Source organism: Podarcis erhardii (genome assembly GCF_964252035.2).
Source record: "Podarcis erhardii genome assembly, chromosome: 8".
In the NCBI taxonomy this organism is placed as follows: Eukaryota; Metazoa; Chordata; class Lepidosauria; order Squamata; family Lacertidae; genus Podarcis; species Podarcis erhardii.
Genome location: NC_138499.1, coordinates 74,422,960 through 74,567,138, shown reverse-complemented (window position 1 = coordinate 74,567,138; position 144,179 = coordinate 74,422,960). Strand labels below are relative to the sequence as shown.

The 144,179-nt window shown below is 43.6% G+C and overlaps 1 long non-coding RNA gene across 1 annotated transcript; it reads right to left on the bottom strand.

Moving 5' to 3' along the window:
* Nucleotides 1–39,401: 39,401 nt before the first annotated feature.
* On the bottom strand, nucleotides 39,402–138,442 carry LOC309348195. The gene is made up of 2 exons (XR_014159289.1): nucleotides 138,336–138,442; nucleotides 39,402–39,521 (listed from the first exon to the last, which is right to left on the bottom strand). It is a non-coding gene; the product is annotated as an uncharacterized lncRNA (long non-coding RNA).
* Nucleotides 138,443–144,179: the final 5,737 nt, after the last annotated feature.

The following is a 144,179-nucleotide window of genomic DNA, read 5'->3' as shown; positions in this document are numbered from 1 at the left end:
TGTGTTTCTTCCATAGTGGCAGAGAACGACCTTTCTTATTTAACCTCAATCTTATGTGTGACAGATTGCAATGAGTCCGACACATTGGACTGTACAAATGCATTTGTGCGGGGTGTGAGAACAAGGCCGGGTCTGCCCATATAATAAAAAAAGAAACTATGCATTTCCCCCCTTTCTGTGAATGAAAGAATCCATAAACTAAGAGCAATGCAAAACTAAGATAACAACCTCTTTCTGACCAAATGCTCATGAAACAAACATTATTTGAACTCTGCTAAACAAATATATGCCACAAAGTTCTGCAAATGAGAGAGCTACTTTTTAAACCTAATACAGTTGTACCTTGGAAGTTGAATAGAATCCATTCTGGAAGTCTGATTGACTTCCAAAGTGTTTGAAAGCCAAAGTGCGGTTTCTGATTGGCTACAAGAAACTCCTGCCAGACGTTCAGCTTCCAAGAGAACGTTCGAAAACCGGAACAGGCACTTCCGGGTTTCGATCATTTGGGAGTCAAAAGATTCAAGAACTAGGCTGTTCGAAAACTGAGGTACGACTGCATGCTGATATTGTGGTGGGTTTTGGGGGCACATGTTTTCAGTTGTGACTTTTAATATGAATCGTTTTGAGTGTTTACCCAAGAACTGAGATATAAATATGTTTATTTACTTGATTATGCTCTCAAAGCAAAAACAATGAAATCATGTCACATATAATTCATTGGGTAACACAGATAACTAAGTTCACCTTTGGTCGAATCCAACAGGCACACTTGCATTCATGGGAGGGATTTTGACCCAGGGGAGAAATCTGCTAAAGGAAGATTGGAGGGAGGATTTTTTTTTTGCTAATTGCCCCTCCCCTGCAGTCCCTCCAAATAGCAACTCTTAGAGAGATGGGGATCTAACACATTGAAAGATGACATGGGGGCAGAAGGGGAAAGGGAGAAGTGGTTAGATTAGCAGGTGTGTCTGGTGGATAAAAAGGCCTTCCACGAACACAAGAACACTAATTAGATTCCATCCCTTAATGTCTAAAGAGCTGTCACACGGAAGATGGAACAAGCTTGTCTTCTCCTGCTCTGGAGGGTAAGACCCAGACCAATGGAATCAAGTTACAAGAAATGAATTTCTGACTCAACATCAGGGAGAACATTCTGACAGTGAGAGCTGTTAGATAGTGGAACTGACTCCCTTGGGAGGTTGTGGAAGTTTTTAAGCAGAGGCTGGATGGCCATCTGTCACTGATGATTTAGTTGAGATTCCTGCATTGTAGATGATCATCGGGATCCATTCCAGCTCTACAATTCTATGATTTTATCATTGTAGGGTTGCCATATGTCCTCTTTTTCCAGGACAAATCCTCTTTTTCATGGGGATGTAAAATGAGAGTCATCATAGTAATCCATAGTTAAAAGTAAAGTTAAAGGTAAAGGGACCACTGATCATTGGGTCTAGTCGTAGCCGACTCTGGGGTTGCTGTGCTCATCTCGCTTTATTGGCCGAGGGAGCCGGCGTACAGCTTCCGGGTCATGTGGCCAGCATGACTAAGCCGCTTCTGGCAAACCAGAGCAGTGCATGGAAACACCGTTTACCTTCCCGCCGGACCGGTACCTATTTATCTACTTGCACTTTGATGTGCTTTCAAACTGCTAGGTTGGCAGGAGCAGGGACTCAGCAATGGTAGCTCACCCCGTCGCAGGGATTCGAACTGCCGACCTTCTGATCAACAAGTCCTAGGCTCTGTGGTTTAACCCACAGCACCACCCACATCCCATAGTTAAAAGTAGAAGTCGGAAAATGTGTCCTTTTTTTTTTTTTTTGGTCTTCAAAATATGGCAACCCTAAATTGTTCCTCAAGCCCTGGTCTTGAATTCCTTTATTGATCATGCTGGAGTGTGACAACGTGTCCAGAATTGTAATATGCAATACAGCAAATTAATTTTCAAAATGCTTTGAGGCTGAAATCCCATTGAACTTCTGAGCAGACACATAGAGGAAAGCACTGGAAACCTTTGTTAAAATTCCCTTTTGCCAGATGCTTAACTCTGAGCTTATGGTAGATATTGGACCTGACCCAAGAAGTCACTCAGGGATAAGTTCATTTGGGCTATCACCCATGTATAGTACTGTATCAAGTATATTTGCTTAATATTTTAAAACAGAAATTCAGAGCAGAACAGCTTGGCAACAAACCAAAAGCAGACAGTGTGAAACAGTTTATATACCCATGGCAGGGCATGTACATATATATAGTTCATGCACATCTTGGTTGGACAACCGTAGAACTGCTTGTGCAATCTTCCATTATTATTTTTTTGTGGATTTTTTTTATTTTTTATTTTTTGCAACTCTGAAGGATCAAAGGAAATATACAGCTCTGCTTTCAGCAGGACTGAGAAAGAAATGAAAGCAATTGTAAATTCTCAGCACACACTTTTCAGATTGCTGCACATTATATCTGGTGTCAAAATTTTTTATGTGGTTTGCTTGTGCAGTTTTCTGGTTTTGTGCAATCTCAGGGATCAAAAGAAGATATATATATATATATATATATTCCTTTCAGGAGCATGCTGGAAATTGTTACAAACATGGCTGGAAAGGACATGAAAGCGCTGAGGAAGTAGAGGGAAGGCAAACAGGAGTAGGAGAAAGTAATGATTGATCCACCCGCTCTGAAACACCAAAATAAATACTAAGTGGAGGGGTTTGGAGTCCAATTTTCTCCAGCTTTTCAGATTATCCCCATATCAGGTAAATCTAAGTTTACAGGGGGAAAGCAACAAGACTGATTTTGTCTGAGGGTAATGTCATGTGGACAACACAAAATTAAATGGGAACACAAACAGCCTCAAACACACAGTGAACTTCAGCGTAGGCAAGGCTGTAGATAAAACATGAGTCAAATTAATGTAAATTGAGTGCCAAAAATGGGGACAGATTATCTGAAAATATCCACCAACATTGGAATCTTCTTTATGAAGTACCAATAATATTTCTATTTTGTCAAGCATAAAGCCATTTTACTAGCTTTTACAAGCAATATACAGGACAAAATGGATATTCCTACTTTTAGCCAGATCTCAAGATACTACCTCAGAATGGTCTTCTTAAAGCTATAACTACAAATGTTATCTGCTCACACAGATAAGGCAGAGGAAACTGTTGTGTTTCCATCAAAGGACACAAAAGCAATGATAAAAACTTTGCTAAGATTCTTTAGCCTGCATAGCAGCTCGATGGTGCAAACTGTTTTATATTTAAGAACAGGACATGTATCCTTTCAAACTGCAAAGTCTTGTTTACATGTGTATTGGAGACGTCATAAAATTTTTGGAGTTCATCCATGTGCCTACACATAGAAATACATGCAATCAACCTGAACTAGTGCAAAAATAAACTTATATATTAAAATAAGCACTTATATCAGAATTTAACATTCCATTTTAGTCTCTTGATTTCAAGTTTCTGGACCAAATAGCCTATCAGAAGCAGCAGGTACCATCAAGGTAGTCAGCTAAACTATGTTACACTATTAACTATGTTAATGAAGCAGCTGGAAGAGGAGGAGAGGACAGAGGGTAAAGAAACAGCTGTAAGTGGAGGGTGGCAGGCTTTTCTCAACCTTTGGACCCCCTGGGAAACTCAAACAAACCTGCTGTATCTGGAGCTGCATGTGGAGAGAGAAGCTGAATGGGACACAGCTGTGGGCAGCCCGAGGAAGCACCATCCACCTTGGACCTGCCCATAAAAAGCAAGTCTATAGTAATAGACGTGGGCAGAGCTTTCCAAACTGTGTGTCGCAACATGTTAGTGTGTCGGCTGCAGTGTGTAGGTGTCAGGGATCATGCTGAGGAGGGCTGCACTGAGGAGGAATGGTGGGAGCCACGCCCTCTCCCTGATTCTGATCCTGAATCTTTCCAGGAGCAGGAGGACAGTATAGATTTGGAACAGTGGTTTTCAGAGGGACATAGTTCAGAAGGCAGAAGCTGGGAAATACTGGATGGGGAACAGCTAGCAGAAGAAACACTGGAAGAGAGAGGGTTGACAGATTCACAATCTTTGGACAGCATTCTTCCAGCGCCCTCCTCAAGGTTGAGAAGAACTCAGAAAGTTTCAGAAAAGAAAGCACAAAGGGTACAAATTCAGATTACAAATCTACAGAGTGACATAGATTAATAGGGATGGAGGAGTGTGAACCTTAATTGGGAGCACCGCCATTTCTAGGAGATGTGTTCTCTGTTCTCTCGCTGTGATTATTAAAGATTCGAACTGGTAAGACATTCCTTTTGTATGATCTCTTCTTATTTACTGCTACAGGGGAGGAAGCCTATTCCCCAAAGCCTGACAGTAGGTGTGTTGCGCAAACACTCCCGGCGCTCCTCCCGGCGCTGGAAAGAGGTTAGCTGACCCTCCGGTTTGCTAGTAAAACTAAATTACTGCGTTGCAAAATGATGCACGTCTACAAAACGTGTCACCAACATGAAAAGTTTCGAAAGGTCTGGACTAGGGTGATGTCCACTGTTTCCAGGAACTCTTCTTGATGTGAGACTTTTATGAGTGAGCTGAGTGTTTGTTTGGAACCTGGTTGAAAACCAGGAAGTTGAGAGAGAGGATGTGTCAGAAGGAAAATGAATTGATTTTTTTTCTATATTAGTAACTTTGTATTAATGTAACATTTTTATATGTAATTGTGTATTTTTGTATTTTTTTTAAGTTGCCTGTTGTTGAGTCAGTTTTCCACACACCACTTAGAGATATTTTTAATATATTAAGTGATATAGAAATGGTGATAATAATAATAATAATAATAATAATAATAATAATAATGCAAAAGGAATTTTCAAGGTTAGTAAAATGCTCAACATGATCTAACTATGCGTTTACAAAGGAAAAGCATTCAGCATGGATTTATCATATTTCATGTCTGTGTTTATTTTCTAATTATGCTAGATTTCAGTGGATGAGAATAAATGAGGATTCCCACCAACATATCTTAAGGGTCATTTCATACTTGATTTGTTAGCAGTTAGTTCTCAAGCAAGCACCCAAAAATTTGTAACTGAATGCCCCTGAAAAATGCATTTCTGGTTATTCTTTCCGCTTGTTGCAGAAATCACATCATATTTCATGTGCTTCCATCGGGCTTTTCAACCAAGAACAGAGTTTCACCGAGTTCAATGATAGGATTTTATTTACACTCCTCTTGGGTCCAACCTATTATTTTTTAATTGAGACAATTTACATGCTTTACTTACAAGTAATCCTATGCACACAGTGAGGCTTACTTCTGAAAAAGCTTATATAGAATTGTTTTGTACCTGGTATATGTGCAGATATTAATTGGCCTTAAATGTTTTGGGAGTTCACATCTGATTTTCAAGTGGATCTTCTAAAATCACGTCTAAGTTTTATTTGGAGCTTTCCAAAAGATTGATTTGTGATTTTTTATTTTATTTTTAAAAAGCGTTGAACACCTTTGGATTCTGGAGTAATAACGATCATAATAATTCAGGGAAATGCCTCTGCATAACCCAGATGACAAATGATGTGCCCCATAAAAAATGTTAATCATAAAATATCTTCCCACAACTGAATTGAAATTTCATGCAAATCAGATGAGAACTTTGGAAAAGCTGATTACATTCTGATCCATTCCGTATAAATGTGTGTTTAAATACCATGTAATTTTCTACTCACATCCCCAAAGGAGGTTTTCTACTATTTGTCTCACAGCCTCTTTTATTCATGAAGTGTAGCAAACAGTTAAAAATCTATACTTCTTCCTAAACACTAACACAACTTCTGAATGACTTTATAGTATTTCCTATATTCACTTGTTTAAGGCTGTATTCCTAACCCACTTACATGAGAGTAAACCCTTCTGATCTCAAGACGTCTTACTTCTGAGTGGACATGGTTAGAGTTGAACTGCAAATTGTCACTCATTGCACAGAATTTGCAACTCCCTTAGGCCCCAACTGTACTATACAGTGGTACCTCAGGTTACAGACGCTTCAGGTTACAGACGCTTCAGGTTACAGACTCTGCTAACCCAGAAATAGTACTGTAGGTTAAGAACTTTGCTTCAGGATGAGAACAGAAATTGCACAGTGGTGGTGTGGCAGCAGTGGGAGGCCCCATTAGCTAAAGTGGTCTTCAGGTTAAGAACAGTTTCAGGTTAAGAACGGACCTCCAGAACGAATTAAGTTCTTAACCCGAAATACCACCATACATGAAATACAATACCATAACCACTTTAACAGTCATGGCTTACCCCAAAGAATCCTGGGGACTGTAGTTTGTTAAGGGTGATGAGAGTTGCTCCACTCACAGAGCTCCACTTGGCAGAGTGGTTTAACCATCAATCAGTGGCATAGCAAGCCTATAGGGTGCCCGTGGGGCAGAGCGAGCCAGGGCAGGATGCTCCGCGGTGCCTCTGAGGAGTCTGCCTGCTGTTAGTTTCTGTTTCTCACTGAGCAGCTGCTGGGAGTCATAGGACTCTGTTTACATTCCAGAGACCTTGCAGTCTCACGGGAAAGGGAGACGGGATGTGACGTTAGTGGTTTCCTGTTTGCTTTGTTCAGTTGCTCTCTGCTTCCATAGAGAGAGGATGTCTTTTCTGTTCTGCATAGTTTAGAAATAAAACTTTGCAATGTAGCCCAAACCTCTCATCTTTTCCCTGTGCTGGGAACCCTGCTGGAAGAAGAACATGCCTGAGGCCTTATCAAAGGATCAGGTCGTAATTATTTGTCAGGGGTGATTCCGAAGGACGGCAGGAGGAAAATGAGCTTTATCAGCTTGGCCGACACCTGCCTCCTCCCACTCAGCTGCCCTACAGCTGAGGGGAGGTGGAGGCCGGACCTTTTGGGGCAATGTGGAGCCTGGCTTGGGTGTGCTGAAGGCCTCATGGGTGCATAAACTTGGGGGTACTCCTGAACCCATTACAGTTACTTAGGCTCAGATGAGTTCAGTGGTACAAAGGGGAATTTGGGGTGTCTCTTCCACTAAAGACTTCTGTTCCATTAGAGGATTCCTCCCTAATGGAGATTGTTTTACCCATACCAGTAAAGCAGTTCATAGGAGAGCAGCCATTCATTTAAGCAGCTGTACTTAAGTACAGGAAAGTATTACAAAAGAGCATCATCGTAATTCCTCTTGTGAAAATACATTTCTAAAAAGTTGTGATGAGAGAGAAGTCCTGTTTTCTATTTTCCAGTTTCATTTTGCAGCAAACAAACCCACAATTTTTAATTATTATTTTTTTAAAAAAATTAAAAAGCCTGATGGTGTATTCTTGTCATGCTACTTAGCTTAGCTAGCAGTCTTCAAAGTTTGACCTTTTCTGAGCTCCCAGTGTGTGGCTATTCCTTTGCCTCCATGAGTGCTATTTTTTGTAACAGGCAAGGAGTTTCTTTGTACAAGTCCATCTGCCCCATGCTGAGTTCTGCTCCATCAGGAGGCTTGTTGAAATCGTTATGCTTTCCCATAGATCTCACCAGCTAATTATTTTAGCTTAAATGTTTATCTTTCTTCCTCTTGCCTTTTGTGCATTTCTCTTTTCTTTCCTGCCTTTCCCCTCTAAACATGCTGGAAAGTTGGTTCACACTGTGTCGCTGTAGTAGGTCTGTGATTGCAGCAAAGATTCAATATGGATACAGAACACCATCTTAGCCCCCTCTCAGTGACCCCTACAGAACCAGAAATTACAGCTTTTATCTTTCTCTCAGGCTGCGGCCAGAGTTCTTTTTCCTCCAGGTTTCTAGTTCTTTTTGCTCAGATTTTATATCCATAATGAAACTTGACTAATATAAGTAGCTGCCTTGAAGAATCAAGTCTCCATGAATATAACTTCCAAGGCCACACACAGAGGGGGGCTCCATCTGTACTGTAGATTTAAAGCATTATCATACCATTGTGGCTTCCCCTAGAGAATCCTGGGTACTGTGTTGTTGCTGTTGCAACTGTTGTTCTTTATATTTATTATTTGCTTTCCCCCCCAAAAAATGAAACTCAAAGCAATTTACACAAAAGGAACATTAGTCTTGTTTGTTATACATATACATTTAGTAAAAAAGAACATTACAAACAAGGTTAAAACAAATAAAATTAAGTGTGTGTGTGTGTGTGTGGATTAGATAGATGATAGATAGATAGATGATAGATAGATTCAATTCCACCCCACCCCCCAAAGGTGAATAAGAATGATTTTGCCTGGCACCTAAACCCAGATAATGATGGCACCAGGCATACTGCCTTGGGGACAGAATTTCCACACCCTTCAACAATTTTTTGATGAAAATAGGGACAGCCTATTCAATAATAATAATAATAATAATAATAATAATAATAATAATAATAATGTATTTAAAGATTTAAAGTGCAGTCTCTGCATGTAACATTTTCATAGCCAAAAGATGAAATATAACTCCGAGTTTCTGAGAGTCATCATTAGGATCGAGAGTATTCAAACCATTTTTTTAAAGGGTCTCAACATTTAACCGGGAAGAGAGGTTTCTTTAGCATTTTGTTTTAATTGAACTTTAACATTTGCACAAAACTTCATTACTTTATGAAATTAATTTTGGATGATGTAGATATTTCATATTCATTTCATTCCTTTTATATGTGATAGTCAATTGTCAAATTCATTAAAATTCATTAGAATGTATTGGTCTGTGGTGGGGATTTTGATACAGGTATATTCCCTTTTCTCATTTTTAATTCCAGGCTGCTCAGTTTCAGTGCCAAACATGTTGACAAGGGAGATCTGTGATGAGATAAATCGATGAAGGGGTCCCAAAAGTTCCCCCCCAAAGTTCCCCCTGGTAATACCAGAAGTCTTCTGATAGATTTTCATCTGCCTTCTTTTGATCACTAATCATTAATCATTTGGAATTTCACTTTTTCCCAATGTTCTAATTTCCCAAAGTAGCTTGAGATGGCATAGAGACCCAGAAGGGTGAGTGTCAGGATAGAAAACACTGGAATCTGGGAAATTCACAGCAGTGTTGGGCAGTGTGTTTTAATTAATTTAATGACACTGAAGTAGTGGGTGTTGTGAGAACGTACAAATACATACGTGCACACATATGTACATCAAGTATGCCGTCTTTCCGTAGTTGAAATCATGCTCAACGCAGCTTACTACATCAACAAGGATGAAGGTGGCGCTGTGGTCTAAACCACTGAGCATCTTGGGCTTGCCGATCGGAAGGTTGACAGTTCGAATCCCCACAATGGGGTGAGCTCCTGTTGCTCTGTCCCAGCTCCTAGCAACCTAGCAGTTCGAGAGCACACCAGTGCAAGTAGGTAAATAGGTACTGCTCCGGCGGGATGGTAAATGGCATTTCTGTGCACTCTGGTTTCTGTCACAGTGTTCCTTTGTGCCAGAAGTGGTTCAGCCATGCTGGCCACATGACCCAGAAAGCTGTCTGTGCACAAATGCCAGCTCCCTTGGCCTGAAGCGAGATGAGCGCCTATACCAAATTGGGGGGAGAAGAGGACTGCTTTGCTCTGCCACAAAGTGGCACGGCTAGAGCAGCCCACACATCAAGGAAAGGAGGGAAAAGAAAGGAGCCATGCCACTTTGTGGTAGACCTGCTTTGGTGTGCAGGGAGCAAAAGCAGTGGTGGTGGAGGAGGCAGGCAAAGGGGAGCAGCTCTCCCCCCATAAAACACTTGTTAAGACCACTTTTTAGCTGCTGTCTTTTTAACATTGTTTTATAGATTTCTTTAAATGGTTTTATTGTGCATTTCTCCAATACAGTATGAGTCGCTAGGCTCAGTTCTTAATGGCCTAGATCTTGTAATTGTGGTGTTCTGTACTGTAACTGCGATACTCTGCCGTTAACATTTATTGCTGCTGCTGTTGTTTATTGGCTGCAAAGCCGCTTTGGGATTTACTTGAATGAAAAGCGGCCTAGAAATAGAAATCAACATATACAGATGGAGGCCAATGCTCCACGAAGCTGCTGCTCTTCTTTGCATTATGTGCCTGTAGGAAAATCAAGAGGCCACACAATATTTACTCAGCTGTAAGCAATTGATTTAAATGACAGGAAATATATTTCACTTTGACAAATTAGCACCTTTGAGGGAAGCCGCCGTTGCAGTTCAGCAATTGAACAAGCAACCTTGAGTCATGTCGCAGAAGCTCCTCTCGATGCTGTTTTAAATAGATGCTGCGAACGTCTTCAGTTAGGAGGCTTAGAGCGGCTCTCGCTTCAGTCGGAGTTTGTAATGCAAATGTAAAAGCTGCATAGGCCAGAACCGCTCCTCCGCATCACAAATGCGTCTCCTCCTCCCTTTCTCCTTTGTGTGAGCAAGGATCAGGCATCAAAAATAAATAGTGCAAGAGAGGCTCAAAGCCTTGCATGTGAAAATACCTCATCATGTAGCACCCTGCTTGTGGTTAACGCTTAGCTGGAATGAAATATTCAACGCAGCAATAGAGAAATTAAAATAGTAATTTATTTGTCAGACAAATAAATAAGAGGCACAGTGGTACATGGTTACCAAGCTCTGGCCTGGCCTCCTGCCATTCTGGCCAGCACTTATATTCCCTTAATCCAGCCCCCTTTGCTCCTCCTGTGGCTGCCTCTGTCCAATCAGCCTGGTTGAAATTCCTATTGGCTGTTTGCTAGAGCCAATCACAAAAGATACACCCACAAAAGATACACCCACTTCCTTGCCCTTATATGGGAGACAAAGAGCTATATATAAATGACAAATAAGTAATAATATATCTTACATGGAATCTTAATTACCAGCTCACCTCTTGCCCTTCTTGCCCTATTGCCTTCTAAAACAAATGGTTTAATCTTACATTTTATGTTCAACAGATGTCAAGGATCTTGAGTTTCACATAAACATTGAAAGATTTCCTTCATTTAATGTTTCTAAACAAAATGCCTGACAACTATATATCAAGACTGCCCGGATGGCGTCTTCTGTCTGGCAAGGGGGGGGCTGGTGGCTGACTTAATTTCAGGATAAATACAACTCTTACAAGCATATGAAATAAGAATCTAGCATTCCTTAAATCCTTTGCATAATTACATTTAAGCCAATATATTTAAGCTAATATATTTCATACATTTATCATAGGTAGCCTCTTAAAAGAATAAAGCTTCTCAAAGTGAAAAGGAAGGAACTCAATAAAACACAGCTTTTAAAAGAAGCCTCTTCAGTTTGCACCTCCCCCTTTCCCCCTCCTCTCCAGCCTCAAAATAAAATAGGAAGAAGCTGCTTCTTCTGCCAAGCCAGTTGCCTTTCCAACATTTAACACATTTTAACCTTTTTTAACTCTCTCAGTTTAAGAAACAGCTTTAGAAGAGACTTCCCCAAAAATGCTCTCTTTCTTTCTAGCTAAATGTTTTTCCTTCCATTTGCTCCTGGCCTTTCAACCTTAGAAAGAAGATCTGGCTCATTTTACTGGGAGGCACATTAGTATTATCTTTCCCCATTCCTAATGGTGTTTTCTCAGCCTTGGGGCAGCATATGTAATTCTCCCTTTTTATGACTTTGAGAATTGTTTTTCTACTATAAATCAATGGGGCCCTTCTTGTCTTAGGAGGAAAAACATCTTGCCAAGGTTCTTTTAGGCAGCTGGTCTTTTGCCTGGCATGAAACATTTGAAAATCCTTTTTTTAAGCTCATTTTTAAATACAAGCCTTGATTGAAATATATAGAAGCTTTGATAAACATGCAGGCTTATGATTAGATGCCTCATTCCCCCCTTTCAAGCTCAAGGACCTTCATCCCAAGTGTCCTTGATAGCTTGACCTTCATCATATTCCTGAGGTAAAGCTCTGTATAGGGCCATGATATGAGGTAGAGTTTCATTTGAAACCATCTTGCTAATTGTACTTCTAAAACATGAAATGATACATGGCATCATACATAAAACCAATACTACTACTGTCAAGAAAAACAAGCAAGACAATAGTATCCCTTTGAGTCCTGTGACATTAGGTAACCAATTGGTGAGCCATCCCATATCCCATCCTTCCCATGTTTGTACTGGGACATGTGCTATATTCTCCATCTTTGTGGCCAACACACGGATTGCCTCACCATTATCAGAAATGTTAAAGCAACAGGCATTCCCTGTCAAGTTCAAGACTCCACATAGGCCTCCCTGCCTGGCAAGTACATAATCCATTCCCATTTTCAGCTGCAAAATGGCGGCTCTACTTTCATCCAACTGTTGTGCAATAAGTCTCAAACTCTGGGCCGTTGCATTGGTTACAAGTTCCACTACTGCTTGCAATCGAATTATTCTGTTTAGATTATAAATAGGATCCCGTGCCCCTTGTATGAGCTCACCAGGATTCCAGGAGGCAGGATCATAATAGGCTATAATGCGCTCTGGCGGCCAATCATCAGTACCGCTCCAACTTTGGGTACTTCCTCCTGCTATATGAGAAATATCAGCATTCCTTCGTGTTCGCCTGGCCGAACTAGTGGGCATAATCCACATTGGTGGTAATACCCAACCCAAGAAACAAGTCCCACTCCATTTGGAAGGGAGTTTCTTGTATGCCCATTCTCCACATATCCACCACAACCATCGGGTCTGAGGTTTTTGGTACGGGGAATACAGAAGGCGAAATACCAAAAGGGGTAGAGAGTTCACAGTGCAGTATGTTAGATTGCCTTTTTCTGTCACAGTTATGTTCCACACCACTTTCCATGCATGAATAAAAGGAGGTGCACAGGGCAAGGCATTCCGAGTTCGATAGGTAGTACCGTGTGCCCAGGTATGACTATTCTTCTTATAATCCCAAGTATAGTGACAATGAGAAGAGCCTATCATGGGAGAATCAGCTGCATCTGATGATTTATGTACACAGAATTCCCCTTGTACAGGTATAACTCGTAATGGTTTAGTTGAGTTCCATCCGGGGAAATTCTGTATTTCAGTTTGGTGTGGCATTTCGCTTACCATACCAATAGCATCTAATGGTATCGGTAATAAGGGCATACCTCCCTCTGAATCATCTGGCCCAAGAGAGCAAACAAGGCAATTGGTCCTATTTGCAACATTAGCTACCATTTCAGCTAAACCTACCCACATATTGTGGTCATGGCTGAATCCATATTTAGCCAATTTGGTCAGATTCAAGGACCCTTCCCCTTCCCAAGGGATCAGGATTAATAAAATCATGTTGATGTCTAGTATATGCATTCCTTCCACAAAAGATTACCTTATTGTGATAGCAAATAATTATTAGCCCCAATATAATTCCCCCAGTGACAGAAATGGGGAACCACCAAGACCAAAACATATATCCCGAGGATCCCCAATGAGTAATATCTCTGATAATTGTTCCACAAGGGGGGGGGCAGTCAATCAATTGTATTAGAGAATCTTTCCGTTCACAGTCGCTGGTTCAGACGCTCCTCAAGCTTCAGGCGTGCGCAGGTCAGCCAGCTTCCAGGTTGTGGCTGCAGCAGGCCGGTCGTCAAATGTTGCCCGTGACCTAGCCCGTTCCCGGTAGGGCTAGATACAGGGGTTTTTGGAGAGAGTTAGTTTTAAAGGATTAGAGGGGTCACCTTTGCACGTCCAACTGCCTTCAGACTTCTTCAAACGAGAGTGATGAATCCAGGGGGTCACCTCAGCTACCTTCACCGCTGTTGGAGTAGAGAGCAAGACGGTGTAAGGTCCACGCCACTTAGGTGCAAGTGGATCACGTTTCCACTCTTTCACCCATACGCTATCGCCAGCCTGGAACTGATGAATCGGCTCGGCAATGCTGCACGGCGTGCGCTCGAGGGCCCACCTGTTAAGAGAAACAAAAACACGGGAGAGAGATTGCACTTGTTCCTGTGTCACATGGTCTCCTATTTGTTTAAGGTCAGCTGGAATATCCTGAACAAAGGAGGGCGGTCTCCCATACAGGAGCTCAAAAGGTGACAACTTAAGTCTTTTTGTGGGTGCACACCGAACACGAAACAGTGTTATGGGTAACACATCTACCCATCCCAATCCCGTTTCCTGGGTTAATTTTGCCAATTGGGTTTTCAGAGTCCGATTCATTCTTTCAGTTTTCCCTGAACTCTGAGGCCTATATGCTGTATGCAGTCTCCATTTTACTTGTAGGACTCGACATACATCTTGTACTACTTGATCAATGAACGCTGGCCCATTATCACTTCCAATGCATCTAGGTAATCCAAACCTTGGGATCAATTCAGTGAGGAGTCTTTTAGTTACCTCTCGTGCCTTTTCAGTTCGGGTGGGAAAAGCTTCAACCCATCCGGTAAAAGTATCTACAAACACAAGGAGATACTTGAATCCCTTAGAAGGGACCAGCTCTGTGAAGTCCACAATTAGGCTTTCCATGGGGACGTATCCCACATGCTGAATTCCAGGAGGTTGTACCGGTCCCTGCCTGGGATTGTTTTTAGCACAAAGAACACATTTCTGTGAAATGCAAGTTGCTAATTGTGATAGATTAATAATATACAACTTCCGACTGAGACTCTCTCTAGTTGCAGTACCGCCAAGGTGAGTAGATTCATGATAATTTCTTACAATTGTACCTGCTAGATGATGAGGTACATAAATCCTATTGTCCGGCAGGATCATCCAACCGTCCTTCACAACTGCTCTTTCCTGTTCAGCCCACTTCCTCTCTTCTGGGGTATAGTGAGGTTTAACATCTTCTGGAACTACCTCTGGTATGAGGGCTGCTATAAATCCTCCCACAGGCTTTTGGGCTGCCTCTCGGGCTGCTTTGTCAGCAGCATGATTTCCTCTGGTTATTGGATCCCTTCCTCGTCCATGACCTTTGCAGTGCATTACAGCAATCTGTTCTGGAGCCCATACTGCTTCTAACAGGATTTCTACTTCAGGTCCATATTTCAAAGCCTTCCCGTGGGCTCCGATTAGACCTCTTTCTTTCCATAGAGCTCCATGTGCATGCAGGGTTAAGAAGGCATATTTTGAATCAGTATAGATGTTTGCCTTACATCCGGCTGCCAATTGCAGAGCTCTAGTTAAACCTATAAGTTCAGCCTTTTGTGCTGAGGTGCCAGCAGGCAAAGCTTCAGCTTCCACAACTTCCTCATTGGTGACCACAGCATATCCTGCTCGTCTGGCACCTTCATGCAGGTAACTGCTACCATCCGTATAATATACAACATCTGGATTTTTCAATGGCTCATCTTTCAGATCAGGTCTACTGGAATAAACTTCATCCATTACTTGGAGACAATCATGTGATTCCTCATCATCTACCTCTGGTAGGGGCAGCAAAGTCGCTGGATTGAGCATATTCACTACTCGTAGATGAATCCTGGGATTTTCACACAATAGGCCTTGGTATCTAGCCATCCTTGGGTTCGTTAGCCAATAACTACCCTTATATTCCATGAGTGTCAGAACAGCATGAGGTACATTCACATACATCGTCTGGCCAAAGGTAAATTTATCAGCTTCTTTGACAAGGCTCGCAGTGGCCGCTACTGCCCTTAGGCATGGAGGCCATCCTTTTGCTACTGAGTCCAATTGTTTAGACAAATAAGCTACTGGACGGTTCCAACTTCCTAATCTCTGGGTCAGGACTGCCGCTGCAATCCCATTCTGTTCATGTACATACAGCTGAAAGGGTTTTTCCGAATTAGGCAATCCAAGGGCTGGTGCCTCCATAAGTCGCTGTTTGATAACTAAAAAGGCTTGTTTCTGCTCAGGTCCCCATACGAATGGGTCCTTTTCTGCACCTCGAGTGCTTTCATGTAAGGGCTTGGCCAGACTACTGAAATCAGGTATCCATAGTCTACAAAACCCTGCTGTTCCCAGGAATCCCCTAAGTTGTTTTCTTGTGGTAGGTTCCTTGATAAGGCAAATAGCTTCTTTCCTCTCTGGTCTCAATGCTCGTTGTTGGTGTGAGATGTCAAAGCCCAAATATTTGACCTTTTCTAAACATAACTGTGCCTTTTTCTGGGAAACTCGGTAGCCAGCTTCCCAGAGCAAGTGGAGCAGTTCCTCTGTCCCTTCTTTACAGGTATCAAAATCCTTTGCAGCTAGTATAAGATCATCCACATATTGCAGAACCACCTTTTCTCCCGGTGTTGAGGGGTAACTTGTTAGATCCCTCGCCAAGGCAGTGCCAAATAAAGTTGGGGAATTTTTGAATCCTTGGGGCAATCTTGTCCAGGTTAGCTGGCCTTTTGTTCCTGTCAAAGGGTCTTCCCACTGGAAGGCAAATATAGGTTGGCTCTGTGGTGCCAGCCGGCAACAGAAGAATGCATCTTTCAAGTCCAATACAGTAAAAAATGTTGCTTCTGGTGGGATCAAACTCAGCAAGGTATATGGGTTTGGCACATTTGGGTGCAAGGTCTCGATAGCCTGGTTTACGAGCCTCAAGTCCTGCACTGGCCTATATTCATCTGTCCCAGGTTTTCGAACAGGCAAAAGGGGTGTGTTCCATTCTGATTGGCAAGGCTTAAGCAGACCATATTTTAATAGGCGGTCCAAATGTTTCTGGATGCCCTCCGCTGCTCGCCGGGGTAAGGGATATTGCTTTACAGATACAGGGGTAGCCATAGGTTTTAGGGTTACTACAATTGGAGCTATATTCTTAGCCATTCCTGGTGGGCTATTTTCGACCCATACTCCTGGTGGCACCTGTAGAGTTCGGAGGAGCTTGTTTAATTCTGTATCCAATGTGGGTTGGACTTGCAAGGCTGACATTAGGCGCCATGATTGTTCCTTAGGTACTGAGAGGGTAATTATTCCTGCTGCTTTTGATGGCAGTTTCATTTCTGGACCTCGAGGAGTGAAAGTGATTTGGGCCTGCAATTTGGACAGCATATCTCTACCTAAGAGAGGTATTGGACACTCAGGTATATACAAAAACTGATGGGTTAAACGATGTCCCCCAATCTGGCATTCCAAAGGTTGGAGGAAAGACCTCTTAGCTGACTGTCCAGTGGCACTTTTAATGATTACACTTTTGGATGCCTTTTTCTGCAATAGTTCTGGGAGTACTGAGTATTCAGCCCCAGTATCAATCATAAAATCTATTAAATGGCTTCCTAATTGAATCGTGACCGTGGGCTCCTGGAAGCCTAACTTTATGGAGTCCGGTCGTTCCTAGTCTTGGGTAAAATCCTCTTCTGCCAGTCCAATGAAATTGTCTCTACTCCGTCCCTGTCCTGGTCTCTGATATCTTCCATCTCGGATCATTCCCCGTCCCCTTCCCTGGTTTCTTGGGCCGGAGCCGGAGCCTGGGCCTGGGCCTGGGCGTACTTCTTCCAACCTCAGGGGTTCAGGACACTCCCGCTTCCAATGACCCTCCTTCTTGCAATTTGCACATTGATTCCTTCCCAGTGGTGGATTCCTTCCTCGCCCTCGCCCTCCATTTAAGGGGCGGTGGTCTTGCTTCACTGCTGTGGCTAGCATTACCATCTTTTCCTTCTGCCACTTCTTCTTCTCTTGCTTCTCAGCCTCATCCCTATTCCGATAAACTCGGCGTGCAATGGCCATAATTTGGCTCATCAGCATCCCTTCCCATCCTTCTGATTTCTGAATTTTCTTACGAATGTCAGAAGCGCACTGGGCCACAAATGTAGCAGTAATCATTCTACTGTTTTCAGGGGCTTCAGGGTCAAAAGGAGTCCATATACGATAGGCTTCTTGCAGCCTCTCTAAAAAGTCTCCCGGACTCTCATTTGGTTTTTGTTCTACTTCTGAGACTTTAGACATATTAGTGGGCTTCTGGCATGCCCTGCGGATACCTTGCACAAGTGTCTGGCGGTAGGTGGTGAGTCTGGCCAGGTGAATTGCATTGTTTGGATCCCAATTAGGATCTTCCAAGGGAAAGTTATCTTGGAGATGACGGTCAATATTATAAATATTTCCCGCTCTGGCCTGCTCACGCAAATATATCTGTGCCTTTTCAATTATGTCTCTCCTTTCCTCAGTGGTGAACAGAGTATTTAGGAGCTGGCGACAATCTGTCCAAGTAGGGCTATGAGTATTTACTATTGAAGTCACCAAGTCCATCATAGCCTGAGGTTTTTCTGCAAAAGATGGGGTGTGTGTTTTCCAATTCATCAGATCTGTAGTTGTGAATGGAATATATTGCAGGGTCGAAGTTCGAGGTGGCCGTGGTCCGGGTTGCCCATTAACCAGCGCAGGCTCCTCAAGTGCATCAAATACTCTTCTAAGAGGGGCTACTACGTGATCTTTCTCTTCACTTTGCTCTAGGGGCCTCAAATCATAGGGGATGGTATCTGTCGCAAGGCGTTCTTTTAGCAGCTTTATACGCCTGGCTGTATTGCTTGCTGACCGAGCAAGGTCTCCCTGTAACTTCTGTAACATTTCTCTGGGACTTGGATGTACAGGGGTTTGGGGTGGGCAATCAGTTGTTCCACTAAAGGAGACTGTAGATGGAGGTCTATTAGGAGTCACAGGTGGAATAACCACTTCTGCTTGGGCTTTATTATAGGACTCCAATGCCTCCTGAAGATATTTATCATAATCTATCAAGGAATCAAGCTCTGTGACTCCACTCCCATTATTCATTCCAGTTTCTTGCCTTGGGGTTACAACTGGTGGAGTGTTTGGATTAAGCTCCCTTCGATGTGGAGCATAGGGTGGAGGTGGAAGCACCTCTTCCTCTGGCCCCTCAAAAATGGGTTTGAGTTTATTTGGCAAGATTCCTTTCCTAGCTTCGGCTTTTACAGCCAATAATTTGCATCGTTTGACTTTGCATTCCCTTATCCATGGAGGATTTTTATTTAATGTGCTCAGCCAGGAATCTATATATGGAAATTGTTCTGGGCACCCTCCAGTTTCTTTGGCGATATCAGTCCAAAGTTTGCTTACTAAATTTATATCAAAGGTTCCCTGGGATGGCCATCCAGTAATTTGTTTTGGCCATTCTAGTTCACATAACGTTCTCAAGCGCTCTGGCGTCATTTTGACTCCATATGCCCCTGAGAAGGCTTTCTTAAAATTATTTAACATACACTCAAGAGGTGTATTTTCCCCCTTTGAACCCCCAACTCCCATTGTATGGCCCTGTGAAGTATCCACTCAGTCACTCACAGACGCGCTTCGTGGGTTTCCTTGCCTAGTGAAGTCGCCTTACTAGGAACCGAAGTACTGCCCACTCCACACTCGGGTCAGCTACAGATTGCTCTGTACTTTCTCACACATACAATGCGCTGGATACTTCACCACACTCTACCTCCCAATCCTTCCCTTTCCCTACACCAGATCACCATCTGATGTACCCAACCACCTAGCGTACTCAGTTTCCCCTTACTGAGACGCAGAAGTTTGATCAAGACTTCTCTTCCTCCCAATTAATTGGAGGGCCAAAAATCCCTTTGTGCACTTACCCTTGGTTGGTTCCCTGTTTCCCCCGGTCCGTCGCCGCCAGTGAGCAGGGTATCAGACAGACGAGTCTTCTGCGTTCCCCCTGGAAAAAAATTACCAGTGCGCGCTTTGGGTAAGCAGTTGTCCTCTCTCTTGTACCCTGCCCAGTAGGGCGAAGGGGCTGCGTTCCAGCAGACCACTTATCCGAGTCACAGGGCACCATAAAATGTAGCACCCTGCTTGTGGTTAACGCTTAGCTGGAATGAAATATTCAACGCAGCAATAGAGAAATTAAAATAGTAATTTATTTGTCAGACAAATAAATAAGAGGCACAGTGGTACATGGTTACCAAGCTCTGGCCTGGCCTCCTGCCATTCTGGCCAGCACTTATATTCCCTTAATCCAGCCCCCTTTGCTCCTCCTGTGGCTGCCTCTGTCCAATCAGCCTGGTTGAAATTCCTATTGGCTGTTTGCTAGAGCCAATCACAAAAGATACACCCACAAAAGATACACCCACTTCCTTGCCCTTATATGGGAGACAAAGAGCTATATATAAATGACAAATAAGTAATAATATATCTTACATGGAATCTTAATTACCAGCTCACCTCTTGCCCTTCTTGCCCTATTGCCTTCTAAAACAAATGGTTTAATCTTACATTTTATGTTCAACAGATGTCAAGGATCTTGAGTTTCACATAAACATTGAAAGATTTCCTTCATTTAATGTTTCTAAACAAAATGCCTGACAACTATATATCAAGACTGCCCGGATGGCGTCTTCTGTCTGGCAAGGGGGGGGCTGGTGGCTGACTTAATTTCAGGATAAATACAACTCTTACAACCATATGAAATAAGAATCTAGCATTCCTTAAATCCTTTGCATAATTACATTTAAGCCAATATATTTAAGCTAATATATTTCATACATTTATCATAGGTAGCCTCTTAAAAGAATAAAGCTTCTCAAAGTGAAAAGGAAGGAACTCAATAAAACACAGCTTTTAAAAGAAGCCTCTTCAGTTTGCACCTCCCCCTTTCCCCCTCCTCTCCAGCCTCAAAATAAAATAGGAAGAAGCTGCTTCTTCTGCCAAGCCAGTTGCCTTTCCAACATTTAACACATTTTAACCTTTTTTAACTCTCTCAGTTTAAGAAACAGCTTTAGAAGAGACTTCCCCAAAAATGCTCTCTTTCTTTCTAGCTAAATGTTTTTCCTTCCATTTGCTCCTGGCCTTTCAACCTTAGAAAGAAGATCTGGCTCATTTTACTGGGAGGCACATTAGTATTATCTTTCCCCATTCCTAATGGTGTTTTCTCAGCCTTGGGGCAGCATATGTAATTCTCCCTTTTTATGACTTTGAGAATTGTTTTTCTACTATAAATCAATGGGGCCCTTCTTGTCTTAGGAGGAAAAACATCTTGCCAAGGTTCTTTTAGGCAGCTGGTCTTTTGCCTGGCATGAAACATTTGAAAATCCTTTTTTTAAGCTCATTTTTAAATACAAGCCTTGATTGAAATATATAGAAGCTTTGATAAACATGCAGGCTTATGATTAGATGCCTCAATCACTTTGGGAGATGGGTCTCACTCCTGCAAGGACAAAATATGCCCTGTACTCTGACTGCGGTCCCAGTCGCAGTGTCTCCCCACCCCACTCTAATTCTAAGGTGAAGTGGGAGAGTACAAAGAAGAAAAGGAGTTTGGATTTGATATCCCGCTTTATCACTACCCTAAGGAGTCTCAAAGCAGCTAACAATCTCCTTTCCCTTCCTCCCCCACAACAACCACTCTGTGAGGTGAGTGAGGCTGAGAGACTTCAGAGAAGTGTGACTAGCCCAAGGTCACCCAGCAGCTGCAGGTGGAGGAGCGGAGACACGAACCCGGTGCTTCAGACTACGACACTACCGCTCTTAACCACTACACCATAGTGGCAGACAATTATCTGGAATTTAAAAATGGCCACAACTTTATTGATTACAGGTGTACATCGAACTTTGGCTCAGGCATTGGGTATATATCCATTTCAGTCTCCTGTGGGAGGGCTTGAAACACATCAGGGTCATGTCAAGGATTATGGCCTCCCCAAGACACCAGTCTACTAAGGTGGTGTCCCTAAGGCTGTCGCCAGAAGCCCTATGGCCCGTCTGCTCACAGTTTTCTGGACAAGAGCATCCACTGAGGCCCCTTTAACGGGGTACCCTGAAAACAATGCTGATTCGGTCTTCCATCTTTGCTCTTCTTTTCGCTCCTGGGCCAACCACACTGCAGAGTTCTACCACCCAGTTGGCCTAAAGCATTGCAGTGCTGGAGTCAATGGCCAGCAAGTTTCTGCCCAGCTAGTGTGTGTTGTTAAAGTTGAATGTGGGAGACATGGGTTTAATTCCACCACTTTGAGCTCCTTGGAGGAAAGATCTATGGATGAAGGGCAGAATACAAATTTAATAAATAATAATAAAAACAACTGAAGGCGGCCATGTTTAGGGAAATTTTTAATGTTTGATGCTGTATTGTTTTTAATATTTGGTTGGAAGCCACCCAGAGTGGCTGGGGAAACCCAGCCAGATGGGCAGGGTATAAATAAATTATTATTATTATTATTATTATTATTATTATTATTATTATTATTATTACAATGGCAGGACTGGCATTTTTTTTTTTTTTTTGGCAGGACTGGCATTTTGGGCACCAGCCCTATATTCTTTAAAACATGCAGTTCTGCTCTTAAAGTTTATGGCAGATGTCCTGCTCAAATTTCAATAAGTGCATCTTTCTTTAGCTTCTGGGCTCACAGTCTGTAAGGAACGACTTGTAAAATATAATCTTCTGATTATTAATATTTCCCCAGGACATGTCACAAATTCAGTAGCAATTATTAACTGAAATGCACTAGTGCATGATAAAACTAATAGGATTGGGATTCTTTTTTAATATTTTTTTAAAAGGTTTTAGATACAGTAAATCAAAGCTAATGAAGCAAACATTGGTGGTTTTATGTTGTAGGTTCTAATTAGGAAGTCTGTTAATGAAATTGGGGCATTTACTTAATTGCTGTGAACAATTATTTTCAAATTAAGGCTGGCAATTAAAATCCATGGTTAAGCTCAGAGAACATTTTTTCCCCTAGTGATATTGAAAGTATATTGCCTGATGTGCTGCTCATGGTAGTCAATAATGCAAAGGAATACCAGTCAATTAACTAAAGTAAATCAAATGGTAAAACCTTGACTAAGACTGGATAAGAAACAACAATAAACAAACAAAAAAGCAAAATTAAGTTCACTTTCAGTATTTAAGACTCGAGGAAACAGAGGGAATGTCTAGGAATTTATGCTGTACACACACATACATTCATAAAATTGTATTTGCATGTTGAGGTTGATAAGGTTAATTAAAGTATGCTGTATAGTCATTATATATAACTGCAAAAGTCAGTTATATATATACAGCCAATATACAGTCACCAATTGCATCTCTTTCTCGAATTGCTTTGGAAGCCTTTCTGAAAGTTAGAATTTGCTTACTGCCTTAAGTTTTATTAGTAAGGATTCTACATTAAATGCAGTGGCGTAGCGTGGGGGGTGCAGGGGGTGCCGGCCGCACCGGGCGCAATATCTGGGGGGGCGCACTCGCCGCCTCCAGAGTCGCCGAAGAGCCTCGGGGCTCAGCTCCTTTGGGAGGAGGGGTCGGGCTGGGCGACCAGGGGGAGCAGCAGGCGCCAGCAAGGAGGTCCGGAGCCGGAGCCTGGCCAGGATCGCGGGCGCAAGAGGGAGGGGAGAGTCGAGCCTGTCCCCCCCGTGAGGACTGCTGCGAAGAGGCGGGAGGGAGAGGAGGCCCCTTGGGAGGAGCGGGCAGGTGCTGGGGCGGCAGCGCCGGGCGGGGGCCGAGGGGTGGGCGCCCCCCTGCGCCGGCATCGCCTCGCCGCCGCCGCGGGCTTGGCTGGGCCGCCGGCCGAGGGGAAGCGCCAAACAAGGCCAGGATCCAGGCCCGCCCCGCTCTCCTTATTTGGCGCCCGGTTCCGGCTCCCGGGTGGCCTCCTCCCACCCGCTCTCGCTACCAGTGGAAAGAGAGACGGAGGTGCAGCGGAACCCGCAGCCTTTGCAGGCGCCGCCCAGCCGGGGGAGGGGAGTGCGGAGGAGCCCCGCGGGCCTGGGCCTGGCCAGCAGAGCCCTCCCGAATTGCGCCCCGCAGCCAGGATCTTGTGGCGAGGAAGGAGCCCAGTCTGCGCCATCCTTCCCCCCAGAGCTGCAGAGGGAAATCAAGGTTCTCCTGCTAGTTTCTCTTCTTCTCTCCCCCCACACTGCGTTGCAACCGTGCCCCCCCCTCTCGGTGCACATAGCACGATTGCAATCTCTCTCTCACCCCCCCCCCAAGTTAAACTAATGGAGCAAGCCAGTGCCAAAGATTTGTAGAACTGTGAATACCCCAGCCCAGGCAGCAGCAAGAAGCTGGCAGCGGCGGCAGGTTAGGGGTTAGGGGCGCAAATTACTTGCCTTGCCCCGGGTTATGGGGCGCAAATTACTTGCCTTGCCCCGGGTTATGGGGCGCAAATTACTTGCCTTGCCCCGGGTGCTGACAACCCACGCTACGCCGCTGATTAAATGTGCTGTCTTGGGAAGCATCTTTGGCAAAAACAAAAACAAAAACATTCCAAAGGGATGAGTACAGTTAAATGAGCATTGTTTTGCTCTGCTTTGGGGTGTTTTAAACACTATTTGGGAACAACTGTTCAGTTCATGAATAAATTTGGGGATGTGGAGAAACTAAATTCGGTGTTTTTCCTCGTAATATTAAGATCCTGGTGTGAGTTCATTCCTTCTCTCATTTACTAATTCTATCATGCCATATAATTATGACAGCTAAACAAGAACTGCTCACTATTTTCCATGGACATTTTTGGCAGCACCAAAAATTGCCTGATTTTTTGGTGATTTTCTTATTGGGAAACTCCTTGGGAAAACGTTTGCTTGTTCTTTCAGTTGCAGCATCTTTCCATAGCCTCCAACATTTCATCAATGAAAATAGAGACATCCTAAGGAAAAGTGGGACATTCTGGGATTGAATCAGAAACTGGGATGGTTTTTGCAAATCCAGGACTGTCCCTGGAAAATAGGGGCACTTGGAGGATCTGTCGTCTTTGCATGCAGAAGATCCCATGTTCATTCTCTGGCATCTACAGATAGGGATGGAGATGTCTCTTGGTTGAAACCATGGACAGCTACTTTATGGCATTGAAGACAACACTAGATGGATCAATGATCTCACTTGTTATAAGACAGTTTCCTATGTTACCTATTTATGGACATGATTGCCTTATGTTGCCAATCCTGTGGGTTGTCCCCCCACCCCCCGGTAAGGCATGTAAGGTATTGAGTCTTATTTCTTTATATGCACTTGGAAGGCCTCAAATTTCTCCTACAATGTCTTTGAACTCAATCTTAGTTTTCTGCTAGAACACATCAGCACAGAGTCATGACATCTCTATTTGATCCTCAGATCAGATTTTACATTGTATGTTTCTCCCTCTCTGGGGGCAAATGAAGTGTCTTCATCTTATGGAAATGATCCATTGTGTCGACACTTCAAAAGCGCTTTCACAACTTCAAAAGGGATTTTCCCGAGCTAAGAGGTTTGGTGCACACATCATGTTTTACCAAGCTAAGCCAATAAAGCTTTGTGCTCACTAATATGCTATAGGTAACAAAGATCCTTTCTAAAGATAGACCTCTTATTTCAGAAAGCACCATTGGTGCCTCTCTCCAGAAGATACACCCCTTCCCAATGCTGGTGGTTCATCACAAGTTTGCATGCTCCTCTGAATAAAAGAAAGGGACGCGGGTGGCGCTGTGGGTTAAACCACAGAGCCTAGGACTTGCCAATCAGAAGGTCGGCGGTTCGAATCCCCGCAACGGGGTGAGCTCCCATTGCTTGGTCCCTGCTCCTGCCAACCTAGCAGTTTGAAAGCACGTCAAAGTGCAAGTAGATAAATAGGTACTGCTTTGGTGGGAAGGTAAACGGCGTTTCCGTGTGCTGCTATGGTTTGCCAGAAGTGGCTTAGTCATGCTGGGCACATGACCCGGAAGCTGTACGCCGGCTCCCTTGGCCAATAAAGCAAGATGAGTGCCACAACCCCAGAGTCGGCCACGACTGTACCTAATACCTTTACCTTTACCTTTTACTGTATAAAATAAAGAAAGCTGTGGAGTGAGGGGGACTATGCTGAACATAGAAAATTTGTATGTCAATAAAATTCATATTATGGGGTCCAGGCTAGAACCAGTCACTCCTAACTTGAAATCTCAAATGACCATAGCAAATTGTGCAAATTAGTAGACTGTGGAGAAAGAATTATGAAGAAGAAGCAGGCAAAGTGGGAAAAACAATCCCACAGAGCCTTGCTTTTCTTGACACAGAATTGGGATTACCTTGACACAGGATGTTGTTGTTGTGCAGAGTACTAATCCCTCAAAACAATGTGTAAAGGGAAGACAATGCCATTGTCAGGGCAGGCAGTCTGGAGTCAAGCTGGCATTTGTTCCAAGAAGCAGTCAGGGGAAGATGTCTGACTGAAGCAAAGATGGAGGAACCAGGCCTGCAGTTTTATAGAATCACGTTGTGCTATTGGCTCCCTGTGTGATGTTTCCTCTACTGAGCTGGCAGTGCAAGATGGTGCTGAAGTGCGGAAAGCGGACCAGTAATGCTCCCTCTCCCCCCCCCCCCCATGTTAAGCAGCCACATTGAAAGAGAAAGTTGCCTGCATCCTACTGCCAGAACCAGTCATTCATAAAGACCTCTTCCGTTGATCTTTTTTTGGTGTGTGTGTTTGTGTATACAACTAATTGGTTCTGAACGAGAAAAAAGAAGCGTAGGCAAGAAGCATAACAGGCTGTGAATTATCTTAGAAACATTCATTAGGAGGTATATTGAGAATGTTTTGAAAGGCATATTGAGAACGTTGAGACAGGTCATAAACAGCACGCAGGGAAAAAAAGAAACAGCCATAACAACGATCCGTCATGCAAGCACGCATTACTACAAATTGAAAAGCAGGCATAAATATTTGGAATCCATCCCATAACTCACACCATCAGGAAGGAATAAAAGAGGAAATAGATAAGAAGAGACCTAATAGAGTTCAGAAGCAGAGGAGTGTGAGGAACAGTTCACTAATTTAACTGATTGTTTGTTTTGAAATCAGGCAAAGACATCTATCTGATAAGAAGAATTAATGAGAACAGTATAGATCCTCACAGTTTATGTGGAATCGGCTATCAAAGTGCCAAATCAATAGGCACTATTTCTAATTTGCATTTCAAAAACATGAAATCTTCAGAGCTGTAGCATCAGGGAATGTTTTTAGAAGAACCTTGCATAACTTGGGAGTCGATAAACCGCCACTTTTTAATGCCTGCTTCAGAGTACAAAAGGTTTGATGTGAGTGTACCTCAAACAATGCGTAGCTGTGTTCAGATTGGTAGTCTGCAGTTTGCAACAGACCAATGATAAGCTAATGTGTTACTTTCCAGATGACAATGTACTATAACTCTCATAATTCCTGGCTATTGGCTATGGTAGCAGGGGTTGACGGGAGCTGTAGTCCAGGAACTTTTTGGAGGACACAACATTGGCTGCCCTCATATACTTCATTTTGGGATGCGCAAACTATTCTCCTTTGCTTCTACCAAATTAGATTAGATGAGATTAGTCTTGAATTCACAGGCTGCCTTTCCACCAGCATTCAGAATAGCTCACGTTATACAAAATGGAAACAATCTCCACAAGGATGCATAAACAAAATGAGCGGTAATGAACATTATAGTGACATAATGATCCATTGCCAAACATAATGCTAACATTTTGATACTTCATTAGCTTTTCATGGAAATAAATATTTCAAACGGCTGTCAGACCAACAACTCTGCAAAGGTATGAACATCTCAACATTTAAAAAAGCACCATCAACGCTCACAGGAGTGGGAATTTTCAAAAACTCAGCCCAGCTCCCACCTGGATTGCCTACATCTCATCTCAGCCACCCATCTTTCCTTTGGGGCAATCTTATACATCATGACCTCTGGGACAATTTCAGAATTTTAAGCAATTAATGTTCCTTTCTCAGGACTGTTTCTGTTGTTCAGTGGAGTGGTTACTGAGGCACTCGGCTGACGAAAGATGCTGGCTGTGGAAACCTTGAAAGTAGTGTATGTGATTGCTGTTAAAATGTTTTTAGATCATTTTAATTATCTTCGGTATGTGCTTTATATTATTTCAAACTGTGTTAACATTTTGATGTTTGCCACATTCTGTCAGCCAGCAGAGGAACCAACCCCCATGGCAGGTTGCCAGGAATGGATAAGACAAGGAAAAGTCCTTACCATCTGTTTTTTTATCCAATATTCACAGAGAAAGGCTTGGCAATGCAGCCTCTTGGAATAATGTTGTTGTCCCAAGTGAGCCTCCACCCCCTCCGTCTCTCCCACTATCTAATGTGTCATTACTGGTGCTGAAAAGTGCCCTCTGCCTTTGAGCTCTTTGCTCTCCTACTTTCAATGCTCGCCGGGTTCTGGGAGAGGGGGGTCTGGTATGCTTTCTAAAGACACTATGTCCATCAGCTGTCACTCCCCTGTTGCTTCTTCTTCTTGCTCCTCCTCTCCCATTATTTCCCAGCTTTTCCCCTCATCTGCTTCTGAACTGTGATCTCCCTCAAACCCCTGTTGTAATTCTGAACTGTCTTCTTCTCTGGAAGGGTCAGGCTGGGGAGGTGGTCCTCCACCATTCCTCCTCTGCCCTGCCCCTGACACATCCTTCCACAGAGGAAGGAAGGGATAAAAAGCAATGAACAAATATAATAATTGTCAGGGAACTGCCATCGGCTCAGGAGCGAGAAGGGAAAAGCCGGATGGATTACAGAGAGCCCCCAAAGATCGTGGGAAACAGCACCTCCTCAGCGGAGGAGAGTAACCACGCCTCCAGTGGAGAGGAGCTGCAGGGCTCAGGGGAGGCAAGGCAGTGCCAGGACACCTTGCCTGAGCAAAGCGGGGAGGAGAGAGGTCCTCCGTTACCCATGCCCTCCTTGCGCAGTAGGCTTCCGCGCAGAGAGGGGAAATGCAGACTGGGCATCAAGAAACTACTCTGCTGGGGAAGGTTTAAGGACCGCCCACTCTCAGATTCTGCCAGTGAATGAGGGAGCCATGGAATAGTGGCACTCTGCATGGCGAAGGTTTTTTTGGCACCAATAACAAGGCTTTACAGCCGACCAGGGAGGCATTTGCCTGATTGCTCTTGAGCAACCCCCTGATACCCTTACATAATAATAAATAATAATATTTGTTAATTTATACCCCACCATTCCTGGTTCAGAAAACCAGGCTCAGGGTGGCTAACAACAAATTTAAAACACTTAATTGATGCAACAAAAAACAGCATAAAATACAGTATAAAAAGTGAATAACAATAAAGTCACAATTCAAAAATCAATTTAGGGGGAAAATCCATCCAATAAACATTAGATGATCACCAGGGCTAGCTGGCTAAATTAGTCCTATTTGGGCCAGTGAGAAGACCAGGGGAGAATTAGCTGTGGGATCCCAGTGCAGGTAATCTTCATAAAAAGGGGAGGGGGAGGGAAGGGAGGGGAATAAATGATCAGGCTAAGTTCAAATGAAAGCCTGGCAGAATAACTCTGTCTTACAGGCCCTGCAGAAGGAAGTTAAATCCTGGAGGGCCCTGGTCTCATGGGACAGAGCATTCCACCAGGTTGAAGCCATCACATATGAGCGAAAATGATCATGTTTATGATAAATGCAAGTATATAGGTGATGTTTTTTGTCAACCTCCTTTTCCACTCTCACACATGGGGCAGTTGATGTTACCTGGCCAGTGTGGTGTAGTGGTTAAGAGTGACAGACTAGCAATCTGGGGAACCGGGTTCGCGTCTCTGCTCCTCCACATGCAGCTGCTGGGTGACCTTGGGCCAGTCACACTTCTTTGAAGTCTCTCAGCCCCACTCACCTCACAGAGTGTTTGTTGTGGGGGAGGAAAGGAAAGGAGAATGTTAGCCGCTTTGAGACTCCTTAAAGGGAGTGAAAGGCAGATATCAAATCCAAACTACTCTTCTTCTTCTTCTTCTTCTTCTTCTTCTTCTTCTTCTTCTTCTTCTTCTTCTTTGCTTAAAAAAAGGCCACTTCAGCTTAAGGTCAATGCAGTCCTCCCATCTTGTCAGGAAAAAAGCCTGGATAGTTCAGCTGGTTAGAGCATGGTGTTGATAACACCATGTTTGCAGGTTCAACGTATGGGACAGCTGCGTATTCCTGCATTGCAGAAAGATCTTCAGGGTCTCTTCCAACTCTTCAGTTCTATGATTCTAAGCTAGGAGCATGGCCACCCTCCCATCCCCCGGTTAAAAACAACAATTATGCATACATTTCATGCAGGAAAGGACATCAGTACCGGCCACTAAGCAACGGTTTTAAAATGCTGAGTTCTGTGGAATAAAAATAGCCGTTCTTGAATCCAATTCGCCGCCCATCTACGGCATAAGTAGTGTCTCACTCGAGAGGCACAGAATGCTGTGCTGGGCAGAAAACAAGCAAGTCTCCTATAAGGACATTTATGCATTGCCTTGGAAATCATTTTGCAAGGAAGCATTCATTTTGTTGCATTGACGTGTATCTATAGCTCACAGCCCTCCTGGCAGTGTATCGCTTTCTCTTTGTGCTAGTGGAAACCCCAAGAAATGCTTTGCAAGAACTGCAAGAATAAAGGGCAGACAATGGGGGGGGGGGGGTTGGATTTTAATGCAGCTGATTAGCATTATGAGTTAGTAGTGAATGGTTGACTCTTTTCTAGTTTAACAGCAATAATATCGTTCAGTCCCTGTAGGGAAGGGTCAGCTGGCAGCTTTCTGCCACAGGACACCTAGAAAAATGCCTTAAATTGAGCTGAATGGAAGCTTTCCAGGCTTTCAGACAGGGGATATTCCAGACCCTCCATGCTTCCCTTATTACCAGGGACAGTACAGTCCCAGATTTACAGAAGCTGCCCTGGTTTCTGATTTGATTCTTCAGGACCTCTCTATTTTTACTGGAGAAATGTTGGAGGGTTTGGAGTTATGGGACCCCCAAACCATCTGAAGGCAGCCCTGTATAGGGATTTTTTTTTTTTTTTTACAACATTTAATGTTTTATTGTGGTTTTTTAAAAAATGTTTGGAGCTGCCCAGAGTGGCTGGGGCAACCCAGTCAGATGAGCAGGATATAAATAGTAAAATGATGATGATGATGGAATAGGGCTTCCCCATTTTCATCGGAGAAATGTTGGAAGGTATGATATTCCTACCCCTCCCTGGAGAAACTGAACATGGGACCTTACATGTGCAAAACATATGCTCCACCACTGAACTGTGGCCCTTTTTCACCCATGCACTCCATAAGGCATCATGCTGTGTGCTAGGATTTTGCTGAAAGTAGCACACAAGCAAAAAATTATCCCTCTCATATACTGTCTTAGGAGAGTGGTTTAAACAAATGCAGGGTTTTTTTCTTTCCCACATCAGTAGCTGCATAAAAATGTGACAAAATTAAAGCAACTGGAGGATGTTGTTTCTTCCCCTTTTCTTATCTCCACCAAAAGATTTTTACGATCTTCAAGGAAAGCACAATAATCTGAAGAGACTGTTCTCTTCTTGTTGGTTAGGATCTGCTGCATTTCCCTAAAATGTAGCAGCAATGAAGTTTCAATTTGCCTTGATTCCTCTCCCCAATAGTAGTTCATAAGAACTCGTAAGCTGTGCAGAAAATCTGCAGCGGCGGAGACTTGTGCCTATGCTATAAATGCAAACAGTTTTGTCTACAGCAGCTTTTGCCAAGGAATTCAGATTTCTGGAGGAAAACGTAGCGCAGAGCCAGAACTATTCACAGATTTTATTTTCATTTTGGAGGTCAACCTGAAAAACTAACAAAGAAAAAAGAGCTTCAGCTTACAGCTCTGAGGCTGGGGTCCCTCCCCCTCCCCATTCTTTTGTTCTTTTCTTTGAAACGTTTTATTTATTTATTTTCACATTGTTCTAAAATCTGCCGCGTTTGTCTAGCTGTGTGGTGGCAGCAGAGCTTTCTCTACATCTCTCTCCATCCTGACTTCCCACAGAACCAGAAGCTCAGTAAGTCCAGAAATAAGGAGAAGAAAAGATTTAAGAGGAGAGAAACGAAATGGGCTCTGATTGGCCAACAGAGGCATGACACAGCCAGGGGTCGGTTTGAGGGGGGCGTCCCCCCTGCCCACTAGCCAGATCACTGTGAGGACCCGGATCACTGGTTGCAACACCGCCCACCGGGGAAATTGAGCGGATCTCTCAGACACACCTGACTTAGGCCGCTTGCACACCATACATTCAAAACACATTTCCCTTCTCTCCCCCAAAATAATTGTGGGAAGAGTAGTTTCTCCCTCATATAGCTACAATTCCCAGCACTCTAAATAAGTACATTTCTCAGAATTCTGGTTTTTTTGGGGGGTGAGGCGAATTATGCATTAAATGTGCTCTAAATGTACATAGCCTTGTTATTTACATACAATCATAGAACTGTAGAGCTGGAAGAGACAATAAGGGACATCTTGCAATGTTGGAATATTTTGCCAATTGTGGGGCTTAAACCCACAATCCTGAGATTAAGAGGCTCATGCTCTACGGATTGAACTATTCTCTGGACCACTCCCTTATCCAAGTCCCAATCTTTACTTCCTAAACCCCTCTTATTCTGTTTCTCTTCCCAGGAATCTGACTCTTGCTTTGATAGGCTGGTGTTGTTTCTATCTCTCCCTTCTGAGTTATTTCCCTTGCCCTTGCATGAGATCTATGGCGTTCAGTCAAAGGCAGAAAAGCTTAGCCAATGGCATTCGAAAGAAATCCTGCCTGCTTGGCCTGTCTCTGACATAAAGGCATCTCAGCCACTCATGGGCAGATGTTTTGGTTTGTATTACCACAAAACAAATTATGGTGCTGGAGGAGACTCTTGAGAGTCCCATGGGCTGCAAGAAGATCAAACCTATCCATTCTTAAGGAAATCAGTCCTGAGTGCTCACTGGAAGGACAGATTGTGAAGCTGAGGCTCCAATACTTTGGCAACCTCATGAGAAGAAAAGACTCCCTGGAAAAGACCCTGATGTTGGAAAAGATGGAGGGCACAAGGAGAAGGGGACGACAGAGGACGAGATGGTTGGTTAGTGTTCTTGAAGCTACCAGCATGAGTTTGACCAAACTGCGGGAGGCGGTGAAAGACAGGAGTGCCTGGTGTGCTCTGGTCCATGGCGTCACAAAAAGTCGGACACAACTAAACGACTAAACAACAACACCACAAAACCACTCTGCTCATTGCAACATAGATTGACGGGTATCTCGCACAGTCACATAACATATGGTTTTAAGCGCACCATTGCTGCCAAGGCACCGAACATCACTTAGCAGCCATTGCAGGAAAGAGCCTCTTGAATTTATCATCTCACCAATTAAACATGTTAAATTCTTGTCCTGGCCGGAGGGCTCTATCGCAGCTGGGTGACACTGTGAAGGAAAAGACAGTTTGTTCTGGTCTTAACAGATCACTCTGAACAGCATCATTTATCTAAATTACTCCCAGCTCTGCTTAAATGTGCTGTTTGAGTTCATCTCTGCAGGGACTAGGCACAAAAAGAACTGTGTGTACAACCTAGTGGATGCCTAAAGATACAATGCAATGGCCCTGAATCACCTTAATAGCAAGGATACAACAAAAGAGTTAGATGCAGGAGGCGTGGTGGAGAAGGTCTTAGACTGAGAGTGGAGCTATATCATTGGAATTGCTGTAGTGATCCTCTTGTATGAGTTAAATGAGTTTGACACGCTTCATAAGAACTCATGCCTTAAAACAGTTCCCCATAATTAGCATCAGAAAGTCTGTGGGGTGGGATGGAAAGAATTAACCCGCTTACCAAAACCTGACCTAAAAGAAAACAATTTGGGGAGATAGAATTTGAGTGAAAGAATGAAGTGTTTTGAGATAAGTCAACAGAGTTCCTATAAGACTAGCTCTATTCTTTAAGAGAGGAGAGGTTTGCACAAATCTAGGAGAACTAAATGACTCAAGCCACTGAGACAGCGATTCCCAATCCCAACTAAGTCATTGTGCACATTAGCTTTGTACAAGCCAAATCTCTCAATCTAGCCTAATATATAGGCTTGTCATGCGGATAGTTGAGAATCCGCCACATGTACAAGCCTGACAGGAAGGGCAGGATAACAATTGTACTAACTAAAAATGAGCCATTGTGTCCATAAGAAGGTGACTGGAAGCAGAAAAATGGCATTGGCTTGTCCTTGTTTTTATTATGTGTTTTGTGTTTTCATATCGTAGGGCTTGTAAGGCTGCCATAGGTCATGAATTTCCCAGATTCATCTGCAAAAAACAGTGCCTGGGTGGAATTTTTGAAAAGCAGCAACAATGTCCAGGAAATCCTGGGTGGCGATTTTTCCTTAAAAATAGGTTAAAATCTTCTTCTTCTTTTGTGTTCAGATTCTCACTTTTTGAAATATGGCAACATAATAATAATAATACTGAATCTTATTTTTCTATCTTTCTCTTTTAACTTCTTTTCTATTCATTTTCCCAGAAAGATATTTTTGATTATCTTGTTTGCTTGAAATTATTGCCCATAATTTGGGTTAAATGGGGTTGCTTTTATTGATCTTGCTGCATGTAGCTATGGGGTGTTCGCAGTATGCATTTATAGGTCCACACTTTGGGTGCTTCTTTTGGTGTGGTTGCAATTATCGGCTGAAAGCCAGCTTGTCTGAAGCTTCCATTACACAGAGGGTCCCCTTGTCTCACAGGGCAACAATTAGAGGACACATAATCAAGGCAGCAACACAGAGTAATTGGCGGTGAAGGAAAGAGCATTCTGAAGTCCTTCAGCTGATAATGCAATTAGAGGCTTGGCACAGAGTGACAGGGTCACCCACCAGGCCTTCGAAACTCTCATGATTGCTAGAAGGCAGCTTGATTTGCTGAAAATGTCAGGGTTAGAAAAGGCTCTTCCTTCTTTAAACCAATATATTTTTGAAAGCAAGAGGTCCTCTTTCACAGCCTTATATATTGGGCTGTGCAGCGGGAGAGTAAGCCCTATTGTGTTATTCCCAACTGTGGGGTTGGAATGTTTGAAAGAGGAACGGTTAACTTCAGCAAGGTGACCCACTGAAGGAGCATCTCCACCCCCATTTTTCTGCCCGAACACTGAGGTCCAGCACCGAGGGCCTTCTAGCAGTTCCCTCACTGCAAGAAGTGAGGTTACAGCGAACCAGGCAGAGGGCCTTCTCAGTAGTGGCACCTGCCCTGTGGAATGCTCTCCCATGAGATGTCAAAGAGATAAGCAACTACCTGACATTTAGAAGACATCTGAAGTGAGGTTGCGTGTCAAAGCCCCTAAGCCAAGCCCTGGGAAAATAAAGGCACAAGGACACAAAATTTTAGGTTAATGTTAATGGGCAAAATTTAGGCCACAACTTTATTGGTTACAGAATGTGGGCGGTCTTGGCTTAGGTATTAGCACCAACAGACTATATCTGACTCCTGCCCACCTTGCAGGAAATCTTCAGCAACGTGATGTACTGAAGGAATGTCTCCACCCCCATCGTTCAGCCCGAACACTGAGGTCCAGCTCCAAAGGCCTTCTGGAGATTTCCTCACTGTGAGAAGTGAGGTTACAGGGAAGCAGGCAGAGGGCCTTCTCGGTAGTGGCGCCCGCCCCGTAGAATGCCCTCCCACCAGATGTCAAGGAAATAAACAACTATCTTACTTTGAAAAGACATCTGAAGTCAGCCCTGTTTAGGGAATTTTTTAATGTTTTATTGTGTTTTTAATATTCAGTTGGGAGCCACCCAGAGTGGCTGGGGAAACCCAACCAGATGGGTGGGGTATAAATAAATTATTATTATTATTATTATTATTATTATTATTATTATTATTACTACTACTATTAAGCAACTTTCAGGGTGCTACTCAGTGCAATGGGATTGCTTTGAAATCCTAAACTGTAGCATTTTCCTTTGAAATCCCATGAGCTTGTATCAAGAGTTGATGCTGTGCGAATGGAAAGTCCTTCTGGCTCATGCAGGGCAGTTCCTGGATTCCCACTAGCCACACCCCACTCTTTGCCACCCCACTCTTTGCCACCCCAAAAGCTGCTCCTGAGATTTAGGGAACCCTCTGGCACAATATGGGATGTTGCGGTGGGGCTGCAGTGGGTTACGCTGTATTGGCAAGAATCAGGGTGATTGTCCTGCATGAAAATTGCATTCTGATTGTTCAAAAGTGCTTTGACTTTCAAGTCACTAGCTTCAATGGGAGATTCAGCATGGTTAATTTTCTCCCTATTGAAATAAACAGGAGAAATCTTCCTGTCCTATTTGCACTTCCCCCTGTCAAAGAAACCCCAACTTAAACTTTCTGCACAAGAAGGATGCTTCCATTCTGATCTTTTTAGTTATCCCTTTAACCAGCTCTACAATATCCTTGAGGAGGAGGAAGAGGAGGAGGAGGAGGAGGAGGAGAAGAAGAAGAAGAAGAAGAGGAGGAGGAGGAGGAGGAGGAGGAGGAGGAGGAGGAGGAGGAGGAGGAGGAGGAGGAGGAGGAGGAGTTTGGATTTGATATCCCGCTTTATCACTACCAAAGGAGTCTCAAAGCGGCTAACATTCTCCTTTCCCTTCCTCCCCCACAACAAACACTCTGTGAGGTGAGTGGGGCTGAGAGACTTCAAAGAAGTGTGACTGGCCCAAGGTCTCATCCAGCAGCTGCATGTGGAGGAGCGGAGACGCGAACCCGGTTCCCCAGATTGCTAGTCTATCGCGCTTAACCACTACACCACACTGGCTCTCCTACACTCTAAATAACAAATTAGCTCATAACTCTTGAAGCCGGCCGGAGTCTACTTACCAATGGTGGCAGATCCCCAGCATTTTGCAAACCTCTTGTTTTTACAACCTGTCAGGGACTGCAAAAACACTGTTTTCCAAATACCTGATAATCCATAATATATGGGCTGCATTTGGCTTGGTCGGTCATGAATTGTGCAGGCCTGCTGTAGATTTATGCATTATAATTTTTGCTTGTTTCATTTTAAGCCCCCTTTGCCAGAAGCTCTTAACAATGAATCCCAAGATACAAAAAGCAATAGGCAGAAAAGGAATGGGATGCTCTGTTCCCCTTCTGGCACAGTAATCTAGCAGTGTGTGTATGAGTGTATGTAAGGAACGCAGGTGGCGCTGAGGTCTAAACCACTGAGGCTCTTGGGCTTGCCGATCAGAAGGTCAGCGGTTTGAATCCCTGCAACAGGGTGAGCTCCCATTGCTCTGTCCCAGCTCTGACCAAGCTAGCAATTCAAAAGCATGCCAAAAAGTGCAAGTAGATAAATAGGTGCCGCTGTAGCGGGAAGGTGAAAGGCGTTTCCATGCGCTCTGGTTTCCGTCACAGTGTTCCGTTGCACCAGAAGTGGTTTAGTCACGCTGGCCACATGCTCCTGTGGACAAACACCCGACTCCCCTGGCCTGAAAGTGAGATGAGCACCGTAACCCCATAGTTGCCTTTGACTGGACTTAACCGTCCATGGGTCCTTTACCGTTCTCTCCCCCCCCACACACACAATAAAGACATTCACTCTTTCACACACATCATTTATGGTATCCACAATGGTGTATATAGGTGTGGAGGAGAGTAAATTTCAAGTGAATTTTATAGCAGTATCATATATGTGCCTACTCAGAAGTCAACTTCCTTGACCTCAAAGGAACTTACTGTCTGGGGGGGTTTGGAGGTATGGTCAAACTTGAGGCTTTCTTTGCTGGGCCGTATCGCTGCTATGGAAATGTGTGTATTGCCAGGAATGTTGTTTTTGTTTCGGTCATTGCAGATTTTGGATGGAGTGGACTGTTTCGGGAGGTGGCAGAGAGATATTTCTGGATTTGTCTGGCAGGGCAGGAGGCCCAGAATGAAGTTTAGGATACTGGCTGATGCAAAGGAAAGAGGTGGATTTGCCCTGCCAGACCTTAAACTTCAGCTGCATTTTGTTGGCTGATAGAATGGCTGCTTCTTGAAAACACAGACGTTTTGGATTTAGAAGGTTTCAATAATGTATTTGGGTGGCATGCATATTTGTGGTGTGATGAGGTCAAAGCACGTGAAGCGTTTAGGAATCATATTGTTAGGAAGGCATTGTTTGGTGTTTGGACGGGATATAAGGACTTGCTTGAAGGTGGGGCCCCAAGGTGGTTGTCGCCGATGGAGGCGAGGGTCCGGGGAAGGCTTGGTGTGGGGGCCGAATGGCCGAAATATTGGGAGATTTTGGAGCGGGAGGGAGATAGATTAGGGTTGCAGAGCTTTGAAAGACTAGAAAACAAAGTGCGAGATTTGCTTCATTGTTATCAGATAATGGAGGCATATAGTTTGGATAGGAGAGTTGGCTTCCAGGTGGAGAGATCAAGATTGGAGGCAGAACTGTTAGATCCCAAAACTAAGATTTTGTCGGGAATGTATGACTTGCTGTTGAGGTGGAGCGCTCGGGGTGGGGCGGTGGGATCTGCTATGATTGGATGGGCTCAAGATGTTGGCTGACTGGGAACAGTTATGGACCACAGGTATGAAGTTCACAGCATGTGGTGCCTTAGGAGAGAATGTTGTGAGGGTGATGTACGGGTGGTGCATGACACTGGTCAGGCTTGCAAAAATATATCATTTGTCTGATAATGGGTGTTGGAAATGTAAAGAGACTGAAGGAACATTCTTTTTTTCTTTCACCTTTGGTGGACGTGCCCAAAGATTAAGGCAGTGTTTCCCAACCGGTGTTCCGCGGCACACTACTGTGCCGCGAGACGTTGCCTAGTATGCCGTGGGAGGGAGGCGGGCGAGTCGCACGGCGTCTCGGCGTCGGGCGGCAGCGAGCCCAGGAAGCGGCCCAGCCGGCCGGGGTCGCCCGCCTGCAGCAGCGCCTCGCACCCGCACGAGACCTGCTCCGCTGAGAAGCGGGCGAGCGCGGAGGATCGGGCGCGGCGGAGGCCAGCCCCGCGCTTGGAGAGGACGCAGCAGCCGTCGCCAAACCCGATCCTCCTCCTCCTGCTCCGCCGCCGTCCTCTGGCTCTCGGCCGGGAGGAGCCTGCGGCGACGGGGCGGGCGCCGAAGTTGGCAGAAGTTGGCGCGCCTCCTCGGCAGCGCCTTCGTCCTCCTCCTCCTGCCTCTGCTCTCCTCCGGCGGCGGGGGCGCGCCGCCCTCCCCGGCCGGGGGGCTCGGCGGGGCCCGCGGGGAAGGAGGCCATGTTCGCGACGCGCGGGATCGCGGCCCCCCTCACCCGCCTCCGGCCCGCTCCCCTCCCCCTGCGCGCTGCCCTAGCCGTGCGGGTCTCCTCCCCCTGCGCCGCCGTCCCCTTTCCACATCCTAGGAGCCGCGGTCCGCCTACCGCCCCCGGGCCGCGGCGCGGCTCCCAGCCCGGGCTGGCCTCCGCCTCCTGGGACGCGCGCCCACCCCCGCGGCGCCCCAAACTTCGGAGCAACTCTCCAGACGCTTCTCCCCCGCCTCGGTCTCCCTCCTTTCCACTTCTCTTCCCCCCTTCCTTCCCTCTTTCTTTCTCTTTCTCTCCCACCCGCCTTTCCTTCTATTAACTTTCCTTTCCCCTCCCTTCGTCCTTCCTACTTTTACTCCTGGGCTCCTCCCCCCTTTGCGCAGCCACAAATCAATCTCTCTCTCTTTTTTCCCCTCTCTCTCTTCTTTGCTCAGACGCAAAAAAGCGCCGCTTTTTGGAAATCCGGACTGCTGTCCCCGCTGAAACGATACTTTAAAAAAGGTAGAACCCACTGGCTCTTATTTCTGTTTAAAGCAGTAGATCCCGAACTCTTTTGGCCCACTGCCCCCTTGGTTCCACATCCCCCAGTGTCCCCTATGCTTACTCTATAGAAAGCATTACAGGGGTTAACGCGGCTCGCTAAGGAAGATATTAATAGAATTCTGCATTTGGGGGGAGACCCTAACAGTCATCTACCATTACCTTCTATGCTGTTACTATTTTTTTATTTTTTTTTACATAAGTAAAAAGTGACCTTTCCCCATCTGGCATGGTGGTGTGCCTCGAGATTTTTTTCATGACACAAGTGTGCCTTTGCCCAAAAAAGGTTGGGAAACACTGGATTAAGGCTTTCTGGGAGATGATCTATAATGAAATGAAAAAGGTATTTAAATATACCTTCCTGAAGAAACCAGAGGCCTTTCTCCTGGGCATGGTCAGCCAATTGGTGCCAGAGAAGGATAGAATTTTTTTTGTGTATGCTACAACAGCAGCAGGGATACTTGTTGCAAGGTACTGGAGGACGCAGGATTTACCCACCCGGGAGGAATGGCGGATGGGGGTGATGGATTGCGTGGAACTGGCAGAGATGACTGGCAGGGTCCGAGACCAGGGAGAGGAGTCGGTAGAGGAAGACTGGAGGAAATTTGGAGTCTATCTACAGAAACATTGTAAAATTAAGGAATGTTAGAAGGATGCTGGAATGAAGCTATGTGGTTTTAGCACTAATGTTATAAAGGATTAAGTAAAAATGGATTGTTAACAGGTCAGAATGTAAAGTTACAATATATTAAGATAAATTAGTAAGATAAAAACAAAGAAGGAAAGGATTTGCTGAAACAACTAATGAATACAAAAAAGGGAGGAGCGAGGAGGTCAAGGAAACAAGCAAATGATAGATAAGATATGTCAGAGTTGCCTCTAGGTCCCAGCTCACAGAGGACCAACGCTGGTCAGTAATAACGTATAAAAGTCTTTATTGAAGATTAGTTTCCATTTCCAAACCGCAGCGTGCAACTCCACGTCTTAGAACCTAGACCGGCGAAGCTCCATCTGAGTCTCCGCCTCCTAGACACCAGTTTAAGACTCTAGCCTTACTCCACCTCTTCCGTTGTTCTTTCCTCCTCTGGGTCCTTCTGCCCCCTGGGGTTTCCTCCTTTCTGGACCCTTCTGACGCTGACCCCCCTGAGTCTTGCCCCTCCTTCCGGCGGGCTTTAGGACCTGGCTCCCTATCCGGGCTACCTGCTGTACCGCTCACCTGTACATTTGAACTTGGCGCGCGCGCCCAGCCGGTAACTTTCCTCTTGACCGTTTCCCCGCTCTCCGATGGAGGCGTGGTCAATCCTGACTCATCTCCTCTCGCTGGTGGTGAGAACACTGGTCCCGATGCCTGGGACTCCTCCCCCCCACTGCGCTCTGGTGGGGAAGCTGGTCCTGATTTCCAACTGCTGCTCTGGGAGTCCCCGCTGGCCCCTTCCTTCTGGGGTTTCCCCCTTGGCACCCCCCTTGCCCTGGCCATCGGCGCTCCCTTCTGTGAATCTTCCGATTCGCTGGAGAGGCTCATGGAATCACTCTGACCACTGTCACCGCCTACGCTCCCCTCGGATTCCTCCCCCTCGCTCTCCATTTCCTCCCTCTCCTGTGCCTCTGCTCCTGAGCCCCTGACTATATATATATATATATGAACTTACTGTCCTTCCAGGAAAGTGTAATGGCAGTGCTTCAAACCATTGTACTTTTACTTGAGAGTAAGTCCTAGTGAACACAGTAGGACATTAAAAAAAAAAAATAGTAAGTACAAGCAGGAGTGGACTGTATACCTTTTTCTCATTGCATACCCCCTACCGTGCCTAATTATTTCAAGTGCCGCTACAGAGAGTTCTGATATGAAGAAAACATATGTTGCAATTAGTTAGCGCAATGGGCCACATTTGAAAGAATGTTGTGAGCTTTAAGTTCAAACACGAGGCACTTCAGAGTTATTTTGTGAAGTGTAAAATTAGAATCAGCCTAGAACAACAACTACAAAGGGACACATCGATTGTGGTCAAAAGGAGCTGATACAAATAGTAGCTGGGACAACACTGCAGGAAAAGTCTAGGCGTCAAGAATTTATCTGGCCCTTCTACCTCCAACTCTGACACTACCTCCTCCCTCTGGCTGGTCAATGTCCTTTCTTCTCTGTTGTGGGTGCAGCTCTGCTCTCCACAGGAGTACTGACAGACATGCTTCCTCCTCCTAGAGACAAAAGGGGAGAACCGCTTCCCTCAGTACAGCAGCTAGACTGGTGACTGGGAGTGGCCACCGAGACCATATAACACCAGTCCTGAAAGACCTACATTGGCTCCCAGTACATTTCCGAGGACAATTCAAAGCGTTGGTGATGACCTTTAAAGCCCTAAACAGCCTTGGCCCAGATTACCTGAAGGAGCGTCTCCAGCCCCCATCATACCGCTCAGACACTGAGGTCCAGCGCCGAGGGCCTTCTGGTGGTTCCCTCAATGCAAGAAGTGAGGTTACAGGGAACCAGGCAGAGGGCCTTCTCAGTAGTGGCGTCCGCCCTCTGGAACGCCCTCCCATCAGATGTCAAAGAAATAAACAACTATCTGACTTATAGAAGACATCTGAAGGCAGCCCTGTTTAGGGAAGTTTTTAATGTTTGATGTTTTATTGTGCTTTTAATATTCTGTTGGGAACCACCCAGAGTGGCTGGGGAAACCCAGCCAGATGGGTGGGGTATTATTATTATTATTATTATTATTATTATTATTATTATTAAGGTTATGTCAGAGCTAAGGGGCCCATAAAATGGAGATGTCTTTAGCATCACATGTAGTTTGGTTCCCAGTGATTGGCTGATCAGGAGCCATCCGGGACACTCTACACCAGGCATGCAAAGCATGGATGGGGAATCTGTGGTCATCCAATGTTGTTGAATTCTAACTCCATCCTCTCTTAGCCGGTATGCTGATGGTTAGGTATTCTTTTCGGGACATGCTAAAAATATTTTTGTTTAGGCAAGCCTATCCAGATATGAAGAATGCTGAAGAATGTTTTAATTCATTGCTGATTTTAATATCTTGAATGTTTCAAGTAGTTGTTTTTAAGCGCTTTTACCTATAATTTAATCATTTTACCACCTTTGTCAATCACTTTGAGGGTTTTTAAACCACAGTGTATACATTTTACAAAATTTAACAAATAAATAAAATAAGATGCTAAACCCAGCAGACTGTGCCATAGGATTGTCCACTAAAATAGGGCTCACCAACTCGTCCTGTACTTATAAAGCATGGATCAGAGAGGTTTTCTGCTTGTCCTGTGATTTTTAGTGTTTGGCCTTTGTCCCACTGTTTTCCACCAGAAACCCTCTCTTTGGTGCTAAATTGGAGCTAAATTTCTCTGATTCAGTTGTAAACAACAGGTTTTTCCCAGGAAAAGCCACAGGGCTTCTACAAAAGCCCTCATCCTTTTTTCTTTTACCCTGGGGCATTCCCGCCACACATGCCAGTAGGTGCCAACCACCTGGCACCCTCTCCAGTATAAAGGAACTGCTTCAGCACTGATAGGATACAGTTTATGTGGGGTAAAAACGTAAAGGGACCCCTGACCATTAGGCCCAGTTGTGACCAACTCTGGGGTTGCGGCGCTCATCTCACTTTATTGGCCGAGGGAGCCGGTGTACAGCTTCCGGGTCATGTGGCCAGCATGACTAAGCCGATTCTGGTGAACCAGACCAGCGCACGGAAAGGCCGTTTACCTTCCCGCTGGAGCGGTACCTATTTATCTACTTGCACTTTGATGTGCTTTCGAACTGCTAGGTTGGCAGGAGCAGGGACAGAGCAACGGGACCTCACCCCGCAACAGGGATTCGAACCGCCAACCTTCTGATTAGCAAGTCCTAGGCTCTGTGGTTTAACCCACAGCGCCACCCGTGTCCCTTATATGGGGTAAGAAACCATTTATGTCATAAAACACAGACACAAAACTCAACTCCTTGGCCTGTGCTGATGTACATATAAATAGAAGCTTTATCCCAAAGTTGGTTCCATTTTGCATCTTTGATCTGGGTATCACATTCTTGCTCCAGCATATTTTCCAGATTATGTGTGCTTTTGGATGCATTTAAAATAATGAGGGCTGTGCATTAGAGATTCAAGCAGTACAGGCAGTGCCCCCCCCCGAAAAATAGATGCCGGTACTCACCATGAAGTTACTACAGTAAGCGTCACACTCCCCGCCCCCCACCCAAGGTTCCGGTACTGCGTATCCTTGAGTACCCCTTGTAAAAAAAAAAGCACTGGGTACAGGTCAAATCGATTTGTTAAGGAATTCACAAAGATTGAATTCTTCAAGTATAGTGGTACCCTGGTTTATGAACTTAATCAGTTCCGGAAGTCCGTTCTTAAACCAAAACCATTCTTAAACCGAGGCACCGAGGTGCGCTTTCCCTAATGAGGCCTCCCGCTGCCGGTGCCCTTCCACCGTTTGGATTCCGTTCTTAGACCGAGGTAAAGTTCTCAAACCTCAGACACTATTTCTAGTTTTGTGGAGTTTGTAAACCAAATCGTTCTTAAACCGGACTGTTCTTAAACCAAGGTACCACTGTATTCCTAATTTTTACCAGTTTACTGGCAAAATTCTTCTGTTAGGACCAAACTTCTAGGAAAATGTCATGAACTGTCTTTTTAGAGTGTTTGCACCTCATCCTTTTTGAGGGGAGAATGATGTGGAGTTTTGCCATTCCTGCTGAGCTTTAAATAAGATAAAGCATCCTCAGCATTCACAGTGACAAAGAATAAATAATATCTGTGGTTTTTGCAGATGGTTAGATAAATCCCAGCAAAAAGAAAGGGACAGATATATTGGTTGTCTATTAATTAATAAGTAGATATCTGGAAACCTTTATTGAATTTAAAAATGATAAATGTTTCTAACATTTACTAGCTACACTGGGTGACCTTTACCAAATAATCGCCTATATTCTAAAATGACTAGATGAACCAGATTATGGAACAATATGATTGTTACTAAAACCATGACACTATTACAACAATTATTAATGCTGTCTCCTCCACACATACACACATCTGCAATGATGTATAGAGAGGCAGCCTGCATTATGTCTTCATGAATATTCTCTATTAATCACAGCTGAACAGGTTTAGATGTTACACTGGTGTGAAGGGGACAGGAAGCACAAGGACTCCATGCTTCCTGTTCTTCTGCTTTTTCATCTTATGTGAAGCAAAACTTTCACACCTCCTCGTGAAACACATGAATGCTAAAGGAAATCTGGCCAAGGGGGCATTTGTAACATTACAATTTTTGCTTATGTGGTTGCATAATTCCATTGAATTAGCCTAAGTTTTGGACATACATCTGTGAATGAAGATAATATGGCAAAGAAAATCTGTGAGATCAATAGCTCCACCTAAATGTGAGGGCTACTAGCTACATAACTAAGTATGACATATTATTATGGCGCTACGCATGACATACTATTATGGAGAGATGCCTAATTAAGTAACTTAATAATTAGCAGGGGAAAACAGGCACTTGTTACAAATAATGTTTTGTTTGTGTGTGCTTGGTACAATTCACTGACCCTACCCTACGGAGCAACATTGCAGTAATACCATTGTTGTTGTTTAGCCATCTAGTTGTGTCCAACTCTTCGTGACCCCATGGACCAGAGCTCGCCAGGCACTCCTGTCTTCCCCTGCCTCCCGCAGTTTGGTCAAACTCATGTTAGTAGCTTTGAGAACACTGTCCAACCATCTTGTCCTCTGTCGTCCCCTTCTTCTTGTGCTCTCAATCTTTCCCAGCATCAGTGTCTTTTCTAGGGAGTCTTCTCTTCTCATGAGATGGCTAAAGTATTGGAGCCTCAGCTTCAGGATCTGTCCTTCCAGTGAGTACTCTGGGCTTCAGAATGGATAGGTTTGATCTTCTTGTAGTCCATGGGACTCTCAAGAGTCTCCTCCAGCACCACAATTCAAAGGCATCAATTCTTCGGAGATCAGTCTTCTTTATGGTCCAGTTCTCACTTCCATACATCACTACTGGGAAAACCATAGCTTTAACTATATATTTAACTTGTAAAATGCCTAGGTATCAGCTTTTTAAACTGGGAAATGATATATAATGAATTGAAAAGGATGTTCAAAATAATGCTTACAAAAAACAAAACAAAAGCCAGAAGCTTTTTTTTTTTAGAAATTATAGGGACAGAACTACCTAAATTGTATAGAAATTTATTTCTGTATGCTACTACAGCAGCAAGAATGTTACTTGCCCAAAAGTGGAAAGAAGCAGATGTCCCAGTAAAGGAAGAATGGATACAAAAACTTATGGAATATGCAGAAATGGCAAAACCTACCGGAAGAATAAGAAATCAAGATAACAAACTTTTTATAAAAGAATGGAAATAGTTTATTGAATATTTACAGATAAACTGTAAACAGATAAAAACATTAGCAGGATTATTGTAATAACCTGCAGTTTTATAAGAGTATATATTTACAGTAGATAATTAAATGAGCAAGTTAAATGAACATGGATATGCAGAAGATATTAAAAAATAAATTTAGGGAACCGCAGAAAGAGGGGGAAGGAAGTCAAATTTTGAAATGTTAAATTGATTGTAATACTAGAGAAATTTATAAATTTGAAAAGTATAAATAAAAAAACTTTTAAAAACTTTTAAAACAAATTTGCAGTTGTTAAACCTTCTGTTTAAGATATAAGGATAAGACCACATATTCATCCTTGTTCATCACTAAACATGTGCTTAAAGCCCTGAAATGGTTCTGAAGCAGCAGTGAAGGATAGAATATTGGGAGTCGTTCCATACTTAGAGCAAGTTGCAAATACTCTGCCATTTTCTACATTATACAGTAAATAATTGTGTCTCCTATATGCTTATAAGTAAGAAATAAGCAAAAAAGAAATTAGCTGAAAACTAAACTGTGTGGTTTTTTGTTGTTGTTTAAAGGTAGGTTATGTGACAATCTTCATACAAACATATTTAATTATAATTTTATTGTTTGGTATAATCAAGGCACGACATACAAATATATCCCCCAAATTGGTACAGGACACAAAAGATTTGATTTACCTCTATACGACAGTTTCATTAGTCAGTATCTGTGCTTGTATCCACCAGAAAATAAACATAGTTATGGAAAGTTGTTTTAGAAATCTTGCTAGCTAGCAACAGCAAAAAGAGTAATCAGGAGATTATCTCTTGTCAAAGAGCAATGATGAAGAGCTGCAATTTCAAAGAAAGGGGGTAAAAAACATCATCAAGAAAATGAATGACAGGATGAACTAATCAAGGAACCCTTTTTCATTTGATTATGTAAGACTCTGCTGTACAATGGGCTTTTAAATATTTGTTATGTCCCATTTAGAGAATGGGAGACAGTCAGCATAACATTCATGAACGCTGCAGTTCTGTGCCCACTTACCAGGAAGTTAGCCCCATTGAGCTAAGTCACATTTACTTTGGAGTAGACACATACAGGAATTGGATGAGATACTTGATAGAGGGGTAGGGAATCCAACTCCAAGCAGCACCAGCCAGATGACCAATTGTCAGGGTTGATGAGAGTTGTAGTCCAACAACATCTGCAGGGTCCCAGGTTCCTTACCCTTGCCCTATAATAGTAGTTAAGTAGTACAGGTAAGTGCTTGTCCATTTGTCATTTGCTAGGAATGAACTGAGCAGCCTTTCATTTTCACTGGCCATCGATCATAGGTCCATTCCATTCCACTTTTTGCAGATTTTGTTGTTGAAAGAATGCATGGACACTTATTATTATTATTATTATTATTATTATTATTATTATTATTTAATTTATTTATACCCCACCCATCTGACTGGGTTTCCCCAGCCACTCTGGGTGGCTCCGAACAGAATATTAAAAACATAATAAAACATTAAACATTAAAAACTTCCCTAAACAGGGTTGCCTTCAGATGTCTTCTAAAAGTCAGATAGTTTTTTGTTTCCTTGACATCTGATGGGAGGGCGTACTACAGGACGGGCGCCACTATGGAGAAGGCCCACTGCCTGGTCCCTGTAACCTCACTTCTTGCAGTGAGGGAGCTACCAGAAGGCCCTCAGAGCTGGACCTCAGTGTCCAGGCTGAACGATGCGGGTGGAGACGCTCTTTCATGTATACTGGGACGAGGCTGTTTAGGGCTTTAAAGTTCAGCACCAACACTTTGAATTGTGCTTGCAAACGTACTGGGAGCCAATGTAGGTCTTTCAGGACAGGTGTTATAAACTGTATACATGTTGTATGCACTTTTTAGGTAAAATACACATTTTTTCTGCTTTTTGATGCATTTCCCCATGTTCTATTTTTTTATCCATCCTTTAAACACACAAAAATATTTTTTTGTGCATAACTTGACTGGGTTTTGTGTTCAAATTCACTGCTCCATAAAGGCTCAGCAAATCCCTCCTCTAGCCCTTCCATTGGCTGAGCTGCTCTGATGCTAATGGTTTCTGGCTGCCAAAGGATGAGCCAGGCAGACAGACACGGGGATGAAAGAGGTAAAAGATGCATGGTTTTAGAGTTGTAGGAGCTGGTTTTAAGAGCCTGGACCAGCAGAAGTCATGGGACCCTTCTACAAGGTCTTCTACAAAATTATCAAACCTTCTCAGGATGCTTCACACATTTTTAAATAGGTTTTAGGGCCTTTCTTAGTACCACATGAAAAAAGAATCATGGAAAAGGTATTATGAGCAGTGTGCCCTGTGAGAAAGGGATGGCCTTTAAAGTACTTCACCACAGAATTTTTTCTCAGTACCAAGAGAAGAACTTTTTGTTCTCCCAAGTTTGTTAAACCTTGTGGGGTTGTTTAGTTCTTAGGGCATTGATGAAGTTCCCTGTTCTTAAGGTAAAGGTACCCCTAACCATTAGGTCCAGTCGTGACCAACTCTGGGGTTGTGGCGCTCATCTCGCTCTATGGGCCAAGGGAGCTGGTGTACAGGTTTTGGGTCATGTGGCCAGTATGACTAAGCCGCTTCTGGCAAACCACAGCAGCGCATGGAAATGCCGTTTACCCCCAAATATTTCACTTTCTTAACCACGGTCAAACCAGTCTCATTCTGAAACCTTTGACAGCAAAAAATGTGAACTTATTTAAAGATAACTATGAAAAATGCTGGACAGAAGTGAAAAGAGATCTAGAAATATGGTCAAATTTGAAGCTTTCCTTGTTGGGCCGAATTGCAGTTATAAAGATGAATGTATTGCCTAGAATGTTGTTTTTGTTTCAAACATTGCAGATTGTGGACAAGATGGACTGTTTCAAGAAGTGGCAGAAAGATATTACTAGATTTGTCTGGCAGGGCAAGAAGCCCAGAATAAAATTTAAGAAATTAACTGATGTAAAGGAAAGGGGTGGATTTGCCCTGCCAGACTTTAAACTTTACTATGAATCAGCAGCATTCTGCTGGTTGAAAGACTGGCTACTTCTTGAGAACACAGACATTTTGGACTTAGAAGGATTTGATAATGCTTTTGGGTGGCATGCATATTTGTGGTACGACAAGGTTAAAATACATAAAGCATTTAAAAACCATATTGTCAGGAAAGCATTGTTTAATGTTTGGATAAGATACAAAGACTTATTGGAAAATAAAACCCCAAGGTGGTTGTCACCAATGGAAGCGAAAGCTTTCAAAAGACTTAATATGGAGTCCAAATGGCCAAAATATTGGGAAATTTTAGAACAAGAGGGAGATAAATTGAAATTGCAGAGTTTTGAGAAACTAAAAAGTGAAGTGCGAGACTGGCTTCATTATTATCAGATAATGGAGGCTTATAAATTGGATAAAAAAAATGGATTCCAGGTGGAAAAATCGAAATTAGAAACAGAATTGTTAGAACCTAAAACAAAGAATTTGTCAAAGATGTACAATTTGCTGCTGAAATGGAATACCCAGGACGAAACGGTGAAGTCTGCTATGATTAAATGGGCACAAGATGTTGGACACAATATTATGTTTGCTGACTGGGAACAGTTATGGACCACCGGTTTGAGATTTACGGCATATAATGCCTTAAGAGAGAATATTATGAAAATGATTTATAGGTGGTACATGACCCCAGTCAAGCTTGCAAAAATATATCATTTGCCCGATAACAAATGTTGGAAATGTAAGGAGACTGAAGGTACATTCTTTCACCTTTGGTGGACGTGCCCAAGGGTTAAGGCTTTCTGGGAAATGATTTATAACGAAATGAAAAAGGTATTTAAGTATACCTTCCTGAAAAAACCAGAGGCTTTTCTCCTAGGCATGGTTGGCCAATTGGTGCCAAAGAAGGACAGAACTTTTTTTATGTATGCGACAACTGCAGCAAGAATTCTCATCGCAAAATACTGGAAGACACAAGATCTACCCACTCTGGAAGAATGGCAGATGAAGACGATCGATTACATGGGATTGGCAGAAATGACCGGCAGAATCCGAGACCAGGGAAAAGAGTCGGCGGAAGAGGACTGGAGAAAATTTAAAGACTACTTACAGAAACATTGTAAAATTAATGAATGTTAGAATGATGTTAGACAGAAATTAAGTGGTTACCAGCTGTAATGCAAAGGTTGAGTAATGAGCTAAAATAAGTTATATTAAGTTATAATAAGGATTTGCTGAATTAAGAATTTGAACTGGAATACAAAAGGGGGAGGTGAGAGGAGGTCCGGGATATAAGGTAATGGAAATAAGTAAAGGGAATTAAATTTGTTTTGTTTTGTTTTAATTGTGAATTTTTGTATTTTTGTCATTTTTTGTGCATTTCTTGTTTTTTGTTGTCTTTCTTTTTGTATTAAATTGGAAACTCTAATAAATATATTTTTTTAAAAAAGAAGGAAATGCCATTTACCTTCCCGCCGGAGCAGTACGTGTTTATCTACTTGCACTTTTTGATGTGCTTTCGAACTGCTAGGTTGGCAGGAGCTGGGACCGAGCAACGGGAGCTCACCCCGTCACGGGGATTCGAACCACCGACCTTCTGATCAGCAAGTCCTAGGCTCTGTGGTTTAACCCACAGCGCCACCCGCGTCCCTGTTCTTAAGCACTGTTAAAGGTATTGCAGACCTGTCCTCTTGGGACTCAAACCAGAGACTAAATGCAGTGCTTTTTTCCTGGAAAAAGGTCTGGGAACTCACCACCAAGTTTGTTTGTTTGTTTGTTTGTTTGTTTGTTTGTTTGTTTGTTTGTTTGTTTGTTTGTTTGTTGCGGTCTCAGTCACAATGCCACCCCACCCAGACAGTGACTAAATGTAGAATGTTTTTAATAAACTCAATAATCTGGACTATAAATAGCCTCAACTTTATTGATTACAGATATAGGTGGGTTTTTGGCCCAGGCATTGGGTGTATATCTGTTCCAGCCTTCCCCCCTCCCCCATATAATTATTTGATATAAAAAAGGTAGAGGAACTCAGCCCCCCTGGGTTCCTGCTAAAAAAATAAAAATAAAAAAATGACTATTTGTTTTGTATGTATATCATCCCAAATTAAATACCTGAAACTCCATGCTTTTTAAAAAAACAAAGGTATCTGATAGCAGAGCTAAAAAGCCGTATTTTTTGATACATTGAAAACTGCTCTTTAGTCAGACTAGAAGACTAACAGTGAAATCCAATACACGACTGCTCAGAAGGAAGTCCCACTGAGTGAAATTTACCTTACAAGTAAGCAGGTATATTATTGCAACCTAAATTAACCAATGGATGAGCTCTGTCATACATTTCATCATAAGATGTTATTTAGCATTTCAGTGTTTTTTTTTTTTTTTTTTGTAATGTACAGTAAATCCATGTATTTATGTATGGCAAATTTTACTTTCAGCAATACCTAGCAATCTCACATCAAAAGAGAGGTTTGCTATCACGACTGGATGAGCTGAACTATACACCTTCCTTAAAAAAAGATGGGTCTGAAATTATCATTCCTAAACAATCCCCCTTTTTTCAAGATGGCTTGGCCAGCATCTTGGCTCTTTTTTCAGACGTCTTCCTGAAGCCATATAATTAAATACACCAAAATCTACAAATGAAAACATCTGGCTGAATCATGCAGTGTGCAACCCCCCCGCCCAAAACCAAACAAACCCTACAGTATGCTTTTCAAGATTTGGGTGGGTTTTATTTTAAGGAACACTGTACTATTTTTCTTTTCTGTGCCTTTTGCCAATTAGCATAACAGCAAATTGATTTTTTCCCTTGAGGCAAGAAAGGAAAAAACGGGGAGAGGGAGGGAGAAAATGGAGGGCAGGTTCGGCTAATGCGCCTGCATTTTTAAAAAGAATAATAATAAAATGCTAAGTTTTGTTCTTTAACTCTCCTCCTTCACTTCTTATTTTGACTGCTGAGCATGTTTGTCACCCTTGAATGCATAGTCTCTCTCCCTCTCTGCTCCATTAAGATTTCAGGTGGAAGCTGTATGTACTCAATGTGACTTTAATATACATAATTTGACTCCCCCCCCATCTCCCCTGTTCCTTAGCTATGCTGGTGGCCTTTAGTTAAGCACACAGCTATCATTTCAAGATTTCAAGGGCAGAAGCAGCAGCTGTATATGCAAGGAAGGACATGGGTCACTTTAGCGGGGTCTAAAATAAATGTATTTCCCTCCCTCCCCACCCAGAACAATTTTGATAGTTTTAGTCCTGGATGAGTCACACACACACACACACACACACATTTTGTTATACAGCCAAACGTGAAATACCTGTTGAATGATTACTGGCCTAGGAATGAGGATGCTACTAAAATAAACATTCCAATCATTCAGAGAAGCAGCAGAGGCTGGATTTTCTTTCTCTCTCTCTCTGCCTCTCTTCCTAACTATATTGGCTACTGAATAATGGAAAAAGCTAAGACAGTGTTCTGTCTATTCTATCTATTGCCATACGTCCAGAATTTCCCGGACACATATGGAATACTGCTGTCTCTAGCAGTGTCTGGGTGGAAATCGGTAAGGAAATGTCTGGGGAAACTCGGACACATGGCAGCCCGTGCCTTTTTTTGCCCGATTTTCCATTGAAAAATAACTCCAAATTAGCTCAACAACATTGGGCAAAGAAAGCTCGTTGTTTGAAATATGGCAACCATAATATGATGAAGTTATAATCTGAAATAGAACCGGGCGGCTTGGCGGAGGGAGGTCACAAACCCAGTTATGGTTTCCCCAGAGGTTGGCCGCTTTGTGTAGAAAACATTTCGACGAGCCACCACCGAGGGCTGCGGTGAGAAGTGCCCCTTCAGCCGTTCCATTATTGTACTGTAAGGAACAGCAGCAACATCTTCAGGTGCAAGGAGAGCCCGGGCGATTTCGAATGTCTCCTCTCCGCAGACGCTAAAGAATATTGTCCTCTTCTTGGCATCTTCTTCGTTGGTGACCCCCTTGGCTTCTAGGAGGAAGGTGAAACGGGAGGCGTACGCTTCCCAGTCTCCTGATGCTGGGTTGAACAGCCAGAAGCTGCTGTTGGTTGCCATTCTGAGTTTCTTGGGGCCCAGAGCTGAAGCCTGGATACACAGTGCAAGGCAGCGGTGTGGAAGGTGGCGGTGCTGCGGTGCTGTGTGTGGTGGTCAGCTCAGAGGAAGCCTACCTTCGTCGCCAGTGAAATATACTCGGAGTCGAGAGTGGATTTCATGCTCTTAATTCAGCTCATAGTGGTGAGGAGAAATGGAAGTTCCCCCAGAATGTCTGCTTTATATACATTATTTACAGAATGGGCCCCACGTGATTGGCTAATTCTGGGATTCACCTGTAGGCCAATCAGGTTGAAGATTCACTTCCACCTGGAGCTGGATTGGGTGGCTCCTGTGGACCAATCAGACTGCTGCATTCTGGACCCTGTTTTTCTGGGACCAATCAGACTGCTGCATTCTGAATCCTATTGTTCTAGGACCAATCAGACTGCTGCCTTTTGGATCCTATTCAACTTAGTACATAACATAATCTGTAAAACGTTTTTAAAACCAAAAGGCATACAGTCTGAAGAAGTACAGTCCATTCTGCCACCTCAGGCTTGTACCACCCCCAGCTTTCTCATCTCAAATTCTCTTTTTCTCCCGTGTGGATCTAATGTGAGAGAAGCTCTCTCTGAAAAGGTTCTCTATCTGAGGCAAAGCTCAAAATAAGCCCCGAGACACATTACCTGGATAGAGTATGTAAGACTCTCGTCATGAATATAAAAAAGGACACTGCTAAAAAAAAGGGGGGGGAGTCCTGGAACACAAACCTACCTATCCGCTGCTTTTGTGTGCACGAAATGAATGCAGTTAATGCTATCCATGAAATTTAGATGGTTTTGGTGCACTCTGGTGCATAAGGAGGTCCATAGTGCTCCCTGCCATCAGGGGCCTTCAATGTGATGGATGGCCGTTTGACTTAGAGAGTTAAAACATTTTCCTCCTTTGAGTTTGCCCTCTGTGCTGCACCAGAAATTGAATGTTCATGTTGATGAGCTAGAAAGGAGAGAGCATATAAATGGATGCTGGGTCGCTCTGCATTTTTATGGAGACATGGGTGTGGGGAGGAGCAGCAGCCCCCCTCCCTTAAGCTGCTGCATATCACACAGTCTTGCTTATATTTAAGCCGCTGAAAGCCCAATTCTTGATTTGGGAGATGATAGATAGATGGATAGATGGATAGATAGATAGATAGATGATAGATAGATAGAGAGAGAGAGAGAGATGATAGATAGATGATAGATAGATAGATGATAGATAGATAGATAGATGATAGATAGATAGATAGATAGATATAGATATAGATAGATAGATAGATAGATAGATAGATAGATAGATAGATAGATAGATAGATGATAGATAGATGATAGATAGATAGATGATAGATAGATGATGATAGATAGATAGATAGATAGATAGATAGATGATAGATAGATAGATAGATAGATAGATAGATAGATAGATAGATAGATAGATAAAACAAAACAAATTCCTTCCAGTAGCACCTTAAAGACCAACTAAGTCAGTTCTTGGTATGAGCTTTCGTGTGCATGCACACTTCTTCAGATACCATGCACACGAAAGCTCATACCAAGAACTGACTTAGTTGGTCTTTAAGGTGCTACTGGAAGGAATTTGTTTTGTTTTGACTATGGCAGACCAACACGGCTACCTATCTGTAACTAGATAGATAGATAGATATAGATGATAGATAGATAGATAGATAGATAGATAGATAGATAGATATTTCAGGTCGTATGCTTTTGCACAGTTGTAAAACTGCTTACCCCAAGGCAAAGTAAATCCTTTTTTATATTTTAAACTGGGGATTGCTATGTGCAGAGATAGTCCCAATAAAATCCAGTTAAAGAGAAAGCACAAAAATCCTGTGGCAAAATACATTACTATTACAACAACAAACGGAAAGCCACAACCAGGACTTTTTTTAAAGCAGGAACTCAGTTCCACCATGTCTCAGGTGGGTGCCATTGCCACTATAAGAGAGCAAGGCATTCATTGTGAGTTCCTGCACCTCTTTTTCTAGAAAAATAGCACTGGCCACAACACAGCTCATGAGAAAGTGAACAAAAAACCAATGTGTCTTCAGAGACACTGGGGGGGGGGGGAAATAGAATGGGTAAATGCAAAGAAGTACAGCGGTACCTCGGGTTATATACGCTTCCAGTTACATACGCTTCAGGTTACAGACTCTGCTAACCCAGAAATATTACCTCGGGTTAAGAAATTTGCTTCAGGGTGAGAACAGAAATCGTGCAGCAGTGGCGCAGCGGCAGCAGGAGGCCCCATTAGCTAAAGTGGTGCTTCAGGTTAAGAACAGTTTCAGGTTAAGCACAGACCTCCAGAACAAATTAAGTTCTTAACCCGAGGTACCACTGTATCCTAGAAGATAGCATGGCTATGATTGCATGCACTCCACAATGCAACATTTTATTGCAAGTTCTACTTGTAATTTATCCTACCATTTTCCACAGCTCCTCTTCCAAGGAATGTAAGGCAGCAGACGTGCATTTATCTAATTTTCTCCACATAAGAAAGCTGTAAGGTACTCAGGGTGATAAGGAATAACTTGTTTGACGCTATCAGGCTACTTGGCTGGCTGGGGATTTGAATGCAGGCCTCCCTAGACTAAATCCAGCATCTGTTTACTGCATCACACTGAGATTATGTGCACATTAGAGGCCTGGAACACAGCAAGGTTGTCCCCCCCACCCCCCTGCTGGGTTTCAAGCTGCTTTTTATGTTCCTTTCCAAACCAGAGAGAGCTGAGGTGGACTCTTCACCCAGCGCCCATGACCAGATTTGTTTCCCAACACTGAACAACAGTTCAGTGAAGCTGCCATATGCCTATACGCAATGTACACATCTCGGCTTAACCATGGCTTCTGTTTTCTTAATTGGATGGAAGCTAATTTGAAGGAAAGCACATCAAACAGGAGTATTTCATACCCTCCAACATTTCTTTGATGAAAATAGGGGTGCCTTATTCAACAACAACAACAACACTTCTTTTATTATTTATACCCTGTTCATCTTATTGGGTTGCCCCAGCGTCTCTGGGTGGCTTCCAAAATATATAAAAACATAATACAACTTTAAACATCAAGTAACTTCCTTATGCAGCGCTGTCTTCAGATGTCTTCTAAAGGTTGTATAATGTCAGGAGAGGAATGCTGGAGGCTGCTGCTACCATCTTCCTGAAGCTTCCCGAGAAGAGGAGGACAGAATAGATTTACAATGGTGGTTTGCAGAAGGTCTTGACTCCGAGACAGAAGAAGGACAAAGCTGGGAGATAATGGAAGGAGAGGAAAGGGGAGCAGAAGGGCCAGAATAACTGGTTGACACGTTATCATTAGAAAGCATTCCAGACCACCACCCCTTCTCCTAGGACTACGAGGGCAGAAAGCAAATAGACAAAGGGCCTCACACAGCCACCGTATAAGGGGTGGAGCTACAGGTGACTGAGAGTGACATATAGTTACTTACCTACTTGGCGCAGGGGTCACATAACTCCATACCCTCCAACATCTCTCTGATGAAAATAGGGACGGCGCTGTGGTATAAACGACTGAGCCTTGGGCTTGCCGATTGGAAGGTTGGCGGTTCAAATCCCTGTGATGGGGTGAGCTCCCGCTGTTCGGTCCCAGCTCCTGCCAATCTAGCAGTTCAAAAGCACGTCAAAGTACAAGTAGATAAATAGGTACCATTCCGGCAGGAAGCCAAACGGTGTTTCCGTGCGCTGCTCTGGTTTCACCAGAAGCAGCTTAGTCAGGCTGGCCACATGACTTGGAAAAACTGTCTGCGGACAAATGTCGGCTCCCTCAGCCAGTAAAGCGAGATGAGCACTGCAACCCCAGAGTCGTTCCTGACTGGACTTAACTGTCAATGGTCCTTTACCTTTACCTTTTTACCTTATTGGCACATTCTAAGGAAAAGCGGAACATTCTGGGATCAAATCAGAAACTGGGACAGCTTCTGTAAATCAACAACTGTCCCTGGAAAATAGGGGCACTTGGAGGGTAAAGGTACCCCTGCCCGTACAGGCCAGTCGTGTCCGACTCTGGGGTTGCGCGCCCATCTCGCTTAAGAGGCCGGGGGCCAGCGCTGTCCGCAGACACTTCCGTGTCATGTGGCCAGCATGACAAGCTGCATTTGGCGAACCAGAGCAGCGCACGGAAACACCGTTTACCTTCCCACCGGAGCAGTACCTACTTCTCTACTTGCACTTTGATGTGCTTTCGAACTGCTAGGTTGGCAAGAGCAGGGACCGAGCAATGGGAGCTCACCCCATCGCAGGGATTCGAACCGCCAACCTTCTGATCGGCAAGTCCTAGGCTCTGTGGTTTAACTGACAGCGCCACCCACGTCCCCTAATGTATTGTGTACTTGGCTTCTAACATCAGTGGCAGAAGTGTGGTGGAGTCATAGCAAGCAGTAATGTGTACACAGCCTGACTCTTAAAATAGCTAGTTCTCAGATTTCCACAAAGATAGGGAAGGAGAAATCCAACGCTAACTTTTAACAAATGACCAAAGAAGAAACTTTCTTCTCCTGGAGGAATGTGTCATTGTCAAGGTCCAACAGCTATTGCTGCCCATTCACTTAACCATCTGTTCATGGCACACCAAGCAAGCATTTCACTGCAGAAATAAAACAACTTCACACTGGACATTATTTCTTTCCCCTTGCTAATGCAAAAATGTGACACTATTACATATGCATAAAACGAAAAAAAGGAAAACAAAATCTGCATCCTTTGCAGTCATATGAATTAGGCGTAATGTTACAAGGAAAATAATGTCTGCAGCAGAACAAAATAATAATAGAAAGTGTTGTCAGTTAAATGGGGAGAGTAACTACCCTTTCTTCCCATTACAGTCACACCTGCTTAAAGATTAAAATTGTATTTTTATGCTACATTAAAACAGCATTTTCTACATGGAGGCGTTATGTTTCTGAAAGGCAATTGTGAATGCCTTTGTGCACTCAGCAATATTTTGTATTCTGCTGAGAACATTTGTGTTAGTGTCAATTAATCTATAATTGAGAAAGAAAGAGAATGGATGAATGTCACTCAGGGCACATCAAATATATGCTCCTGCTCAATGTCCTCGCACACTAGCAGGATTACTACCATGTTTATCAACTTCCAAACTGAAGCAAATGGAATTTCAGCCTAAACTAATTCTTATAATCTGCAATCTATTGCTTCCAATCTCCATGCAGATCAGGCATCAATAGTCATTATGAGAATCTAACTTTGTCATTGCCTACAAGCCTTTGACATTCCTCTTCTTGCGACTCATAGGACTGGAGCAAGAGTTTCTTCTAGGCTGGCATTGAAACCAAGTCTGCAAACTTTTGACTCACCAAGGAAAATATTGGTCACCAGCCATTCAAGGCAAATATAAAGAAATGTAGTATAAACACCGACAACTGGGAATCACTAGCCTGCGAGAGCTCCAGTTGGAGAACAGCCTTTTCCAAAGGTGCTATGGGTTTTGAAGACACTCAAACTCAGGACGAAAGGGAGAAATGTGCTAAGAGGAAGGCACGCTTGGCAAACCCTCACCATGATCAACTCCTGTCTGGAAACCTATGTCCCCACTGTGGAAGGACGTGTGGATCCAGAATTGGCCTCCACAGTCACTTATGAACTCACTGTTAAAGCTGTGTTTATGGAAGAGAATCTTACTCAGCTAGGAGCGATGAAGAAGAAGAAGAAGAAGAAGAAGAAGAAGAAGAAGAAGAAGAAGAAGAAGAAGAAGAAGAAGAAGAATTGCGCTCTGCACCCTGACCCATTTCTGCAGGTCCAGGAAAGCTGCAAGACCAGAAGGTGTGCTGATATCACAGTGGTCTGAAGAAAGTGGCTGTTGGGTTGCATCAGGCTTGGGGGGGGGGCATAAAGTATGTGATCCTCAGCTAAACAGAAAGTTTCTTGGTTTTGAAGACGAATGCTCCAGTCCCAAATGTGCTTTATGTCCAATGACACACTGAAAAGTATACCATGTAACTACATAGTTTATTTCATTATATGCAGATGGAGGAGGGGGGCGGATTGTTATCAGAATCTTGGCATGCAGGGAACGAAAATCCATCCTTTCCTTTCCCAGCCTCCGCTCCTCCAAATCTTCCTGCAAGGCTACAAGGTCTAGAACAGGGGTCGGCAAACTAAGGCCCGGGGGCTGGATCAGGCCCAATTGCCTTCAGGATCCAGCCAGCAGACTGTCTGTAGATTGGCGTGGGGATTCTGTTCGTTCGGGCTGCACCATTTCCCTTCCCTGTGCCATTCCATTTTGCTCCCCTCTCCCTCACACACACAGTGGTGGTGCCTCCTCCCTCCCTCCTCCTGACTTCTCCCTGCCCTACCTAGAGGGGGAAGAGATCTGGGCTGATCTGGCTGAGCACCATTTTAAGCAGCCCCTCTTCAGAGCCAGCCCTTTTGTGCCACTCATCATTCCCTCTGCCGCCGCCACCCTGGTGCTCCTGCAGGCCAGAGAGCAAAGCAGATGAGCTCACTCTGCCTACTCACAAGAAGCAGCAGTAGTGGCGGTGGTGGTGTGGTGGCGGCGGCTGGGACTGGGAGGGGGGAGGAGGACTACTTGCCTCCCTCGCCTCTTCTTCCAGCTCCCCCCGCCCCCGGTGCTGCTTCTCCAGCAAGGTCTGAGGGACAGTGGACCAGCCCACGGCTATTTTTTTTTTTTTTTCCGACCTCTGGTCTAGAAGAAAGCTTCCATTGGCACCATTGTCATTTGATGGGGGATGAGGGGGGGTCAACTCAGTATCACTGGGGAAGACAATGCTGGTAATTAAAGAAAAAACAACAAGAGACTCAGGGCTCTTCCAGATGACCTGTTTATTGAGCTGAAACAGAGGTTAGATCATATTCAGTCTTCATTGAACATTTGTTCTGATTTGCTTACAGGGAAGTTATATGATAATGACCATTCATCCTGATTTGCTTTGTGGGGTGTTTATACATCTTCCCATTAATCATTCACTCATCCCATACTTTTCAGTGCATCTCCCTGTCACTTTCCTAATCACAAATACTCTCTTTCTTTCTTTCTTTCTTTCTTTCTTTCTTTCTACACTGAACTCCCCCCACCCCCAGTCTCTTTATAGTTTAGGACAGGGTAATCAGTGTGGTGTCCTCCAGATATTGGACGACAATCCTCAGTAGCCCTAGCTAGCATAACCAATGGTCAGGGATCATAGCAGCTGTAGTCCATAAATCATGGCTACTTCTACATTAGACTGTCCCCAAAGTCAATAGTTCACACATGCATTTTTATCACCTACTGATCTGCAAATGTAAGGGGAACACCAGGCAGATGAGCAGTACTTTAATGATTATTTGGATTGCTTGAATTGTGCTTTAGGGTTCTTTTATCTATTCATTCTTATTTTTATTTGTGTGCTGCTTTCCACAAAAAGAATCGTGCTCAAAGAGGCTTACGGCAAAGCAAACAGGAACACATCTCAAAACTAAACAGTTCAAAAACAGTAATAAAACAATGACACTGTAGCAAATATAGAATACCCCCACTAAAAAAAGCACCCCACAACATTTCAGTATTATAAATATAACAGGATTGCATTGACAATGTGTCATCACACCTCATGTCAACAACAAAAATATCAAGACAGTTTTACCTAGATTCTAGAAAGATTTCTCCCAGGATGTTGCTCACAGGCTCTCTTCTGCTGCAGCTTCCTAGAAGGCTTCCAAAGGCACAGGATGGGATAGCTGGAAAGCTGTCTCCCATGATGTTCTTGCTATAGTGATACAGAAATATTGTCATGTTTGTAAAAACTCACTTAAACTCAGGGCTTTCCCACACCTCCATTGGCCCTGAAACTTCCCTCTGGGGAAAACCAAACTTTAGCACTGAATTGAATTGTGTTTTCTAGACCACAGGACAACCAGAATTGTGGATCTGCCCTCAGACCCAGAGTTTTTTTTCAATGGAATCTCTATACCTAATCATTTATCCATTTTTAAAGTCCTTTTCAGAGGTTTGTAGCAAACAAAATATACCTTTGAACAGAAGTATGGTAACATGGTAGCAAACTCTAACTCTTACTAATAGTCATTCATTGTTATTCCAGAATAGTACAGTTCCCGAGCATATTATTATTATTATTATTATTATTATTATTATTATTATTCCCATCAGACTGGGTTGCCCCAGCCACTCCAGGTAGCTTCCAAAACACACACACACACACACACACACACTATAACAACCAATGTTAAAAAACTTCTATATACAGGATGTAGGAATGTTCAGGGATGCAGGAGAGGATATATTGTGTGATTATATCCTTTCCAACTTGTGTTAACAAGTTCTACAGTTTAGCAGAGTAATATTCCCCTTTCTAAACTTGCACAGTAGATGTGTTTGCTCAGGCTCGCTAAAGTCTCTAAAATACGTTTCGTTGATAATTTCCCCTTTAGTTCCTCATAAAAAGATAGACATGACACAGTCTTCTATAAAAGTATAAAAAAGAGTTTACTCACTCACATTCTGTTCACAATTGGATCCCAGAAGGCAGACTTAAGTTAGAAAAGTAATATACACCTGGAAACTATCCCATAAGGAGACAGCTCCTTTGTCCTCTCTTCGACAAATGTGGTCACAGAGAGAGATATGGATGACCAGTCCTGCTCTTTTGTCACCTGAGCCCACCTCTAGTCACATGCAGAGGAAGTCTGCACCAGCCTAGGAGAAACAGGAAGTTCCAGCTGGCTGGTCCAGACATCCCCTTTTATGTCCACTCTAGGGATGTTGTACTTGAATGCTCTTGTGTTTCACATTCCACACAGGACTGCCTTCAGAGGTCTTCTAAAACTTGTGTAAATCTTTATCTCCTTGCCATCTGATGTGAGGGCATTCCATAGGGAGGGCGCCACTGCCAAGAAGACTCTCTGCCTGGTTATTAGCTTCACTTTTCACCATGAGGGAACTGCCAGAAGGTCCTCAGAGCTGGACCTCATTGACCAGGTTGAATGATAGAGCTGGAGATGCTCCTTCAGGTATACAGGGCCGAGGTAGTTTAGGCATCCCTCCCCCAAGGGTCTGTTCAGAAGTTAAAACGAATGTGCGTATACAGGGCATTCTACAAATATCTGAAAAGGACTCAAGTGCACATTTGTCAAATACAGAGGAATAAAGTAATGGACATCCATAAAGAAAACCACACAGATCACATACAGCATACAGGTGTTGACACAAAAAAGATGTGTAAAAAGTCATAGGGCAGCAGATTCAGCAAATGAGCCCTACCAGCTGAAGCCCACACAAGGACCTATGCTACAGCCAGTGCTCTTTTTGTAGAAAAAAAATGGGTGCTGGAGCTCACCTTGTTCTCTTAGAATGGCAGTGGTGCCCACCTGAAAGGTGCTGGAGCTGAGCTCCGGCTGGGGGGAAAAAATCCCTGGCTACAGCCCTGTGGTTTTTCCCCGTACCCCTTTCCTCTCCTCATTTGCCACAAATTGGCTCTGAAAGAGCCCTGTGAATGCTAAGAACAGCACACGGTGCTGGTGGGGAGGGGTTTCACTCTATCTGACAAGCGGAACTGCTACATAGAATTCCTTCCTTTATCTGCTGCTTCAATTGTAGTGTGGAGAAGGAGCCTTCAAAGGGTTCGCTACCAGAGTGAAATAGCACCTTGTGCCTAGTGCGGATACGAAACACAAACACTTTATGGAATAATTTTGGTGTTTTTCTATAGTTGATTATGTTTTTATACTTCTCATCAGGGAAGAGAGTTAAGATTGTGAGTCTAGGTATTCATGTTAAGCTTAGCCTTCCGGAATTTAAATTGGATATTATTGCCTTAACTCTGGGCTGATAACATTTTGTTGCTGAACATGTATAAGAACTTGATACTTTAGACTCTTGGGGATACGGGCAGCTGTTCAGCAAAGCCTATTGTATGTTTATATTTCTTTCATTTGTACTCTGATAAAACTCTGATACAATAGCCACCCTTCTCGACGTTTTCCTAGTGCATTTTCTTAGGAACCAATCTTACCTGGACCTCCCTTGGCAGATCAATTCAAAAATTGGTAGGTAAGACATGACAATTTACTTTACTAGGTCAGTTTCTTCTGGCAGAGCATGCAAAGTATTGTGATTCAAGCATTCTTTTTCTCTGCTTTTAGCCTCCTTTGACCTGCATTAACTAGCAACTCGGCAATGGGTTGGGGTTCCTCTTTGATTTGCAAGCACACTGTCAGTAAACTTCCTAAGGGACTGTGTGTTACATATATGGTCACTAACCTTGACACAGAATCAACCATATTGTCTCAGATCACACAGCATAAATGACTGTCTCACTACGGCAGCTTTCAAACTGCATGTGTACAAAGCATTAACAACAGTCACAATGCAAACATGAACCTGCTTTCTGCTGAATACTCTGCAGTGCAAACCAAGTATGTATCCACAAAAGTTTTTTTAAAAAAATAATAATATTTATACTCTACCTTTTCTCTTTAAAAATAAAGATAAAAATATTTATTTGGTTTTTCAGAATAAAATTTTACAATCATAAATCAAACATAGATCATAAAAACAAGATTCAAAGGAATCCCGTGGACTTCCATCCCCCCCTTTGTGAGTCCTATTATTAATCATTTCCTCCTGCATTTTTTATGATGATCCAAATCTTTTACATTTCCATTATATTCAAAATTCACCATTTAATTACAAATAATATTCCAATCCTACTAATGATTTTAACTGTTTACAATGGTCTTTAAAATAAGTTGTAAATTTCCACCATTCTTTATTAAAATTTTGGTCTTCCTGATTTCTGATTCTTCTGGTCATTTTAGCCATTTCGGCGTAGTCCATCAACTTCATCTGCCGTTCTTCTCTGGTAGGGACTTTATCTTCATTCCATCTCTATACACTACCTTTTCTCATAATAGGGTGGAGCTGTGGGTTAAACCACAGAGCCTAGGACTTGCCGATCAGAAGGTCGGCGGTTCTAATCCCCGTGACAGGGTGAGATGCCGTTGCTCGGTCCCTGCCCCTGGCAACCTAGCAGTTCGAAAGCACATCAAAGTGCAAGTAGATAAATAGGTACCGCTCCAGTGGGAAGGTAAATGGTGTTTCCGTGCGCCGCTCTGGTTCGCCAGAAGCGGCTTAGTCATGCTGGCTACATGACCCAGAAGCTGTACACCGGCTCTCTCGGCCAATAAAGCGAGATGAGCGCCGCAACCCCAGAGTCAGTCACGACTGGACCTAATGGTCAGGGGTCCCTTTCCTGTTACCTTTACCATCTGGCTGGGTCTCCCCAGGCACCCTGGGAGTTGGAAGTTCAGGGCATAATAATAATCATAATAATCATACAGTTCAGGGCATAATAATAATAGCAACAACAACAGCAACAATTTTATTTGTAACCCACCCATCTAACTAGGTTGCCTCAGCTACTCTGGGCAGCTTCCAACATATTAAAAGGCTTCCCTATACAGGGATCCTTCATATGTCTTCTAAAGGTTATATAGTTACACATCTCCTTGACATCTGATGGTAAGGAATTGCACAGGATGGGTGCCGCTACTGAGAAGGCCCTTTTGCCTGGTTTAAATAGATCTACTCTATAATTCATTATGTTAAGATGCTGGAAGTCTTGCCCATAGGATGTAGCCTACTGTTGTTGACTTAAAGTAATTCTTCACAGTGTGGGGCAGAACTCATTCCAAGTCTCATTACCTGAGAGCCACTTAAAAAAACTCCAGGAGATAATATATGTAAATATATATTCTGTATATATCGCTCATTAAAGGGGGGCACCGTTTTTCCTTCTGGCCACTATTCAAAATACATTCTGCATTCATAGAAAAGCATTTTGTAAATGGCAGTAGTTGTACCAGTGAGAAAATGAAAGCAATGGATATCTGAAAAACCACAGCCAAGGCCGATGTGGTCCCTGGGATGGCACCGTGGCCCTTATTTACAACTAGATTGGTTTTTTGACAACACTGGTTTGTTCAGCGCATTGTGATGAGTCACATATATCACTTGCTGTTGCTGCGAAGGTAGCAACTGCCTTTGGCAGTGTACAAGGCAGGAAATGAGAGCAATTCATGGTCATTCTGTGACGGGGAATACAAGGCTTTTCACACCTTTTATCCTGGTTTAAATAAGTCCCAGGGGTTCTTCACATCGAAGAACTTGTCATTTGCATGGGTCTTCAAACTATGGTCACCTTTCAGCAAGATGTTTTTGCAAATATTTTCCCCAGCGTCTCTGTAGACGGGACATTTCTCTTCAAAGACTGTTTCTCTTCACCACCCAAAAGAGCTTTCTCCTCCCTCCTCTTTCTCCAGACATCACTTTGAATAGTGGAAATAAGCACCTCACGGTCTTCGGTATGGAAAAATCATAACAGGGTTGCAGACTCGGCATGAAAAACTTCTATTTTTATCTCTTGCAAGAGCACTCGTTTCATGACAGATTTTGTAGCCAGGGAACTAACGTCATCGAAGCAGGCCGGGGGCCGGGGGGGAGGCAAGGAAGCAACCTGACCATAATCTGTCTTTGTTATAAAGCAGCTGGAACGTGAAAACTGAAGCTTATAAGGTACAGTTCTTTTCACATTTCAAAACAAACAAACAAACGAAAAACCTTGAAACCTAGTTTACCAGTCAAAGCTTGTCCCAAAAAAAAAAAAAAAAAGCTAGGGTGGAGAGAACACACTAAGGTAATGGACACAGGTAAGGAAAGCTGTGCCTCTGCAAACTGCATCAGGAGTTGGCCTTCGTTTGTTCAAGGGAGCAGCCTGACTGGCTATGTCAGAGAACTACTACTGAGCCTAGGGCTTGCCGACCAGAAGGTCGGCGGTTCAAATCCCAGCGATGGGGTTAGCTGCCGTCGCTCGGTCCCTGCCCCTGCCAACCTAGCAGTTCGAAAGCACATCAAAGTGCAAGTAGATAAATAGGTACCGCTCCAGTGGGAAGGTAAATGGCGTTTCCGTGTGCTGCTCTGGTTTTGCCAGAAGCGGCTTAGTCATGCTGGCCACATGACCCGGAAAAACTGTCTGCGGAGAAACGTCGGCTCCCTCAGCCAGTAAAGCGAGATGAGTGCTGCAATCCCAGAGTCGTTCATGACTGGAGTTAACTGTCAGGGGTCCTTTACACACACACACACACACACACACACTTGTGTGTGTGTGTGTGTGTGTGTGTGTGTTATTCTCTCAATGATTCCACATCCAGCCAGTTTCCTGGACTGTTTCTGCTGAAAAACCTACCCAAGAGCTTTGAAGGGGCTCAGAATGCTAAAATAATAGTTTTAATGGAGTACACAAATACACATTTTCCAATATTACAAAGGATTAAGATACACATGAACCTCCTGGACTCTATGAAGTTCCCTTGAAATCCCCCACTTTCTTCTATTTTCAAGGACAATCTATTTTGGCACAAATGGTAGAATTGCAAAGAGGAGAAATTACTGGCACAGATTGAAGGAGCAACATTTTCCACTTCAGTTAGACTGGGGATCCAGTCTTGGGAGTGGATTGCACCAGTTGCTCTTGGGGAGGTGAGTTCTGCTTCTTAAAGGAGCAAGCCCTTTCACCCCACTTCTGATCTGTTGGTATATTTGTACATGAAAGCAAGTATTACAAAGATGCCGTAGCATTCTCCCATCCAATGAAAAATAAACTTTAGAAGTTTGCTGTGCTTGGAAGTTGGGAGAGCACAGCAATATCTTTTATGAGACCATTGACTTGTGAAAGCTTGCATCAGACAGGAAGCCCTTTTACACTGAGGCAGTAGACCAATGGAAATCAACAGCTCAAACTTTGAAATATTACAGGGTGATTCCTTGGAGTGCTACCCGCCAACTGTTTCAATTACCTGAGGTTTAAAGCCACCATAAAAAATTGTGAGGGAGAAAACATTCCTCTTGATTCAAAAAAGTGCTTGACATTCAGAAAACGTCATTATTGGAAATGCTAATCCTCTGTACTAACGATGAACTTATTCCCCAAGTGTGGATCATTGCATGGCCAAAATGGGAGCACCCGCATGCAAGGGGAAAATGTCAGCAAGCTCAAGGGAGCCCCTAGTTTTGGAGAAATGCAAAACAGCTCCAGAAATAAAATTAAGGGCAGGATTCCAAAGGGACCTAACAAGGACTGAGTAGGTTTAATGACCACCAAATATTGACAGACTATTGAGAGAGAGGCAAGTATGGTGTCAGGCTTCGGGGAATTGGCTTCCTACCCCCTTAGCAGGAGATAAGATCAAAGAAAGGAAAGTCTAACACGTTAGAATCTTTAGTCAGTCAGTCAGTCAGTTTTATTGCACATAGCCAAAGGCTGCCGCAATGTACACAGAATTATTTGACAGTTAAAAATAAATATACTGAATTGGTAAAAAAAGGCTTAAAACATTTATATTATTAAAACATTACATACTCTAAACAAAGCTATAAAAGTACCCCAATTTACAAATAAAAACATTAAACAATAAAATTCATAGGCTAAAATCATCACATGGTCACTAATGTTAGAAACAATATCAATTAATACAGTGTGCAATTTATACTCAGAGTTTGGTGAGAAAGATAGAGCATAGCCTGAGGTAGATAGATAGGATCAGATAAATTCATCTCCTTTACAGTTAATGGCTACCTTAGCTATATAATTTGCTCTAATTTTCCTGGCAGCAGTTGCAAAAAGTGCTACCCGCCAGGTCACATACTTATCTGTGTCTGCAAGGAGATATAACATCATATCGAGGGGGTTCTGGCCAGGGGACCCCGTCATTATAGGTACCAAAAATCTTTGTCTTGCATCATTATATAACGGACAGTGCAAGATATAATGCATAAGGTCCTCTACTTCAGAACATCCCCTAATGCAAACACGTTCGTTTTTTGGTATGCCTCTATATCTCCCATCTCTATAAGCAGAATCTTTAATAATCACAGTGAGAGAACAAAGAACACATATCCTAGAAATGGTGATGCTCCCAATTAAGGATCACACCTCCTTCCGTCCCTTTAATCTATATCACTCCCACATCTTGTTATCTGAGTTTGAAACCTCTGTGCTTTCTGTTCTGAGACTTTCTGAGCTCTTGCGACTTTGGGGAGATCAGAGGAATGCTGTCCAAGGACTGTGAATCTGTCAACCCTCTCTCTTCCAGTGTTTCTTCACCTAGCTGTTCCCCATCCAGTATTTCCCAGCTTCTGCCTTCTGAACTATGCCCCTCTGCAAACCACTGTTCCAAATCTAGACTGTTCTCCTGCTCCTGGAAAGATTCAGGAGCGGGAGCAGGGGGAGGGGGTGGCTACCACCATTTTCCCTCAGTGCAGCCCTCCTCACCATGGTTCCATTACATACGGACCATGCTTATTTGGCCTCACAGCTGCGGGAAGGGGGGGGAATTGGCATTAGCAGGCAAGAGGTCTTTGGGAGAAGTTTGCCCACCCACTGCAGGTTGACTAATTGAGAAACTCCTGATATATCTCCAAGGCATCCCAGAGTTCCATGGAAACCAATTTGAAAGCCACTTGCATTATTCAGAGTTATTATTCCACTACTATAAAGCCATCCATTGTTTTAAAACGGTGCTGTTTCATTTATGAACAGCTTGGTGTGCAAAGTGGGCCTTGTGGGTGGGCGGGTGGAGGAATTAAGTGAACCATTTTCCGTGGCTGAAGCGTGTGCCCCCTTCTTCTTTAGTCTGACACCAGCTCAAATGATCTTGTTTCAATTATCTCACTCTCTTTCCTTCAGAGTAGTGCATATATCACTGTGGCAAGCTTTCACTCTCCTTTTTCTTCATGAAGAATATGAACCTAGAGCTGATTAAAGATAAAAATAAAAGTTTTCGAAAAGCAACTGCTTTCTGAGATTTCAGAAAGCCTCTGAGTTGAATCCAATCTTTTTTTGCGTAAATCTCTGCATTTTCATTATCAATAACCCAACCAACTCTTATTATCTTAAATATGTCCCCTAAATGTGCTTACCCCCAAATGAAAATGGTAAGATTTAATTTTCAGTGGATGCCTCAATTGTATTTAGAGATCATAGATTCATTACCATCTTTTGCTTTCCTACTGCAAAATGGAGCATATGTTCTCAAATATATGCTGTCAAATTTGACAGAAAGCGCAGGGAAAGTCGATTGATGAGATTTTTGTTACGGATTGCAGTTTTATAAAATTTGAAAGGAAGGAAAATAAGAGCGTGCAATCTCCTGTTCATTGCTTGAAAAACACACACATTATCTGAAATCAGAGTTAAATGAGCCATTGTTATCAATGTGTGCATTGTTATCCACATCTTGATTCTCAAACCACTGAAACCAGAGAACGCTGAGATTGGTTTGTATACATAACATGTGGTATCACAAGCACGGTGGAGGAATTTGTTTAAATGCACTCATTGATCAGCATTAACTTGCATTCCATCCATATAACACCAAATGCACAGCCAACAATGGATATTGTTTTCACTGATGTTGGAGCCTGAAAAATGCAGGGTGTGTGTGGTCATAAAATGTTGCAGAAGTTCTGCTTTAGTTTCCATAATATAATTGGCTGAATCGAAATTATTCCCCACCCCCTTTCAGATTTTGACTTATTCTCAGCAGTTTGTCAGATCCCCAGTTGTCTTTGGTTTCATACAGTGCTATTTTTTGTAGGGAAAGAGGCGTCGCAGCTCATCACAAACTTCTCCCGTGTTCTCTTAGAATGACAGTGGTGCCCACTTGAGAGGTGCTGGAGCTGAGCCTGACAACTTTGCCTGACAAAAGGCCCTGGTTTTATAGCTCAGTTTGCATTTGTAGTTTGGAAAAGTTCTCTCACCTTTTCTGATGGGCGGCGTTGTGGCCAGACATTAGGATCCCTGCAGTGATCCGGCGGGGGTGGAGATTGATGTCCCCCTTGTTGCTGTCCGTGCTGTGTCTCCCAGGGGTGGCCCCGCCAACTAATCAGCGCTGGCAGGAGGTTTGGCCACAGGAAATTTAAACCACGGCGTGGCCAGGGAGCCTTCCTCTTGTGGCCTTCACCTGATCGCCCTACCCACCTGCCCTCTTTTTATGCTGTGCTACGACACAACCTAGCTATGGACAAATGTCAGCCGCCATATTGTTGGGGCCGGGTAGGAATTTTTTCCACTTGACAAATTGGCACCAGCCATTTGGTTTTCACCTACCATGTAGCAACCATCACAACTCTGTGAGGTTAGGCATTAGGTAAGCCTTTGTTTTGAAGGAGGGGTAGCCTCTGCCTGCCCCTCCTCATTAAGGGTATCCTGCTAAATTAATCCGGGTGTGTGGATTCTGTCCAATGCCTGGATGTGGGCTAGGGCCATGCCATGACCCCAGCGGGGACCCTCAGAGTGCCTCTTTTGATGTAAGTCATAGGGCTCCCCCAACTGGTGGTTTACCCTTAGATGGACTCCCTGCAGATAGGCAGGAGTCGAAATATAGCCTGGCTTCACCCCCATACCTAAGCCAAACTGCTCACATCTGTAACCAATAAAGTTGTGGCTTATTTGAACCCATAAACCGAAATACTTGTGTGTTTATTATCCACTAGGGAATTGCAAGTCACGGAGCCTTGGAAGTTGGAAAAAGTGGCAATGGATTGTCTTCTGTTACATCATATGTAATCAGTATTGAGGCAGGCAGAGCCAAATGGAAAGCCACCTTGTACTGTTTTACTGCTCTTGAGTATCCAAAAGAAGAAGAAAAGATAAGAAACTCTGATCCAGAACTTCCTACCCTCACAGCCTCTCAATAGCTGCAATTCTATGGAGATAAAACATATGGGAATAGCATCCATGTGCTTCTTGTTTTGCCTATGTCTGCAAACAGAAGAAAAGATGAGTCTTTCATTCCTTCTTCCAGAAGGGCTCATCTCCCTCTGCCTCTTTTTTCCTCTTTCAAATGTGAGCAATGAACAGGGGCAAAATAGAGAGCTGAGTGTGAGGATGGAGCCATTCTTTCTCTCATTTGAAACCTTAAAATCCTTTGCTGTTGAGAAGGATTTATTTATTTATTTATTTATTTAAAAGATTTTTATTAGTTTTCGACACAAAATGTGACATTATTCAATTTACTTTCAATATAATACATTTTGACTTCCCATTCTGTGTTCCTTTTGTGTTCCTTTCTCTGCTGCCGTAACTGCCATTTGTTTTCCATAGCATTATAACTCATATTACAATCATTTCTTTTCTCTCCTTCCTTTGCCTATTATTCAAATCCTGCTTGTGGTTTTATTTGGCTATAGCTTTTCTTCTCCAATAGTCCGAAAAAAACCTACACTATTCAAAAAAGTTCTCATTTTTTAAAATTTCTTATTTTTTGCTGCACAGTCCATTAACTTGAAAATCCATTCTTCTTTTGTTAGGACTTCTTCTTTCCACTTCTGCACATACAGGATTCTGGCTGTGGTAGTAACATAAATAAATGACTTAACCATCTCTTTTGGAACCTCTGCCCCTATAATCCCTGGAATAAATGCTTCAGGCCTCTTGGGAATAGCTATTTTAAGCATCCTTTTTAATTCATTAGATATCATTTCCCAGAAGCCTTTCACCTTTCTACAAGTCCACCACATATGAAAAAAGGAAGGAATTTGATCCAACCCCACTTTACTTTTTGCTTTAAGCAAATCGTTACTCAGGGAAGTCAGTTATTAGCAATAAACAACATTAGCATAGCTGACTTAATTTAATTTTTGCATCTCAGGGCTATTTAGCATTTTAATTGAGGAGTACCTGTTTCCCTAACTCTGGTTAGTTGGCTCTTTGGATACTGTACATCGATACCACTTGCACAACAAAGGGCAGAGAGACATTCAATAAAGAGAATTTGGCTTATTTGATGTTTTTTAATTGTTATCCCCTCATGTCTAGATGAAATATGGAAGAAATTGCTTTAGTCGATTTTCCATATTGTATGGAAGTTTCGGCAATGAGCCCTGGAGCAGCTTCAAAAGTCAGACAAATCTGGAGGAATATCCCTCTCCTCTCTGATGAGCCCAAATTCATTTCAGTTTCTAGCAATTTGTGCCAAACAATCTATGCCGCATAAATAGAAGCATCATCTTCTGCAGAGACTCTATTTGGCTCCTGTAGTTTCTTCTTTAGAACAAACACAGCCGGTATTAAATATTACAATGAAAAGAAAAGAGAGTCAGTTTATGAACCAAGCCCTTCTCTTTAGAAACATTTTGGAAAGGAAAAGTTTGCACTCAGTGCCATTGCTGTGCTTCAGAAAATGAATCTTGAAGATACAGCATGGGTTGCAAGAGAAGGGAGTCAATATTCAGTTCACATTCTCTCAACTTCCATTGAATTGCATCTTTCTTCCTCTTAAACTTGAATTACCTCTGCTGAATCATGACCTTAGAATACCCTGAACAACCAACTAATAACTATGGCCATCCTTTCTGCCAGGGATAAGGAATCTGTGGTTCTTTGGATGAAATTGGATTACTATTCCCATCATCCCCAGCCAGCAAGACCAAAGGTCAAAGGTGACTGTGGGCTGGAGTTTCCCTTCCCTGCTCTAGCTGGTCACACAACTGGGTATTTACTTAGTTTCATACATTGTGAGCTCACAGCTCAAAAGGTTAAAAATGGCAGCACCTGCCTTATGCAAAACAACTAAAAGAGCAGAATAATAAAAACAAAGGATAAAACCAGACTCAAGACCTATGGTTGAGACAAACACGAAAAAGCTTCAGCAATTTTTAAAAAGGTATTTATCTTTTGCTGGTTTTCCAGACAAGCATTTGTGGGAAGGGCATTCCAAAGGTGGGTGTCACCACTGAAACATCCCTTTCTTTTGTTGCCACCTGCCTCATCTCAAATAGACAAACGGGCCCCTGAGGAGAAGATCAGGCCCATCTGGGCAGATTCATGTGTGCGGTGACACAGATAATGCCTCCCTCCTTCTTCAGAAGACTGAAGTTATTAATTAAGTTTAATTTGCTAGCCTTGGGTACTTGGGTCACATGGATTCTATAATGAAGAATAAATGACCATAAAATTATCCTTGTGTGTTTTTATTTTGTTTTATTTATTTATTTTGCAGTAGCCTAGATTGGGAGACCTGCGAAACAGATTACAACTCCAGTAGTTTCCTGGCATATACACATACAGCAGCCGCTTAAATTTGGAAATACCTATCCTCTGTATGGGATATAAATCAAGACAGATTCAACACAAAAAACTCTTGGCCACAACTTTCTACCTGCTAATCATGTTGATCATGCTGTTTGCATAGAAGGCGTGGGGAATCTTGGCAATCGATTTCTCTTTGACAACATCTCAGAATTAATTTTTCTCTTGTAAACACTCTTACTTCGTGTGCTTCCAACCACCGGTACTTTTAATGATTGCAGCCACATTAGGGAAGGAGGTTGTCATTCTTTTTGTTTCCGTTTTCTATTAGCCTTGGAGAAATTCTCATTATTTTCTGTACCGCCCAATTGAAAGAGTCAATTAGCTTCCCTCTGCTTTAATGTTTCTTAGGAAAAGTCACTTGTAAACGTCCCCACTTCCATTTCCAGTGTTGATTCCGCAGTCCAGTGGTTTTGAAACTTTCTATCTTTCAGCATCGGTCTTCTGACAACTGCTGTGCACCTGCTGTCAAACCTGACATGTTGTAGATAATTCAGTAGCATACTGGTAGACCTACGACTCTCTACCTACCTAAAGTACCTCACAAAGTTGTTGTAAGTACAAATATGTGTTTGTGTGTGCAGGAGGTAACAAGGTATGCTGTCTGAGAATGCTTAGAACACACACTTGAAATCATAGAATCGTAGAGTTGGAAGGGATCCATGGGTCGTGTAGTCCAACCTCCTGCAATGCATAATAAATAAAATACCTGCACACCCTGGCACCTTTCAAAAATCTCTGTGTTTCTCTCTGGAACTCTGAACTCCATTCATGAGATGCACCCTGCCTTCTAGTGTATGCATGACCACTTACTGCAAGAATGAGAGGTTCATCAATAACCTCTTACCCTGTCAGAGGTCACCGACTAACCCTCAAATGACTGCAGGATGTGGTTCCCTCCTCCTCCTCCTCCTTTGGCGATCACTCGTAGCCAAGTATGGAAGACAAACACAGTTTTAAAAGTGGCTCCATAAGTGACTGGAGGCCAATTCTGGATCCACACGTCCTTCCACAGTGGGGACATAGGTTTCCGGGCAGGAGTTGATCACAGTGAGGGTTTGCCAAGCGTACTTTCCTCTTACCATGTTTCTCCCTTTCATCTTTGAGTTTGAGCATCTTCAAAGCCCATGACACCTTTGGTAAAGGCTGTTCTCCATTTGGAGCGCTCACAGGCCATGTTTCCCAGTTGTTGTTTATACCACATTTTTTTAGATTTGCCTTGAGAGAGCCTTTAAACCTCTTTTGTTGACCACTGACATTACTCTTTCCATTTTTAAGTTCGGAATAGAGTAGTTGCTTTGGAAGTCAATAATCAGGCATCCGCACAACATGACCAGTCCAACAAAGTTGATGTTGAAGAATCATTGCTGCGACACTGGTGATCTTTGCTTCTTCCAGTACACTGGCATAAGTTCACCTGTCTTCCCAAGTGATGTGTAAATTTTTACAGAGACACTGTTGATGGAATCTTTCGAGGAGTTGGAGATGGCGTTTATCAGTGGTCCATAAGCATACAGTAAGGCTGATAGTATTACACAAGGGCCAGAACTGTAGCTTGGGACCACCTTGTGTTATAGGTAAAGGTAAAGGGACCCCTGACCATTAGGTCCAGTTGTGACCGATTCTGGGGTTGCGGCGCTCATCTTGCTTTATTGGCCGAGGGAGCTGGTGTACAGCTTCTGGGTCATGTGGCCAGCATGACTAAGCCGCTTCTGGAGAACCAGAGCAGCGCACGGAAACGCTGTTTACCTTCCCGCCAGAGCGCTACCTATTTATCTACTTGCACTTTTATGTGCTTTCGAACTGCTAGGTTGGAAGGAGCAGGGACCAAGCAATGGGAGCTCACCCCATCACAGGGATTCGAACCACTGACCTTCTGATCGGCAAGTCCTAGGCTCTGTGGTTTAACCCACAGCGCCACCCACACCTTGTGTTATAGGATGTTTAAAATTAATGCAGATGTGGTCATACCTGGATGAGACACTACTGGGAGTCAAATATACACTTCCCAAGAAAGGGTGGTGCATAAACATTGCAAGTGAACAGTCCTTCAGAAATGGTAGAACCTACTCTATAATAATAATAATAATAATAATATTTTATTTATACCCCGCCCTCCCCAGCCAGGCCGGGCTCAGAGCGGCTTACAAGCGATAATAAAAACAAAATGAATGATTACAACTTAAAAACAAAAATAAAATACAACATTAAAATCATGGAACATTAAAATATTAAAATATAGCCTCATCGCAGGAGGAGAAGGAAAAGAAAATAAAAAAAAGAGAGAGGGAATCAAATTGGCTCCAAGCCAAAGGCCAGGTGGAACAACTCTGTCTTACAGGCCCTGCAGAAAGAAATCAGATCCTGCAGGGCCCTGGTCTCATGAGGCAGAGCGTTCCACCAGGCCGGAGCCAGAGTTGAAAAGGCCCTGGCTCTGGTTGAAGCCAATCTAACTTCATTAGGGCCAGAGACCACTAGGGTGTTGTTATTTATGGACCTTGAGGCTCTCCGTGGGGCATACCAGGAGAGGCGGTCCCGTAGGTACGAGGGTCCTAGGCCGTGAAGGGTTTTAAAGGTCAAAAGCAGCACCTTAAATCTGACCCTGTACTCCACCGGGAGCCAGTGCAGCTTGAAAAGCACTGGGTGAATATGCTCCCATGGCAGAGACCCCGTGAGGAGCCTCGCTGCAGCATTCTGTACCCGCTGGAGTTTCTGGGACAGCTTCAAGGGCAGCCCCGCGTAGAGTGAATTACAGTAGTCAAGCCTGGAGATGACCGTCACATGGATCACTGTGGCCAAGTCGGGGCGGGAAAGGTAAGGGACCAACTGCTTGATGCGGCGAAGGTGGAAAAATGTCGCCTTAGCTGTTGCTGTAACCTGCGCCTCCATGGAAAGGGAGGCGTCAAGGATTACACCCAAACTCTTAACGGAAGGCAATGGCACTAATTGGGCCCCCGCAAGAGAAGGCAGTTGGTCCCTCATCCCCATACCATCCCGACCTATCCATAGGACCTCTGTCTTCGAAGGATTTAGTTTCAATCGGCTCCCACGAAACCATCCAGCCACAGCTTCCAAGCATCTGGTCAGTGTGTTCGGGGTCGAATCGGTGTGGCCATCCATCAGCAGATAGAGCTGAGTGTCATCAGCATATTGGTGACAGCCCAGCCCAAAGCTCCGCATAATCTGGGCAAGGGGGCGCATAAAGATGTTAAAAAGCACCGGGGAGAGAATTGCGCCCTGTGGCACTCCACACACCAAGGAGTGGCGCGATGACATTTCCCTCCCTAGTGCCACACTCTGTCCCCAACCAGAGATCAAAGAGCACAACCAGTTACGGGCTATGCCCTGTATCCCCACGTCTGCGAGGCGGTGGTCCAGAAGATCATGATCAACCATGTCAAAGGCTGCTGACAAATCTAAAAGGATCAGCAGTCCTGACCCGCCTCGATCCAGTTGTCTACGGAGATCATCTGTTAGGGCAACCAGAGCCGTCTCCGTCCCAAAACCAGGACGGAAACCGGACTGAAATGGATCTAATGCCGATGTTTCCTCCAGAAACCTACCAAGCTGTTCAGCAACTGCTCTCTCAATTACCTTACCCAGGTCTGGAAGATTTGAAACTGGGTGGTAATTGGATAGGTCTAAGGGATCTAATGAAGTTTTTTTTAAGAGTGGACACACCACTGCTTCCTTCAGTTCCCCTGGGAATGTCCCCATGTCAAGGGACAAATTGATAATTTTTCACCTCTAGAAGGTGGTGAAGAAACTCCAGGGAAATCCAATTGATTTAAGAACTGTAAAGGGACCCCTGAACATTAGGTCCAGTCGCGGATGACTCTGGAGTTGCGGTGCTCATCTTGCTTTAGTGGCTGAGGGATCTAGCTTACAGCTTCCAGTTCATGTGGCCAGCATGACTAAGCCACTTCTGGTGAACTGTAGAATCACCCTAAAACTCCAACTAGCATCAGGTTGACCACCCCTGTACCATTTCTCCTGTGGCAGCCTTGCTGAAGTCACTCATACCTCTGGTCACCAAAGGGGTTTTACAGAGAAAGCTCTGAGCACCAGAGCTGTTAATTTTATTTCATCCTGATGGTTTTTCAGCATGGCAAAAGCTTTGTAAATGCCAGACTTGCATCAAAGCACTGTCAATGAAAGAGGATTGAAAGAGGACAAGTTTGGCATGGCTTCAAAGCATTAAGAACTTGCACAGGGAGTTTGAGGAGGAGGGGATATTGTGGACCAGGATGAAGGCTTTGTATACCAAAAGAAAGGACAGAAGCTCTATTTTTCAACAGGGAAAAAAAAGATATATAAACTACCAAGATTTTAATAACAGATAACAGCAAGCAACAGTGTGTCTGATGCAACTTTTGAAAGATGTGAATGCCGCATTGTGTCTCTTTTATTCCTGCTTGGAACAGGGAATTACATTCATAATACCAGCTTGAAACACGGGCAGCTCCATATTAAGAGATCTATAGAGAGAAAGAATACAAGGTAAATGCTTATCTTGATTTTGGATATTCTGTATAATGTGAGAGCACCTGATTCTTAACAAATAAAATACCCTGCATCTTTGAGAAACAGGTTCAGTCTAATAAAGTAGCAGCTTTTCTTTCTTTACAGAAGTGTGACAAGATTTTGACAGCAGAGTGTAGGTACGATTTTGGTACTTTTTATACACCTATACTATTTATACTGGTATATCTGGAAACAGATGCCAGTTAGATGTGCTGTAGTTCTGAATAGAAACGCAGGTGATGTTACAATCGACAACACCTCATTTTGCTTTCCCATTTGTGAGGAGTCAAAGAGGGAACATTTCAGCCAGTGCTTTTTTTTCCCTAAAAAAATGTTTAGGGGTACTCTCATTTTCCTACTCATAATGAAATACTGCCCCTCAAAGAGGCCAAACTTAGACTCACAAAATGTTTAGGGGTATGCATACCCCTGAGTCCCTCCAGAAAAAAGTACTATTTCAGCTACCATATTTTTCGCTCTATAAGACGCACTTTTCCCCTCCTAAAAAGTAAGTGGAAATGTGTGTGTGTGTTATGGAGTGAATGCAGGTGGGAGGCTCTGCTCAGCGCTCCCTTAAAAGAGCCGTGTGGAGCGTGTGCGTGGTTCTTTGGTGCTTTTCCCTCCCTGGGCAAAAGCCCCCAAGAGCCACACACACACTCCGCACGCTCTTTAAAGAGAGCATAATGCTCTTGGGGGAGCATTAGCCGTGCGAAGCCTCTCCCGGGCAGGGAATGAAGGCTCCTCTTGCCCGGGAGAGGCTGTGCGCAGCTATCCCATAAGCCAGGACAGCAAGCAGGATCACTGCACAGCGATACCTCTTGCTGTCCTGGCTTCTGGGATTCAGAATCTTTTTTTTCTTGTTTTCCTCTTCCAAAAATTAGGTGTGTCTTATGTTCTGGTGCGTCTTATAGAGCGAAGAATATTTTTAGGAGGCAGCATTCCAGGAGTGGAGGGATCAGACATAACACCCACTTCTGATCTTTGCCTGATGGTTGCTGGTTAACAGCTGGGTGTTTACACCTTTCTTCCTCTCCAACAACCTGATGCTGCAGCAGAATGATGATAATCACTTCGTTCCTTCCCTTCCAAAAGTTTTGAGGATACAGTGGTACCTTGGTTGTCGAACTTAATCCATTCTGGGAGTCAGTTCGACTCCTGGAATAGTTCACAAACCAAGTCGTGGCTTCTGATTGGCTGCAGGAGCAACCTGCACTCAATCGTAAGCTGCGTCAGATGTTTGGCTTCCAAAAAACTTTTGCAAACTGAAACGTTCACTTCTGGGTTTGTGGCGTTTGGGAGCCAAAACGTCTGAGTACCAAGGCGTTTGACAACCAAAGTATGACTTCATTTATTTTTTCATATTTTCATGCATGGTAGAGTTGTACAACGGTGTTCTCCTTTTGGAAAAAGGTGTTTCACATTATTTCTAAAATTACACAGCCATCCCTTCCTCCCATTTCAACTCTTGCCTTGTTATCATTAGACTCAAATATAAATAATAACCTTAAATGCAGAGACTTTGCATTATTATTTTTTCCTATTCTCAGTAGCCCAATTAACAATAGCACAATACTGGAAACAACCTATAGAAATCCCCGTTGAAATCTGGGTAAACAATATTTGGAATGTTGCTCTATTGGAATGCCTTTCTCGCCACAGAAAGGTAATTAAAGGCACTTCAAGGATAGACACTTTTGGCAAGACTTGGCTTCCATTGTTTTCCTTTATAAATGAGACATAAGATACTTTTATTCCACCCACAACACAAGAATCTCTGTGGGGAGGATACTTGATGATGCATAAATAAATGTATTACTTGTGTGCTATATACTGCATATGAAACTTACTAAGAATGTAGTACCACTGGAGAAGTTACTGTAGTTATATGTTGTTCTTCTATTTACAAGAAAACTAATAAAATTATTTGGTGAACAGGAAGTGGCTGCCAATTAGTTTTGCACCAAGTAAATGGTGTCTTCAGTTTTCCTCCCTCTTGCTCCCTAAACATTGGAAGCAGTTGTCATAGTGGCAGTGTTATAGAACACATTCACCAGAGTTCATTGTATTTTGTTGTTGTTGTTTAGTCGTTTAGTCATGTCTGACTCTTCGTGACCCCATGGACCAGAGCACGCCAGGCACTCCTGTCTTCCACTGCCTCCTGCAGTTTAGTCAAACTCATGCTGGTAGCTTCGAGAACACCAACCATCTCATCCTTCGAGATCCAACCATCTCATCCTCTGTCGTCCCCTTCTCCTTGTGCCCTCAATCTTTCCCAACATCAGGGTCTTTTCCAGGGAGTCTTCTCTTCTCATGAGGTAGCCAAAGTATTGGAGCCTCAGCTTCAGGATCTGTCCTTCCAGTGAGCACTCAGGGCTGATTTCCTTAAGAATGGATAGGTTTGATCTTCTTGCTGTCCATGGGACTCTCAAGAGTCTCCTCCAGCAGCATAATTCAAAAGCATCAATTTTTCTGCCATCAGCCTTCTTCATTGGATTAGCGGTGAGATTTGCAGGGCCTTTCATTTGATCTGGCATGGTGCTCTGTAAAGCTTCTTGGGAAATTGTTCTTGGAAGAAAGTTGCAGGTTGCCATAATGTCCCATTAAGAAAACTCCCCAAAGTAACAACTGGCTATTAGGATACAGTGTGAAAAGTAGGTTACAGTTGCAACAAGGGCAACAGGGATAAAGGAGCATCATCAGTATTAGTAGCAGTAGCAGCATTTATTAATTTTATTTACATATTTCATAAAAGAGTCTCAGTGTGACTTACAAAGATTATAAATACTAAAATGCCATAAAATAGCAGAAAACAGTAAATATATATATAATAATATAAAAAAATGTTCACCCACAAACAACATGGCAAGGAATATATAATACAGCTTTCCCTCCACTTAAATCAAGAAAAACAACAAAATAATTGCAGCTATTAGATCTGCCTCCATCACTTACTGGAATACATTTTATTCATTCCGTCATACAACTCTACCCCACGACGACTCCAAGGTGACTTACAATAATCTGAAAAGATAACATGCAATAAAATCAGATGGGTCGGAAGTAGAGGGCAGAGAGCAGAAGTAAATAAAAATACATGACAAAGCTGGGGGTTAAATTTACATAATATAGAGATTCAGGTTAATTTCAAGCCCTACACAGTCAACGGAAGCCAAATGGGATGGTATTGTAAAGGGGAGGTCAATAACCTTTTCTTCTCTTCCTTCCACAACTGTCAATCTGTCAGTAGACTGCCACAACACCTCTTAGTCTGACTCTAACCCTGGATAGAAGCACTTTCTGAGGAACTATGGCTAATGCTTATATGGAGAAGCAGAAGTAGCATCCAGCTCACCTGCCTAGAAACTTGCTTTTTGCTTTGTAACAGCACTCTCTCTCTCGCTTCTTTATGATAGTTCTGGCTAATTAAGGTTCTACTACTTTGACTATGATTTTGCAATATTTGACTAGCAAATTGGCCCACAATTTGTCTTACCAGTCAAATGCAAACCTCAAATTATAGTAGCATACAGTGGTGTAGCAGGGGTTGTCAGCACCCGGGGCCATACGGAAAGTGGGTGAGGGGGAGGGAGAGGAATGGACAGGGTACACATGTGCATTTAATTGACTAACAACATCCATGCCACCCAGGAGATTGCAGCTGCAGAGATAAGAAGAGTTGTTCCACTGTCTGGAGAGGTCACTTCCTGATTCACATGGGGAAGTTGTTTTCAACAAAGCCCAGTGATGGAAGTGTGTGGCTGTATTAAGGCAGAACTGTGTGTTGATATTTTGCACCCCTAACAATTTTGCACCCAGGGCAACTGCTCCTGTGGTACCCCCATGCTACGCCACTGGTAGGATATACTGCATGGTTCTTCTCTCTGCCTTCTGCAGTTTAAGAATAGACAGCACTAAACTAGCCTCACTTCCGACACAACACAGACTAGCCTATCTTCTTATTAGAGCCTAAATCAACAGTCCCAACCAGCCTGAAGCACCCACTTAATGAGTTTGCTGGGACAAGTGGTAATGTGTGCGTTGCTAGTTAATGAGACAGAATAAGAACTTTACTTCAATTTATTCATAAGTGTAAATAAAAGCAAAGTAATTAATGGCCACAGTACAAATATGCATTCATCAGTATAAATTGTATCATCTATAAAAAGAAAAGAGTGAGGGAGAAAAAGAGCAGATGTTAGCAAATACAAGCACAAATTACATGAAGGCAGTGCCACCAGCCCACAGAGAAATGTCTCTATTTTGAAAGCAGCTCAAGGGCAGAGAAAACTCATAGATTCCACTGATCATGATGGACATGCACAGTCCGACAGAGTTAGGGAAAGCATAACTGCAGCCCTGTGACTGCTGAGCTGACAAAGATTGGCAGTCAAGCACAAGGTGTGATGCGGGGTAATTTGTCATCTTCTGTTGACATGGAATATTCCTAACCGTAAGTGTTCTGCGCTATGGATGGGCAAAAACCCAATTTGTTCTGCATCCCAATGCAATCAGGACAAAACGCTGCCACTCATTAATTGACAATACCAAAAGCCCCGTGCTCTTGTGTAATGCCCAACAAGTCTTCTTCTTTGGCAATCACTTGTAGCCAAGTAAGATTGTCTTCCATAAACACGGTCTTAACAGTGAGTCCATAAGTGACTGTGGAGGCCAGTTCTGGATCCACAAGTCCTTCCACAGTGGGGACATAGGTTTCTGGGCAGGAGTCGATCATGGTGAGGGTTCGCCAAGCGTGCCTTCCTCTTAGCACGTTTCTCCCTTTCGTCCTGAGTTCGAGCATCTTCAAAGCCCATGACACCTTTGGTAAAGGCTGTTCTCCAATTGGAATGCTTGTAGGCCAGTGTTTCCCAATTGTTGGGGTTTATACTACTTTTTTTTATATGACTTTTTTTTTAAAAAAAAAAAGATTTGTGCCCGACAAGTACTACACATCTGTCAAAGACACAGACAAAGTCTTTACTCATCTAGAAGTTCCCCAGCCTACAGTCTGTGTTCTTGTTGAGCTTTAAAATATGACCTAATGCAGATGTAGTCAACCTGGCTCTCTCTGGAGATTGTTGGGCTCCAACTTCCATCAGCCCCAACCAGCATAGATGGAACGATGGAAGCCATAGTCCAGCATTTATTACTGCTGGCCTAATGTGCAATTGCATCCCCGCCCCAGTCCAGAATGCTTTAGTCATGCAGGAAGTTCAAAAGCCTCGAGTTTCCCATCCTGCACACTTCTCTGACCACAATGCTACTTCCCATCAATGATTGCCATCAAAGCCCCTTTCTCATGGGAATGATGGGTAGAATGTTTAAATGTGTCTGCTTCATAGATTGGTCCAAATGCCTGGAACATTAACTTACCAGCAACATCTGTCCTCCCCAGGGCTACATTATGCTTCTGTGCAAAGACTCCATTTTTAATTTCTGGGACCAGCACATGCCATATGGCTGGGGATAGAACAGTTCTTTTTGAATAAGAGGGAAAGGGAATGGAAAGAAGAAGTGTATGTCCATTCTGCATACTTTCTGCAAATCCTGCTCTAAGACCATTCACAGCTGATCATTCAGGCCAAAATATTATCAACTAAGGGCATGTCCATATTACAGATGTAAACTGGTTCCAAAGTCAATCTCTTTTCCCAGGAAATGCTGGGATTTGTAGTTCTGTATAGAGGAAGCAAAAATTTCAAGCAGAGAATTTTTAGTAACACCATAAATTACAGTTCTCAAAACTCTTTGGGGGAAGCCTGACAGCTCAAAGGGTAAAAAGTAAATATATGATTGTATTGCCTGAAACAGCCTCCAGAAGCTTTATAATGAAGGCTTGCCAAAGCCAACTTAGTTTCTTGCATCTTCTTTGTAGCTGAAAGTGGTTCTTGCTGTCTGGAAGGCAAGTTACAGAAGCGTTTAAAATAAAACACTTTTTGATACAGAAGTCTGATCTTTAAACATGCTCCTTTAATATTGCATGCTTCAGATTGTCTCCATTCAGTTGAAAGCCTGATTTCCATTTGCATGTCTATTAAACCTGTTTGAGTAGCTACACCTGAGAATCAGATATTTAAGTTTATCTAATGCACGGGACAAGATGAAAATTAAAAATTCATAACATTAAACAGCAGAGGATACTGCACAACAATGTTATGAATTGTTAATTTTTATCTTTGTGGGTGGTGTAAGCTGCCTAGAAAGGCTGGGCTCTGACCTGCCAGGGCAGTGGTCAATGGATAAGGTGGCTGCTTAGAGCCAGTGTGGTGTAGTGGTTAAGAGCAGTAGACTTGTAATCTGGTGAACTGAGTTTGCGTCTCTGCTCCTCCACATGCAGCTGATGGGTGACCTTGGGCTAGTCACACTTCTTCAAAGTCTCTCAGCCTCACTCATCTCACAGAGTGTTTGTTGTTGGGGAGGAAGGGAAAGGAGAATGTTAGCCGCTTTGAGACTCATTTGGGTTTTAAATGTCAGCACCAACACTTTGAATTGTGCTCGGAAATGTACTGGTAGCCAGAGCGCTGGTCCTCAGACTACGAGCTAAGACACAGTATTGTGCCGCAAAAGGAGCCGAAGTGTGCATATGCTGATTTACCAACCACTCTATGTCCCTTTAAAGCAACAAGATCCTATGTGTCACTGACACCAGCTACCTCTTCCAGCATATGAGCAATAATGTAATCCTGAATGAAGGAGAGAGGAGAGACCTGGATTCCTTGATGCTAAAGCTGATAGGAGGAGGGAAATCTCAAAAGGCATCATTATTGCACAGAAAAATATGGCCTCATCCCTGAGGCTTGAGAAAAGGAATCCTACCTTTAGCAAGCTGACGTAAATTAGGACAATTTAAGTTGCCACCATTACAAACTCCATTCAGAAGGAATTTGGACATCCTTTCTGCTGGCTAAGTTTATCGCTCAGCTGCAAGGAAGATGAATGCCTGTTACTCTAGGAACAGAGCAATAAATCCTTTTTAAACTTTTTTTTTTAGTTAAGATTCTCTCTCTTCAAATTCATATGTCCCAGCTACTCAAAAATTGGGAAGCAGTGCCCTAGGGAAACAGTCACTTTTTGTTAGAATCGAGCCAAACATCTGGGCCATTTGAACCTTTTTGGGTCATGTGACTAGGATGGGGGCAAATCAAAGATGCATTTGAAGAGGGTCAAGGGCAGGAAAACTTTGAGGTTTGTAGGGCAGGGGTGTTACACTTATGAAGTGTATGAGATAGTTGTGGACTGGGTGTTTTTTTCAGCCGGAACGCAACGGAACTCAGTTTTGGCACTTCTCAGTTAGGTGCCATTGCCATTATAAGATAACAAGAGAGGTGTTCACAGTGAGTTCTGTCACCTCTTTTTCTAGGAAAAACAGCACCGGTTGTGGAGTCTTTATTCTTTTCTATCCTTTTCAAAACTTCAGCCATGTGCTCAGCACATGTCTTTGACTTTGCATGCTTCATTTATCCCATCATTGTTTGGTAATCTTGTGTGTGAGGCCTCAGCTTCCTTGTCTTCTGCAAGTTTGGGACCACCCATGCTACAGCCCAGGAAAGCTGCAGAAATTTACTCCCCAATTTTGCAGTTTACAAATTTCTCAGTGTAAATCTTGAGTGACTTTAAAAGAGGATTACACATATTCATGGAGGGTATCAGTAGCAAATAGCCACGGCATACATGCTCTGCCTTCATAGTTGAAGGCTTTATGCTTCTGAATACCAGTTTCGGGAAACTGCAGGAAGGAAGAGTGCTCTGCACTCAGGTCCTGCTTATGAACCTCCCATGGGTATCTGGTTGGCTGCTACAAATGCAGGATGATGAATTTGATGGACCGTTGGTGTGATCCAGCAGGCTTTTCTTATGTTCTTATGATCTGTGAAATTGGAAAGCAATTTTCAACCCACTTTTACATTGCATCGGAAGTAGCAGTCTTTCTTCTGAAAATCAGAAGTTACACGGGCTCCCTGAGAGTCTACAACCGACATAAGATTTAAGCTTTGCCAGCATTATGTTCCCTGAGGATACATAATATTGTGGTGAAGCTATTTCAGAACATAGTTAATAGTGTCTTGCATTTTTGCGGACAAAAGTTTCCATCAACTTTTATTTTACCATTTCATTGAACTAGATTAACTCAGCTATGAGATCTAAATGCCTTCCTAGGAACAAAGAAATAGATAAAACATGTGGCGTATTGGACATTTATATCATCTTCAAAATAATTACTTTTAAGCGAGCATCTCAATTTTACTCATTTTGGCCACACTGCCATCTCAAAGGAAGACAGAGGCCTTGTTTAAACATCTTTGAGTCTGCAGTAAAGAAAAAGCCCATCAAACACGAAGAAACCTCTGTTACAGATTGAATGACCCGATTAAACAGCAGACCACATAAAATATCCCTTGATCTACTTAAGTATATTTCAGTATTTGGCATGCTTTACTGAACTGTAGCTTTTGAAATTAAATAGCTTTTGCTGGTTGTATTTCACTGCATTTCTAAGAAATATATTAGAGCCAAAGAAATGATAGCATCTCTCAAGGGGGGGGGGAGGCATGACTAAATGAAATTCACTTATTAGTAGGGCTGTAGCTAAATGTTATCAACATGTGATTTTTGGGGGGAAATACCAATTTGGTAAAATATTAATATTGGAGTGGGAAAGGGAAGAAATATACCCCCCCCCCAAAAAAAAATCCTTTAGCAGAAAATGTGACTGAACAACAGTGAGTTTTGGCTTAACACTTAATACTGCCTATTGCAAATCTACTCTTGACGAGGGGACTAATGGCGAAATACTGTTCATCAACAACAAAAACTCATCTATTTGTGGGACTAAGTATCTGTCTATTCTTATTGAGAGGGTCACTGTGTAGGAGGACAATCTCCTTCTCTACAGTTCTGGCATAAGAATGAGTATTTACATGGACAATAAAAAGCAGCTCATCAAGGCAGAGTGTCAGGTACATAGTGTTCCTAAGCTCAGGCCAGCTGGCAGAAATGAAAATCTATACTGGGACCCTTGGGACACAAAGGGAGAAGAAAATTGCTCTGAGCCATTGGTGTGTGTGATGAATGGGGACAGGGGCTTGGTAATCTCTCTCACTCTTTCTAACACACCTGCACATAAAGGAAAACGTTAGGGTGGTCTTCCCTTCCTCAGATGCATTTCTTCTTATTTAAATCCCTCAGATGTTCCTGAAAGAACTGTGAACTAAACTTGTATGGTGTTATGACACAGATGATGTGGGGAGAGTCTACTACTCAAAAGACAAGAAATATTTGTAATCTTCCATACAGGATAATTTCAGGCATGTTAATATATGAAAACGACATGGTTGTCTATGTCGCTGATGGATTTCAAGGATATTCAAGGCTTTTGAGCATTTGTTTCCCAAACTCAATACCATAGAGACTGCTATATTTGGCACCAAATATCTCACCAGTGTGCTTTGCTACTATTTACACATGTGGTGGTCTGATCATCGTTCTATGGAGGCAATTCTCCCTCCTAAAAAAATAGAATTTAGGCCAAATTTTGTTGTTGTTGTTTAGTCGTTTAGTCGTGTCTGACTCTTTGTGACCCCATGGACCAGAGCACGCCAGGCACTCCTGTCTTCCACTGCCTCCCGCAGTTTAGTCAAACTCATGCTGGTAGCTTTGAGAACACTATCCAACCACCTCGTCCTCTGTTGTCCCCTTCTCCTTGTGCCCTCCATCTTTCCCAACATCAGGGTCTTTTCCAGGGAGTCTTCTCTTCTCATGAGGTGGCCAAAGTATTGGAGTCTCAGCATCAGGATCTGTCCTTCCAGTGAGCACTCAGGGCTGATTTCCTTAAGAATGGAGAGGTTGGATCTTCTTGCAGGCCATGGGACTCTCAAGAGTCTCCTCCAGCACCATAATTCAAAAGCATCAATTCTTCGGCGATCAGCCTTCTTTATGGTCCAGCTCTCACTTCCGTACATCACTACTGGGAAAACCATAGCTTTAACTATACAGACCTTCGCTGGCAAGGTGATGTCTCTGCTTTTTAAGATGCTGTCTAAATTACTAAGGGTTAAACCCTACACAATTCTGAAATGGAGTCCCTAAGGTGGTTGAACGGCACCTTGTACGCCTCGTTCTGGCAACTCCTGCAGCCCACCAGCTGCCAAACATATTGCTCTGCTTTCCTTTAGACCACATCAGTGAGGCCAAGAAGGACGTCTTGTCCTCTGGACAGCCCAGGACCTCCATACACACTGCCAAGGCTTGTGTCCCAGGGAGGTCACTTCAGTGCTGCTAATGAAGCAGGTTGACTTCACCCCCAGAGGCACACTCCATTATCTCTCAAGACAGATGGATGCCAACAGAACAATTTGAAGTGGATTTGTTAAAGCCTGAATAATTTTTAAGGTTAAGGTTAGTTTTATTGAGGGGGCAGTGGTTCTGCACTTTCCTAGATTGTCACTGGATTTCTCCTAAAACTGAAACTTCATTTGGAAGTTGCTCCTCAGACAAATCCTCAGAGGAATGTTGGGATTGAGATTTATGGAGCTTATCACTGAGGGGGCATATTAAACATCCCTCCCAGTACTCCTATCTAGCTAGAAGAACCATACAAATGAGGTGAGTGGAAATTCTCCTTCACCCTCCCTGGGTCCTGGATCAAGTCCATGTCAAATGGAACTCAGGAAGATGGCAATACACTTGAGCCAGATCATTGATCAATCTAGGTATGCATGCTGGCAGCTGCTTTCCATGGTTTCCAATAGGAGCCTTTCAAGCCCTAACTAAAGAAGCAAAGGATTGGACCTGAGACTTTTTGTATGCAAAGCGTGTGCTGTTTGGCTGAGCTACAACCCTTCCTCTAAAGACATTCCTCCATGTATGCCCCTATGTAATTCATCAAGCCACCCATAACCTAGAATTTCGTATGCATACATGAGGAATTAGATCCCCATGACAGAGAGGTAGTAAATGGATTGTCCTCTGCTGAGAATTATTTTGCGTCATGAGAATCAGTGTCAACACACAGAGAATAAGGAAAAAAACAAAACACCATCATATTTTTACATTGTGGTTACTAAAATGAGTCAATATTCCCTACAATCAAGTCAGTGGAGGTTGCCATTAAATAGTCATGATAGTCAAAAGGTGGTGTGTGAGTCAAGACTCTGGTGGTTTAAAATATTTGAAGTTGCTGTGTTCCAAAGCCCACATCATTCATTCAGCCAGGCTAATGTGTCACCCGGTCACGATGCCAGGGATGTTCTGATGCTGGCCAGATGCAAATATTATGTGTAATATTGGAGCAGAAAAACAGCAGTTTGGGTGAGAATATACATCATCTGCCTTGCACTATGAATTTGGATAATGAGCTTTAAAAAAATGAATGTAAATATTAAGTCATCTGATAAGCATTTTGGTGTGAGTGAAAATGGATTATTGTGTAGAGAAAATGCCTTTCAGCACAGAGCTACATGTTCAACAACAAACACTAGGAAGCCTGGACCCCACTTCCCTGGCACAAAGAAATGCGCTGGCAGCATTAAGAGAAATTCAACAGTGTAAACAAGGTTTGGTGGATGCAATAATGGAATACTGAATGGTATAGCTTTCATAAAACATGCAGCGATTTATGATATGTAAAATGAACCATGGAAAGAGAAGAAGGAAAGTCACTGATATCTTAAGGATGTAAATGAGTATGTTAAATTGTAAAACAGAAAACTTCGTAAAATTAAATACAAAAAAGGAAGGAAAGAAAATAAGAAATGCGGAAGATTCAACCCCTGCAATTATTCTGTACATAATTCCACACGGTATTTTACAGGCTACACTGTAAAACAGCTTCTTTACTATCAAATCAAATTTACACACTGACTTTAGTTAATTGTGTATTAATATTATGATTGTTGTCTGGGTCAGCTGCAGTTTTCCATGGGCCCTCAGAACACACGCCCATGCTTTTCCTTACAATGGACAACAACTGGCACCAACTCCCCTCTTTTGCCATCATGACCCTGTGTTTGAGCTCATATTTGGTGGATGGGCAAGTCCTCCATACACACAACTGGAAATAACAGGAGGTGGTGGTGATGGTGACAGCACCAGCAGTATGGCAGAAGTGGCATCACGGCTTGGAAGGAGGAGGAAATAGTGAGGAGACACTGCTGAGGAATTGGCAGCTGCCCAGCCATGTCACCTGGTGTGACTAGAACCTGTAGGAAAAGAATTTGATTTTGAGAAGAAAAGTAGGTAAAAGATAAAAGGTAAATGACCCTTGGACAGTTAAGTTCAGTCAAAGGCGGCTAAGCATTCATCTCGCTTCAGGCCGAATACAAATAATGCACAGGTAAATGGATCTGAACCCTTTCCCTTCATGGATTATGTTCTGATGAATGCAGGCCCTTCTTTTTTTCAATCTGATGCCCTCTCACATCTCTGCTTCTCAAAGGCTTGCATAGCTGTTTGTTACATCAGCCTAGGCTACAGGCAAGGCTGTCTTATCCATAGGCACTAGGGTTGCAGGGCACCCGGGCGCTGGGCTCTCAGGGGCGCCAGGCTGAGAGTCCGGGGCCAGAGAGTTGAGTCCGGGGAAGAGCCCGTCCATCGGTCGAAGCGCCACGGCGGGCTCTTCTGCTGCAGGCGGCTCTGCGCTGCAAGTTGGGGGGGCAACCGAGCCAGCGAGATGCTGAGGCAGATGGCCGGCTCTGCCCTCCTGCACGCCTGGGACTGGGCAACCTGGGAGGGGGGTGCCGGGCAGATATTTGCACCCCAACTCTGCTTAGGTTAAGACAGCCCTGGCTACAAGCTCCACAGGCAAGTGGTTCCTCTGGGGCTGGTCAGGGGGCAGCTCAGAGACCAGAAGCAGCAGCAGTGGCTGCCCAAAGGACTCCCAATGAGAGGGAAGAGGAGGCCGAGGGAATAATCCACAAGGGAGGGTGTTCAGGAAAGGGTGAGAGGCTGCCAGTTCTGCAGGAAAGGGGTGACATAACTGGGCTCCTGAGCCTCACAGGGGTGCTGCAGAAAGAATATAGTTGGTCAAGGGAGCCGGGGACTCAAAAAGGTTGAAAACCTCTGAGCTAGAACATCTAATACAGTGTCCTAACACTGCCCTGACACCTGGGATGAGTAACCTATGGGCTTCCAGATGTTGTTGGACTACAAATTCCATAATCCCTGATCACTGGCTATGTCAGCTGGGACTGATGTGAACTGGAGGCCAACAACATTTGGGGAGCCAAAGGTTCTTCAACCCTTGCCTTGCTACTTATTACCTGTTACAACTACCTGACTAACTTTGAACAAAAAACACCTTATTTCCCAAGATGTTTCAGTGTATTCCTTGCATCCTTTTAGGTAGAGAAAAGCTGAGTTTGACCATGGTTTACACTGCTTCTCTCTCTCTCTCTCTCTCTCTCTCTCTCTCTCTCTCCCCCTCCCTTTCTCTTCCCCCATTCCTTTATGCTGAACAACTGTAATTATTGTTCATTCTGAAGCTGACAAAGGACAACTGAGATGTCATATAATCAAGAGACTCTTTTCAGTGGGTGTTTCATTATGATCACTGTTTAGATAATTTTGTGGGCTTTTCTCACTGCATGTAAAATGATTAAGCTTTGTTTGCGTAACTTGCCAGCAAAAAGTGTATTGGCAGACACATATGATAATTTAATGCAGGGTTCATATTTCTCAAACCAATTTGTAAACTGAATCGCTGCTCTATTTTGAAATTTTAACTTCTCTGAATTTTACAATGTAGTTCTCTAGCCATATAATGCTTACAAAAATACATATGTTAATGAAGCATATGTGGAAACAAATTTCTATCGTGATGAAAATAACATGCAAAAATGCATTTAATTATGTGAAATTGCCTGCCAATATGTGTGTATTGGGCAAAAATGCATACAGAAAGTGTATACCAGGAGAAATGCATACAGGAAGGCATACAAATATTTATGCTGACTTTTATCTATTTTTAAATGCAAATGTATGTGGAAATGCGCAAACAAAACTTAAGATTGGGGGAAATGAGGACAGGAGAGAAACAGATTCACCTCTCTCTCCTAACATGTAGGACATACCGTATTTTTTGCTCTATAAGACGCACCAGACCACAAGACGCACCTAGTTTTTGGAGGAGGAAAACAAGAAAAAAAAAATCTGAATCTCAGAAGCCAGAACAGCAAGAGGGATCGCTGTGCAGTGAAAGCAGCAATCCCTCTTGCTGTTCTGGCTTCTGGGATAGCTGCGCAGCCTGCATAAGACGCTCCATAAGACACACACACATTTCCCCTTACTTTTTAGGAGAGAAAAAGTGAGTCTTATAGAGCAAAAAATACGGTAGTTGTGTTTACCTTGGAGCGAGGCTGCATTTTTAGACCTACCCTGACGTAATGTCTTCTTCCTCCAACAGCTGCGTATTGAGCACAGTTGTCTGAAATAAGGAGGACTCAGTGCTATCGGGACACCCAGTCATGTGGGTGTCCCAATTGTGTCCAGGGAATTCTTTACAAACAACTGTGTGGAACATATAGTATAAGAGCCCATTGGAGGAAATGAGAGTTTCGCTCCTATTGCAAATTTCAGATTCAGAATGGGATTGCACAGTGGGGGGACGGACAAGGAACTAAAGCCCCTTACCCCCCAGGCTCTCCATTCCTTGAGTGGGATTTCTAGATTATAACATTTTGAAACAAAGAAACAAGCAGCCTCTGCTTGAGGACCTACAAACAAAATAGAGGCCCCCTCATTCATTTAGGCCAGGTGTGGGGAATATTTGGCCCCCCAGATGTTGCTGAACTATGAGAGGAATCATAGTTCAGCAGCATCTGGAAGGTCAAAGGTTCTCCTGCTTTAGGCAATTGGTTAAGTTTTTTAACTGCTCTTATTATCAAAATGTTTCTCCTAATGTTCATTCAAAATCTACTCTCCTGTAGCTTAAGCCCATGAGCTATAGTCTTGCCCTCGGGAATAGCAAAGAAGAAGTCTACCTCCGGTCAATATTTTATGGCATTAGTATTAACCTGTGGAACTTTCAAACTCATATATTTTGGGCCTGAAAGCCAATTGAAGCATTCGGAGGAGAAAGCACATAGTACATTGCTCCTGGGACTGCACCACTTCAGGCAAGGGTGTTTCATTTTGAAATGTTCCATCACTCAGCAATGAAAAGTAGCACAACAGGATAACTCTAGGCTAGAAACCCATGCCCAATCATTTTCTGGTGCACAGAAGTATTGTAAAATGTGATCACCTTACCTGCACTCTGAAATGGTGCAGTCCCAGGAGGACTATCTTAAATGTTTCCATCAGCTCACAGAACTCAAATTTACTCACTTGAAGGAAGTGTAAACTAGCACTATTTGCTTTCTGTCTCAACTTTCATTTTTGTTTTAAATACAGACTCCAAGCTATTTAAATGATGTATCACTATAAAGGTAAGGTAAAAAGGTAAAGGACCCCTGGACGGTTAAGTCCAGTCAAAGGCAACTATGATTTTGGCTAACTCAGTTTTCTAAAAGGAAACAAAAGTTGCCCAATTAGTTCAAATCACCAGGTTAAATCAACAAGGGCTTCCAAGTCTACCCTCCTCCCCGAACTGGCTATACACCTCCTAGAACTTAGTAAGCAAAAATATAAAATATAATAGAAGGGAGATAAACCAAACATTGCTGGAGCAGAGACAGCTAAAGAAGCAGCACCAGTAATTTAATGGGGAGGGGAAAGGTTAGAAAAAGAATCAAATCAATGTATACTTCTTATGGATTTACACCGATGACTCCAGCTAAGCTGCTTAAATCTAATTGATTTATTCAGCCATATTGTGCACCTGTAGGTGCAATAGTGATGTATGGAAGTAAGAGCTGGACCATAAAGAAGGCTGATCGCTGAAGAGTTGATGCTTTTGAATTATGGTGCTGGAGGAGACTCTTGAGAGTCCCATGGACTGCAAGAAGATCAGACCTACCCATTCTTAAGGAAATCAGCCCTGAGTGCTCACTGGAAGGACAGATCCTGAAGCAGAGGCTCCAATACTTTGGCTGCCTCATGAGAAGAGAAGACTCCCTGGAAAAGACCCTGATGTTGGGAAAGATGGAGGGCACAAGGAGAAGGGGACGACAGAGGATGAGATGGTTGGACAGTGTTCTCGAAGCTACAACGTGAGTTTGACCAAACTGCGGGAGGCAGGTTAAGACAGGAGTGCCTGGCGTCCATGGGGTCACAAAGAGTCAGACACGACTAGACGACTAAACAACAACAAGGTGCAGTTTTAGAGTTCATCTGTGACAAGCTACTTGTCACACCTAGGGATGGGCGAGGAGTCATATCTGCTGCAGCCTTTTGCAATGTCCCCAATCACATGACCACATCCTATGCAGCTATACAATTGCATAGGCTTTCAGAAGTGATCCTGAATTTGCATTAGTGAAGATGACAGTGCAATGCCCTTTCCTTCTCTCTAGGCATCCCCTGTAATCAGTGATGCTAGCTCAGAGCAGATGCAAATGACCTATTTGCCAGCCTACTTGTGCAAAAGCCCTGCTCACATTTCATACATGACAAATGCAATGTAGGAGAAATATAATGATGGATGAACATACCGGTAGCTGGTATAGTGTAGCAGAGAAGAGACTGATCTATGAATCAAGGAGCTGCTGGTCCGAATCTTGCTGCAGCTGCGAACTCACTAGGGGGCTTTAGGGGAGTCCACTGTGATTTCATAACCAGGTGCTATAGGGAAATAATAGCAGTGACCTGTGTTAGACGTTTGGTCTAAGGACCACAACACAATAATGTGAAATGTCTAAAATGCATTATAAATGCTAGAGATTGCCGTGATTTAAGTCCCAGGAGCTGTCTTCATGAGCAGAGCAGGTGGGTAAGGATGTAGATGCTGCTACATTTTCAAGTAGCCTGATTCCTGAGTAAAAATGGATTTTCAACCTTGTGAATTAATTCCTAATCCTATTTAAGGATGCCTGCCTATGGATTCTAATGGAACTTAAACTTCCCACCTAAACAGTATTACAATTCCAGCTTTATAGTCCAAGCAAATAAACTACGGCACTGGGCAACCAACATTTTGGATGGGTTGCAATAATATTCACATTCCTGCAATCTTGAGGGTTTATGAAATGTGTCTCTTTGTTCCCAAGGACATTTCAAGCATCCTGTCACCCCATCTTTAACCTTAATCATTGCTGGAGGTGCATGGAGTGGAGATATCTAACAATATTCTCAAACCTGTTGTCCGGGACACTAATTTGCAACAATGAATGAATAAACCATTTTTAAACCGTGAGCAAAAAAGTCACAGGTACTCAAAACACCAGCTTTACAATACTTCAATTATTTTTGTGAATGCATTTTCTTGAGGGATATTCATATTCCACTATAGAATAATTTTCCTAGTTATGCACAATATCAGTTATTTCACTAATATTGTCCTGCCTGTGCATTAATAACTACTAATTGTAGATTACTATTCTATCAGTTGTAGACAATTACTTCCTACTCAGAACAGACTCACTGAAGTTAATGAACATTAACTTTTAACATTAACCTTAGGCTCCATAATTTCAGCAAGTCTACTCTGAGTAAGATTAGTATTGGAGACAAACCTATGTCTTTCTACACCATTCTTCTACTGCTGGATTGACATTTTCACTTTTCTTCAAAAAGCCCTTTTCCAAGAAATTACTAAAGAATGTCCCACATATCATTTTCACTGTCTGTTTCTCAGATCATCCAACCTGTGGCATGGGCATCTCCTGTTGCTGCTTTAATAACATTTTAAAAAATCTTCCCTTGTATAATTTGGTTGGTATACATGGAATTTTATTGATTTTTTTGGTGAGGCAGGGCAAATGAATTTTGAAAATAAATCATGTCCCATAAAAATTGTTTAAAACCTAGGATCCTTAAAGAGGCACATGAAATTCTATTTTTTATATAAAAAAATATTGCAGGTATGTTATGTTATTGCAAACATACATTTCTTCATTTAAATGTGCTTTCAATAAATCATTATACCCCCCCCACCTTCCAAAACAGCCCTAGCAGCCTGATTTTCTCTATGTTAACTGCTATGTTTGTTGAGATTGCTAGATCTGTCAGGCAGATATATCTCCATTGGGTAACAGGTACATAGGGCTGGGAGTTCTTGCATTGCCTGCAATGTGTGGTGCATAGCGATCAAAATACCATTAGGTTTTAAAAGAAGACCCTTGTTTGTTTTCAGACATGGCAAGATTTTTCTTTCAAAGAGAGGGTGTGTGAGAGAGAAACAATTAAGGAGCTGATCTTGCATTTTCTTCCTGATGGTGTTCTATGGCATAAATCTGCCACATATATGCAAATGATAGTGTTCATGGTAGCTCTTTTCCCCAAACTAAAACGGCTAACATATAAAGCAACAAACATAAAGAACCTAGGCAACAGACGACTGTGAGGATGCTAAATCTTTTTTTATACTTAGCACAGATTTTTACCATGATATGATCTCCCCTATAAGAATGGGTTCTACTTTTAGCTTTGCTCTGTATTTTGTCAACCAAGAAACATTATTATGAAAGTATTGATATTCCATGTTACTCTACATTCACATAGTGAGAATATCATTCTTTCTCTTTCAACAGTGACATATTGCTGTCAATAGCCCAGCAAGGTAATATTTTGTAATATTTGCATCAGCTAAACTACCTTACCTACCTTTCCACCCTGAATGGCATGGCAATCCTAATGTTGCACGGAGAGAAATAGAGCAATATACCTACCACTGAGTCAATGATCCTGCTGGTTCACCCCGGTGAATACTGGTACATTTCCCTAAACCAGCTGTGAGCTGGTGCAGTTGAAGGAACCAGGGATCAGTCTCTTTGGGAGATTCATGGGAATTTATATCCATTGGATGTTTGATGCAGCACTTTGTGCCCCTAAAGTCTCCATCTTATCTATCTCAGGCAGCAAAATGACTTGGACTGCCCCACTCACAAATAACTTTTTTTAAAAAAGCTTTTGTCATATATTTTATTTCAGATGTACTGATGGTTGCTTTTTTATATATAATGTTTTTATTCCATTTTACATATTACAATTTATATTCAAAGTTATAAGTACTGTAATAAAAAGGTAAATAAACAAAGATTCACCCGAATCTCTGGATTTCTCCCCACCCTTCTGTGGGTTCCATCACTAGTCCCTTTCCGTTGCATATTTCACTCCAATTTTTTTAAAGTATCCCATATATCCCAAGTTCTTGTTACACTACAAGTGTTATTCAAATCCTGCTAAAGAGCTCGATTGTTTACAGTGGTCTCCAAAGTAAATTATGAATTCCCCCCATTCTTTGTTGAAATTCTGGTCTTCCTGGTTTCTGTTTCTCCCCGTCATTTTTGCCATCTCTGCATAGTCCATCAGTTTGGTCTGCCATTCCTCTCCTGTGGGGCTGACTTTAATGAGACAATTCCTTCCCCTAAGCTTACAAGAAAATAAATGACACAAAAGGAAAAGGAGCAGGAAGGTAAGAGGAGAAACAAAGGCGCAACGTTTCAGGATTACAGATGTCCCTCTCACACCAAGAACACGGCAAGCTGGCAGTTTAATTTCACTTAGATTTATTAGTATTTACACAGTAGTTTCAGTCTGAGCTCACAACTCAATCATCTGCCGAATATGACACTGAGCTCACTAAAAGGCGGGTCCTCCTCCAACAGGATATCATCCATCGGCTGCCCTTCCTCCTGTTGGACTGACACCAAGCCTCCGCCATGTCCATGGGGACTCAGGGACAGTTTGTCCATCCCCCTTTGGCACCATCTTCTCCCCCTCAGAGTGATGTCTAAAGGCTGCCGTTCCTCTGAACCTTCCTCTGTCTGACCTACGCTATCTTGGGAATTTACAGCCTGCATTCCAGGACAGGAGGGGCTTGCATCACCCTCAGCATGGGAAGTCCTCACTGTTGCTCTGGGAAGGAACGTTCCTGACACAACGTTACCAAGAGTAGAAGAATCCAGTTGAAAATGAAGCAAATTCATTCCGGATTAGGATTGCCCATTCTCTGAATGGACCAATCCCACTCTGCCACCCTGGGCTCCTTCTGGAAGAAGCGCATGCTATAAGTTGAATAAATAGACAAATAAATAGATAGGTCAATTTTCCATTTGCTTTTGGAACAATACCCAAAGTCAATATGTGCTTCTGCAAAAGAAGAAGAAGAAAGGGACTTCCCTTTTGACTCTGTCCTAATTCAAAGCACTTCACAATCATTAACTCAGGTATCCTTACAAAGTCTGTGTTCTGCAGACCAACTTTATTAACCCTAAGAAAGACTGTGGCTTGTCTAATGCCATTTAAAAGGTGAGCTGTGAACCAGAGACTTCTTGTCATGGAATTCATCCTCTTAGTCGCCATACTGTGCTAGCTCTCAATATGTAGGTTAGTTGATATTTAAAAGCAATTGCTTTTAAAGACGAGGATTAGTGAAGCTAGACTACAGGGAACCTTTTTTGTTTTGTTTTTTAGGATTCAAATTGCATGCATTGTGCATTGTGCATTACTGAAATCCCCTATGCATTCCAACCAGTTAAGATCTTTCTTGCATGGTCCAACGTAGTGTTACCAATTTAAAATGAAATAGGTGACATTCGAAGAGCTGCCGCAAATTGCAAGCAGCAGAAAATCAATGAAGGTCAATGGAAGAAAATGGAGGGTGAGGGACCTTTAAATAAGGGCTGAATTATGCATGTGCAGCCATCATAATCTTTTTTAGGTCTTGGGCAAGATTAGCAGTAGGGTTTAGAATGGGAACTCTTGCACATTTGTGTGTGTTTGTGTGTGTGTGTGTGTGTACAGAACTAATTCTACTCCTGGTTAACAACAACATGTAAGCAGAATGCAGGACTGCACTAAGAATGTCCTCCTGGTGGTATCAGCTACAACTACCTGAATATGTACATCCTACCCATTAAATAACTAATTACATCCGCCAATCATAAAGATGGGCATCTTGCTAACCCATTCGTAAATAATAAACCACAGCAGTACTGTTGGTCACTCAGGTCCACATGCCAACAAATATCTGAGTCAGTGAATCAGGAAGGCAGGGAGGATTTCATAGCCAACTTCTGTAACTAGCTGCCCTGACTGAGGATGTGCAAGTCTGCTCCACTTCACTGTGGGGAGGAGTTGTGGTGGACCACATGGCCACCCACACTCCTCTGGGGATGGGGGATGTAGTCCCACGTTGCCCGGGGGATCCCGGCTGTGCCAGCGACGAGCTGGTGGGGGCGTGGCCGGGACCATTTAATTGGGGGTGCAAGCCAGGGGACTTCCTCGAGCTGGTCTGCATCGACTGGGCTTCCCCTTCTGGTGGTTTACCCTTACCGGACTCCCTGTGCAACGGACAAGAGTCAGATATAGTCTGGTCCATTCAATGCCTAAGCCAATTACCGCTCAAATTCTGTAATCAATACAGTTGTGGCCAAAATTTGCCCAATAACATTAACCTAATATCTGTGTCCTGGTGTGTTTTATTCTTCAACGGGGGGATGGTTGCGGGGTCTAGACATGCAACAATTTGGAGATGTGTTCGTAGCAGGCAATGTGTGATTGTGTGATTGACTCTCTGAGATCACCTGATTCCCACATCTGGGGGATTCTGGGCTGCATTGCTGGCATCCTGACTTCCAGCCACCAGCATCAATGGCAACAAAGGGAAGAGGGAATCAACATGTGACCTGCATGACCTTGGAGGTCAAACCCTGATGACATCTGCCTAATACATGCCAAGTTTACAATCCATGACTTTCAAAGTAATATTATTAAAAAGACAAAACAAAAAACTGACAAGACCTTCAGGGTTCAGCTTCATCGCATAAATGAAATGGTTTTGTTTAGGCATTAACGGGCACAGGTCTCTGTTCTTTTAATGTGCATTATACCACATCTCACAAAAAGACACCATAATGAATGAAATAAAAATTCTGCTCGAGAAGCAATGGCATCACAGTGTGGGCAGCAATTTCCTGGCCACAGAGTGGAAAGATGGCACGGACAATAGGCAATGGTTCTTTTGAGGAAGAAATGGAAGTTACAATTTGCCAGATGCCCAAATTATTCACAGGTACTTCGGCACATCTCCTGATAAAAATTATGGTGGTTCAGCAGTGGATAGCAGCATTTGTCAAATCCATAACTAAACTCCCCCCCCCCCATTTACATTAGTAAAGTTATGAAGCTGAAATCTGGCAGCCGGTTGCACTAATCTATTTATTAAGGGAAAGAGTTGTGAAGCATGGCGTGCTATTTTATATCTACCTTAACGGTAAGCAGATGTGTATATTCAAGAATACATTTTAAGCACCATTAATACCCACACAGAAAGGTTCTGCAGTCATCTTTCAAAACAGCAAGTTTTATAGATGTGCCCTACCCAGACAACCTTTTGCAAACTCTGAGTGCTCATCTGTCTTGGAGAAATGGCTCAGCGTTTTCATTCATCATTCGAATGAGGTATAGTAAGAGTTCCAGTTCTCCCTCTTGCACACCCTATGGTGGAACTGGCATATTTTCACAGACTGTCCTCCATTAACAGCAATGATGTTTTATGGTTCATTCTAGCTCTGTGCATGGGCCGTTGCTCATTAGTTCATAGAGAAACTAATGAAGAGCAAAGATCCTCGGGATAGATAGACGGCTGTGGGAAGCAGTTGTGGGCTTCGTATTGTAGTCCCTGCTGTGCCTTTTGAAAATCTTCCGAATTGAAAAGGAAAAGGGGGAAAGGGGTGGAATTCCAGAGCCATTGACAGGAACAATTTCACTGAAATCTGTTTAAGACAAATTGGACCTTACAGGCTTACGCATACCGTAAGCTCACAGCCTTAAGAACAAAGTGACGAACAGTTCACAGGTGGAAGAGCCTCCATCTATTTTTTTCATATCAGTGGCTGAAGCAGCTTGCCCAAGAGATGAAAGGGGGTATTTGTCCTTGGCATCGGTGATGCAGAAGGACACTAAGCAGCTAGCTGCAAGACACAGAAGCCTATCTGTTCCAGATCCGGCCAGGACACTGAGCTCATTATTCCAAAAAGACACAGCAAACAGCTAACAGGTTTTCAGTTACTTAACTGCCAGCTGGAAGCAGCATCCTTCGCCCTTCCCTGTGCTTGGCAAAAAAATGCCAGGACAGACCAAGAGTGGTGGTGAAGTTATGCAGCAGCAGCAAGGGCCTCAAATGTGAGAGGAAGATGAGCAGATGAACAGGTCAAGGGGAGGAGACCAGTATATCTAGGGCTAAGGAAGAAGGGGAGAAGGCAAGGAGAGAGGGAGACATAAATGGTCCTAGCCTGGGAGAGGAAAAGCAGGACCTGGGTCTTTCAGGGCCATGTTCCTGTGGGAGCCAGCTGACTCACACAAGAGCACAGCCCCCCAAAATGTGTCTCTTTGGAGGCCACAATCTCATGGGAGTGAAAATGGGACATCCTGGGATCCAGTAAGAAGCTGGCACGGCTTCTGTAATTTTAGGATATCCTGCTTAAAGTGGAACGGTTGAGAGGTACAGTGGTACCTCTGGTTACGAACTTAATTCGTTCCAGAGGTCCCTTCTTAACCTGAAACCGTTCTTAACCTGAGGTACCACTTTAGCTAATGGGGTCTCCTGCTCACTGGCGGAGGAAGAGGAGTGCTGGGGGAGCACACGGTCCCCGGCAGCGCAATCCTGGTGGGGTGCCATCGTGGCTGCCCTTGGGCGTCACGTCCCTGCAGGCAGCATGCCATGCCCCCAGGATGCGTGCCACGCCCCTATGGGCAGCGTACCAACCCCCCGGGACATGTGCCAGCCCCACCCTTGCCTGCACTCCACGCTCCAGTGCTGGAGCGTGAAGCTCTGGCACTGCTCCTGCCACCGCTGTACCGCTGGCATGCAATTTCTCATCCTGAGGTAAAGTTCTTAACCCAAGGTACTACTTCCAGCTTAGCAGAGTCTGTAACCCAGGTGTTTGTAACCCGAGGTACCACTATATACCTTCCCACAGCAGACAAATGTTGACAACACACTGTTGACTCTGGCTTTTGACACACAAGATGGAAATTTTTAGAACCCACATTTTATTTTGGTAATTTTAAGTTGTCTCAAACTGTTTTTAATATTGTGTTTTAATATTAAAGTTGTGTCTCAGTTGTTGAAAGCCCCCCCCCCCCGGACTCTAGGTTGAGGGGCTTGTAATAAATTGTAAGGCTGCTAGTAATATTAATATTTGTTCATTTGATTCCACCATGCAATTAGAATCCCATGAGGGACAACAGGGATGTGTTTGCAAGTTCTGACCTCTCCATCGCCTCCCCATTGCTCAGCTCCACCAACCTTCATATAGCAGAGGATTTACAGAATCAAGGTTCTATATCATCTCAGGAACCCATGTGAGTTGAGCATCTTCCCTCTGTAGATGTCCACTCTACAGAGCATGAAGGGTGGTGGAGCCCGGCGACAGGCATGTGACAGAGGGAACAAGGCTAGGAAGCACATCCCTGCTCCTCCTCGTGCAGTTCAGTCATGTGGGATAACTGATTGCCTCAACAGGGCTCCAGTAACTTTGTAGTGTCACCAGCTTTTGATTTCAGCAATTCTGGTACCTGGTCAAGGCCACTGAATGAGACTGCAGGTAGGGAATAACAAAAGCTTTTTCACTCTGTGGTTGGTGATGGCAGATAGTGGGAGACAAATCTGTGGCTGGGCTCCAAACCACGTTGAAGGACATTTGCAGGGAAATAAGGACAAAATCAACCCTCATTGGTGCTACTGGTAACTAGATGTGCTACTCTGCCACCGGCCTTCCCTCTTCCAAAATCTGGGGGTGGGGGGTGGGTGTAGCTGTGGTAGAAGTTTGGCAATGCTTCTGTGTGCAAAATGATGCACATGAGGTTCAGCTCAACAGCTTGGCTGTTTAGTGAACTGTCTAATCTACCATGTACATTATTGAAGTGAAAATGAATCTGCTTACTTTTATTTTTATTTTAAACACATCCAGCTTAAAATAAAATTAAAATTAGGGCAAAAAGCCTCAAAGTCTAACTTTTATGCAGGAAAAAAAAAAACAAAAACTGGTAATCAGCCCAGAGGTAAATTCTGTACCCCCCTCCCTCCCCCCCCCCCCGGTCACTTGGCGAAGTAATATTTGTGGATAAACAGGTTCTCAGGCCACTGGATTTCTGGAAATAATTCAGAAAAGAATTCATTTCCCAGGATCTGTCCCGTTTCATTAAATGGCTTCAGGCTTAGAGATCGCAGATCATGATAAGCCTTTAGCATCACTCCTGGTAAAGTGATCTGCATTATTGTAGCAAAATTATGATAATCTAGAGCAACACTCCACGGTGTATGCATACAAAGCAAAAAATTATCCCTGGTGCTTTACTTTGCAATAAGGCCTTTGGGACAGGTGCTAAGCCTCATCATGGAAGCACTCTGTAACTGTGCAAAGGGTGGTTAAGTTTTCTGAGACTTGAGGATGTTATTGTACAGCTGTTTCTGGATGGGAGATTGCCTGCATGCCACCTTGTATTCTTTGATGAAAGGAAGGTGGGATAAAAATGTACTAAATAAATAAATATGGTGCATGTGAATTATTTCCTCTTTCACCAGGGATTCTGGTCCAACTGGTTCTGTGGGCTTTGATACCACTTCAGCCAGTTCTACCTTCAAATGTCTGAGAGTTCTGCAGAAATGGGGGAAAAAAAATAAGCACACACAATTCTGATGGAATTTCATTCTTTGATGTTTGACTGCATCATGAAATGTAAGTAAGACACATAATCAGCTTAAAATCAGCCTACCTATGTGTCAGGGAACTGCCATCGGAGAGTCAGGTGGTGGAAGGGCTCAAGGAGGGTAGGAGAGCCTCGGATGCTGAGGAAGGATCCAGCAGGGGGAGAGAGAGAGTTCCCACAGAAACTCAGTTGGAGGGATGGCTCCAAGATACTTCCAGTGAGAACAGCGGAGAGGTTTCAGGACCTCCGCTGGGGACGCCTACTCCGCGTAGGAAACTGTCACGCAGAGAATCCAGAAGGAGAGTTTCCGTTAAGGAACTCTTATGTTGGCGCAAATTCCGGAAACGCCCACTGACGGATTCTGCCAGCGATTGAGGTAGCCATGCACCCATGGCTCCGCGGACTGGGAGAGTTTAGAAACTGATTGCATGAGTTGAGAGCTCAACCATTTACGCACAAGCAGCCCCCTTAACCCATCACAGCAATCCGTCAGTCTTCGACGCTGCGTGTGCGAAAGAGAGGCATCATGAGCAACCCAACTGGAGACAGAGCAGCGGGAGGAGCTGGAGCGGGACCAACTCTGGAGGAGAGAAACAGAGCGTTGGAACACCAGCTGGAACTGCTAACGCTCAAGGAGAGGAGAGCTCAGGATGCACAGGGAAAGCCCACCCCCATTGCAAGGAAGGTACCGGGGTTGGTACAGAAATTCGGGGGTGACCCAAGAAGCTACCAAGCCTTTAAGACAGAAATGCAGTACGCACTGAACCTGCAGTTTGATGACTTTGCCGATGAGGAATCGAGAGTGGCTTTTGTGATTGGGCACCTCGAGGGGGGAGCTAGAGAATGGGTGAGGCCCCTGATGGCATCGAATAGTGATGCCCTAAAAGACTTGAGGAAATTCTTTATCGCGATGGACTTGATGTTTTCCAGCCAGATTGAACAGGGCGTGGTACGCAGACAGTTAATGGGATGCAAACAGGGGAATCAGTCCGTCCGAGAGTATTGGACGCAGTTTACCATGCTCATACATAAATTGGGGTGGGACCTGTCTTCGGAACCGATTCAAATGCTGTTTGAAGAAGGGCTAGCCCCGGCGGTGAAAGATGAACTTTCCCGCGCGCCCCGTCCGGAGTCCATGGATCAGCTGACCAAATCGGCGCTTGCGATTGGAGCGCGCCAAGAGGCAAGGGCTCTGGAGAAGCGGGAAGGGAGAGGAGAGCGTTGGAGTGATTTCCGCATTCCTGAGATGCCGGAGCAACCTTCCCCGCCAGTGGAACCAATGGAGATTGGGACTGCGCGCGCGCGCGGAATTTCAAACATCAGCGAAGGGCGGAAGGAGGGGAAGAGCGCCAAAAAATGCTTCCTCTGTCAACAGCCAGGACATTTTGCCAGAGTGTGCCCACAAAGGAAGGGATGGCAAGGAATGGTGGGAGCTGTTGGGAGTGAGGAGGAGGGGGTTAAGGAGCAGGTAAAAGCCAACGCCTGGTTGCCAGCGACAGGGCACAGCAGCCAGGCCAAGGATCAGTGAACGTGCCCAAGCCTGAACCCCCAAGAGCGGCTCTAGTCGTAGAGGTGCTGCTAGAGCTACCCAATGGACATCCACTCACGATAAAAGCCCTGTTAGACTCAGGCAGCTCCTGCAATTTCATGAGTAAGGAGTTTGCATCAGAGCACCAGATACAGACGCTGCCCTTGAGCAATTCCTTGCAGGTGACCACAATTGATGGGAGGGAACTTCGGGGGGGGGAGTGAGCCAACAAACGGTCCCCATGACAATGAGGGTGGGAAGGCACATGGAAGTCATTGCATTTCACGTAGCCACCCTGGCGGGGCTGCCCATCATATTAGGAATGAGCTGGCTGGCGTTACATGACCCGCTAGTGGGATGGCACCAGCGGGTAGTCTCTTTTGGGTCAGCTTATTGCCTAGAACACTGCAAGGGAAGAGAAACTCAGGAGTTGGCTAGGGCAAGTCTGGCAGGGATGGTGGTGGGAGAAAAGGAAGAAATACCACCACAATACGCAGACCTGAGTGATGTTTTCAGCGAGAAGGAAGCAGATAGACTGCCCCCGCATAGACCCTTTGACTGTCAAATTAACCTACTCCCGGGAGCCCAGCTACCAGTGGGCAAACTGTACGCTATGTCGGACAGGGAGATGCAGGAGTTAAGGGAGTTCATAGACAAGAACCTGAAACGAGGGTTCATCAGGGAGTCAAGAGCGGTGGGGGGCAGCCCAGTGTTTTTTGTGGACAAAAAGGACTCAAATAAACCCAGGCTGGTCGTGGACTTCCGGGCTGTCAATTCGGTGTCAGAACCAATGGCCTTTCCCATGCCCAGGATTGACGACATTCTGACCAGAGTGAGGAAGGGAAAGATTTTTACCAAGCTGGACCTGAGGGGGGCGTATAACCTGATACGGATGAGGAAGGGGGATGAATGGAAGACCACCATGTTCACCCCCTTGGGGGCCTTTGAGTATCTCGTTATGCCCTTCGGATTACAGGCGGGCTCAGTATGCTTCCAATCCTTCATGCATCACGTCCTGGGACCTCTGCTCTATAAGAACTGTGTGGCCTTCTTAGACAATGTGTTGGTCTACTCAGAGGACGAGGAGCAGCATGTCCGAGATGTCCGGGAGGTCCTAAGCAGGCTGCAAGCAAACCAGCTGTGGGTAAAACTGGAGAAGTGCCAGTTCCATACCAGAGAGGTGGAGTTCCTGGGGTACCGTTTGTCAGACAAGGGATTGGCCATGGATCCCAGTAAAGTCCAAGCGGTACTGGAATGGAAGACACCCAGAAACAGGAAGGACGTGCAGAGATTCCTGGGGTTTGGAAACTTCTATCGGAAGTTCATCAAAAACTTTGCCCACTTAACGGCGCCCATCACCGATTGTCTCAGTAGTAAGAAGAAATTCGCGTGGACGGAAGAGGCGCAGCGAGCGTTTGAACAGCTAAAGAAAGCGTTTGCGTCGGAGGAACAGCTCTTGCACGTAGATCTACAGAAGCCGATGAGGGTAGAGACGGACGCATCTGATCGAGCGGTAGGGGCGGTGCTTCTCCAGCCAGGAAAAGATGCGTCGGACTGGAGACCGTGTGCCTTCTTCTCGCGGAAGTTGAATAAATCCGAAAGGAACTACACAGTGTACGACCGGGAACTGCTCGCCATTCATGAAGCTTTTCGGTGGTGGCGACACCTGCTGATTGGAGCACAGCACAAGGTCCAGGTGTGCACGGACCACAAAAATCTGGAATATTGGAGAACGGCCCGAGTACTGAACCAGAGACAAGTGAGATGGGCACAGGAGTTCTCCAAATTCCATTTTGAGATTTGCTACGTACCGGGACCAGAGAACGTCAGGGCGGACGCTCTCTCTCGAAAGCCAGAGTATATGGAGGGGGAGGGAGCGCCCGAGGAAAGGCATATTATCCCAGAGGACCACTGGGTTTGTGGAGCAGCATTGGTGGGGCAAAGGGAACTGGTAGAAGGGACAGAGAATGATGAATATGCCCAAGACAAGCTCAGAGGGCTCACAGGGGGGTTTGAAGAAAGGAACGGGGCGTTGTATTACAAAGGGGCATTGTACATACCGGAAGGGGAATTGAGGGGTAGAGTACTCAAACAACTACACGACAGCCCCACCGCAGGGCACTTTGGGCAACACAAAACCATGTGGTTAGTTACCAGGCAGTTCTGGTGGCCCAAGGTGAGGGAAGATGTACGAGAGTATGTAAGGGGGTGCGACCGCTGCCAGTGAGCAAAGGGGGAGAGGGCGGCACCGGCGGGGTTACTGGAACCATTACCCACACCCGAACGGCCATGGGAGGCAGTTTCCATCGATTTTATGACGGATTTACCAAAATCCAAGGGAAAGACTGCGGTAATGGTAGTGGTAGACCAGTTAACCAAGATGTGCCACTTTATAGCTTGCTCACATGCGGTGACAGCGGAAGAAACCGCCAGGTTGTTTATAGAACACATTTTTAGGTTGCATGGCGCCCCCTTGAGGGTGGTCTCAGACAGAGGGAAACAATTTACGTCCAGGTTCTGGAGGAAGCTCATGAGCTTACTGCACATAGAGGTCAATTTCTCGACCGCCAGACACCCAGAAACAAATGGGCAGGCGGAAAGGGCAAACAGTATTCTGCAACAATATCTGAGGTGTTATGTAAATGACAGAGAGAATGATTGGGTAGAGAAATTAGCCCTGGCCGAATTCGCCTACAATAATGCGGAAAATGTGTCCACGGGCATGAGTCCATTTATGGCTAATTATGGGTGTCACCCCAGGGCCTTTCCAGGGGAAGGAGGGGAAAGATGGAGCGTACCGGCAGCGGAACATTTTGTGGAAGAAATGGAAGCAATACATCAACAGCTCAAAATGAATTTGGATAGGGCCAAGGAAGAATACAAGAAGCAGGCAGATAGGAGCAGAAGGGAAGGAGAGACCATAAGGGTGGGGGACCGGGTGTGGTTGTCAACACAAGGGTTGCCATTTAAGGGCGGGTGCAAGAAATTGAGGCCGAAACGACTGGGACCCTTCGAAGTTATACAACAGGTTAATCCGGTGGCCTTCAGACTCAGGTTACCAGACAACATGAAACCGCATCCAGTATTCCATAGGTCATTACTGTCACCATACTGGGAGGGGCGGGAAATTTTGGGACATGAAGGTGAGGTTCCCGCGACACCGGGAGTAGAAGAGAGGGAGAGCAGCAGTCATGTAGCAGAAATACTCGACTCTCGGTGGAAGGGTAAACAGGTGGAGTACTTAGTGGCATGGGAAGGGGAACCGGAGTCCAAAAATACCTGGGTACCGGCAGAAACGGTTTATGATGAGGTTTTAGTAGGAACGTTTCATCTCCGGTACCCAAAGAAGCCTCAGCCCTCGGCTAGGTTCTGGGAGGAACACTTCGGCACCACTGACGAAGAAGGGGAGTTCGAGGGGTTCCCAGAATCAGGACAAGAAGAGGAAGAAGAATCAGATGGGGAAGAGTATTCGGGAAGAAGGGACAGTAGTAGGTGGAGGGCGGTTTTTGAGTCATCCGAAGATGAGGAGGATTCTTTCAGGGGATTCCCAGCCTCACCACCCAGAGAAGAGGGGGAAACGGGGGGTGAGGGGGGTCCTGGAGGGGAGGTGGATGTCAGGGAACTGCCATTGGAGAGTCAGGTGGTGGAAGGGCTCAAGGAGGGTAGGAGAGCCTAGGATGCTGAGGAAGGAACCAGCAGGGGGAGAGAGAGAGTTCCCACAGAAACTCAGTCGGAGGGATGGCTCCAAGATACTTTCAGTGAGAACAGCGGAGAGGTTTCAGGACCTCCGCTGGGGATGCCTACTCCGCGTAGGAAACTGTCACGCAGAGAATCCAGAAGGAGAGTTTCCGTTAAGGAACTCTTATGTTGGCACAAATTCCGGAAACACCCACTGACGGATTCTGCCAGCGATTGAGGTAGCCATGCACCCATGGCTCCGCGGACTGGGAGAGTTTAGAAACTGATTGCATGAGTTGAGAGCTCAACCATTTACGCACAAGCAGCCCCCTTAACCCATCACACTATGGTTATATTTCCCTCTACCCTTACCCACTGAAATTGGGGTGGCATCCCCCATTTCCCTCCTTTGCAAAACTCCTTCCAAAATAAAAGAATGTGTCTAGGCTTTGAAGACTGGGAACATTTTGTGTTAAAGTCTCTGCAGTTAATTTGCAAATAATGCTTTTCTGACACACTCAAATGAACACCATATTGGCGATGAACACTGTGTGCCATCAAACATTTAAAAGCAAAATATCAGTTTTTAGAGCTCGGCCTCTCATTTAAAGAGCTAAAGTAAACAAGCATATGGTCTCTCAGTGTGTGCCTTATGGAGATTACAAAATCTTATGTTCATGAAACATAAAACGGTCGCTCACAGTTCCTTGATAAGTATAGCAAGGTGTGCTAATAAAATGCATGAGAAATATATATATGTAAAGGTGACTCTAGGATTTACAGAACAGCTGAGTGTGGAAACTGAATATCTTAGCTAATAAAGTGTGTGTTTGAGGGGATCATGGAAACAGTTCAGAAAGATTTCAGTATCCCAGATGCTTAGAACAATACTTCATTAATCCTTAGGTCTTAATTTATGGGACTTAATAATCACAGTCTTAAAACAGTTATTCCTAATAATTGGTATTATCAGCCACTATACAACTAGTTTCAAGTTAATTAAAGAGAGCTTTGTCAGCTAATTAAATCTGAATGTCATTTTTGTAAAGATATAGCCTTGCTTTTCACCAGAACTATCACACATATTCAAGAGGAGTCACAGGGCTTAGTGCTACATACAGCATTAACAAAACAGCACCTTGAAGTATTAATCTACCAAAGGCAAGAATGGGGGTGGGGGTGGGGGGATTGCTGAGGTATAAAAAACTTAAATCATTGATGATCTTTAGATGCAAAGATTATGCCTTATGAAATGCAGCAATAAATTAACTTTTTTAAAGGTCTGAAACAAGCTATGGTGTATCTTTTTTGTATGATTTAAATAACTTTGTATGATTTAAATAAGAAGCTAGACAAATAAACCATTCCATCTCCCAGTCTGCTCCCAGTCTGGGTGGGATTCAATCACAGACAAGAAAATTCAGGTTATGAGATCAAAGCCTATCTGGCACTCATGTGAAGCTCACCTGACTATCACCACAGAAATGTTGGGCTTTTTGCTGTCAGGCAGATGTACTGTAAAGTGTGGGATGACTGCTTATAGTGATGTCATATAGCATCACTGCTCAGAAACAAATCGAAACAAATGCTCAATAAACAGCTAATGTAATAAAACAACTCCACAAACTTTGTACAAAAAAATAGAATGAATGCTCAATAGATTAGTTGTCTGGAAGCAACCTCCCCTAACCTGAAATCAGAGCCTCCCACTTTGAGCACTGGGAGCATTCAACTGTGTATAACAAGTGTTGATCGGTGTGGCGTTTGCCCATTCCTTGTGATTATGTTTGTACAGGGGGATGGAAATGATTGATGTAGATTGACCAATGAGAAAGCTCAGAGGCGGAGCCTACCTGGTTTTGAGGCTCAGCCCAGGGGTTTTACCATTGAGTCAGACAGAGCCAGTAAGACGAACATAGTGGTTGTGACAGCTAGAGTGAGAGACAGGGATAGAACTGAGAGAGAAGAGTATGACAGCATGAGATAGTGCCACATTTAGTTAAGGGAGTGCATTTGAGAAACCGTTCTGAATATATTTAAAACTTGTTTGTTCTTCAATAAACTTTAAGCTTTGTTGTTGACTTCACAACCTGACTGAGACTCAGTATTTCATCAGAAGAAACCTGGTTGGTGGCAGCGGAAGAATAAAGCAGTGGTGTACAGGTCAATAGCCCATGAAACGACCAGGGGCTCTGTACAAATGCCACAATTGGTGTGTAGAAAGGGTGTGTGTGTGTGGGTGTGTGTGTGTGTGTGTGTGTGTGCGTACACCCCCTGCCACATACCACTTTCTTGTGCCTGAGTTTCTGGCACACATTTTGGTGCACATTTGAATGAGAAAGGATTTCTGCTTCCTTCCATCCATGAACAATATTTTGTAGGCAGGGGCGCCAGCTCCAGAGAAGCGAGCCCTTTTGGCCCCCTCTATTTTGGGGGTCAGGATCAGCCCTCACCCGCAATATTCCAAACACAAGGGGACTAAGTGTGGAGCTGACCGTAGTGCAGCTCTAGCGGCAAGCTCCTCCTTCTCCGCTCCTGCTGCAGAAGGGATGGTGGTTTGAAGCAGCCTCCTGCCAGTGGTGGCACCAGGAGTAATAATTTATAATAATAATTTATTATTTATACCCCACCCATCTGGCTGGGTTTCCCCAGCCACTCTGGGGGGCTGGCAACACAATATTAAAAAGACAATAAAACATCAATTAAAAACTTTCCTAAATAGGGCTGCCTTCAGATGTCTTCTAAAAGTCAGATAGTTGTTTATTTCCTTGACATCTGATGGGAGGGCATTCCACAGGGCGGATACCACTACCAAGAAGGCCCTCTGCCTGGTTCCCTTTAACCTCACTTCTCGCAGTGAAGGAACCGCCAGAAGGCCCTCGGTGCTGAACCTTATTGTCTGGGCTGAACGATGGGGGTGGAAACACTCCTTCAGGTATACTGGGCTGAGACCATTTAGGGCTTTAAAGGTCAGCACCAACACTTTCAATTGTGCTTGGAAAAGTACTGGGAGCCAATGTAGGTCTTTCAGGACTGGTGTTATATGGTCTCAGTGGACAATCCCAGTCACCAGTCTAGCTGCCACATTCTGGATTAGTTGTAGTTTCCGGGTCACCTTCAAAGGTAGCCCCATGTGGAACACATTGCAGTAGTCCAAGCAGGAGATAACTAGAGCATGCACCACTCTGTTGAGACAGTCTGCGGGCAGGTAGGGTCTCAACCTATGTACCCAATGGAGGAGGCAGAGGAGGAGCCACTGCCCATTGAAGCTGTGTGGTCACTGGGTTTGACTCCACCACCGGCTTCTCCCAATGTCCTGAAGTCAGGCATGCAGCATTGGGACATCACAACACCACACACACAACATTTGCCCATCCCCTATTGCCCTTATAAGCTGGTGCCTCTGCTTGGGGGCAAAGAAGCCTTATGTACGGTAATTTTGCCTCAGCCAAAAGTGGGTGGCCCTTCGAGACAAGGTTTAATGTGCCCCTTCATCTCAGAATCTACTCCTCTTTGCCAGCAGTACTGAACTCCACTAACAGGGGCTTAGCAATAAAACAGTGTGCCTTGGTTTCCCTTCTGTAAAAGAAGGGCAAGGCCCTCTAGGCACCTTATTTGGGATATTTGCACCATTTTCCTGTTTTTGAAACATGAGGCATAACATTCTGGAAACTCTCAAAGACAAAGTTTATAAGTTAAACCTTTTCTGAATGGTGTCCTGTGCAGCATTTTAGTAACAAAAGTTTCTAAGGTTCCTGATATCTGGGATTTATTTTGTTACACAACAAGGTTTGTTGATTTCCCCCCTCTCCCCTAGTTGAACCTAACTATTCTCAAAGGCTCCTCTCACCCATAAGTCTTTTAAATGGCTTTTGTTGTTGCTGGGTTTTCAGAATCTTTCATCTTTCAAAATGGGGGTTAAAATTGCACTGGAAAGCTACAGCAAAAGTTCAATATCATATGCCTCGGGTGAAGTCTCCAGGTAATTAGAAAAACAGTTCAAAACCATTGGTAAGTAAGCAGTAACTCCTGAGAGGCATTAATACTAACCCTTTTGTTTTCCTGAGAAGTTGACAGAATACTTTGAATCTGTTAAAAAAAAAATTTCCTAAGTAAACTGGAAGAGAATGGCCAAACTGTACACAAAGAAAAATAATAATAAAGAAAAACAACCTTTCATATTATAGCAGCAGTCAATATGACAATTATTTTTAAATGGCATAAATCAGTACCTTGCTGCCTTTCATCAAAAAAATTGGAATGTTTCATTAATGCAGTAGCTCAGCCATATGGTCAGGACCAGGGAGCAAGATCAAAAGGTAGTTTCCTGGAACTCTGAGTGCTTCTTTTAACTTAGGTTGAACCGTCTACTTAAAATAGACTGCAGCATTATGGCATATGATTCACTTTTGAATAATTACATAGTATTGAAAACCTTTTTCCTTAATGTGAATAGATTGAATAGTCATTGCTGAAGCGAACCTAGACTATGCAATGGCTGCATTCATAACCTTCTAACCTGCTAAACCATAATTTAATCCTTTCCCTGTCCCCTGCATGGGTGTGAGAATTTTAAAAGCTTTCTCTTCTGCTTGTGATAAGCTGTAGTTTGCCTTGTGGTCTGGACTCAAGACAGTGGCTCATCTTAACTATGGTCAGTTAAGTCAGTTTCCGGAACAATGGGTTGAAGTTGGCTCACTTGAAACTAACCATAGTTTATGTTCATCACAGTTTGTCAGTCCAAATGACACAACAAACTGTGGTTAAGCTTTAAAAGGAAGTGAAAGCATCTCGGCTCCTTCTGCCACATACACAGGAAGAACAGAGGAAGAAGTGCACAAGCCCAAGGTGCATTGTACACAGACTGATAAACTATGGTTTACTATGATGTGCAAACCTGGCACGGTACGGAAGATTTTTTATCCCCATTATTGTAAAACACATTGAGATAGAAACTGACAATATGTTCCATCCCTGTGTTTATATTATGTTACAGTATATAGAATATAGGCAAAGGAAAGCTGTGTATTAATGCCAGCTTACGAAGGAAGGGCTAAAACTCAGTGACAAAACATTTGCATGAAGCAGATCTCACGTTCAATCCCTACTATATCCAGGGATAATTATGATGTCACTTTTTTAAAAGATGAACTCAAAGCAACTTGCAAAAATTAAGATTAAAAACTAAGAAGAGTAGGGTTTGGAATGCTCCTTGCCCCCAAACCTAGTGAACCATTGTCAGATAATGTAGGTTACACTACAGTTAGGTCGACAATGATTTTACTCAGTTTAAAGCAGCTTCCTGGCTTGCTTAGCTCTCTTTCCAATTCCCGCTCCATTCCTTTGCCTGAAATAATCTCTCACTATGACGTGTGGAGGAAATGGTCAGGTCAGGGCCAGATTAAGATCTTTAGAAGCAATAAACACTTAAAATATTTTGGTGCCCCCATCTATATCCAATTCAGCTGATCAAAATAAGAATGATCACATGAGCCTCAGTGGACCAAGTGGCAGTTAACTAGTAACTAGATTCTAATTTTATTGTATTTCCAAGATTGCAGCATATCATTAATCTCTATTATTATTATTGTTGTTGTTGTTGTTGTTGTTGTTGTTTCATTACTATGTTATTATCCTTTTCATTATTATTATTGTGTGTTTGTATGTGTGTACTGTGGGAGCCTTTTAGCGGTACCTGGTTCAGCTGCACCATACAGTCAGTGGTAAATCTGGCAATATGGTGACCCCCTTCCCTTGATGCCCTAAGCACGTGCTTATTTGGTTGAGTGTTAGGCTTTGAGGAATCAGATCGCTCCCACAGTAGCAGCCCACAATCAGAGAAACAATAAAAGTTCTTACCAAGCAATTTATTCAATAATTCACAGAGAACAACGAAGGAATGCAGCCTTCCCTAAACATGGTGTTGCTCCAAGTAAAGTCTCACCCCCCTACATCTCTCCTATTCAGCGTCACTCCCCTATTCAGTGTCACTCCTGTGTCAGTTAATCTGAGCTTCCTGCATCTGAGCTCTCTGTTCTAATACCCTCAATGCCCATCTGGTGTTGGGAGAGGTGGGGTCAGAAATGCTTTCCAAGGACACTGAGTCTGTCAGCTGTCTCTCCCCTGATGCTTCTCCTTCTTCCTGCTGTTCCACTTCCAGTATTTCCCAGCTTCTGCCCTCTGCAGCCTCTGAGAGCCAGTGTGGTGTAGTGGTTAAGAGCGGTAGTCTCATAATCTGGGAAACCGGGTTCGCGTCTCTGCTCCTCCACATGCAGCTGCTGGGTGACCTTGGGCCAATCACACTTCTTTGAAGTCTCTCAGTCCCACTCACCTCACAGAGTGTTTGTTGTGGGGGAGGAAGGGAAAGGAGATTGTTAGCCACTTTGAGACTCCTTAAAGGGAGTGAAAGGCAGGATATCAAATCCAAACTCTTCTTCTTCTTCTTCTTCTGAACTATGCTCTTCTGCAAACCACTGTTCTAAATCTATACTGTCCTCCTGTTCTCTGGAAAGTTCAGGAGAAAGGGGAGGCAGTCCCTGCCATTCCTCCTCAATCCAGCCCCTGACACTTAATGGTTAATCCAGTACTGGGACAGGCAAAAGAACTGGGCAAAGCACATATGGGAGCATATATAGCTCTACATGCAATTCTCTTTTTAAAAGGTGCAAACACAACCCACATTCATCCTGCTTTTGTCAACGGTGTTCAAAACCTTATAGCATCCCTGCCAATATAACTATGAAAGATGTGCCCATTTTATGTAGGGTTCAGTTGTGCTTCATAAATTGCTATTTTGGGCTGTTTGTGAAATTGTTCATGAACACCCCCCCCCACCACCACCACTAGCACTTCATTATTATTATTATGTTGTTGTTGTTGTAAAATTGTGGGTAGACATAGCAGACAACACAGAGGTTTCTCCAAGTAGTTCTTTATAAGTAAGCTGGAACTAAACTGAACTGAACTGAACTGCAAACAGCTCAGCCAGCCTGCTTTTATAGGCAGCTGACTGTCAGCATTGTAACAACAACCCAAGGTTTCCTGCCTAAATTAACTTACGTGGACCTGAGTGAAAACTATATACAAATACCGCTGGTGGCCAGGGTGAGAACTTCAATACATAACAGTTGTTGTTGTTCCCATGTTGCAGAGAAAGGGTTGTGTGTGAGTGAACAGTGGGTGGTCTAGCCTACAGAGTTTCTAGTAGAGATAGGGTTAGAAATGGGAACTCTGAAACCCACAGCTCCCACACGTAGGATCCTAAAGCAGCAGTCCTAGCTGCATGTTATGTTTCTTCAAATTGCCTTGATCCCGCAGCTTCCTTTTCATTCTTCTTGCATTCCATTTTGGGAATGCACTCTGTAGCAGTTTCTACAAATTGTTTTGGCTCTGCAAAAGAAATTATACTCTCCCATAACATAACCATCGCCACTGCCACATCGACAAGTGGGAATGGAGATGTGCAAGTAAAATTGAGTTCCATAAACAGAGGAAAACTGAACCATTTTACTAGTATTAAAAAAAGAGAAGCAAATTCCACAATAGGAGGGGAAAAATGGAAATGGGTATATATGGTTTAAGTGGCTGCACTCCTGTGCGCTCATTTCAACTATTTGCATGCAAAAGTAATAGCACATTAGCATAACGGCTCTGCAAGTTGGCGAAATGGCCTCAGCAATGTCAAACTCTTACGCTGCACATTTCCATATCCAGACATTACAAAATTACCATTTTGGAAAGACTCTGGAGGGAGAGAAAGGGAGCGATTTAGAGAAGAAGCGGTATGAAGCAAAGGTGGGCTGAACTCTCCCCATATTTCCCAAACATATTCTCCTTCTGTGAAAATAGGGGCTGATGTCCTGCTGTTCTCTGATTTTTTTTTTTTTTTTGATACCTTACTGGACTCAGCAGATAGTGTGACCATTGGTGTTACGGGTCTCTCGACTCTATGAGGACCTGACATGTTTTGGTGGCCCTAGACAGACTGAGAAGAGAAGGAAGAAGAATGAGCAGATCATGGTTAGGATTACTGGCAGGCAGGGATGGGTAATAGAGGTCTTCCCTTTGTGAATCTAGACGTCAGAGATGGAGCAGCAGTAGATCTGCTGGCTCTTTTGTCCTCCCCTCTGGCAGAGCACTGAGCCTCGTTGGGTAGCAGAGCCTTAACCAAACAGAAGGTGGGGCAGAACAGGAGGAGCTGCAGTGGAGCTGGGGGGCAGACATAAGAAACACCTTTGTAGATAGCATTAGATGCACCCACCTAGCCAGAGCATGTGTGTGCCCATGCAGCAGACTCATAAGGCAAGAGTGTCCCTTGAGTGAGCTCACTGCATCTTTTAAGAGTTTTGCAGGAAGGACCTTTCAACTGTTGAAACGTATTTGTAGCTTTCATTCAGTTCCTCTTGCCTTTTTTGTGTACCTTGGAATTTTGGTACATTGATCTTGTCCTTGGTGCTGAATCTGTCTCTCTATTAGCCTGAATAACGATATCTTCTTTACTTTCAAGTAAGAATGGCTGTTATTGTGTTTTGTGGTGGGATCCTGGCAACTGGGATGCTGTGGATAGTATCTCACACCATTTCCTGCTGACCACACTTTACTGAATGCCTTGGAAGTGCATTGTGTAAAATGATATAGCAGACAGTCAAGACAGTGTGGTTGGTGGGCGGCTGTGGCTAAAGCAGGCATAGGCAAACTCGGCCCTCCAGATGTTTTGGGACTACAACTCCCATCATCCCTAGCTAACAGGACCAGTGGTCAGGAATGATGGGAGTTGTAGTCTCAAAATATCAGGAGGGCCATGTTTGCTTATGCCTGGGCTAAAGCCTTGTACCACTCTGAGTGATGTGGAACTTGGGGGGGGGGGAGTTAACAACCTCATAACAATATATAACACAGGGCACAATCCACTTCCAAGGATTTTGGAGAAATTTACCCCACCCTCCCCAGTGATCTTTCAGAAAAGTTCTGTTTTGCCCCACTCAAAGAAATGAGAAAAAAGACATTTTTGCACAATTCTAGTATGGAGATGCATAAGTCAAATGTGCTAAGACAAGGATGCTTAACCTTTTTACCCTTGCAGGCCAGATTGTTATCTCTCCGACCCTTCGTCCACCAAGTTTGACAGGTGGGGTCACCTGATGCCACATTGACATCAACTGACCTTCTCTTTGCCCACAGAGGTCTTCAGAAGCCCCTTTCAAAGTGCTGCTTTGTGTGGTCGCGCTTTTAAAGGCACTTCTGAAGATTTGACCATCAGCTGATTGTCAAATCTTCAGAAGGCACTTTCAAAATGCTGGGCAAGATAGTGCTTTGAAACGGACTTCTGAAGAAGTCTTCACAAGTCCCTCTCAAAGTGTTATCTTCTGCAGTTAGGGCACCCAGATGAAAAGGAAGATGGGGCTCTTCTATCTTAAATATTATACAAAAGAAGGAATTTTGTGAGTGGCAGCTTTTCTCACTCTTTCATGACGGCCCTAGCTAAATGTGCTCTTCTTCATAATTATTAAAGGTCCAGAAACAAACTCATTTGTGTCTAGGACTGGGTGGAGGTCCTCCTTTTCACAGATTTCTCTTATTCCTCTTGTGAAGGTAGAGTGGAGAAATCCAAACACCTTGAGGAGATGGTTCATATACTTTATTTACAATTAGACATGTATAGCCCAGGCTCTCCTGGTATCAACACTTCTTCTTCATCATCATCTCCTATGAGTCATGTGCACCAAATCATTGTGAATGCATGCAGGAGTCAGGCTGACTTGGAGCTAAGTCTCTTAGCACTTTAAAATGAGGGTTAAAGTAAAAATAAACAAAATAATATTTAAAATAAAGACTTCATTTAATTGTGAGTTAAACAGCATAGGAAACTGTCTTATCCCAAGTCAGATTGTTGGTGCATCTAGCTCAGTAGAGTTTACACCAAATGGTTGTGGCTCCCCGGGGTTTCAAACAGGGAGCATTCACCAGCCCTACCTGTCATGTGCCAGGAGTCAGCTTTGCCAGCTAAACAGCAGCCTGAAGGGGGAGAGGGCAGAGTGACTCCACCTGCAGCTGATCATCCTTCAAGGACTCAGAGGAGAAGGTGCTGATGAGAACCATCTGACTTCAGCCTTCTTAAGGAGAACTTTCATCAGCAGTCAGATGCTGGAAACAATGCTTGTCATTCCTGGCCCAACCTTTGATCATCAGATTCCCTGCCCCCTGGATGTCTGATCATGTGATTTTTTGTTTGCCCGACCCTAGGATTGGACCTGACTTTGGATACTGGCACTACCTCCAGGCAAGTACTCCTCAGAGACTCTTCCGGTGGGCTGGTCTCCCACTCCACTGAGCTTTGCTCGCTGTTGCTGAGCCTGAGACTATGACAATTGGAGGGAGTAGTTCTTCTGAATAATGGATTATGGAGGCCATAGGAGGGGAGTGTGCCCTTGTGCTTCGGTCTTGCTTGCATGTTTCCTACAGGCATCTAGTTGTCCACTCTGAGAGCAGAATGCTGTATTTGGTGGGGAATCACCTGTTTCAGCAGGCTATACTTGGGTTCTTATTTGTGCAGTTTCCTGGGTGACTCATACAAGTGTGCCGATGTTAATATCTGTGAAGCAAATCTAGTGCCCCAGGTGAATCTACCAATGACAGGGAATATTTAAAGATGGACGTAAGCACAGAGATTTATCTCTGCAAGCAGAGAATCAAACCCAAAAACTCCTTCAGAATTCAAGAAGTTGCAACTCTCTGAGAGAAGGACCTAAAGAACAAAGAGCTTCCTCCTTTCAATTTCCCTGCATGGTGCATGCAAAACAATCTAGTGCTTTATAGACTATCATGGGCTGCCTTTAACAATGACAGCTTGCTTTTGAAGGGCAGCCAGAATATTTGCTGGTTCTTTTCGTCTTTCAAACAGAACACAACGTTTCCTGGCCTTAAAATAGCAGCTGCTGTACTGGCTGCCCCTTTTGTGATTGCATTTGAAGGAGCTACTCGTGCCTCTACTTCTAATTTTTCCCCCTCACCAAAAGCAAGGGCCATTTCTAGTCACATTTCCCTTTTGTATGAAAGGATTTTCTATAAAGGGAAAGGAACTTTGTAGTGCTGTGCTTTCTTGTTTCTCTGCACTTTTTGCAGTAGTCTCCATTTGCTTGCTTTCTGTCTTGCACTTTGCTTACAAAACAGCCCAGACCTCTCCCCACCCTGCCAATAAATGCACATTTGGATGGATCCCCAGAACCATTTTACACACTGCAAGGCAATTATCAGCTTGTTCACACACGCATGTATCTTGCTTGGCCTCATGACTTGGTCACTCAGTGCAAGTGACCATTCTGCAATGAAATGGAGGCAATCCTGAGTTTGCCACTGGAAAACAGACTGAGGAAGGGGTTTGCGAATAAGAATTTCTAAGGTAAAAAAGTTACAGATTGGTAGCCGTGTTGGTCTGCCATAGTCAAAACAAAACAAATTCCTTCCAGTAGCACCTTAAAGACCAACTAAGTCAGTTCTTGGTATGAGCTTTCGTGTGCATGCACACTTCTTCAGATACACTGAAACAGAAGTTTCCAGACCCTTCTATATAGTGAGAAGGTGGGGAGGGGTATTACTCAGAAGGGTGGTGGGAATGGGTGATTGGCAGATAGCTGTGATGAGCCTGTTGACGACTCTTAACGACTGCAATAGGTCTTACAGGAAAAAGCAAGGGGTGAAAAGGTGAAAAATGGCTTTGTCATGTATAATGAGATAAGAATCCAAGGTCTTTGTTCAGACCAGGTTTTTCCATGGTTTTGAGTTTGGTGATAAGTTGTAATTCAGCAGCTTCTCTTTCCAGTCTATTTCTGAAATTCCTTTGTAGTAAAACAGCTACTTTGAGATCTTGTATAGAATGTCCTGGGAGATTGAAATGTTCTCCTACTGGTTTCTCTGTCTTGTGATTCCTGATGTCCGATTTATGTCCGTTTATTCTTTGGCGTAAGGTCTGGCCTGTTTGTCCAATATAGAGAGCTGAAGGACACTGTTGGCATTTTATGGCATACACAATGTTAGACGATGAGCAATTAAATAGTCCCGAGATGGTATGTGTGATGTTGTTGGGGCCAGTAATGGTGTTGTCCGGGTGTATGTGGCAGCAAAGTTGGCATCTGGGTTTATTGCAGGCTATACAGGACATTCTATACAAGATCTCAAAGTAGCTGTTTTACTACAAAGGAATTTCAGAAATAGACTGGAAAGAGAAGCTGCTGAATTACAACTTATCACCAAATTCAAAACCATGGAAAAACCTGGTCTGAACCTTGGATTCTTATCTCATTATACATGACAAAGCCATTTTTCACCTTTTCACCCCTTGCTTTTTCCTGTAAGACCTATTGCAGTCGTTAAGAGTCGTCAACAGGCTCATCACAGCTATCTGCCAATCACCCATTCCCACCACCCTTCTGAGTAATACCCCTCCCCACCTTCTCACTATATAGAAGGGTCTGGAAACTTCTGTTTCAGTGTATCTGAAGAAGTGTGCATGCACACGAAAGCTCATACCAAGAACTGACTTAGTTGGTCTTTAAGGTGCTACTGGAAGGAATTTGTTTTGTTTTGACTAAGGTTAAAAAAGGTAAAGGAGCCCTGGACAGTTAAGTCCAGTCAAAGGTGACTATGGGACTGTGGTGCTCATCTCGCTTTCAGGCCAAGGGAGCCAGTGTTTGTCTAAACACAGCTTTCTGGGTCATGTGGCCATCAAGACTAAACTGCTTCTGGCACAACGGAACACCGTGACAGAAACCAGAGCACACGGAAACACCATTTACCTTCCTACCAAAGTGGTACCTATTTATCTACTTGCACTGGTATGCTTTTGAACTTCTAGGCTGACAGGAGCTGGGACAGAGCAATGGGAGCTTACCCCGTCGTGGGGATTTAAACTGCTGACCTTCTGATTGACAAGCCCAAGAGGCTCAGTAGTTTAGGTCACAGCACCAACCTTGTCCCCACTAAGAATGTCTAACCATCAAGGAGGCAGTGATCGAGAGGAGTGTGTGTGAGAGTGCATGTGCAAGCACATGGTTCCTGGCTGACTAGCACTGCCTGGCACAGAAGATGGCTGCCAATACCTGCAGGGATGTGTCAGCAATCCTCCTGCATACATGCATATTTCTGACCAAGGTTTGGTCTGCTTTCCCAGCCATTACAGATACAGATATAAATTCAACTCTCCTTGTGTTACTCTGCAGTACTGTGGAAGGTGCAGTTTCCTATAGAAGCACAATTTCACTGGTCGCCACGGCCAGCTGTTCAAGGTGCTCTTTCAAAGTACTTGCACGATCTCTATGATTGCAAAGACATGTTTGCTACATTTATACCTTGCTTTTTTAGGAATCTGCTGGAAGAAATCTTAGGTACACACAATGTGTGACATGGTCCTAAGTCTCTCAGCTGAATGTCAGGAGGGTGAAGTATTGTGGAACGTATGTATTTGCTGGTGGCATAGCATGAGGGGCACAGGGGCACAAAATACATATGGGAGATATCTATCTATCTGTCTGTCTATCTGATCTACTTAAAATGGCAACTACCAAGAAAATAGAGGCGGAGGGAACCAGCGGCAAACCCCAAATCAAACCTCAACCACACAGGACAGCCAGTTTTGACCATTCAGCATCAAGGGGAAGTTGGAAAGTGCTGAAGAAAACATGACATTTCCCACCATCCTTCCTTCCCTTAGCTACCTTTGAAGGAGACCCAGAAACTACAACTAATCCAGAATGTGGCAGCTACACTGGTGACTGGGAGTGGCCGCTGAGACCATATAACACCAGTCCTGAAAGACCCACATTGGTTCCCAGTATGTTTGCGAGCACAATTCAAAGTGTTGGTGCTGACCTTTAAAGTCCCAGCTCAGTATACCTGAAGGAGTGTCTCCAGCCCCATCGTTCAGCTCGGACACTGAGGTCCTCCTCTGAGGGCCTTCTGGTGGTTCCCTCAATGCGAGAAGTGAGGTTACAGGGAACCAGGCAGAGGGCCTTCTCGGCAGTGGTGCTCGCCCTGTGGAACACCCTCCCATCAGATGTCAAGGAAATAAATAACAACCTTACCTTTAGAAGACATCTGAAGGCAGCCCTGTTTAGGAAAATTTTTAATGTTTGATGTTTTATTGTGTTTGGGAGCCGCCCAGAACGGTTGGGGGAATTATTATTATTATTATTATTATTATTATTATTATTATTATTATTATTATTATTTACTTCTACCTGTTGCTTCAGTGTTCAAATAAAACCCCACACCCAGCCATGCTCTCTCCTGCTTGCTCTTCCAATGAGCGATTGAGAGGAGGACTGCCCAAGCTACTTGTTCTCTCCCAAAGGCACCCGCACAGCCACAGAGTGGGAGTCAAGACCTCTTGGAAGGCTCCCATCCCTTACCTGGTGGTCAGGAGGAGGCGGCTCCAAGGTGCCCTTTTCTTCACAACTGGGGCCAAAGAGGGACAGAACTGCCAGCCGGAGCTTGAACTTTTCCTAGCCCGTTCTGGTCTTTCCCCAGGGCCTCTCTGCCGGTATGTGTCCTTGGGCGAAGCACTTGCCCAGTGGCAGAAACATGGAGAAGAGAATCGCCCACTTGTGGTTTTTTTATATAATAAGCATACAAACCACTGAGCCTCTTGAGCCTGCTGATCGGAAGGTCGGCAGTTCAAATCCCCATGACAAGGTGAGCTCCCATTGCTCTTTCCCAGCTCCTGCCAACCTAGCAGTTCGAAAGCACGTCAGTGCAAGTAGATAAATAGGTATCACTGCGGCGCGATGGGAAACGACATTCCCATGCACTCTGGCACTCATCACGGCATCCTGTTGTGCCATAATCGGTTTAGTCATGCTGGCCACATGACCCAGAAAGCTGTCTGTGGATAAACACTGGCTCCCTCACCCTGAAAGTGGGATGAGCGCCGCAATCCCATAGTAGCCTTTGACTGGACTTAACCATGCAAGGGTCCTTTACCTTTACTTTTCTATAACAACCAGACTGAATCATAGAATTGTAGAGTTGGAAGGGACTTTGAGGATCATCTAGTCCAACTCCCTACAAATCAGGAATATGCAGCTGTTCCATACAGGGATCGAACCTGCAACCTTGGCGTTATCAGCACCAGACTCTAACCAATTGAGATATCCAGGATTAACATGTCTGCAGAAGCTTCTGTTGTGGTGATACTCATGCTCCAGGTGGAGGCATATGTTCATTTCCTCTACATTCATGTTGCTCCTGATGCCAACCTGAAGTCATGCAAAGGTTGCACACTTATTTAATGGGAAGAGGAAACATTTAAGAGGTAACATACAAACTGCTGAAGCCATCACAAGTGCTTTCTTGTATTATGATTAAACACCAGTGTATTGGCAGAAGATGGGGAAGAGGGAATTGCATCAGAAAAGAAGCATTTGGGTTGAATGGCTCAAGTTAGAGAATCAGAGACAAAGTAGCAAAAAATTAAGGCCAAAAGAGCATTGGAGGGGGGTGGGAACCTTTCCCCAAGGTTATTCCTCTTTCATTCATTTTTATTATGTGACCACTTTGGGAAAGTACAGCCTGAATGCTCAGCAAACAAAATAAAAAGTAAAAGCCATTTGCTCTTTGTATCTCTTTGTGAATCATTTTACTTTGTAATGCTTGACAAAGAAGGAGAGAATTAAAGCTTTTGGGAAAGCCAAGAAAACTGTGTCCAAGATCTAAAGAGACATGCACAATTAAGGATGTTTGATGACTTCGATCTTTGTAAACTCTGAAATGCAGCTCCCACACTAAAGTGCTGGTTGGAATTTAGTGATCTGCTGGCTTTTGCTCTTTGGAAGATTCTGACAGTTCGCAGCTCAAAAAAAGGTATTTAAAAATACATTTTAAATGTCTGTATGGCAAGGAAATACCTTTAAAAGCACACATTTAAATACATATTTAAAATACATATTTACACATGTAATTTTCTGCAGGTTATTTTTTTTTTAAGCAGGCCCTGAATTCTGTAACAGCTGAAGTTTCCAAATCATCCACAGAGGCAGCACCGCATAATGTGTTGTAGTGATCTAACCTAGAGATTGACGGAGCACTGGTGACGGAACTTAGAATATCCCTGTCCAGATAGGGGTACTGCTGGGCCACCAGCCCAAGCTAATGGAAGTCATTCCATGCCACTGAGGCCACCTGAGCCTCAAGCGACAGCAATGAATTCAGAAGGGCCCCCAAGCTTTGTACCTATGGCTTCAGTGGAACTATAGTCCCATCAAGAACAGGCAACCTCCCATCCATTCAGTCTAGGGAGCAGCCTACTGACAGTGCTTCAGTCTTATCAGGGTTGAGCTTCAGTTTATTGGCTCTCATCCAGTCCATTACTGAGGCAAGACACCATTCCAGCCTATCAAATGCTGACCCAAAGTTTATGGGAACTTCCATAGCAGCTCTGAGGTGCCCAGAGCTACTGTTGAAGGGAATCTCGAAAAGTCTCCTTTATAAGTGGTGTAGCACAAGGTACTTTTTGATTCCTGATCAATGGCTTTGTTGTTGTTGTGGCTGATGTTGAATTTATATACTGCCCTATACCCAGAGGTTTCAGGGCAGTTCAAATAAAAAGATCACAGGATATAAAATAAAAATAAAAGCAATAACCCAATAATATCCCCCCCCCAAAAAAGATCCACATTTTAAAAGGGTATGGGATTTTGATCAGGTGAACCAAAGGCCTGGTTAAAAAAGAACATTTTTGCCTGGCACCTAAAGGTGTATAATGAAGGCTTCAGGTGAACTTCCCTGGGGAGAGCATTCCACAGATGGGGAGCCACTGCAGAGGAGGCTCGTTCTCGTGTTGCCACCCTCCAGACCTCCTGAGGAGGAGGCACACGAAGGAGGGCCTCAGAAGATGATCTCAGGGTCCGGGTAGGTTCATATGGAAAGAGGCGGTTCTTGAGATTTTGTGGTCCTGAGCTATTTAAGGCTTTGTAGATCAAAACCAGCATTTTGAATTGGGCCTGGAAACTAATTGGTAGCCAGCGCAGTTGGACCAGGATCGGTGTAATATGCTCAGACCGTCTTGCTCCGCGGTGAGCAACCTGGCCACTGAATTCTGCACCAGTTGAAGTTTCTAAAGCATATTCAGATGCAACCCTACATATATTTTAGCTGTTATTTTTTCTTTTATGTCAGCGTCTGCAGCACAGGTACATTTGATAGCATATTTGCCTCTCTTTACACCTGTGTGAGGACACTCGGGTATTGCGCTTCCTGCCATGCCTTCCTTTCTCTCTTATACTTCTATCGGACTCCATTATTTTCAGACCTCTGTCCAGAAAGTATTAGAAGTTTAGATGAGAGGTCCAAATCTGATGCAAAACAGTAGACGGGCAAAGTGGAAGTTAATCTGTGTGGGATCTAATTCCTGTGAGCTGTTCAAACTGCAGGGCAAATGAAGGTCAGGGAATGAAGGTAAGCAATGAAGCTGAAAGAATTTCATTGCTGCAAATGACTTAAGCAATTTGGATTTCTTTTTCTCCCCTTCCCTTAAACGCAGCATTCGTCAGAAATATTTCTTGGGTCGCATTTTGAGATAATGCTTAGCAATATTTAAGAGATGTGACAAATCAATTCTCTGAGGTTTGCAAGCCATTTTATAACACAATGAATCCAGTGTTTTCTGTTTTGCTGGTGAAAATGCTTGGATTCCTTAGATGCTAATAAAAGGGTCCCAAGTCAGAAAACCAGTGAAGTAATTATTATTATCTTTGTTAATAATAATTTAATTAGATCCTGCCCTTCTTCCCCAAGGAGCCAGGGGCAGCAAAAATATAAACAATTTAAGAACAAATCAAAAACATTCTAAAGCAGTTGAAATATTCTAAAAGCAATTATAATTAAAACCAACTAAAAGTAGTTACAGTTAAAAATGTTGCCCCCAATGATCTCGGGGTGTTCTTCAGCCACCCAATGCCTGGGTAAACTAGAATGTATTTTAAATGCTTCTGAAAGTTAATAATGAAAGTTGGGCTTGCAGATCAGAAGGTTGATGGTTTGAATCCCTGCGACGGAGTAAGCTCCCATTGCTCTGTCCCAGCTCCTGCCAACCTAGCAGTTCGAAAGCACACCAGTGCAAGTAGATAAATAGGTACTGTTGTTGCGGGAAGGAAAATGGCATTTCCATGCACTCTGGTTTCCATCACTGTTGTGCCAGAAGAGGTTTAGTCATGCTGGCCACATGACCTGGAAAGCTGTCTGTGAAACAAATGCCGACTCCCTTGGCCTGAAAGCGAGATGAGCGCTGCAACCCCATAGTCGCCTTTGACTGGACTTAACCATCCAGGGGTCCTTTAGCTTTTAGCTTTACTAGGAATTGCACTCCACAGTTGGGGAACCACCGAGCATGCTTCTCTGAAAGACTGCTTGCCCACAGATCACTGTTACCAGTCAGGATCTGACTGGAATCTTATGTATCTGACTGAACATCTACACGTTTCCCCCCGAATGGCTGAGGATTTGCATGTGTTCTATGCAGACTGTGCAAATGGTCTCTCAGAATTGTGGGCACAGAATTGGGGGGGGGGGGATTTTCACTGAATTTCTCCAGAAGGATGAAAAACAACAACAACAAGTTCTCAGGGATGGGACTCATCATTGCAATAGCACAACTTCTTTCTTTCTTCATTGCTTTGTTTTGCAGTAATAAATAATAATTAAAAAAATATTACTTATACCTTGCCCATCTGTCCAGGCCTCCCCAGGCGCTCTAGGCAGCTCCCAACAGAATATTAAAAACATGATAAAACATCAAACATTAAAAAGTTTCCTACACAGGGCTGCCTTCAGGTATCTTCTAAAAGTCAGATACAGTGGTACCTCGGGTTACAGACGCTTTAGGTTAAGCATTTTCGGATTGCACACCACGCTGAACCCGAAAGCAAAGGAATGGGTTACTTCCAGGTTTCGGCACTCGCACATGCCCAAAAGCACTAAATTGTGCTTTGCACATGTGCAGAAGCACCGAATCGCGACCCGCACGTGCACAGACGTGGTGCTGTGGGTTGTGAATGCTGTGGGTTGCGAATGTGCCTCCCACATGGATCATGTTTGCAACCCAAGGTTCCACTGTAGTTGTTTAATCTGATGGGAGAGTGTTCCACAGGGCGGGTGCCACTACCGAGAAGGCCCTCTGCCTGGTTCCCTGTAACCTCACTTCTCATAGGGAGGGAACCACCAGAAGGCCCTCGGAGATGGACCTCAGTGTAAAAACTGTGTTTGCCGCCATTTTGCATTTTGCATCACCAAAAAAACCACAATTTTTTGATTGACTTGCCTAAGATCTAGGACAAAGTGCCATCTTTTGCAAATTCCCCCCAGACCTCAATTCCGCCTTTGAAATCCCAGTGTTGTCCAGGGAAATCTGGACATATGGCAACCCAAGATAAACATGCTTCTGGCTTCCTTCACAAGCTGGAGCAAGTAGGGAGAGTGAAGTGATTACCTGGTCATCTGCTGAACTTATTTACGAGAACTCAGAGCCCTGACAGACAGCTCATGCTCAAGCCCAAGCCCATCACAGCTTCCAAAAGATGCTATTAAAGCCTATACAGTTCAGTGCTGTCACATTAAAGTCCCCACACTATTATTAAAGTCACTGAACTGATAGCAAACCAAGTCGTACTTACAGTCTTCCAAGGAGATGCAGGGAATTTCTGATTCAAAACATGCCACTCTAATGGGGAAATAAAGCTCACCATCCCTCTTAATTTTAGTGGTTTTCATTGCCATTGTAAAACTTCTTTTTTATGAAGGCTGAAAGCAATTTCCCATTCTTGCTGTAATGCTTGGGCCTGCCACAAAGAGCTTGCCCTTTATTAATAACTGGGAGTCAAATATATCCTTATATTAACCTTGGATAATACATTAATATGTAGAGGATCAGGTGAAGAAAATATGACTATTACTCAAATTGTTCAGTTACCTGGGAAAGGTGCCCAGAACTTTATTTGTCCTCTGAGCCAATGTGCTATAATGATTTACTCAACTGGGTGACTCTGGACCAATCACTATCTCTCTTCCTAACCTGCTTCACAGAGATGTTGTGAAGATATTATGGGAGAACCAGGTTATACCTCCTTGGAGGAAAGGCAAAAACATTCATAAATATGAAATATGAAATTGACAGTGTGTCAGCAAGCTTTGGGACTTGGGTCTATGAGACAAATGTTGGGCCATTTACCTGGAAAGAGTGTTTGGTGCCTAGATCGCTCAAGAACGCAAGCCAAACCACATGCCTTTTGAGGAAAGTCACTTTTGTTCCAATTCAATGGTAAACAGTGGGTTTTCCTGGGGAAATTGGCAGGGCAAACAAACAAACAAAGAACCCTCTCAGATCCAGACACTGGTCAAGCAAAAGTGTGTACAGAGGGAGTTGTCACCATAATGCTGGAGGGGGTGTCATCCACAGAAGTATAGTGTGAAGTGAAGGCCCAAGACAGGTGTTGATCATCATGTGAGCTGCGCACAGGTGGTCTGAAGCGAGCTACCATAATTCCTGTGGAGCCTCCTTTTATTGAGACAAATATGCAAGCCAGGCAAATACATTTTTGGGCTGTGACCTTTACACATCTTCCGTCCCAAGATCGTGGGGTGGTACAAAGCTATTTTGGCACCTGTTCCACAGCGTAATTTTCCCCTTGCACAGTGTATGACGAATGAAGACAGAAGGTCTCTAAGGAAAAAGGTTACAGACAGGACACTGCTGACTGCTGAGACCACAAAAGGTCAGACACAGGGAACGATGTTCTAGACAGCTTGTGGCTTGTCTGAGGGGGGAGGGTTTCCCTGCACCCCAGGGTTACGTGTGCAGGCAGATGTGGCTGCCTGTTGGTGGGGAGTGTGCTCCCTCCGGACCCCACTCCCCGCTCCGCGATATCCCTACAATAGTGTCCAGATCAAGAGAAGTAATAGTACCACTCTATTTTGCCTTGGTGGTACCACATCTGGAGTACTGTGTCCTGTTCTGGACACCAGAATTTGAGAAGGATATTGACAACCGGTAACGTGTGCAGAGGAGGGTGACCTGGAAAAAGAGTTGGGTGTATTTAATGTGGATAAGAGGAGACAGAGGGGAGATATGATAGTCATCTTCAAATATCTAAAGAGCTGTTGCATAGAAGATGGAAGAAACTTGTTTTCACCTGCTCTGGAGGGTAGGAGATGAAGCAATGGCTTCAAGTTACAAGATTTTTAGTTGAAATCTCCTTTCTTGTAACTTGAAGCCATTGCTTCATCTCTTGCTTGGTGGTAAGTGCTGTTTGATAGTGGAACAGACTCCCTTGGGAGGTGGTGGAATCTCCATTGTGTTGGTGGCAAGGAAAAAAAGATATACCATATTTTTCGCTCCATAAGACACACTTTTTTCCTCCTAAAAAGTAAGGGGAAATGTCTGTGCATCTTATAGAGCGAATGCACTGGGCGGCAGAGGGATCCCTCGGCTACCACTGCAGTTGTGAGCTGAGGGATGCCTCCGCAGCCGGAGCCATGGCTCCCGTCTGTTGCTCTTATTCTGCTGGCTTCTTAGTAAAGCGGGATGTGGGATGGAAGGGGCTCCTTGTAAGGGCTCCCTTCCGTCCCTCCTCCTGCTTCACTGGGAAGCCAGAAGAGCAAGAGGCGCTGCGCTGCTCTGCTGACAGCAGAGAAAGATTGAGAGCTGTGCAGCACCTCTTGCTCTTCTGGCTTCCCAGCCAAGTGGGAGGAGGGACAGAAGGGAGCAGGCAAAGCAAGAGCCTCTTACATGGCTTTTGTCTCGCTTTGCGCAGCTCTCACTTTGCTTGCCCATCTCTCCTCCCACCTTGCTGTAAAGCAAGCAAAGCACCTGTCCCGGTGTCTCCTCCTCCTCTTTTACAGCGAGGTGGGAGCAGGGATGGGCAAGCAAAGTGAGAGTTGTGCAAAGTGAGACAAAAGCCATGTAAGGAGCTCTCGCTTTGCTTTCTTTAAAGCAAGAAAAGCGAGAGCCGCTTACATGCTCTGCGCAGACATTTTTTTTCTTGCTTTCCCCTTCTAAAAACTAGATGTGTCTTATCGTCAGGAGCGTCTTATGGAGTGAAAAATACAGTAAAAGGAAAATTCCCTGCATTGGGACCCCAGCATAATTTTAAAATCACAGATTATGCAGCAAAAGGCTGATAGACTTTTAAAATATGCCCTTCTAAGTTCCTTCCCACCCTCTTCTCCTAGCATAGAAAAAGACCGCACATTTGGTAAGTTAAAAAATGTTTTACTTACAAACTCTTCAAAGGTCAAGTTCATGAGCTTTTCTATTTCTCAGCCAGAAAACATGGGCAGTAAAACTTGTCTTAGTTACAGCGATGAAAGTTCCTAAATTATTGCCATAGGAACACAAGAATGGCTTGTAAGAGCCATGAGGTCTGAGCTGCAGCAACCAGCTCAAAATCTCTTCACACACTGAGGTTTTCTGAAATACTAAAGGTGAACAAAGCCCTTGATTACCTATTCTCTCCCAAGATATTGTGTGTGTGTGTGTGTGTGTGTGTGTGTGTGTGTGTCTGACCCAGCTAAACCTGGTGGGACAGCTCACTATATTACATTAACCCATTCACACATTATTTAGATTTAAGCATGTAGGTTATATGAGACTCTTTATCCCACACATTGGAGGTTTTTAAGCAGACAATGGATGCCATCTGTCATGCATGCTTTAGTTGTGATTCCTTCATTGCAGGGGGTTGGACTAGATGATTCTAAGGGTCCCTTCCATCTCTACATTTCCATGATTCTATGTCTGAACACCATGGGTACACTTAAACACCTCTTGTGGAAATGTCTGACAGTGAACAGGTTCTGGTTGTGTCTCTGCAGTTATTTCAAAACAAAACAAATTCCTTCCAGTAGCACCTTAAAGACCAACTAAGTCAGTTCTTGGTATGAGCTTTCGTGTGCATGCACACTTCTTCAGATACACTGAAACAGAAGTTTCCAGACCCTTCTATATAGTGAGAAGGTGGGGAGGGGTATTACTCAGAAGGGTGGTGGGAATGGGTGATTGGCAGATAGCTGTGATGAGCCTGTTGACAACTCTTAACGACTGCAATAGGTCTTACAGGAAAAAGCAAGGGGTGAAAAGGTGAAAAATGGCTTTGTCATGTATAATGAGATAAGAATCCAAGGTCTTTGTTCAGACCTGGTTTCTCCATGGTTTTAAGTTTGGTGATAAGTTGTAATTCAGCAGCTTCTCTTTCCAGTCTATTTCTGAAATTCCTTTGTAGTAAAACAGCTACTTTGAGATCTTGTATAGAATGTCCTGGGAGATTGAAGTGTTCTCCTACTGGTTTCTCTGTCTTGTGATTCCTGATGTCCGATTTATGTCCGTTTATTCTTTGGCGTAAGGTCTGGCCTGTTTGTCCAATATAGAGAGCTGAAGGACACTGTTGGCATTTTATGGCATACACAATGTTAGACGATGAGCAATTAAATAGTCCCGAGATGGTATGTGTGATGTTGTTGGGGCCAGTAATGGTGTTGTCCGGGTGTATGTGGCAGCAAAGTTGGCATCTGGGTTTATTGCAGGCTCTGGTGCCAGTGTCCGTGTTAGGTCTGGTTGTAGTATTATTGTGGGTTAGGAGTTGTTTGAGACTGGGTGGCTGTCTGTAGGCAATGAAAGGTCTTCCTCCCAGAGCTTGAGAAAGAGAACTGTCATTGTCCAGGAGAGGTTGCAGATCTCTGATGATGCGTTGTACTGTTTTAACTTGGGAGCTGTATGTGATGACTAGAGGTGTTCTGTTATTTTCTTTTTTGGGTCTGTCTTGCAGCAAGTTCTCTCTGGGTATCAGTCTGGCTCTGAGTAATACCCCTCCCCACCTTCTCACTATATAGAAGGGTCTGGAAACTTCTGTTTCAGTGTATCTGAAGAAGTGTGCATGCACACGAAAGCTCATACCAAGAACTGACTTAGTTGGTCTTTAAGGTGCTACTGGAAGGAATTTGTTTTGTTTTGACTATGGCAGACCAACACGGCTACCTATCTGTAACTGCAGTTATTTCAGATATTCTTCACCAAGAGTTGGAGATGAACAAGGTTTAGCCTAGCAATCTTTCTTTTATGAGCAGAAGAAGACAATATTTTATGAACCCTTGATAACTTACTTACTCACATCTGCCCCTGTGAGGATTGCTCACTAATGCAAAGCTGCAGGGAGTGCATATTGAGACACTTCCTTACAACAGAGACAGGATAAACAAGTTTTCAGCCTGGATTTGAAACGATTGAAAAGCCTGTGTGAATAAAAAGCTCTTCACCTGGAACCAAAAAATTCACAGAGAAGACATCAGGCACCATATGTGATCACATGCATTTTGGATCACAGTTTATACTTATTCGGAACAGTGAACTGTTAAAGAACTTGCTTAGTTTCAATGCAAAAGAACAGAAAATCTTGAGTCTTCCAGCTTACAATTGCGTGCTTCCAGTTTCTACAACAGTTACCAATGTAATAACTTAATCATAGGGAAAGCAATTTGGAAAAATAATAGTATATCATTACTTGAAACAGTATAGTTTTTTAATGTATATATAACGATGCATAAGCATATACATAAAAATAGTATACTGATATTTAAAAACATAATGATATTTATGAGCTAATCAAAAGGACCACATTATATGTCAATTTGGACTGGAAATGCAAATTGAAAGATAGCTGGTAATGAAAGGTAAATTTAGGAATTAGCTACCAAACACAATAAAATAATATTATGAAAGAAAGAGTATGCAAGTATTTTTCTTCTTCATGCATTGTGACATTTGCTGTAACACAATAAATTAGGAAATAATTTTTTCTAGTCAAGATGGTGAGTATTTTTTACTGCACTTTCTAAAATACATTCAATATGTATTTTTACATGTCTTAAAGCTGTACTATTATTTAAATGGGTGCATTATTCTTAAGAATTTGCCATGTGTGTCTGTGTTGTCCCTCATGCTGGACTGAAAGCTCTTAACTGGAGAAGCAAGGGGCTGAATTTGGGATCTTCTGCATGCACCACTGAACCATGGCGTAGAAAAGCCCTTTGTTAACAATGGGCTCTGGATATCTAACTTTAGCAATGTACAAGTCATAAACAACAAATGAGCCAGTTTCAGGGAGCAGTAACATAAGATCCAAGTCCTAGGGACCAAGGTCCTTTCACCTCCCCCCCCCCTTTCTCTCTTCCTCTTTCTGCTTTTCAATGCTGAGGCCTGCAAATCTTATTTCTCCTTGATTTGGGCTCCAAACCGAAATCATTGCCCACGATGCAACCTCCATTAATGTAGAATGCTAAAGATTTTAAAGTACTGTATTTTCCCGTGTATGACATCCCATATATAAGACGCCCCCTGTTGTTGTTTTTTAACCCAAAATTAAGAAATCAAAGTTTTAAGCATCAAACAGAACAACTTTGACATAGCAACCCTGAGATCATCCAAAGTAATTGACCTTTGGAGGGAGATCACCCAAAGTTGTTGTTAAACCTTTTGGGGGGCAGATCACCCAGTGGCTCCAGTGACCTGCAGCCCCCATGCTGCCCTACTGCCATAGTGCCACCCTGCACCCCCTTACCGTTCATTAAATCATCTGCAGCAGTTGCTCTGTAATGGATGGCAGAAGTCTGTGCACTGGTTTACAGAAGTGGATTGGCAGTTCTGGCAGCTCCAACACTGCAGCCACAGGAATGCAAGTAGCCTTCCTTTTAACCCCTGTGCATTCCGTGCGTAAGACAACCCCCAATTTTTAACTAATTTCTTTTAGCAAAAGACATAATCTTATACACGGGAAATGACTGCAAATGCTGATTTAAGCCAAGAGAAGTCCGACACACAAAGATCATGTGCAAGTGTGAACTCTGAAGGTCTGAATGTGTTTCAGAAGATTCATACGTTCCTGGAATCGCACATTAATTCTCTTTCTGCCCTGTTTAGTTCAAACTGATCTTGACTCCAGAATGAATTGGTAGTATTAGCAATGGCCTGAGTATTTCTCATATAACACTCTGTTCTATTTCATTTTTCTTCCTATTGCCATTCTTAGAGAAGATATGTGAAGACGTGATGAGCTCTGAATAGCTCCCTTCAGATCTTCTTCTAATGACACATGGTCAGAGATATTGTCCTGAATGGTTAACTTCACCTTGAACTTTCCATGTGTCCATTCATATTCGAAACAGCTGCTTCAGAGGTGGTGATGTTACATTTCAACAGAAGGGGTATCTCAGTAAAATTTGTTGAGCTTCTTGAAGCAAGCTACATACAAGACTGCTTTCTTTAACAGGGTGAAAACACAAATGTAGGTGACCTTTCATAAGAAGGAGAAAGATTTTGGGACGAGAAGGGTAAGGTTCAGCATGTTCTGAAGTCCTGCCTTTGGATACATTCCAGTGTATTTTCAAAGTCTGTTATTGTTCCCAATGCCTTGTTGTTAAGCTTCATGGAATCCGATCCCTCCCAAGAATCAGAAAAACAATAAAAGTTCTTGCCAAGCAATTTATTCCATAATTCATAGAGAGCAACAAAGGAATGCAGCCTTCCCTGGTACAGTGGTACGTCGGGTTAAGTACTTAATTCGTTCCGGAGGTCCGTTCTTAACCTGAAACTGTTCTTAACCTGAAGCACCACTTTAGCTAATGGGGCCTCCTGCTGCCCCTGCGCTGCTGGAGCATGATTTCTGTTCTCATCTTGAAGCAAAGTTCTTAACCCGAGGTACTATTTCTGGGTTAGTGGAGTCTGTAACCTGAAGCATATGTAACCCGAGGTACCACTGTAATGGTGCTGCTCCAAATAAAGTTTCACCCCCCTACGTCTCCCCTATTCGGCGTCACTCCTGCATCGGTTAATCTGAGCTTTCTGTCTCTGAGCTCTCTGTCCTAATACCCTCAGTGTGCATCTGGTCTTGGGAGAGGAGAGTCAGGAATGCTTTCCAAGGACGCTGAGTCTGTCAACTGTCTCTCCCCTGGTGCTGCTTCTTCTTCCTGCTGCTCTCCTCCCAATATTCCCCAGCTTCTCCTCTCTGCAGCCTCTGAACTATGCCCTTCCGCAAACCACTGTTCCAAATCTATACTGTCCTCCTGTTCTCAGGCAGGTTCAGGGGAAGGGGGTGTGCTCCCCACCATTCCTCCTCAGTCCAGCCCCTGATGCTCATAAACACATCCCTTGGCCTTGTGCTCCAAACAGTGTTCATAGATTCACAATGGCTCATACCATGCACTTGTCAAACCACATGGGAGCTGCTTCCCTGAGGTGCTCACTTACATGGCTATGGTAATGTGTTAGCATGTGGCACAGCCACATACTGTTCCTTCCAGTTGCAACATGCCATTACGTGGATTGGTGTTCTTGCCTGTGCTTGAAGGAAACCAGTGTCAGGAGCTGAGGTGTTTGAACTGGGAATCCTTTATCCATACCCTGCCACATTCTCCAGTGTTGTTGTGATTGTTATATTTATACTCTGCCCAACTGACTGGGTCACCTCAGCCACTCTGGGCAGCTTCCAACATATATAAAAATATACTAAACTTTAAACATTAAAAAATACCTTCCCTATACAGGGCTGTCTTCAAGGTAGAATCTACACACATATTTTAAAAAACAACAACAACGCTGTGAAAATACTTTTTTAAAAAAAAATATTTTGAAAAACATTGAATTTGCCATTGCTCACCATCTCCATCTAGTGTCACATTTGTATATTGCACATTGCAACACGCTTAAAACATTTTATTGGCAGCTGTATAGCTGAATCCCAGATGTCTTATAACGGCTGCATAATTAGTTATCTCCTTGCCTTGGGGGTTGCTGAACTTCATACCCTCCAACATTTCTCTGATGAAAATATTTTTTATTTATTTAATTATTAAATTTATATACCACCCTATACCTGGAGGTCTCAGGGCAGTTCACAGAAAAGATCACAATTAAAATAAAAGCAATAACCCAATAATACACCCCCCCCCAAAGAGTCACATTTTAAAAGGATATGGTATGTTGATCAGGTCAACCAAAGGCATGGTTATAAAGGAACATTTTTGCCTCATGCCTAAAGGTGTATAATGAAGGCACCAGGTGAACTTCCCTGGGGAGAGCATTCCACAGATGGGGAGCCACTGCAGAGGAGGCTCGTTCTTGTGTTGCCACACTCCGGACCTCTTGAGGAGGAGGCACACGAGGAAGGGGCTCAGAAGATGATCTCAAGGTCTGGGTAGGTTCATATGGAAAGAGGCGGTTCTTGAGGTATTGTGGTCCTGAGCCACTTAAGGCTTTATTGGTCAAAATCATCACCTTGAATTGGACCTGGAAACTACTTGGTAGCCAGTGCAGTCAGACCAGGATCGGTGTAATATGCTCAAACAGTCTTGCTCCAGTGAGAAACCTGGCCTCTGAATTCTACACCAGTGGAAGTTTCCAAACCATCTTCAGAGGCAACCCTACGTGTAACACATTGCAGTACGGTGGTACCTCAGGTTACAGACGCTTCAGGTTACAGACTCCGCTAACCCAGAAATAGTACCTCAGGTTAAGAACTTTGCTTCAGGATGAGAACAGAAATTGTTCTGGGCTGCATCAATAGGAGTATCGCATCTAGATCAAGGGAAGTAATAGTGCCACTGTCTTCTGCTCTGGTCAGACCTCACCTGGAGTACTGTGTCCAGTTCTGGGCACCACAGTTCAAGAAGGACACTGACAAACTGGAACGTGTCCAGAGGAGGGCAACCAAAATGGTCAAAGGCCTGGAAACGATGCCTTATGAAGAACGGCTAAGGGAGCTGGGCATGTTTAGCCTGGAGAAGAGGAGGTTAAGGGGTGATATGATAGCCATGTTCAAATATATAAAAGGATGTCACATAGAGGAGGGAGAAAGGTTGTTTTCTGCTGCTCCAGAGAAGCGGACACGGAGCAATGGCTCCAAACTACAAGAAAAAAGATTCCACCTAAACATTAGGAAGAACTTCCTGACAGTAAGAGCTGTTTGACAGTGGAATTTGCTGCCAAGGAGTGTGGTGGAGTCTCCTTCTTTGGAGGTCTTTAAGCAGAGGCTTGACAACCATATGTCAGGAGTGCTCTGATGGTGTTTCCTGCTTGGCAGGGGGTTGGACTCGATGGCCCTTGTGGTCTCTTCCAACTCTATGATTCTATGATTCTATGATTCTATGATTCTATGTGTGGCGGTGGTGCGGCGGCAGCAGCAGGCCCCATTAGCTAAAGTGGTACCTCAGGTTAAGAACAGTTTCAGGTTGAGAATGGACCTCCAGAACGAATTAAATTCTTAACCTGAGGTACCACTGTAATCTAATCTTGATGTTACCAGAGCATAGACAACAGTAGTTAGGCTATCCCTGTCCAAAAAGGGACATCCTGTAATACCCGCCAACATTTCTCTGATGAATGCTTTCTGTAAATCTGGGACTGTCTCTGGAAAATAAGGACACTTGGAGGGTCTGCCTTATCCTGCAGCTGGTCTAGCCTAGTGAGGATGGTCAGGTCCCAGGGCCCCATTTGGGCACAGAAAAGAAATTGTGCCACATCAGCTGTGATGATTAGCAAGCAGTATGGGATTTGTGGATTGGCCAGGGTTGAAATAAATACCAGAAGAGTTTCTGTCTTTTTCAAACCAACAGAGAAGAAACTCCTGCCTACTATACTTCAGTTGGAACCTCAGCTTCAAATGCTAGCTGCTGACTGTGGGGATTTGGAGATGGAGAACACAGGCAAGCTCCGTTTGCTTCTTTGTATGGTCCATGAAATCAACTCTCAACTCTGAGCTGAAGCCTGGATACACGGTGCAAGGCAGCGGTGCGGCATGGGGCAGTGCTGCGGTGCTCTGTGTGGCGGTCAGCTCAGTGGGATCCCACCCTCGTCGCCAGTGAAATATACTCAGAGTCTAGAGTGGATTTCATGCTCTTTATTCAGCTCATAGTGGTGAGGAGGAATAAAAGTCCCCTCAAACTATCTGCTTTATATACATTATTTACACAATGGGCTGCACGTGATTGGCTAATTCCGGAATTCTCCTGTAGGCCAATCAGGTTGTGGATTCACTTCCATCTGGAGCTGGATTGGGTGGCTCCTGTAGACCAATCATACTGCTGCATTGTTCTAGGCCCAATCAGACTGCTGCATTCTGAATCCTATTGTTCTGGGACCAATCAGACTGCTGCATTCTGAATCCTATTGTCCTGGGACCAATCAGACTGCTGCATTTTGTATCCTATTCAACTCAGTACATAACAGTCCATCACAGACTTGTCCTCATCACTGACACTATCTATCCCTTCACCTAATCCCGGGGGTGCATGCAAAGCAGGTAAGATAGCACTAGGCCCTCTGCAGATAGGCCTTGCACCTGGCCTGAGGAGCTTGTAACTTGGTAGACCATGTGCAAAATCAGGAAGCAAACCAGAGATAAAAGTGCTCCTGATGAGCAAGCAATCCTATGTGCATTCAAACACAGTGAGAGAACCACCAACACTTATTAAGTGGTGCTGCTACAAATGCATCATAAAGAATTTTCGCATGAGCTGGGGAGGTGGCATGGACAGAGCAGTGACTTTTTAAAAAAAGGAATAATGCTAGAGTTTAGAAATAACTAAAAAGTAAGCTTTTCAATGTTTCACATGGTTTTCTGATGAGCAGGTTTTAAGCCTGAGACCCTACGCATAATTCCATTTTCCCCAGGTTCTCTCCCAGGTTTATTACTCCCTGCTTCACTTTTACACATGGCTCATAACCGTGAATTTCATCTTGCATAGGTTAGGGAGAATAATAGATTTAGTTTCCTTATAAAACTGTAAAACAGAAATATGCACTTGTGTTTGTTGTCATGTTTAAGTTGTTAGTCATAAGTCTCTGAAGACAAATTACTTCCAGAGCACTTTCTGGAACAACAAATACTGAAGGCTGCTCATTGTAATTATTTACCATTGAGAAGGAAACACCACAACTGAGCCAAAGAGACATACAACCTTTTTAGCTTAAGAGACAGATAAAAGGTATATTTGAATTAGACCTGCATCTAAATTGCATATTTTTGATGTCAACTGAATTGAGGGCCGTGGGGGGCAGAGAACCATATGAAAGAAAAGGGATATACACAACTATTTCAGTTGAAATAAGATGTGTTTTTCTTATACCTGGGCTATAAAAGGTAAAGGTAAAGGACCCCTGGATGGTTAAGTCCAGTCAAAGGTGACTATGAAGTTGTGGCGCTCATCTAGCTTTCAGCCGGGAGCCGGCGGTTGCCCACAGATAGTTTTCCAGGTCATGTGACCAACATGACTAAACCGCTTCTGGTGCAACAGAACACCGTGATGGAAACCAGAGCACACGGATACACCATTTACCTTCCTGCCACAGTGATACCTATTTACCTACTAGCACTGGTGTGCTTTTGAACTGCTAGGTTGGCGGGAGCTTCACTTATAAGGCAGCTTCATGAGAGAGCTTAGAATCATAGAATTGTAGAGTTTTAAGGGGCTACAAGGGCAATGTAGTCCAGCCCCTGCAATGCAAAAATCTTTCAAACCCACAATCCTGAGATGAATAGTCTCATGCTAGGAGGTCTCTCCACAGATTTACTGATTACAGACAACCAGAGGTATGAGATATTAGGAGCCATATAGGGCTACAGGGGAATCAAGATACAAATCAGGGAATCAAGCCTGAAGTTGTAAAAGGAGATACTAGTAAAATAGAAGAGAATGAAAAGATGACATGAGATCTTCCAGAGGGGGCTTCTAACAGGAGTAAGGACGGCTTGTATTCCTTAACAAGATGTCTATATGAAACCATTTTTCCTTTTCTTGTTTTCTTGTTTCTTTTTTTAGTTTTTTCTTTTTCTTTTTGTATATGTTGGATTGACTGTAGGTTATGTTATTTGATCTTTTTTCTTTCTATTTGTAATAATTGTTTTTTTCTTCATTTTATATATGTAATATGTATATTGCTAAATAAATAAATAAATAAATAAATAAATAAATAAATAAATAAATATAAATAAATAAGAAAGAGTCTCGTGCTCTACCAGCTGAGCTATCCCAGGTATAATTACGATCATACCACAGCCCAGCCCTAGCAAATTCTGCCTAGCAGAGTCTTCTACCCCTGGTGATGCTAATGTCATCAACAAACTCAGCTGTGCCAAGAGTCAGAATTGTCCTAGTAAGGAATTGTGTGTTTTGCAGTCCCCATTGAAATCCCCAGCAGCATTCTTGCACAGGCATCAAACAATGAAATGCCAAAACGTTCAGCTCCTTTGATTGGTTGGCCGAAGTAAATATAAAAGTTCCTAAAATGTATTTCAAGTCATTTATCCAATAAAATACTGTCACACATTGTCAAACGCTGGCAGCTGTTGCATTTCAGCCTTCAAATGCTTTCATGACTCCTACATGTCTGAAGGAATGCTGTCAACTACTACATGCCAGCAATGACATCCTAACTTGCCCCCTTACACATAATGAGATGGAAGTCATGTGCCATTGATTAAATGAGGGCCCCAACCTAAGAGATTTGCACTGATCAATCTACAGAGTGGGTTAACTGGCTGAGGTTGGCACCAGCTAGCAATCTCCTACCTCCCCACTTTGGACATGCTTAACGTGGTTCCGAATCTGAACTGTACTGTTGAGATGCTGCTGTTCTTTGTGGCCATGCTTAAACTTAGTGCTGACAGATGCATCCTGCACTGCCATGACCTGAGCCCAAAATCTCTGAGTGTGCAGCGCTTTCAAGTGCCAAATGCTGTTCCCCACTCTCTGGATCTCAAAGCTCTGAATTTCAGGTCAATGGGTTGTATCCCAAGCAGCACTAAGTCATGGTCCCATCAGCACAAGGATTTCTGTTTGTGCAATGCTCTTTACAGCCTTCTTCCCGCATATGCTCTCCAAATCTGTTCCAAATATGAGCATGGGGTGGCGTGCACATGGGCACGAGGGGAATGTCCCATAGTGCAAGTAGAACTCCTTGTGCTAACGGGAAGTGTTCATGGAATCTTTTTATTCTTCTTTGGTGATCACTTGCAGCCAAGTAAGATGGTCTTCCATGAACACGGTCTTATCAGTGAGTCTGTAAGTGACTGTGGAGACCAATTCTGGATCCACACACCCTTCCACAGTGGGGACAAAGGTTTCCGGGTGGGAGTTGAACACGGTAAGGGTTTGTCAAACATGCCTTCCTCTTGGTTCGTTTCTCCCTTTCGTCCTGAGTTTGAGCATCTTCAAAGTCCATGACACCTTTGGTAATTCATAGAATACCACCTCATGGAACCCGTCCCCTTCACTATCTGGGTGCCTCTGGATACTTACCAGTGACTATTCTGCATCTTGGGCTTTTTCTACATTGCCCAGTTCTACATTGCTGCCACCTGATGTCATTAACCTATCAAACGGAATTGCCTTGATGATGTTACACTACAGAGAAAGTGAAAAATTCCCAGAATTCCACCACTCAGAGATGTGAGGTGAAAAATCCTACTCAGCCCTAAAACAACCAGCTAAGCATGAATTCAAACAGGGTGGATGACTGGGAGCCAGGACAAATTACACCATGCCTGTGGAGGAACCCTATGTTCTTCTTTTCCCATAATCCTGTGTTCTTCTGTTTCCATAGTGGCTGGTGTCATCCAGAGCATTTGTCCTGCTAATGGGCTCAGAACCATACATTGCCTCTCATGATGCCATATGCAATGCAACTCTGCACCTTATGTACTTTAAAGTCACAGGGTGAGTGGGTGGAGAGAAAACAAGCAGGAAAAGGCAACTGCTAAATGTACAGTGGTACCTCAGGTTAAGAATTTAATTCTGGAGGTCTGTTCTTAACCTGAAACTGTTCTTAACCTGAAGCACCACTTTAGCTAATTGGGCCTCCTGCTGCCACCGTTCCACCAGAGCACAATTTCTGTTCTCATCCTGAAGCAAAGTTCTTAACCTGAGGTACTATTTATGGATTAGCGGAGTCGGTAACCTGAAGCAACTGTAACCCGAGGTACCACTGTAATATATTAACTGCCACAAAATGTTTTAGATCTCAAATGGTGAATATAACCTATTCAGTGAACAATTAGACATCATGACATTATTTGCCACCCACATCCACAGAGTTGGATTTTGAAAGTTTGAGGATTAATGTGTTTTAGCTTTTATTTTATTTTAAATGTCCCATATTTGTTTTCATCTCTCTTCTTCATATCCCCTCCAGTTAATCCATGGAATGGCATGTGCTGTATAATGGGTAGGAAGAAGAATGCATTCCCTCCTTTTATAACAGCCCAAACCAAAATACTTTTAATTGAATTTTCAGTATTCACCTGGCTCTCACAGAACACCTGAACTTTTGTGTTCGTGAAATATTTGTTCCCACCTGCAGAAGACAGTATGAACTACTTGCCTTTTTCTTTTCTTTCTCTTGGTTAATGCTGTCAAGAGATTTCTACTTCTACTGAGGCTGCATTCTTCTTCCCCTCCTTTCAGCTTTATTCCGCCTTGAAGTTACAATTGCATTAAAACACATAGGTGTCTTCTTGTTGCTTTTTTTAAAAATGCAAGGCTTTGTAAGGCTGGTTTACTGGGATTTATTGCAAGTTAATTCTCCTTATCTTCTAGGGAAACATATTGCTGAGTTCACCTTTTCTAGTGGCCTCTTATTTACAACCGTACACAATTTAGTTCTCCTCTCCCTCTCAGTAACTGAATTTCTGCTTGTGAATGCATCGCACAGTCTATGTTGTTGTTCTGCAGGAAAGTGTTTAACTTCTCTAGAAAAAAACAACAACGAAAAACCCTTACTTAAGGCAGGAACATGAAACCAAATAGAATTTGGCTGAGGACTACTACAACATTGCCTCTATCTATCTATCTTTCTCTCTAGCCAGCCACATAACATTAAGTCTGTGTGAACTCAGCCAGATAGATAGATAGACAGACAGACTGATCTACCAGTCATGCCATATTGTACACCCTCTGTTGACTGTGCAGTTTGATATTTTAATGATTTTGCAAAATTCAGAGGACAATCCTAACTCCCTGATCGGCGATTTGGGAGATTAGGATTAGACAGAGACACCCCTCTACTGGGTTCAGCTGCTTGAAAGGGCATCACCACATAATTCCTCCCAGTGATAGCCAGTTTGGGGAACTGAAAGAGGGTGTTACAATGATTCAGGGCATCCGGCTGTTAACCAAAAGGTTGTTGGTTCAATCCCACCCAGAGATGGTTGTTTGGGGGCAGGATTCCTGCCTTGCAAGGGTTTGGACTAGATGACCCTTGAGGTCCCTTTCAACACTATGGATCTATGATTCTATGGGGCAGAGGTTGGGCCAGCCATGGATCTAATGGATCCAAAGCTTTTTCATCTGTTTAAGGAAGTTTTTTATGTTTGGTGTTTTATCGTGTTTTTAATATTCTGTTGGGAGTTGCCCAGAGTGGCTGGGGAAACAACAGCCCAGTAGGCAGGATATAAATTGTTATTATTGTTATTATCAAGAAGATAGTGCTTTAGGAGCCATTAGCTTGTACAATATGTGTCCTTGCAGAAATTATTATTATTATTATTATTATTATTATTATTATTATTATTATTATTATCTCCCTGAAAGGAGCCAGCTTAGACACCTCAGAATTTTGTCTTGTGAGCTGTCCTGAGATCTCTTTATGAAGGGCAGTATTTAAATCAATTATTACATTACATTACATTACATTACATTACATTACATTACATTACATTACATTTATTATAATAATAGCCAGCCTGGAGCTGATGAAGCAAAAACAATGTGGGTGTGCTTCCATCACCTTCCACCCTAGTTGGCATG